The following is a 125,984-nucleotide window of genomic DNA, read 5'->3' on the forward strand; positions in this document are numbered from 1 at the left end:
GATCTCTGGTTCCTGCCTACTCCCTCGGAGGTCCCAGATTCACGCCCAGACTGGCAGAGGTCCTGGCTTAGGCCTAGTTCCTCAGGGGTCCTAAAGTCAAGTCCAGACCCACAGGGGTCCTGGCTTCGGTCTACTCCTTTGAAGGTCCCAGATTCACATCCGGACCTTTAGTGGGCTCTGGCTCTGGCTCACTCACTCACTCAGCAGTTACTCCCCTGACCTGTTCTGGTGGAGTTCGCTGTCTCAGGTCTGCTCTGGATCAGGTTGCTGGCTCAATTCTGGTTCGCCAGTGACCTGGACTGGATTGGCTCCTGGCTCCTGCTCCCATGGAGATTGCTTCCTCAGGCCCACTCTGGCCTAGATAGCTGGTTCAGTCCCACTCCTGTGCAATTTGTTGCTTCATTCTTATTCCAGCCCAAGGTGGAGATCGTTGCCTCAGGCCTACTTTGGCTTAGGTTATTGGCTTTGACCTGTTTCTGTAAATCCTGGTCTGGATCCCCTCCTGCAGAAGTCCCTGGCTTGGAGTTGGTCCTCCAAAGGTTTCTGGCTCCGATCTCCTGCCTTGGAGTTCCCAGGCTCAGGTGTGCCTAGAACCACAGAGGACCTGGCTCAGGCTTACCCCCTCAGAGGTTCCAGACTCACGTTTGGACCCACAGAGGTTTCTGGTTCCTGCCTATTCCCTTTGATGTGCCATGCCAACACCTGGACCCACAGAGGTTCTGGCTAAGTCCTATTCCTTCTGAGGTCCCAGACTCACGGCTGGCCTCTCAGAGGTCTCTGGTTCCTGCCCATTCCCTCGGAGATCCCAGATTCACACCCATACTGGCAGAGGTCCTGGCACAGGCCTCGAAATTTTTCTTTAAATATTTTTATACAAAATGATTTTTGACAAAGAGCCAGCTTTGATGGGCACAGTAGCTCACCTGTAATCTGAGCATGGGACAAGCTGGAGCAGGAGGATCATCTAAAATTCAAGGCCAGCCTAGGCTATAGAGTGAGACCCTATTCTCAAACACTAAAGTATTTTATAAATATTTTCTGAAAAACTACATTAATGATCATCTCTGCTCTTTTTTAGATTTGTTTCCAGTATCAGCATTTTCTTTGTTTCTTTGTGTGTGGTTATGTATGCACATATGTGTGAAACACATTTCTGTGCATATACAGGGTCCGGAGGATGATACTGACTTTCCTGCTTGATCATTTTCTTCATTTTTCTCTGGGGGGGGTCTCTCACTGAATCTGGAGCTAGGTTGAAGGCCGGGAAGCTTCAGCAATCCTCAGCTCTCTACCTCAGTCAGCACTGGGGTTACAGGCCAGGCAGCACCTGGCTTTTTATATGATTGCTAGGGTTTTAACTCAGGTTCATGCTTGCATGCAAGTGCCTTTGGAATAGGACATACTTCCTATTGAATTGGTTTGTGGTTCTTACTGGATTGACATACAATGTTTAGTTTGGAATTGTTGTTATTAAAATGCTAGCAGGTCCCCAAGCAGTTGTGAGCCCGATGGGGATGGAGCCGCTAGCAGGTCCCCGGTGCAGAATCCCGGTGCAGAACCCTGGAGCATCCTAGCGGCAAGCAGCGGACACATGGCAGATGGGCAGGAATGCTGCGTTCCCAGGCATGCTGGTGGCCCCACCATGCAGCGAGCAGGCCGCAGAGCCTGTTCTTAAGGGCAGGGCTGGCCCACGGTGGGTCCAGGTAGAGCCAAGCAGCTGCAGGGGGCAGGGGGCCACACGGTGGCGGATTCCCAACAGCGGCAGGCGCGTGTAAGCAGACCCAGAGATACAGAAAATAGCCATAAGCATTTATTAAATGAGGGAGTGAGGGAAGGAGGGAGGGAGATAGAGGGGGGAAGAGAGAAGAGAAAGAGGAAAAGGAAGAGAAAGGCAAAAACCCGTGTGCACCCCAAGAGAACAGAAAGAGAAGAGAGCAAGATGGTGGCAGAAGGTCAGAGGTAGTGGGAGTGGGCGTGGCTAAGGCGGGGACTGAAAGAATAACATTCCCACGTCTTGCTTTTAATAAAAAGCAAATTAGACACCACAGTTTGAAGGAATTGGGGCGGTGAATTCTCAAGACTGCTTCCGGCTGACTGTGGGCGTCGTCTTTGAGGGGGGGGGACCCGAGAGAAGGCTGGGTGCTGGTCATATCCTGGCATAGCTGGTCTCTTTGCTTCTGACCGGTGTCTGTGGCATGGGAATGTCTGGTGTCTCTAAGGTATTGGCAGACCAAAGAACAAAGTTAAATTAAGGGAAAAAATGTTTAAGACCAGGGAATTGAGGGGGTATCTGATCTGTTTAAGATGGATTTCTTAATTCGGCTCCCTGGAACTCATGAGAACTCCTTGGGTTTGTGAAAACAGAAGTTTTAGACATATAATGACTATGGCATAAGAGATAAATTTGATTTGAAATTTGTTTGGTGAGGTAACCTGGGAAAACCTCAACCTGGCAAAACCTCTCAGCTGTCAATCTGTCAGAGATCTTTGAGAAGTCTAAGATTTTACTTGAGTTACTGACTAAAAAATGACAGAGAACTTACTTGGTTGGCACCCAGAGCTACTCTTTTTGGATCCTCCATGGTCGCTGAAGGTTGCATTTGACTTTTGCTGTTTAGCACAGGCTCCAGAAGACCCTGTGGGCTAAGAAATCTGTAGGAAGACAGGTCTACCTTGACCTGAGCAGCTAGGCTGTCAATTCCAGCGATTTCGTCCACGTCTGGAGGTCTTTAGTTTGGACGAAAGGCAGTTTTGCCCAATGATCAGCACTCGGCAGTCAAAGCGAATTGCAGAAGGATATTATTTTTGCGCATGTCTGTTTTCTGTCTTCTTTGGAGGAAGCAGAGTGCTGCTGCTAGGAGCTAACCTGCCTCTCTTTGTTGTGAAAAGGTTCTAATAATTAAATATTTAAATATCACATTCCCCAGATCTCTGAGCAGTTGAGGGCTGTTTATCAGGTATAACTATAGTATAGAATTTGTTTGGAAAGTTGGGTCTGAGCTTGACCATACTGGCTCTCAACTTAACAGGTAAGATTTATATTTGTAAAAAGGCAGAAAGAAGGAAAAAACTGCTTGTAATATAAGGTTAGTGGCAGAACTGACAATGGTAGAGAACGGCTGAAGGTACATACCAGTTTAAAATATGAGACTTATGGTTTTGAAGTCTGAAATAAGATGTAATGAACTATTATTATGTATTATTATGTATAGAAAGAGTGAACAGGAATTGGGCAATGTGTATGACTCTGATGGGCCCTATCAGAGACATGCCATTGCTCAAAACATATATAACAGAGTTAACAGGAGGATTTTAGTGAAAACCCGGTGAGAAGGCAGGGTCAAACTGGGAGTAAAACCAGGAGAGCATGGTCACATGACCTGGCCCTCAGCCAAGATGGCAACTGCCATGTGTTGTCTCCTCTGTTGGTGAGCCGCCATGCTATAACAAAAGCCACAGAGGGGAGGGGCAAAAGGCTGGAACCAAAAAAAAAACCAGCCATTTAATTTTTTTTAAGGTAGTTGGGGCCATTTTGGACAGAGACTGATAAAGTGTGAGTTTGAAAGGGCGTCCAAAGGGCATCCCCAGCAGGGAGGCCAGAGTGATAGGTCTGTATGGCTTGCTACCCATGGCTGAAACCGTGGAAACACCCGCAAAAAAAGTGGCACCTCAAGCTGTAATGCAAGATGCAGATGGAACGAACACCGCAGGCCCTGTAAACAGTCATCCGAGTTTACAGGGGGCAGTGCTATAGCCTCACTGAATCGACTCCAGCCTCCGACGGGAGACAAATTCCTGGGCAGGAGGGAATCAGCCTAGGCCAGGCCACCTGTCATGGCTGGCTCGCACCGTAGTGAGCTGTATGGAGAGAGGACAGGAAAAAGAATGAGAAAAAAGGGAGAGAAGGAAAGAGACCTGGAGGACACCAAACCCCCAGGGGCATGTGGGTTAGGGGCTGGCTAGGCCGAGCCCTTTGAGACCTGTTTAGCCAAGGATGGAAGCCGGGAGTGAATGCTAGCGAAGGGAACAACCCCAGAGAACACTAGAGATCGCTGGGAGCTCAACAGACAATCTCCGGCTTAAAAGGGGCAGTTTAGCTAGCTGAAAAGGAAAAACTCATGATTAGAAGGTTGTGGAGCAGGGTCATCAGTCCTGATGGGAGGCGGAGGGCAGAGCTCCGGATGGCGCCAGCGAAGCTCTGGCCTCGGGCCAGGCCAGCAGATCTCATGAGTCCACGGCACCAATGTTGTTTCTAAAATGCTAGCAGGGCCCCGGTGGGCTCACGGAGCGAGGGGGTTTGAGCCCGATGGGGACGGAGCCGCTAGCAGGTCCCCGGTGCAGAACCCCAGAGCATCCTAGCAGCAAGCGGCGGACACATGGCAGATGGGCAGGAATGCAGCATGTCCTGGGCAGGCTGGTTGCCCCACCATGCAGAGAGCGGGCCACCGAGCCCGTTCTTAAGGGCAGGGCCTGCCCGCGGTGGGTCCGGGTAGAGCCAAACGGCTGCAGGTTTCCCAACAGCACGGGGCCATGCGGTGGTGGATTCCCAACAGCAGCAGGTGCATGTAAGCAGGCCCATAGACACATTTATTAAATGAGAGAGGGACGGAGGAAGAGAGAGGGAGAGAGAGAGAGAAAGAGGGAAAGAGAAAGAGGAAAAGAAAGAGAGAGGCAAAGATCCGTGTGCACTCCAAGAGAACAGAAAGAGAAGAGAGGAAGATGGTGGCAGAAGGTCAGAGTTAGTGGGAGTGGGCATGGCTAAGGCGGGGACTGAAAGAACAACAGGAATGGTATATAATTCTTCTAAATATTAAAGTATAAAAAGAGGAAAGTGGGGTTGGAGAGATGGTGTAAGACTTTAAGACAATCCTGAAGCCATTTTTGACAATTCTGAATCCTCTCAGCCTCTGTCCCATAGTGCTTCCCCCTCCTCCCCTGGGAACCAAGGACCTAACAGCTACACTCACACGTACTCAGTTCCTGAACAATTACCCATATACGTATGCTTTGGTTCGGTCCCCTGGGAAACGGGGTCAAAATGACCTCTTACCTCATCTGATCTGGCAACAGCACTCCAGTCAATTATTGGTAATAGCCCTTTTGAATAAGCCGATCAAAATAGTCAAAGAACAACCTCCCTTGCTTCTGTGGCCCCTTTAAAAGTAGACTGTACCAGCTATTCGGGGTCCCTCTGCTTCCCGAATGCTGGGGGACCCTGTCATGACAGAATTAATAAAATCCTCATGCTTTTGCATTGGCTGTGGTGTGTGAGGTGGTCTCTGGGGGCGACTCCTCCTCGGTGTTTGGACGCCAGAGTCCAACATTTGGTTCCCTGACCGGGAATCGAGTCGCTCCCAGACAAACTCTAGACCCAGTTGGAGGTATAAAGAAACGAGCTCATTTTTATGTCTGTCTGTTTGTGTATTGTGTTTCTGTTTCTGTGTAATTGTAAATCAGTAATCTGAGAATTGTATTTGTGCAGGGTCTGTATTGAAACGGGCATAAGGGAGGAGGCAGACGTGTCCTGAGATCCCTTGCCCTAGCCCTGAAAGACGTTTCATGGGCATTTATGGGAGGGAGGGCCGACCAGGTCACCCTAATCTCCAGGGGAGATGTGATCCTCCATCTGTATTTTTGGATCTGTTGCCGCGTGGCTTCTGATTTTGAATCTATGTCTGTCTTTCTGTTCTTGTGTATTTTCAGCTCTACACCAGAGTGGTGGTGAGAGCACCAGCTTCTGGTTTTGAGTTTATGTCTGTTTCTTTGTATTTTTGTTTTTGTATGTCAGTTTGTCTTTGTTAAAATCCACCTGCAGGAATTCAGAACCTGGCACCAGCCCCCTGGCCATCATCAGTTCCCAATTCCGAAAGCAGCCCCGCTGCTGGAGGAGGTGGTGGCTGCCCTTCCCCAAACCTTTTGTCTTCTCTCTTCCCTGTACAGGAGCAAAAGAAACCCAGAATCCAGGCACCTCTGGTTCTTCCTTATATCCAGCCGAGCATGACAGACTTCTCCCTCCTCCTCCTCCCCCGGAGGAAGCACTTGGTTTCTGAGGAGCCCCGCTGGTCTGGTCGGGCCCTAGCCCTGAAAACTTCAGAACTCAATGTCTATGCTGGGACAGGGGAGGGATGTCCATTAGAGAGAGTGATCTCCCAAGCATTTCCCCTTTGCTCAGTAGCAGGCCAATTACAATATTGCCTTTTTCTGCCTCTAACCCTTTCTTCTCTTATAACCCTTTCTTCTCTTGGGACTCTCAGGCCGTGACCGGGCTTATAGAATCTGTTCTGGTTATTCATCAGTCCACTTGGGATGATTGCCAGCAGCTCTTTCAGGTGCTCCTAACCACAGAGGAAAAAAGAATGTCCCAGGAGCTGACAGCAGGCCAACCTAATCACTGGACAAGATAGAGGATGGGACTTCAATACTCCATCTGGTAGGGAGCAGCTCCGTCTTTATTGCCAGAGTCCAGTTGGCGGGTCTAAAAAAAGGGGGGGGGTTGCAAAGCACCTCACTAATTTGCTAATTTGGCTAAGGTAAGAGCAATAGTACAAAGATCTGATAGTATTCCTGCAGGATTTTTAAAAAGACTATTGGAGGGGTACAGGATGTACACCCATTTTGATCCCACGGCAGCAGATCACCAAGCCAATGTAATGATGTCTTTTATAGGCCAGTCAGCATCAGACAGCAAGTTGCAGAGAATGGAGGGACTGCAGAGATGCTCCCTCCAGGACTTAGTAAAGGAAAAAAATTAGACAGATAAGGAGGCAACAGAAGACGACAGCTGCAGAGACTGCGCACCTCAGACGGAGCAGCTCCTGAGTGGCCGAATGCGGACTTCAGTGAGGAGTGGCCCTACAGGGCTTTGGGCTCAAGACACTTCCCAAAGCAGCTGTTGAGCAGAAGCAGGTCAGAAAACGGTGCCGAGCACAGCCGGCTACTGAAGCAATGCTCTGCCCACCTGAGAGGCCTATGCAGCAGCCACAGTGACAGTACTGAAATTCCCCCCCTTGTTTACACTGTACACCCAGGTGTCTGATTCTGGGGTGTACGGGAAAAAGGGGAGGGGTTCCCCCTCGCTATATGATGTGGGAGTGTCATATATCAATCTGTTGATTTCATTGGTTAAGCAATAAAGAAACTGCTTGGCCCTCATAGGTTAAACATAGGTTGGAGGAGTAAACAGAACAGAATGCTGGGAGAAAGAAGCTGAGTCAGTGAGTCGCCATGGTTCTCCCACTCCAGACAGACGCAGGTTAAGATCTTTCCTGGTAAGCGCACCTCGTGGTGCTACATAGATTATTAGAAATGGGTTAAGAGGCTGAAACTAATGGGCCAGGCAGTGTTTAAAAGAATACAGTTTCCGTGTAATTATTTCGGGGCATAAGCTAGAGCTAGCCATGTGGGCGGCCGGGTGCCGGGGACGCAGCCCCGCCGCTCTTATTTCAACAGCTATGTCTAAAGCATTTGACTGTGGACACAAGGACTGCTGATTATTCCTGAGTGTCCCATGCTTTTATTAGAAAAAGACCTGTTGGAGACTTTGACTTCCCCTACTGTTCTCCAGGGCTGTAAAGAAAAGCAGGCTGCTCTCTGCCTTGGCCATGCCCACCTCTCTGAAGAAGGCTCTGCAGCCACTGCTGGCTGAATCCTCCTCCCAGCTGCCTTGGTCACAGCCCAAGCCTGGGAACTCTGCTTACAGCCTCCTGCCCCCACAGGCAGCAACTGACTGAAATGAAGAGGGGCCCTGGAGGTGCTGGAGCCCAATTCCAAACAGCCTTCCCGAGCTGCTTGCAAGTTTCACAGAGAACAACTGCTCCCAGCTCCCAGACCGCATCTGTGGGAAGCTTGGAGTACTGCAATGCCCAAGCAGAGCCAGTTTTGGTGGCGTGTGCTGGTAGGATTTGCTGAAGAAGGCAGGGCAGCAATGGTAAATGACCTAAACAGCCTACTTAAAGGGACATTGGCTGGATGGCAGAGAAGCTTTTTCTTACCAGGACTAAAAAGATCAAAGAAGAAATCTTCTCGAGGTTTGGCCTGCTCAAGGTAATCGAGGTTGATGGTAAAACTGCCTTGTTACTCAGAAAAGTCAGGGCATAGGTAAGACTGGGGAAAATTACATTGTACATACAGACCCCAAAGTTCAGGACAGGTAAAAAGGATAAATAAAGACCCTTACCAAATTAGCCTTTGGAATCTGGCACTAGAGACTGGGTACAGCTCCTTCCCCTAGCCCTGTTCTGTGTGCGAAACACCCCGTCTCAGCTTGGACTAACCCCCCTATGAGATCCAATATGGGGGACCCCCCTCTTAGTTTCCTAAGGCCCCTCATGACCCATTTGCTCACAAACCCCATCTGCAGGCGTGGTTGAAGGCTCCCCAGATCTCTGAGCCCAGGCATAGAGACCCCTGGCCACCCTGACACCTGGAAATCTTACATTCGTTCCAGAATTGACGCCTGGGGTATATCCGGAGGGACATGAGAAAAGCTGCAGCACCCCACAGCCAGAACAGCAGCTGCCCGCTCATACCTGCAATCCATGCCTCCTCAAGCCCTTGCTTTTACCTGTGATCCCCCACAGCTGCCCCTGGAGGCTGGCAGAAGATTTTCCCCTGGAGGAAATATTTGGGCACGGAGGTCCAGACATCTCTCCCACTTGTCTCCCAGGGGCGAGAAGCGGGACTGTCTCCATGGGTGTCGGGAAGGACTTGGGGCATAAAATGGTATTTATCTGACCAGAGCCTGCTGGTGCAGGCCAGACTAGACCCTCCCTAAAGGGACCCTAGCTATCCCTGCTGCTGCCCGCTGGACTAAGCTACTTTCCCTGCTTCTCTGCTTGGCACCTCCCAACACCAGCCTGGGCACCCGGAAATCTCACACCTGTTCCAGGTTGGCAATTCTGTGTACGTTTGGAGACATCGGTCTCAGAATCTTGGACTTCGCTGGAAGGGACCCTACACCTACTGCCCTCAAAGTGGACGGTATTACAGCCTGCCTGTGTCTCACATCAAGCCTGCACCTCCACAGGATGACCCAGGACTATCCAAATAAAAGCTTCAGCGTACCCAAAATCCTCTCAAGGAGGCCTGATTCTGCCAGGCTTGCTGATCTTTGCCCTGATGTTTATACCTCAGGACTTAACCTCTGGACCCTGACTAACTTTGAGACTGGGCCAGCCTTAAGGCTAGCCACTGCAGTTCATGCCCTTGATGCCTAGTTCCCCCAGCTAACTTTTGACCTGCGTGTTTTAGCAAATTACTCTTGGGAGGATACTGAGCAAACCCCAGAAACTTTTATCCTGTATACAAATATTCTGAATGATATATTTGTCCGGAGGGGAAAACAAACTCTGCAATATGGGGGGGGCTAAAATATTTTATTGTGCTGCCTGGGGATGTAAAACCAATGTCAATGTCTCCTGGTTGAGGGTTAACAAAAAGGACTTAGTCTCTTTCACCCGTACCACACCAGAAAAAAAAAATCTAAAATCACAATCACTTTCACTGAGAAAAAAAAAGAGCTAACCAGTTAACAGGCAATACTTGGGGTTTATAGTTATATGATCCAGGAAGGAAAGACATAGGAATTCTGTTCACCCTGTGAGTTGTTATAACACCTCCAATGACCATAGTACTAGGGCCCAACTTGGTATTACCTGACCAGGGCCAGCTAGCTCCTGCTGAGGTAGCCCCCCTTTCCAGGGCCCTGGGCTCCACTCCTAGTCCTAAAAACCCTTCTGCAACTCCTGCTTCACTGCTGGCAAGCTCTAATACAGGCCAGTGACTGTTTAATCTGATAGTAGGATCCTTTTCTTTGCTAAATAGTACTGACCCCAGCTTGACACAATCTTGTTGGCTATGCTTGTCAGCAGGACCTCCCTATTATGAGGAAACATCACTGGTTTGTTAATCTCTGGGTACAGATCCAAGTGGTCCTCCAAATTTACTAATATCTCAAGATTGAGATATTTGACCAAATAAGAGGAGGGAATGTAAGACTTTAAGACAATCCTGAAGCCATTTTTGACAATTCTGAATCCTCTCAGCCTCTGTGCCATAGTGCTTCCCCTCCTCCCCTGGGAACCAAGGACCTAACAGCTACACTCACACGTACTCAGTTCCTGAACAATTACCCATATACGTATGCTTTGGTTCGGTCTCCTGGGAAATGGGGTCAAAATGACCTCTTACCTCCTCTGATCTGGCAACAGCTCTCCAGTCAATTATTGGTAATAGCCCTTTCGAATAAGCCGATCAAAATAGTCAAAGAACAACCGCCCTTGCTTCTGTGGCCCCTTTAAAAGTAGACTGTACCAGCTATTCGAGGTCCCTCAGCTTCCCGAATGCTGGGGGACCCTGTCATGACAGAATTAATAAAATCCTCATGCTTTTGCATTGGCTGTGGTGTGTGAGGTGGTCTCTGGGGGCGACTCCTCCTCGGTGTTTGGACGCCAGAGTCCAACAATGGCTCAGAGGTTAAGAGCACTGGCTGCTCTTCCAGAGTTCCTGAGTTCAATCCCAGCAACCACATGGTGGCTCACAACCATCTGTAATGAGATCTGGTGCCCTCTTCTGGCCTGCAGGCATACATGCAGACAGAATGCTGTATACATAATAAATCAATAAATCTTAAAAAAATAAAAAGAGGAAAGTAAAGTGACATATTTTGAGTCCAGGTTTTAGTGGTCACCCACTGATGACATTTGAAAATTAAAGACTCTTTGGTTTCTTTTCATTAGCACAGCCACACCTCCACCTCCAGGAAACAGTTATATTCACAGAGAAATCTGGCTTGAGGAATATGGCCTGGCAACGATCATCTCACTGAAACCCTGAAACCAGTAGCAGAACACTCAAGGAACCATCGCATAGTGTGTGTGTGCAAGTGTGTGTGTGTGTGTGTGTGTGTGTGTGTGTGTGTGTGTGCGCGCGCACGCGCACATGCGCATGTGCACATGCACAATGGTGCAGATAGGATTTGGGGTCTCATGGATTCTGAGCAAGTGCTCTACCACTGAACTATAGCCTGAACCCCGGGCTGTGTTTCTTAAATTTCAAAACAGAAAATCTACAGATGAAATAGTTGCATTGAACTTATAGTACTCTTATAATATTATATTGTAGTTTTTGTTGTGTTTTGGTTTGGTTTGTTTCTATTTTGTTTGGAGACTATCTCCTATGTAGCCTAGCTTGGCTAGATTTAAGGCTAGATTTAGATTGCCAGGCGGTGGTGGTGCACGCCTTAAATCCCAGCACTGAGGAGGCAGAGGCAGGCAGATCTCTGAGTTCAAGGCCAGCCTGGGCTACAAGAGCTAGTTCCAGGACAGGCACCAAAGCTACAGAGAAACCCTGTCTCAAAAAACAAAAAAAAAGTAGTCATTCTGCCTCAGTCTCCCAGCTGCTGGAATTACAGGTATGTGCAACCGATCTAATTTACAGGTTTTTTAAAACTGTAAAACAGTCTGTCAAAATATGGATCAGCACATAGCAAAATGAGTCATCTCTCTCTTCTCTCTTCTTCAGTAGGTGCTTCCTGTGACAGAAATTTAAAATGCCAGCTACTCTCTGTCCTTGCAACCCTGCAGGTAGGACAGTCATGTAGCCCATCTTGCCAAGTGAGCTTTTTAGCAGCATTCTCCCCTGAGGCTTCGAACAAGATTTTCTGTCTTGATAAAAACACGACTTTTTCAGGGCAGGGCTGGGGAGATGGCTCAGTAGGTAAAATACTTGCAGTACAAGCAAGAGAACCTGAACTCGAATCCCCAGCATGCATGTAAAGTTGATGTATGCAGTACAGTTCACCAGTAATCCCAGTACTCTTAAAGCTAGACAGGAAGAAGAAACAGGAAAATCCCTGGACCCTTTGACCAGATAACCTGGTGTATGTAGTACCTAACAGTTGTCTCTACTAAGGGGGAAGGTGAGATCTGGCATGTAGTGTTGTCCTCTGACCTCTGTACTTACACTGTGTCACGTGTGTACCTTGCATACACACACATACACACACACACATACACGGGCACATGGGTACACGGGCACATGGAGATAGGAAGACTGAGAGAGAGGAGGAGGGAGAAAGGGAGAGATGTCCAGAGAGATATGCACAGCAAGCACTGTATCAAGTGAGCCACATGCCAGTCCTCCTCCTTGTTTTTTCATAAGAATTTCATATAACTGAAACTACAGTAGAAATATTGCATCCATCAGCCAATAGACAAAAACAGTTGTTTAAGATGGCTACATGCAGGGATGCAAAGAGCCTGAATGGCTGATGATACTGTTTAGCCTAGGACTGTGGGCTTCTACTGTTTTTAGATCAGACAACTGAACTTGCTGCATGTGCCCTTTTTAGTTGGATATTGTTACTCCACAGGTGAAAGCATCCTAGTTGAATAACTAGAATAAAGGAGGAAAAGGTTTCATCCCAAGGTCTTCATACTTTCCCTCATATGTTGGTAGAGTGTGTTTTTAAACCCAAGTGTATAAGAAAATTCTGTGGTGAAAGGAGTGTATCAGATTAGCCCCCCCCCCCGGATTTCTCTTCAAGTCTCAGGTGTGGCAGAGTCAAAGAATTGTTATCATAGTGGGGAGGAGAGACATGGGGCAAGAGTGAAAATAAAGGGGTTAGTTAGAGCAAGAGTTCAGTGCTGTAGAGCACTTGTTACACTTTCACAGGACTGGTGGAGGAAGGTCATTGGCTAATAAAGGAACTGCCTTGGCCCATTTTATTGGTTAGAAGATAGGTGGGAGGAGTAAACAGAACAGAACGCTAGGAGGAAGAGGAAGTGAGCTCGACAGCTCTCCTCTCGGGAGCAGATGCCTGAGAGAGACGCCATGCCTCGCTCCTGGGCAGACGCATGCCATGAAGCTCCGACCCAGGATGGACTAGGCTAGAATCTTCCCGGTAAGAGCGGTTCTCACAGATTATTAGAGATGGGTTGATCGGGATATCAGAATTAGCCAGTAAGGGCTCGAGCTAAAGGGCCAAGCAGTGTGTAAAAGAATACAGTGTCCATGTAATTATTTCGGGGCATAAACTAGCCGAGCAGGCAGCTGGGGTGCTGGGGACGCAGCCCGCTGCTCTTATTACTACACAGGACCAGGACCAGTTCCCATCAGCCATCCTAAACTCCAGTTCCAGGGGATCTGATACCCTCTCCTAACCTCCATGGGCACCAGGCATGCATCTGGTAAACGTACATACATGTAACAAAACATTCATACATATAAATGAATCTATTTTAATGATGTTAAAATTTAAATAAATCTTTCAAAAGGTGAAAATACACATATGAAGAATTGTTTTGAAGCCAGGCAGTAGTGGTACACATCTTTAATCCCAGCATTCAGCAGTCAGAGGAAGGCAGATCTCTGTGAGTTCAAGGCCATCCTGGTCTATGGAGCAATTTCCAGGACAGTTAGAGCTACACAGAAAAAACATCTCAAAAAACCAGGATATGGTGGCACCTGCCTCTATCCTGTCACTCAGATGCTAGAGGCAAAGGAATCTCTCTTGAGATTGAGGCCAGTCTTTTCTACATACTGAGTTCCAGAAAAGTCAGGGATACATAGTGACATAAAACAAAATAAACTTATTGCTAAAATTATTAGGTACAATTTTCCCCAAAGTGTGGCAGAAACCAGAAGCCATTTTCCGCAAAACCAACCATAATAGCTAAAGGCTTGCTCTAATCTGCATTGTCTTCCTGTGTTAAGAGCTGACCATAAAGAAATGGCTTGTCTTGTTTGATTGTACAGCAAGCACTCCTGAGCCATTTCTCTAACATCCTCTGCCCCTTGTGCAGTGTTTTAAAAATAAAGCCACTGATGGCTCAGTGGATAAAGGTGTTTATTGCTAACCCTTGTGACCCATTCCAGAAAGGGCGCTGCTTCATACTCAGGAGAAAGAAATAATACAACTATGAAACCAAGAAGAATCTGGACAGGCCTAGATGCTGCCCCCCACTGTACCGCCCCCCATCATGTGTAATCATTAAGTCATTTTTTTTTGTCTAATCACATTTCTACATGGCTGTCCCTGCTTCATTAGATTTAAGCAGAAGATTGGATGGTTCATCCAATGTCTTTGGATCTTCCTGTGTCATATTTTGATACTATGGTAAAATTAATGTGTTAATGATTTCCTCTTATTAGTCCCTTTGGTTATAAGAGCATTATCCTTGATTTTTATGCTAGACACAAAAGGGATCATCCCCTTTTTGGTTCTTTTTTTTTCTTTTTTTTCCTTTTTTTTTTGGTTTTTCAAGTTTCTCTGTGGCTTTGGAGCCTGTCCTGGAACTAGCTCTTGTAGACCAGGCTGGTCTCGAACTCACAGAGATCCGCCTGCCTCTGCCTCCCAAGTGCTGGGATTAATGGCTTGCACCACCACCGCCCGGCTTTGGTTCATATTTTTGTCACAATTTGGAAGTAGTGGTGCTTTAACCACTTATGGACAGAGATGAAGGATATTGCTAACAATGCCAGATTCTTACATGGGTTCTGGGGAATCCAGTTGAGTTCCAGAACCTCAGCATATTCATTGTATGCGGTCGGACAGAAAGGCAGGATTATTGCATCCACTGGACAAGGAGGCCGAATTGTTACACACAGATAAATAAGGAGGAAGTGTTTATGGTTCACAGCTGGATCGAGGACTCGGGTTTAGCTAATCTAGGCAGCAGTCTCTGTAGGGGAGCAGTCTTCATGCTGTAAACATCTAAGGAGGAATGGTGGGCATTTTCTGCACACACTATCAACCACACTTGGACTTTGCCATTTCTCCATGGATCTGAAGCTCTGGGAACTTTGTCATGGCTTTCTCCATTCCCTACAGCACACTTTACCCACAGAGCCTTCTCCTTAACCAAGCAAACTAATTTTATAAAGTGACTTTCATTTAGCTATATAATTTATACCGAATTTATGTCTATATCTCAGGTGTGGAGGAAGATTTTTGCCAATGTCAATAAAGCTAAAGTTCACCTTAAAACAGATCAAAAAATAATGTCTGAGAAGGGGTGGCAGTAAAGAAAGTTTTATTTAAGTTCCACCTCTGCATAAAGAAAATGTAATATAGTTGGGCAGTGGTGGCACACACCTTTAATCCCAACACTCAGAAGGCAGAGGCAAGTGGATCTCTGTGAGTTTGAGGCCAGCCTGGGCTACACATGGAGCTAGACAGATAGCTCAGCACTTGAGAACTCTTTCGGAGGACCCAAGTTTGGTTCCCAGCATCCATATCAGGAGGATCACAATGACAGATCCAATGCCTACTTCTGATGCCAAGGGGCCCATCACACAGACACAGACACACATACACATAAGTAAAAATAAAATAATTTGTCTGACACATTACAGCGTGGGCTGACAATACTAATTTGGAATACAAATCAATTTTAAGTTAATTCTTTTGTGATAATGTATCCTAACACAATAATGCTAAATTTATACTAGAATTTTTACAAAACGAGTAACTGGAAACTATCCAACTACCAAAACAGCAGAATGAAAAGATTCAGTTGGTTCATTTAAAGCACCATTATATTTACATAAAGGGTCTCTTAGTAGATAATATATGCAGAAATTCTTCCTGTAAAAAGTACAAGGGAAGTGTTGGAGAGGTGGCTCAGTGAGTCAAGAGCTTTGCTTGATACATGAGTGTTAAGAACCTGAGTTTAGCGGTTGGAGAGATGGCTCAGTGGTTAAAAGCACTGACTGCTCTTCCAGAGGTCCTGAGTTCAATTCCCAGCCACCACATGGTGGCTCACAACCATCTGTAATGAGGGACAGAGACTGGCAGGTTTTGGAGGCTCAATGGCTATCAAGGCTAGGGGTAAAGGTAAGCGCTAGCTTCCTGTTTCAGAAAGAAAAGGTGGACACACTTTAGATGTAGGACACAGGGAAAACAAGGTGAAGGATTCCTCCCTGAAGGCTAGCATTCGTAGTGCTGGAAGATGCTATGCAGTCTTCTGGAGAGAAAGTCATCAGCAGGCTTTCCCAACTGTGGAGCCTCAGTATAGTATGAGCTGCCAGGCAAGAGACTCTCACGAGTGCAATAATGGCAAGAATGTTCTGTGGTTAACTGTATTAGTCAGGGTTCTCTAGAGTTACAGTTTATAGAATGAATCTCTCTAAGAGAGAGGAAGGGTATCTATTAGAATGACTTACAGGCTGTGGTTGGTTCAATTAATCAAACAAAGGCCAAGAATTCAGTAGTTGTTCAGTCTATGAGTCTGGATGTCTCAGCTTGTCTTCAGTGTATACCAGAATCCAGAAGTAGATTCTAACACTGGTAAAGGAGTAGACTTTCTAACAAAGTGAGAACAAGCAGGCAGCACAAAAACTTCCTTCTTCCATGTCCTTATATAGCAGAAGCTGTGGGCCAGGTTTGATGGAGGAAGGTCATTGGCTAATAAAGGAACTGCCTTGGTCCATTTTATTGGTTAGAGGATAGGTGGGAGGAGTAAACAGAACAGAACGCTGGGAGGAAGAGGAAGTGAGCTCAGACTCCACATCTCTCCTCTTGGGAGCAGACGCCTCAGAGAGACGCCATGCTCCTGGCTCCTGGGCAGACGCATGCTATGAAGCTCCGACCCAGGATGGACATAGGCTAGAATCTTCCCGGTAAGCGCACCTAGGGGCGCAACACAGATGATTAGAAATGGGCTAAATTAATATGTGAGAATTAGCCTAGAAGAGAATGGGCCAAACAGTGTTTAAATGAATACAGTTTGTGTGTTGTTATTTCAGGGCATAAGCTAAGCTAGCCGTGTGGGCGGCTTGGGTGCTGGGGACACAGCCCCGCCGCCCTTATTACTACACAGGTTACATCTGGATTAAAGGTGTCTTCCCTTGTCAATATCTGGAATAAAAGGCATGTCTTTTTCTAGCTCAAAAGATCTGGTTTAGGGACTGGAGAGATGGCTCAGATGGCTCAGCTATTCAGAGCACTGGCTGCTTTTCCAGAGGACCTGGGTTCAGTTCCCGGCACCCATATGGCAGCTTACAAACTGTCTAACTCAAGTCCCTGGGGATATGACACCCTTACACAGACACATGCAGGCAAAACACTAGTGCACATAAAATAAATAAATAATTTTTTAAAAGGATCCAGATTAGATTTAGTCAAGCTGACAACCAAGAATAGCCATTACAGTAACCAATCACTTTCTTTTGTTTTGTTTTATTGTTATGTTTTTCAAGACAGGGTTTCTTGTGTAACAGTCCTGGCTTTCCTGGAATTCGCTTTATAGACCAGGCTGGCCTCAAACTCTCAGAGATTTTGCCTGCCTCTGCCTCCCAAGTGCTGGGATTAAAGGTATGTGCCACCACTGTCCGGCACTAATCACTTTCTTGGATCTGAGGCCTGCTCTGAGGGAGGAATGAATGCCAGGCACTGGAAACCTAGCCTATAACTGAGGAGCTCACAGGCTCTAGGGAAGAATCTGATGCGGATATTTTAATAAATGGAATTGTAAGTATTTATATTTGTGCTCATAGACTAATGCTGCCCTCAGCCCTGGTCAGAGAAGTCTCTCTTTGCAGTAGGAAATGGCTAAAGCAGAGAAAAGTCAAAGTGCTATCTTGAAAAACCAAAAACCCAATAAATGACTGTTGAGTGCCGAGCCCCCAAATAGGTCATCTATATTGCTCCCACCAAGGCCCAGGGAAACACCTTAGAAGAGAGCAGGGAAAGACTGCACACGTTGGAGGCGATGGAACAGTTCTTTGAAATGCTGTCGTCTAGGTATGGTATGACTATTACAATTATGAACACAGCTGTGGTGACCACTTGCCCCAGACCTGAGCACAGAAAGACATGAAAGTGTTTCCCTCAAAAGTGTGAGGCCTGGAGTTCAGATCCCCAGAAGTCATGTAAATGGCAGTTGGGTGTAGTAGCTCACCTGTAAGCCCAGCCTCAGAGACAGGAGATTCCCCAGCATAATCTAGCTAACAAGAGTAGCTGTATCAGCAAGCTCTGCAGTGAATTGAGATACCTCCTTCAGCACATACAGTGGAAGAGAAACGGCGGGTGATTCCGAACATCTCCCGGGGCCTACACATGCAAGGACACCCATATGCATGCAAACATGTATGCACAGATGTACACATACATCAAAATGGAAAAAGGAAAAAAGAATAAACATGCAGATTGGCGCTGGCAATGTACTTCAGTGCTACAGTGTTTGCTCAACATGCCTGTGACCGTGGTTTGCATTTTCAGCACTACAAGAAAATAGAAAAGCAAGTGTGTACAATAAGAAGTCCATTGGGGGAAAAGGAGCCAGGTGGTGGCAGCACACATCTTTAATCCCAGCACTAAGGAGGCAGAAGCAGGCAAATGTCTGTGAATTCAAGGCCAGCCTGGTCTATAGAGTGAGTTCCAGGACAGCCAGAGATACACAGTGAAACCCTGCCTTGCTTTAAAAAAGAAAGAAAGAAAGAAAGAAAGAAAGAAAGAGAAAGAAAGAAAGAGAAAAAGAAAAAGGAAGTGTTAAGACTGTCTACATAGTGTTCCTGCCCAATGCTGTGGTGGACTCAAAGGAACAAAGAGACCCACACACAGTCCCTGGGGTAAAGAAAACAACTGCCTGCCCAGTACCTTCCAATGTAGCGCAGACAGGCACGATTATGGTGAGTTAATGTATGGTGTGGTATGTTGTGTGATATTTTGTGTTCTGACAAATAAAGCTTGCCTGGAGATCAGAGAGCGGAGCTAGCCACTAGTTACCATAGAGGTCAGGCAGTGGTGGCACTTTCTTTGCCTTTCCTCATATCTGTGTCTTTCTTTATATGTCAGTATATGTCCTTGTTGTTAATGTTTAAATTTCCCATAACAAGCAACTTATTTTCCTACAGTAATCTTTGAAGTTTCCAGGATGAAGATGGGGCCCCACAACATCAACTCAATCTGGCTTTTATGACTTCATGAATTTTTTTTTAAGCGCTAATATTAGACCTGTTTTTTGGTACCAACTGCAAGAGACAATTTCTAATGATGCACATTTTTGACAACACTCTGGCCGGACCTTCTCAAAACGCTCAGAGACTAGTTATAATTTTCTTAAGTCAAAGGTTAATTTGGGAATTTTACCATCATTTGCTTTCACAGGGGCCCCTAAGAAGAACGTCGCCCCCATGTCAGCTAGAAGCAATCTAAGAGGACGACGTCCCCTCTCCCAACAGAGTTTTCCCACAGGGTTAGGGACATCTTTTAGTGGTTGGTTTAGGGTTGAGGGGATGGGGAGATATTGTATGGAATTAAGGGTATATACAAAAAAAGGGGGGGGGATTAACTGGTTTGATGGGATGATTGGTATTTGTGACTTACTGTTTTTAGAAAATTATATTGGTACTGTTTCTTGTATATTGATATATTGAATATTGAATGTGAGTGTTCCTACCTCTATTTTTGTATAAGAGTATGCTTATATTGTATGGATACATCTATCATATCACAATGTACATTTCTACCTCTGGTACTATTTATGTAATAACATTGTTTACATTTTGATATGTAATGACATTGTTTACAGGTGAAGATCATTGTCTTCATATATTGCACAGTTGTTTATTCTCTTAGTTTTCAAATTAGATAGGTATTAAGAATTATATGTTTGTCATATTTATTGTTAGGTTAATCAGGTCTTTTAGATACATAGAGATTATTTTTAGTATGGATAGTATAATCTTCAGCCTCTTTGAAGAGCTGTAGAAAATGGCCTTTAATCTAACCTAGAATTCTGTGCCATCGAGACACAATTACTCCTGGCAACACCACTCTACTCCCGAGAGAATGTTGAGCACCAAAGACACTCCACTGGGAGCTTGTCTTCTTGGCAGAACTGGTCTTTGGCTTAAGAAAAACCCATACCTCAACTACTGACTAAGATATGAAACAGGATTGTCTTATCTTGCCAAGACAGGGTAGGATAATTCTAAGAAATTTCCTTGCATTTGATAATGGTATGTCAGTTATGTTAGGCCTTAGCCAAAGTTGGTTAACTCAACATTACAAACGAGACTTTGGGTGATTGCCCAGGTAGTCAGTTGTCTCTGTCATTTGTTGCACATTTTGGATATCTCTCACTTGTTAAGTAATATTTATTCCCTTCTCAGATCTTTGATGGAGTTGAAGATTATTTAATAGTAGTTACTCTCTACATTATTTAGACTCCTTGAGATAGAATGCCTAGCAAAACTTTTGTTCTCAATATTGTTTGTTATATTTATCATTTGTTATTATTGTTTATAGTTATATTTGGTTTAGTTCTGTCTTATTTAGACAAAAGGGGGAGATGTAGGGTTAAGACAGCCCCTTGAGGGGGCGGGGTTTGCCTCGGGCGAATGCCTACAGATAAATGGGCGTGCGGGAGGCGGCTCCTTCTCTTTTTCCTTCCTACCTCCTGTGCCACGCGGGAACTTCGGGTCTGTAAGTTTATCATTAAAGTGTAAATATTCTTTAATATCTGCATTGCATTTATTTACGCCAATACACTTGGGAGGAGGAAGCAGGAAGATAGGGAGTTCAAGGCTACCCTTGGCTTGAGATTGAACCAACTGAAAAGAGAGACAGAGTGGGTGGTGGAGGCTCACCTTTAATCCCACCACTTGGGAGGATCATGCCTTTGATCCCAGCACAATCGGGAGGGGAAGACAGGAATATAAAGTACATGGAGACAGAATCTCAGGGCCCCATTCGGGATTCATAGAGACAAGATCCTCCCCATTTAGTCTGAGGATTCATAGACAGGAGTCAGCATTCACTCTGAGATTTAGCAGAGGTGGAAGGTCTCTAGTGGCCGACTGCTGTGCTTCTCTGATCTTTCAGCTTTCACCCTGCTATCTGATCCCAGGTTTTTATTGTTAAGACTAATTAGAATTGTGCGTCAGTGGAATGGGAGAGCATAATGGTTCCTTTCCCGTGGACAGAGGCATATCTAAAGAGGTGAAAGTGGTAAGGAGCAGGCTGAGGTGAGTTGCCATGGTGACATCTCGGTTTGGGCTGCTGCTGGGGCCCATGTATGGGTTCATGGTCCTGATGCAGTCACGTGTTGATCCATGGCTACTAATACCACCAAAGGCTAAAAAGATAGGGCTGTACCGAGTTGGCCCCACCCCTCACTGGCTACAACACTAGGGAGAACTGGTCTTGCCCTCAGCGGCTGAAGCACTCAGGAGAGAGGGTGCTACACCTCTCCTGGGCAGCACAGTGGAACTGACCCTGTTCACAGGGACAAGGGTGAACTGGCCCTAAGGGTGGGAAAAGGGGAGAGAGGGTTGCACCGCTTTAGTCTGCCATGTGGTGGCATGGGTGGGAGAAAGACGCCCTCCTCCCCTCATCCCTCAACACCTGGAGCAGGTGGGGGACCTGACCCAACCCCTCACTAGCTGCAGCATGTGGGAAAATGAGCCCTGCTCCTTGCCTAGGCAGCACAGTGGAGTTAACCAGTCAGGGGTTAGGGTGAGCCATTCCCGAGGGCATGGGAAGGGCATAGCTGCTACCACCTCCCTCATGTGGTGGTTGGGGTGAGGGAAAGATGCCCTTCCCCATTGCCCCTCTTTCTTGCAGCTGGCGAGGTAGCTAACCCTCCCCTTTACCAGCTGCCACATGCAGGAAAGCAGGCCCTGCACCCCCTCCAGGCAGCACAATGGAACTTACCCTATTGCCCGGGGTTGGGGGCAGCTGAGCTGTATGCCTGAGGCAGGTGGGAGATCTGGCCCTGAGGTCATCAGGACAGGAGACCTGCTCCGGCCCCTCACCAGCTGCAGCACTCGGGAGAGCAGGCCCTGCATTTTGCCCATTACCTGACACAGTAGAGCTGACCCTGTTGGCAGAGGAGTGAGTGAGCTGACCCTGAGAGTGTGAGAGCTGGCCACACCCCCTCGTTGGTCATGTGGTGGTGAGAGTGAGGGAAAGATGCCCTCTCCCCTTACCCTGCCTCCTGTGGTGGGCAAGGGAGCTGACCCTCCCCCATACCAGCACTTGGGAAAGTGGACCCTGTACCTTGCCTGGGTAGCACAGTAGAGCTGACCTTATTGATGGAAGTACAGGTGAACTACTCTGAAAATGCAAGCATGGAAGATCTGGCCCCGCCCCACATCTGCCCTATGGTGGTGTGGGCAGGGGAGAGATGCCCTTCTCATCCCACCCATACCCCTCACCACCTATAGCAGATGGGAGAGCTGTCTTGAGGTCATAAAAGGGGAAGAGCTGTCCCTTGCCCATCACCAGCTGCAGAACTCGAGAGAGTGGCCCTTACACCTCACCTGGGCAACGTAGGAAAGCTGGCCCTGAGGATGTAAGTGTGAGAGAACTGACCCTGAGGGCATGAAAGCAGGAGAACTGGCCCCTCCCCTGGCTCAAAGCTGCCAGGGTTCAACTAACCAGGGCAATGCCCTGCAACTATCCAGACTCAGAACCAGGGCTATGAGTTCACCTGCCCCAATATCCACCCTATCTATATGCTATACTGGAGCACATGAAGGGGCTGGTGCTGCAGAGCCAAAACTGTAGTGTAGTGGAATTTCATTTGTATTTTAATAAATAAAGCTTGCCTGAAGATCAAAGAGTAATACAGCCCCACTGGTCAGCCTTACAGACCTGTCAGTGGTAACACACATCTTTAATCCCAGTAGCCACACTTGTTGCCATAGAAACTGGGCAGAGCATGCCTTTAATTCCAGTGGTGCAACCCTTTAATCCTAGCCCTGGAGAGGATTATAAAACAGTAGGAAACAGCTTTCAGACACAGTCTCATTCTGAGATTCTTAAAGGCAGGATTGTCATCAGACTGAAGTAGAGGTAAGGGCCAGTGGCTGGCTGTTTTGCTTTTCTGACCTTCCAAGTTTTTATTAATCATCACTACAGGATTATCCTGACACAGGGCAACAACAGGTTATCCAAGAGGAGTCACCCTGAGGGCCCAAAACCGATAGTGTAGCAGAAACCAGATGCACCAAACCAGGCCAATGTCTCAATGACTTTCTACAGTGGACACTTGCAAGATCAAAATGATTACTGTGTGACTCACTATGTCACACTACAGCTTCCATGATGAGATTTTTTTTCCTTTTTTCTCTTTTTATTTTATTTTATTTGGGGGAAGTGTTGCAAGGTCAAAGGGCAGATTTGAAGGGACAGGAAATGAATGGGAATGCATTATGTGAAAGACACAAAAAATAAATTTAAAAAGTTTAATAAAAGCCGGGCAGTGGTGGCACACGCCTTTAATGCCAGCACTCGGGATGCAGAGGCAGGCGTATCTCTGTGAGTTCGAGACCAGCCTGGTCTACAAGAGCTAGTTCCAGGACAGGCTCCAAAGCCACAGAGAAACCCTGTCTCAAAAAACAAAAAACAAAAAAAAACAAAACAAAACAAAAAAGTTATAATAAAAAACAGACTTAATGGTTTGGAAGGCTAATGAATTTTTCAAAATGTTTTAAAAAGCAAAAAAAAAAAGACTGTCTACACACATGTGGTGGTTTGAATCTGTGGTGTAGTTATTAGTAATAATACATATCCAAGTCTGCAATGAATTAGCAAGTGGGGCAGAAAAATGCAAAATATACAATTTGGAGGGAAAAAAGAGGAGTAGAAATGGTCTAGAAAAGCAGTGCTGCAAATGTCAACAGGTGTGGCTAATACCCAGACCTTGTACTCCAGTAAATAAAGGCGTAGATGTTTCTACCTCAAACAAAAGTCTAAGGATCTAACTAAGTTCCAGTTCCCTTAAAGAGATAACTTTGGATTCCACCCAGGGAGTGGTTTGCCTACAGAATGTTTTGGTCTAGGGTGTGAGCTTGACTTGTTTTGTTCTAGCAACAGAATGTTTAACTGTGAATGCAGCCCGCAACCTTCAACTGGTCTGTTCGATTCCTTGTTTCAAGTTAATGCAGGTTTTTTTTTTTATATTACTCCTACCTTTTGGGGTCAAGGTCTTTTGAGCAATTGGAAATTAAATGTGGGCGATTTTTGTATTCACTGGAATGCCCTCCCGGTACTATTGTATGTTTTTCTGTTCTATTATTTTCACACGCATCTTCATATTCTTTACTAATATTTCTAAATTCCCATGCCCCTACCCTGGCAAGTGGTATTTTTGTTGAGGCTAGTCCCCGACAGATCATGGATTCTTCCTTTGTGGTTTCAGAGACCCACTGAGACCAGGCAGCAAGTGGCATGGGCATCCCTGCATGAAGGCCCTGAGAGGGCAGATGCCATGAGAGGCCATTGTATGACCTGTGAACGTGGAGCCTGGTTTGCAATGGAGACACCAAGATAGAGATGCCAGAACTGTGATGCATTTAGGGAGTGCAAGCAGTTCTGGAGAAAATTATATGTTAGAAGCTATAAGGGCAGAGCCATCATCTGAGTGCTTCAAAACCAAAATCCCAGATACTACACATGAAGGTACAGGACTTGGTATTTGCCCTGCTGTTTCAGTGTTTCAGTTTTGCTTTGATCCAGTATTTTCTCATTATGCCGCCATTCATCCTTTTTGGAATGTTATTGTATATTTTGTGTCATAGTATATTGGAAGTAAGTAATTCCTTCTTTCTTTTTCTTTTCTTTTCTTTCTATTTTTTTTTGGTTTTACAGGGTGTTACACTTAAGAGATTATCTTGAGTCTCAAAAGAGAATTTGGGTTTTTGGAAAATATTGAGATTGTAAAGGACTATGTGGGTTTTTAAGGTTGGATTAAATGCAATTTGCATTATGATATAATCATAACCCTGTGGAAGCCAGGGAGGAGAATGTGATAGATTGAATAGAAATGTCTCCCATTGGCTCAGTTATTTGAACATTTTGTTACAAGTTGTTGTTAGTGTTTGGGGAAGGTTACAGGAAGGTACAGTCTTTCTGGAGGAAAGCATCACTGCATTGGGTGTTGTAGTATATTTGTATGCTGTGTGAAAATGTATTGCTGTACTTGGTGTAATAAAAGCTGAATGGCCAATAGCTGGGCAGGAGGCGGGACTTCAAGGCAGAGAGAGAAATCTGGGAAGAAGAAGGAGTTGTCAGTCAGACATAGAGGAACAGGCAGAAGGAGAGATAAAAGCCACAAGTCACACAGCAGCATGTAGACTGATAAAAACAGGTTAATTCAAGCTGTAAGAGCTAGTTAGAAACAAGGCTAAGCTAGGGCCGAGCTTTCATAATTAACAAGTCTCTGTGTCATTGTTTGAGAACTGGCTTGCAGGACAGAGAAAGACTCGTTACAGATGGTCTTGCAGAGTTCATATCCTGGTCCCATTTCCAGTTCACTCCTCTGCTTTTTTGTGGTTGAAGATGTGACCTCTCAGCTTCCTGCTCCTGTTGCTATGCCTGCAACTTACTGCCGTGTCTTCCTACCTTGACTGATTTTTATCCCATTAGAACCGTAAACTGAAATAAACTTCCTTAAATTGCTTTTGGTTTTGGTGTTTTTATCACAGAACCGGAAAAGTAATTAATATAATATGTACATGTAAGTTTGAAAGGATTTTTTTTCCTCCAAAGTGACTATCTTTAAGTAGTGGAATCATAGGAAGATTTTAGATTAATTTTGATTTTGCTTATTTATATTTTTAAATATTTCTTAAGGAAAGATGAGGGGCATTTGACTTAAAACTGACAATACTTGAAAATGTTTACAATGCCTTCCCTGAATCTAATTTTCTTACATTTTGTTTTCTTCATGTTCCTAGTTGTAGTTACTTCTTTTCCTTAAAAAGAAAATGAACTAGTAAGACAGTAGTTCTCAAACTTCCTAACACTGCACCCCTTCAATACACTTTCTCATGTTGTGGTGACCCCCAACCATAAAATTATTTTCGTTGATACTTCATAACTAATTTGGTTGCTGTTATGAATAATAATGTAAATATCTTAGATTCAGGATATCCGATATGCAACTCCCATGAAAAGACTGTTTGAACCCCCAACAAGGGGGTCAAGACCCACAGGTCGAGAGCCATTGGATTAAGAGAAAGCACCATTCAGCTGGGTATGTTGGTACATGCCTTTAATTCCAGCACTGGAGAAACAGAGGCAGGCCAGGCTGAGCTCTTGTGAGTTTCAGGACGGCCTGGTCTTTGAAGTGAGTGTCAGGTTTTATCCAAGGTTATATAGTAAGACCCAGCTTTCAGAGATAGAGAGGCAGACAGACAGACAGACAGAGGGGGATTCTTGTTGTGTCAGTCACTTGACTTCTTTAAAACACCTTTCCTAGATATGATAGACCAAACCGAAAGAACAAAGATGGATTTCCCCACTCATACTGTATGTCTGTTATAGAGTTTATCTGGGAGTCCTGCCCACCATAGTGATTCCTGAGTCTGTAGCTCACCCTCTATGTCAGATTTTCGCAGCTGCTGCACTAGAAAGAAAATGAACTCAGGAAAGATAATGTATCACCAATTAAATGCTTCCAACTAAAGTTTAAACTTATGCTAGATACAGTGGCCACAATTAGGTACAGCGCCAACATAAGGGAGCCAGGAAGCGAAAAGAACAGGCTGTATCTGTTGAATGACAACAAATGACATTCAGAACACAGTAAACAAATATTAGAAGAACTATAAAGAGATTCCTGGCTCTTGCTACTCCAGTCTGTGGCCAGCTTTAACTGGGTAGATGCAAGGATTGTAGAAAGCACATGGATGTGTCCAATGGAGATCAGAAGTCACAAACACACTAGGACTTGGATTTTTGTGAAATCAGAAGCCAACAGTGCCTTTATGGAGGCAGAACGAGGATGGGGGAGCATATATCACACACAGTGAACTGTATTTTCAATTTCTTCAGGACACACTCTCAGCTGTCTGAAGAAAATACAACTTGCTTTTTCCTTTCCTTATCTTCTGATGTCCTTATATGCTTCTGCCCTCTGTGTTGAAGGAGGGATGGAGTGGATAAGATGGAGTCCAATTTATTAACCTCAATTGGATCCTTGATTTAAAACGTCTTTGTAGGTAAATAGTCTAATTGGATGGCTTAGTTAAACGTTCAGCCCTGGAATAGTTCTGTTCCTTCCTCTGCACCTGTCCAAGACGGCATCAGGTAGGTCATGACCTGGTAGAAAACTGCAGATGAGAATCTCCTTCCCCCCTCCCCAAAGAGAAGGATCTAGATCTCCATCCTCCAGTCCTATGCCTTCTCAGCAATGCAGCTGTCATACTTCTTGCCTGGAGCAGGGAGATTTCAACCCGGAGCAGGGAGATTTCAACCCAGAGCAGGGAGATTGGGACAGTTGGAAATTGAGACTTGTCTCCCAGACTGTGCTCTCTTTCCCTACAACTGAGTCTAGAAAGGGGTGAGGAGTGTCTTTTCTTTCCTCTTTACAGCAAGGGCTACCTCCTTTTTAGCCTACCCACAAGACATGTAGTATTGCAAAGAAAATTTTGTAATCTAGAAATGCCTTAATTTGAAAAAGGCTGGGTTTGGGGCCGGGGAGACGGCTCAGAGGTTAAGAGCACTGACTATTCTTCCAGAGGTCCTGAGTTCAATTCCAGCAACCACATGGTGGCTCACAACCATCTGTAATGAGATCTGGTGCCCTCTTCTGGTCTGTAGACACACATGCAGACAAGACACCATATACATAATAAATAAATAAAAATCTTTTTAAAAAAAGGCTGGGTTTTATGTTCAGCGTCATGCTGAAAACACATTAAGAAAATCAGCTTTGAATTTCAAAACTAGTGAATGAACTCTGTGTTCTAGGCAGCACCTCTCTGTTCTTTATTTCCTGGGACAATAAGCTTGATGAAGCTATGAGAATGCTTCCAGAAATGGGTCTCATAATTTGGAGATCTCATGTAATGCATTGGTTAAATTCTTTTTTAATTATTTTTAATGAATTTTTATATATGACTTTTTGCTTGCTTATATGTCTGTGTACCATATGTATGCCTGGTGTCCATGAACACCCAAAGAGGCATTGGATCCCTTGGAACTGGAGTTATAGATGGTTGTGAGCTACCACGTGGGTGTTGGGGGGATCAAACTTGGGTCTTCTGGGAGAGTAGCTCTTAACAGCTGAGCCATCTCTTCAGCTCACATTGGTTCAGTTCTTACAAATTAATTCCCTAGAGAAGTAAGATTAGATGAACTTAAGTCAAGGGTAAATTACTTAGGAGATCTTGTGAAACCAGTTTCCTTCATGAAGAGAATACATCATTTTTAAAAACATGATGCCAAACCTGCATGGTAGTGATTCCAGCACTTGAGAAATGGAAGCTGAAGGGTCCGTGACGACACAGCAAGCTCCAATCCAGCCTGGGCTAAATAAAATCCTGTCTCAAATAACCAAAACAAAGCAAAAATCAACCAACCTACATGTACAGATACGTCTATAGATATATGACTCAATATAGAATGAACACATGTTAGAGGCGTTATGTGTTCATGAGAGAAACAGCAGTAAAAGTAAATCTAGTTCCAAAGAGAGTTCAAAAGGAACAGAATACTGAAATAAGTTTGCTAAATGAAAGGCAAAAACTGTATAATTAAGTCGTTCCCTTTAGGGCTATCACCTCCTGCATAGATATCATTCCCATCTCTTCTGGGCCAACTCATCCAAGTTAATGTGACTGGGCCTTAGTCCAGCAACAGTTCATTTCTGCAGAGACCTGAATAATCCTTGCATGGGATCTGGAGTTAAAGGCCATTAGAAGAAGCTTCAGTCAGGATTTTTAAAAGGACAGGAAGTCATCTTTCCCCCTTGTCTCCAAGTGTCAAGTCTCTTAACATAGTCAAGCAATACATACGTATACATCTTCCCCATTTTCAGATACACAAACCCAGTGGGGTAAGCACTATTGGAATAAGGAGCCCCAAAGCCACTCCTTAGTTGAAGGTGTGGCTTATCGTAGAATGTTTGCCTAACAAGCGGGAGGCCCTGGGTTGATCTCCCAGAACTGCAAATAAACAAAGAAATACCCTAATGCTGCCTTAGAAACACAAGTGAATTGTTATCTGTAAAAATCTAAAGTTGTGACTTTGCTCTGAACCTACAGATGTTAAGGATATTTATGGTACAATTTCTTTAGAATTATTAAATAAAGCAACTTGGGCTAACAGTTCCATTACCAAAGCAGGTTCATCTGGTTAAACGAAATCGCAAAGCACGTGGTTGTTATTTTTCCATGGTGATACAGGTTATCATAGCCCATGAAACGAATGCTAGCCTATTAGATTACTGAAATGGCAAACGTAACTGCGCTGACAGCACATATTCATTTGGCTCAGCTCCCAACAGTAGTTTTCAAAATTGATGTAATTTTTTTTTCTTTTAAATCTCTTAACAGCTCATTGTAAGGCTGTTCTCTGTACTCGGATTTTTTCCAAGTCTCTCTTCTTGGGTAGAGAGAAATCAAAGCAAATAAACGCTATAATAGAACAAAGCCTGCTCTGAAGCAAGATGTCCATGGAATTCCATTCTCTCAGTACAAAGCAGGATCATCTGATTAAAAAGCTCAAATGCTCAGAAACTTTCTGTCAAAGACATAGTGTGTAACTCGAGCGCACTTCCAGATCAAGGGTATTCAGCTAAGGAAACACAAGAGCACATGCAAAGGTTTTCTTTTTAAAAGATATCTCTTTTTAAAAGTTGGGGGGACTCTAAAGCACGGTGTGATGGTGTGACCATGAGAAAACACTCTCTCTCTCTCTCTCTCTCTCTCTCTCTCTCTCTCTCTTCTTTCTTTCCCACAAGAAGGCACATAGAAACATCTCGGGAAGCATAACAACTCAAGAAGCATGGCCAAAGCTCAGAAACGCAAGTACCTGTGTCACAGCAAGCCAAGAACACTCATTCTGCTGGCTAGTCCAAAGAGCTAATTAATCATGCTCCTGACGGTGCGGAATGCAGATTCGCCTGCTCTTTGCAGAGACTTTCACAGGCAGTCCAAAAGCTTTCTGAAATATTTGGATCGGAGGTAGCTTGAGGAATCGCAAGTCAGTGATTCTGAGAGCTGCAGATTTCTTTGGCCTGCACAACCTCAATTTTTTTTTTTAAATCGAGACAGGGTTTCTCTGTGTATCTCTGGCTGTCCTGGAACTCACTCTGTAGACCAGGCTGGCTTTGATCTCACAGAGATCCACCTGCCTCTGCCTCCCAAGTGCTGGGATTAAAGGCATGTGCCACCACCACTCGGCCAAAATATATTTCAAGGCAAGCATGCTATTAACAACTTATTTTTTAAAAAAATAATAATATTGGGAGAAATATATTTCTTGTTGCTATAAGATATGGTTTCACGGAATCAATTTTTATAAAAGATTGCAGGCCTACCAGAGTCAATTTTTTGGGGCACTAGTGCATAATTGCATTTATGAAGGATGTGAGCATCAAGGTAATTTAGGTCTCTCTCTCTCTCCCTTCCTACCTTCCTTTCTACCTTCCTTTCTACCTTCCTTTCTTCCTTCCTTCCTTCCTTCCTTTTTTTGAAACAGGGTTTTTCTGTGTAGCGTTGGCTGTTCTGGAACTAGCTCTGTAGAACAGACTGACCTCAAACGCTCAGATATCTGCCTCTCAAGTGCTGGGATTAAGTTTAAGAAAGAAAGTACCTTGCCTGATGGTACCTTCTTTCTTAAAGTTTCCATCAAAGTCTGTTGAAAGTGCCTGCCATTGGCTTCTCAAAACATACATTGTGACGTAGCCACTGGCAAATTGCCTGTGCTCCAGTACATGACCATGTTCATGTAAGCAACCCTGATTAAACTCACTGGATCATCAAAAAAGGAGAAATAAATCAATCCATAAAAGTGGAAGTGTGGGGTTACTTGGAAAGAGAGAGGAGACCAGTTTGTGTGGGGGTGGGGTGGAGACCAGATGGTATGGAGGTGAGAGCATGATTGTTATATGGCTGTAGGAAATGTTTAAACTTTAAAAATCTTTTTTTTTTTATTTTTCAAGACAGGGTTTCTCCGTAGCTTTTTTGGTTCCTGTCCTGGAACTAGCTCTTCTAGACCAGGCTGGCCTCGAACTCTCAGAGATCCGCCTGCCTCTGCCTCCCGAGTGCTGGGATTAAAGGTGTGCGCCACCACCGCCTGACATCACAAGCTTTTAAAATGGTGTGTGTGTGTGTGTGTGTGTGTACCAAACTGCCCATGGTGGCCAGAATAGGACATTGGATCTCCTGGAGCTGTAGTTACAACAGTTGTAAGCTACCCTGTGTGAGGAAGGCAATGCAGGTCTTCTACAAGTGCTACATTGTGGTGGTTTGAAAGAAAATGCTCCCCAAAGGGAGTGGCACTATTAGAAGGTGTGGCCTTGTTGGAATAGGTGAGCTCTTTTTGGAGGAAGTGTGTCACTGTGGAGTCAGGCTTGGAGGTCTCATATATGCTCAAGATACCACCCAGTGTCTCAGTCCTCTTCCTGTTGCCAACATATCAACATGTAGCAGCTCCTTCTCCATCCAGCACCATCTCTGCCTGCCATGGTGATAATGGACTAAACCTCTGCAACTGGAACCTGCCACTTCAATTAAATGGTTTCCTTTATAAGGGTTGCCATGGTCACGATGTCTCTTCACAGCAATAGAAATACTGAGACACGCATGCATTCTTAACCACCGAGCCAACTCTCCAGTACATACCACAGATAATTTTGATTCTTTTTCTCTGGATTCAACCCATAACACTATATAACCTAGGCATGGTGGTATTACCTGTAATCTCAACACTCAGGAACTGGAGGTAGAAAAAGCAGAAGTTCACGGCCATTCTCATCTACACAGCAAGTCTGAAGCTTGCCTGGACTCCATGAGACACTGTCTCAGAAAGAAGAGCAGAGGCTAGAAAGGTAGTTTAGCATGAGGACCGAATAATCCCAGCAGGCTGTAAAACCAGCCAGACTTGATGGTGCACACTCATCACCACGGTGCAGGGAGGTAGAGACAGGATTCTAGGGACTTGCTGGCTGGGGAACCTAGCCTAAACAGGGAACCCAAGGGCCCGATGAGAGATCCTGTCTGAGAACAACAAAACAAAACAAACAAAACCCCCCAAGTCTGCAGCACCCAAGGAAGAAATGTCATGCAAAACACACAGGAGCCCTGCCATAGGAATTACTGTGCCATTGTAGAAGTGCAATCCAAGGCCAGGCGGTGGTGGCACATACCTTTAATCCTAGCACTCGGGTGGCAGAGGCAGGTGGATCTCTGTGAGTTCAAGGCCAATCTGGTCTACAAGAGCTAGCTCCAGGACAGGCTCCAAAACTACAGAGAAAAAAAAAGAAGCGTAATCCAATCAATTCTGTCTAGTCGAAGACACCGTCATGACTTGAGAAGCCCTAAGCAGGTGGTTCAGCTGATCCCAGCCAGGCCACAGAGCAGCAAGACATAATAAGACAAAACAATTCATTGACTCAGCTCTGGACTTCGGGAGAAGCTGCAAGAATAGAGAATACAATATCCCAGCTATCTTGACTCACCTTTTTGTAATTTAACTGCTTTCTCTGAATTTGGACACCCCTCAAATCTGCAATATATTTATTTACTTATTTACTTAAAGCCTGGAACGCATTAAAGTAGTTTTATGGATTTTAAATTGCCTTTCAAAAATAAAGAAAGTAGTTTTTCTAACTGGAGATCAATCTTTACTTAGTGTTCTTTTTTTCTCCTTGAATCTTGTTTGAATCAAGTGTCAAGTATTTGATGTCGACTCTCCAAGGTGATTGGGATATTTGTTTGGGAATGCTTCAGCTCACTTGCATCTTTTTGTGGTCAGTTTTAAGGGCTTGCCAATGACTACTTTAAGTTAGTAAGTAATGGACAACCTTTTGGTCACACGGAGAAGTATATGATTGTCAGTTATTAGTGGTGGATGTTAAACCACTCAGATTAGGTCTACTTACCAGATGGCTCCATTACAATTCGCAAGAAATCTGTGCAATGTCTCATCTTATTTTGCTGTTTTCAGTTTTTTTTGACACATGGTCTCTCACTACATTACTCAGACTTGTCTGAAATTTCTTAGCTCAAATGATCCTCCTGCCTCAGGCACCACACCAGAATAGTTGGAAATTATAGGTATGTGTCACAGTACCTAACTCATTTCGCTATTAATTTAGATTTATGTACTTAGTTTCATTTTATGTGCATGTGTTTCCCCTGCATTCGTGTCCATGTAACACTTATATACCCAGTGACCCTGGAGGTCCGAAGAGGGGATCAGCTCTCCTGGAAGTGCAGCTACTGGAGGCATCGTGTGGGTCCTGGGAATCAAACCCAGGTCTTCTGCAAGAGAAACAAGTACTCTTAACCTCTGAACCCTCTCTCCCGCCCCCGATTTATTTTTCTGCTCTTTCTTTCTATTGCAATGCAAGGCCATCACAGTGGAGGATCTGCTTCAAGGTGATGTCTTCTCTGTGGAAGTGCCCACCTGGATTTGATAGAAACACAGAGAAAAGGCGGTGTTTACTGATCAGAGGATGGCCTTCACAGCTCGCAGAGAAGGTGGGAATCTAAGTGCAATTAAAAAAAAAACTTGATTCTTGTTGACACCCATGAAAGGCCTGGCCCTTTTTGTACAAAAGCAGAGGAGGGGTGAATTGGGGGGCATGGAGGGGAGGTGGAGAAAAGAATGGGAGAGGAGGGATTTAAAATAAACATACATTTAATAGATTAATATTAAAATACTTGATTCTATTTGTAGTTCAGTGGAGTCTAGCTTTAAAATAGAATGAAACAAATTTTACACAGGTTTGCTAACCTGAGATTCTGATCTCAAACTGCAAGATTTGACCAGGGAAATGGCTCAGCGATTAAGAGCACTGGCTGCTCTTCCAGAGGTCCTGAGTTCAATTCCCAGCAACCACATTGTGTCTCACAACCATCTGTCATGAGACCTGGTGCCCTCTTCTGGCCTTCAAGGACACATACAGGCAGAACACTGTATACATAATGAATGAATAAATCTTAAAAAAATCAAATTGTGCCTTTAATCCCAGCACTCGGGAGGCAGAGGCAGGCGGATCTCTGTGAGTTTGAGACCAGCCTGGTGTACAAGAGCTAGTTCCAGGACAGGCTCCAAAGCCGCAGAAAAACCCTGTCTCAAAAAACCAAAAAAAAAGAAAAAAGAAAAACATCAAATTGCAAGATTTAGAGGAAGAAAAAAGAGTGCAGTCTTTTTTTTAAAAAAAAAATATTTATTATGTATACAATATTCTGTCTGTGTGTATGCCTGCAGGCCAGAAGAGGGCACCAGACCTCATTACAGATGGTTGTGAGCCACCATGTGGTTGCTGGGAATTGAACTCAGGACCTTTGAAAGAGGAGGCAATGCTCTTAACCTCTGAGGCATCTCTCCAGCCCCCAAAGAGTGCAGTCTTAACTTTCAGTTTTTCTTGTTGGGTTAGAATGGTGAATTCTGAGACTCTCTGTTTGCTAAGGACACTGCTTCTAGTTTTAGTAGAAACTGCATCAGGTTAAACATTCTAATAATTGCATAATATTTTTTTAAGATTTATTTATTTATTAAGCATACAATGCTGGCAAGGAAGGCACCAGGTCTCATTACAGATGGTTGTGAGCTACTATGTGGTTGCTGGGAATTGAACTCGGGACCTCCGGAAGAACAGCTAGTGCTTTTCCCCTCTGAGCCATCTCTCCAGCCCCCAATTGCATAATATTTTGCAAAAACAAAATAACTTTAATTGAATTTCAAATTAATTTCCTACAGACCCTATGTCTAGGATCCAAGATAAATATACTCAACATTTTAAAAATTGTCAATACCTGGGCAGGATAGATGGCTCAGTGGTTCACAATACTAGCTGCTCTTCCAGAGGACTAGGGTTCAATTCCTAGCACCCACAAGATGGCAAATAAATGTCTGTAACTCCGGTCTCAGGGGAGCTGATGCCCTCTTCTGGCATCTGAGGGCACTGCATACACATAGCACACATACACAGATAAAACACTCATATACATAAAATAATGAATAAATGAATTTTAAAAAATTCAAGTACTTTTCTTGAGCTATAAATGATTTTTTGTGGTATATGAGATTGTTGAGTTAATATATGTTTTGACTCCAAAGAAGTTCCCTATTCACAAAGAAATGGTAACTCATAGCCTTAAAATTCTATAGCACAGATATTCTAAAGTCTTTTACATCTGCCAAAGAAGATGTTCCATTAGATATAATGGAAAATGGGTGGTGTTCCAGATTAAGTGGACAATTCTACTTTGATTGTGGGTGGTATTTTTCTGGTGACGTCATACTACTGTGTAATACGTACTGAAAATACTTGGCTTCAGTTCCCTGCAGTAGACTCTGTGAAGAACATCATAGACATCATTGTTAAAACTGTCCAGCGTATGTGCAAATAATGTGACTCATCACTGGTTTATGGAACTGTTGAAAGAAACAGACAATGGATTTAATCCTGTGTTCATTGCCAATGCTTATTTGTTGAGCCACAAAGAGTTTTACAAGGTTTTACTGGGCTATTAACTCCAATTCAAGATTTTCTTGAAACAAAAAGAATGTACACTAAATAAATACCCAATAATCAAAGCAAATATAACAACAGGATTTATGAGCAAGATAGTCTGAAGCGCTAATGAAACATAAAGCTTATTCCTGACGTAACTAGACAGGTCTAAGAATCTATGTGAATTTCAACATTTTTTGACACTACAAATTAATACTAATAGTTTTGTACATTTTTTCCAGCAAGAATAAAATATTCTGAAAGTTTTAAATAATAACCACCATTATCGAATTGTTTGCCCTGACTAGGAAGAGAAAGGTGATAAATTTGGAATTGCTCTCCAATCGCGAAATATTCCTGTGAATACAAAATGAATGATAGTGTGCTACTCCAGATTAGTGTGCTGTTGAATCTGAACAGATATGACAGTCGACGTGTCCATGCTCGGGAGCCACACCCCAAAGTGAAACCTCAGGATTAGCCTCACAGGTAAATTCTCTTTCTGACCTCCTCCCACCTGCCTGACATATCCTTTATTTTTATTTGGAGCAAGCCATAGAGATTTTATTTCCTTTTGCTCAAGATAGGTCACAAACGCTAGAATATCATTTCCTCAAAGCCAATCATGAAACTTATTTTTTTCTTTAAGTTCTCGTACCTTTCTTCTGAAGAGGCGGCCATAGAGAATTTTTTTGACTTTTTTTGGGGGCGGGGTGATGGTCAATCATGATACCAAATTCTAAAATGGGCCCTGCCTCATACCTAGAAAAAAAGAAATGCTTTAATTAATAGACCAGAGAGAATTTGAGAAACAAGCATTGGTGGGTTTCTATCTCAATCTATTTTTAAATACATACACAGTATTTATTATTATAAGTTATTATTTAAAACTTATACCCTTTTTGTCAAACTACATTTCTGCTAATTCAAGGAAGGGATAGAATGTGGGTGATATTCACCTAGCATGCATGATCCCCCCAGTACTGTATAAAACCAGGTTTATAGATGCACAAACGTAGTAACCCCAGCACTTGGGAGGTAGAGGCAGGAGGATCAAAAGTTCAAGGTCATGCTTGGCTATACAGCGAGTTTGAGGTCAGCCTGGGTTACATGATACGCTTTCTTGAATAACCAAAGAAATTAGACAATTCAAGCTTGTCCTTTGGTTCTTCAAGCTCATCTAGGAGCCAATTCATTCACCACATTTGTCTTGTTAATTTGTCTCTTGTCACAAGAGCTGTGACCACGAGTCTTTATAATGGACAGGAAAATGGCCAGCGAGTATTCACCTCTTGCTGCCTTACAGAAAGTGGATTGGACATGCTTATGCTTCCAAGTCAAATCAATCCTTTGAAAAACATCAAGTTTTGTCGTGCAGAATATAAATGTTCAAAGAAAATTATTTTGGCTACTCAGTTTAGTTTCTGGAAAATTGTAGGTACATGAAATCAACTTGAGCATGTGAACCTGTATTTTTCTTCCCCAGTGGAAACTGCATAAAGCATAACTAGAGATGAAACCCTTGCCATGGAGATGCAACATCCAAAGATGCTCTAGAGGTCATACACATGGAATTTCAGAGGCTTCTGAGCCATCTCTCCAGCCCCCTGAAAAGAGAAATCTAAAAGATCTTGTTACTTAGCCGGGCGATGGTGGCGCACGCCTTTAATCCCAGCACTCGGGAGGCGGATCTCTGTGAGTTCGAGACCAGCCTGGTCTACAGAGCTAGTTCCAGGACAGGCTCCAAAGCTACAGAGAAACCCTGTCTCGAAAAACAAAACAAAACAAACAAACAAAAAAGATCTTGTTACTCTTTGTGCATATTAAAAGGCTAACATAGCTGGGTGGTGGTTGCACACGCCTTTAATCCGAGCACTCAGGTGGCAGAGACAGGTGAATCTACAGAGTGAATTCCAGGAGAGCCGGCCAAGGCTACACAGAGAAACCCTGTATCGAACCCCCACCCCAAAATAAACAGCATGTTGAATAGGTTAGGTAGAATAATAGGTATTAACATTAACGTCTCTCCTCCTCCCCCCCCTCTGTGTGTGTGTGTGTGTGTGTGTGTGTGTGCTAACTTGAGGCCCACACCTGACAGAGCCTGGATGGTTGTTGACAGAAGTTTCTGTCCCACCCATTCAGTCCTAATGAAACACACAGAGGTCTACATTAATTATAAACTGGTTGGCCTCGTAGCTCAGACTTCTTATTAACTCTTACATCCTACATCTTAACTCATAATTCTTGGTACCCTTATCAGCGAGGCATTCTCATCTTGTGTCCTCTGCATCTGGGTGATGACTGCAGACTGACTCTTTCCTCTTCCCAGAACTCTCCTGTTCTTGTGTAACCTGTCTCTATTTCCTGCCTGGTCTCCCCACCTATACTTCCTGCCTGGCTACTGGCCATTCAGCATTTTATTAAAATAATACAAGTGACAGGATAAAAGGCCATTATCTGTATGCATGTTTTGTCTGCATGTATGCATGTGCAACATGTGTGTGCAGTGCCTACAGAGATCAGAAAAGAGCATCAGATACCCTGTGACTTAGAGTTTCTATTTCTGTGAAGAAATATGACCAAAGGCAACTTGGAAAGAAAAAAGTTTATTTGACTTTTATTTCTGAATCACAGTTCATCATCAAAGGCAGTCAGGACAGGAACTCAAGAAAGTCAGGAACCTGGAGGCAGGAACTGATGTAGAAGCCATGGAGGGATGCTGCTTACTGTATTACTCCTCATGGCTTGCTCAGCCTGCTTTCTTATAGAACCCAGGACTGCCAGCCCAGGGATAACACCACCCACAATGGGCTGGGTCCAGCCCCATCAATCACTAAGAAAATGCCCTATAGGCTTGCCTACAGTTTGATCTTATGGAGGCATTTTCTCAATAGATTCCCTCCTCTCAGATGATTCTAGCATGTATCAAGTTAACATAAAATGTCAGCATTCTCTGGAACTGGAGTTACAGATGTCTGCGAGTCACCATGTGAGTGTTGAGAATGAAACCCTGGTCCTCTGCAAGGGGAACAAGTGCTTCTAACTGCTGAGCCGTCTCTCGGCCCCTTTACTTATATTTTAATGTGTCCACTGGGAAATTTTAAATTGGCGATATGGCTCTACTGGACCACACTGCTCTGCTTCAGACAACACAGTTGTACTTACGTAACATTCCAATAAAACAGGGAGAGAACATGGAGTTATCTTTTTTACTACTTACTAAGCAATTTTATTTCTAAATGTTGGGTGGTGGTTTTTCCTTACATTATAAGCTCATTAAAGACCACATTGTGTCTGAGACTTGTAGCAACTAAGCAGGTTAGAGCCCCATGTCTTCAGAGCAATAATATTAACTGAGTGAGGAAAGGCAGCCTAAAGCCAGACCACAAAAAGTCATTAAGCCATATATAGGATTCAGCCTTTGTTCTGAAGTCAGTTGGCAGCCTTTGGGTTTTAGCAAGAGAGCTGTTGCATCATTAGATTTGTATTCTGGAACTATTGAAACAGGTAGGTGGGCCTTCAATTAAAGGGAGGCATTTGTTATTGTGCAGGATAGAAATCAAGAAGAAAGGCTTAGATTTAGATAAGTGAAAAGAAGGGACTGGGGCTATAAAATGGGTTCTTAATGAAGATTTAATGACTGTTACAATGTGGGAAGTGAGAGGAAAGAGCCAAAGAAGAGTCTAAAGTGTCTGGTAGTGGTTGGCAACATGGGTAGTGGGGCAAACTCCCTTTTCATTTACTATTTGCAAACATGGTAATGTTTCAGCTTTGGGGTGACTGGAACTGGACTTGTAGCTCATTGTAGGGCCCTTGCCTAGTTTGTGCAAGCCCACAGCAACACACACACACACACACACACACACACACACACACACACACGATGAATAGCGGTCTGAAGGAGCAATAACGGGCATGGCCTCATATTCTGAGGGGTCCTACACGAGCTGCCTTCTCCCCCTATTCCCTTTGTCTCTGCGCCATCAAAGTATCAAAAATGACTGGAGTTGAGAAAACTAAGGCACAGAGTTGGGCTGGCCTGCACGATTCTCAGAGAGGCCCAGATTCTAGAATTGGGGCAAGTATCGAGGCCATGCCTGTGGCAGTGTCCATTTAAAAGACGTGAGTAAGCTGAGGTGAACTGCCTGAGGAAGGAGGTGCTGAGTTCTTCAATGAAATCAATGAACAGGCTCTGATAGCATCTTAATTTTCCTGTTCTTTTTCCCCAGTGTTGTACTTAAGAAAAAAATGCTCTCCCTAAGTCTAGTTTGCTTGTGCACAGAGATTTCAGCATGTCTTCATAGCTTAGAAACTGCTTTGTTATATACACTTTAGGAGCATTAGTCTTTTGTGATATTCTTTTTTTAAAGACAAGGTCTCACTGTGTAGCTTTCATTGTCCTAGAACTCATTATATAGTCCAGGCTGGCCTTGAACTCAGAGACCTAACTACCTCTACCTCCTTAGTGCTGGCTGAGATTAAAGGCACATACCACCATGCCCAGTTGTAATATCTTATATTGTGTATATTCACTGGTTTTTGTTTGATTTTTTTTTATTTAGGTGTATCTGTCTTTGTGTGTATGTGTCACCTGTGTATGGATACCCATGGAGGCCACAAAGCTCTGGATCCCCTGAGCTGAGGTCATGAACCACCATGTAGGTTCTGGAAAGTGAAACTGGCTGCTCTTCTAGAGAAGCCAGTCTTCTCCAAAGCTAAGCCATAGTTCTGCCTCCACCTTCACTTTGTTTTTGAGACAGTCTCATGCAGTCAAGGCTGACCTGGAACTCAACATATAGCCAAGGTTGGCCCTGAACTCCTGATGCTGTCTCCGTTTCCCAAGTGCTGGGATTACAGATGTGCGCTGTGACACTTGACAACATAACCTTTGATTTGTGTAGAGTAAATTAGTGACATTATGTCCCTTTGCCGAAATGGTTCGGTGTGTGATTTCTAAACAAGGATTTTTTTTCTCTCTAATCAGAGGGTACTGATCAAAGCCAGGGAACTTAACACTGACACAAATTGTCTAATCCACAGTCCTTGCTCTGCTTTGCTCAGATGTCCTGATAATAACTTTCATGGCTCTTTTGCTTTCTAGATCTAAGATGCAATTCTGAACCACAGGCTGCGATTGAGCTGGGATCGCTCTTTCATCTCTTCATCTGGAAATGGTTCCTTAGCCTTTCTTTGAATTTCTTGACCTTGACTTATGTTGTAAGAGTAAAGGCCATTCCTTTTATGGACAATAACTTATCTGCATTTTTTTCTGATGTTACATTATGCCTCGAATCAAGTTGTATATTTAAAAAGTTATTTGACATTTTCTTATTTATTGCCTGCAAGTGCCAAAGTCTGTGTGGAGAGTTGAGCATACCTTACAGGCAGTCAGAGCTCTTCTTCCACCTTGTGGGGCCTGGGGCTCCAACTCAGATTGGCAGGCTTGGCAGCGTGCACCTTTATCTGCTGGGTCATCTCCACAGCCTGGCTGTGCATTTTTGACAAGAAGAGCACAGAAAGGAAGCTGGGTGGCTCGTTTTTAATGATCCCAGCAGAAAGTACACAATGTCTATTTGGTCACATTGCTGCTTTATTATAGCTGAGGTTTTGAGACTCCCCCCCCCCAAACCATAGGTATTTTGCGTTAAAGGAGCATTTCTTTTAGTTTAAGCATGACAACCCGAAGTTTCTAAATTATTGTTATAATTATTAAAGTTATTTTTTTTGAGACTGGATCTCTCTGTGCTGCCCAGGTTGGCCTCAGTCCCAGACTCAGGGAAGTTAACTGCGTTGGCCTCCCAAGTAGCTGGTACTAAAGGCATGTGCCGTCACATTCATATTAATTTTAATTTGTTACAGAGAATTAATGTGCATCCAATCTAGATTTTAAAAGTGGATTTATTTATGTTATATATGATATACGTGAGTGCTTGCGTGTATGTATGTGTACCGTTTGTGTGTCTGCTGCTCAGAAAGGGCAGAAGAGAGTATCGGGTCCCGTAGAACTGGAATAACATATCATTTTGAGCAGTGATCTGGGTGCTAGGAACTGAACCCAGGTTCTCTGCAAAAGTAGCATGTGCTCTTAACCACTAGGCCATTTCTCCAGCCCCACCTAGATTTTTTTTTACGGGATCAAGTTTAATTAATTTATTTATCTGAAACAAGATCTCACTATGAATCTCTGAGTGGCCTGGAACTCTCTATGTAGACCAGGCTGACCTGGAACTCCCAGAGGTCCTCTTGTTTCAGCCTCCCACATACTGGGATTCAAAGCATACACCACCACACCTCTCTACAAAGCGAGCTCAAAGCAATATCATGTATTTTTCTTGTCGAGTGCTAATGTCAACAGTTATTCTTTGAAACAAACTCTATTTTCAGACAAAAGTGAGAAAAGAATACATTATTAAAGGGCTTGAAAAATGAGACTTTTAGCGCTTAAAGGACTAAGTGCTAGGTATTATGAATACATTTTAAATATTAATGATAGCATAGCCTTAAAGCACAGCACGCATACGTTTAACATGGTAACAGCTCCGGCAATAGGCCATATAGTGAGAAGAGACTTGGGGCTCAGAGGAGAGTGACTTGTCTTTTGCAGAGTGAATGCTAGCAGTGATGGCTACATCCGGATTTTAGACGGGCCCTCAAGGGACTGACGGAGGAGAGTCATTCGAGTGATTGTGCCAAAAGGAAGACATTGAAACTGGAGTGAAAGATTTTAAAACAAAGTTGTGTCAACATGCATAAATTCCCTTGCTTTGAAGGAGCTGCATGGGATCCAAGAACAGGAAGAAGAATATTTAATATTAAATGAATCATTCAGCACTTTTTTTCCTGCCTTCATTTCTGGGTCTGAGCAGTCACAGGGCAGACTATAAATGCTAACTGACTGAGTCAGTACTGACCCACGTGCTCTCTCTGCTCCAGAGAGTTCTTCTGCAGAATGGTATGGTGCATTGAACTAGTCACTCAGTCTCAGTGGCATTTGTTTGTTTGTTTGTTTACTTATTTATTTACTTGTTCATTCATTCATTCATTCATTCAGTAGTGATGATTGAATTCAGGCTATTGCACAAACTAGGCCAGTACTGTACCACTGAGTTATAATACTTAGCCCTCATATCTATGTATGGAATATTCCTTGCTGGGTTCAGAGGATCAGAACTGTATAAATTTTGTGGCTCATTCTAGTCTTTCAGTGATGGAAGTTAAGGCATAAAAAACAATGTGATCTAAGTTTAGTTTAAGCTGGATGGTGGTGGGGCACAAATTTAATCCCAGCACTCAGGAGGCAGATGCCAGTGAATCTCTGTGAGTTCAAGGCCAGGCTGGTCTACAGCGTGAGTTCCAGGACAGCCAAGGCTACATAGTGAAACCCTGGGGGGTGGGGTAGGGTGGAGTGGGGGTTAGTTTTAATGAAGAGCCCTGGTCTAGAAATTTGGGTCGCTAAGGTTTTAGTTCTTGATCCTTTAATTAACTAAAGCCCTGCTGACTTTAGTTTCGTCTCTCACACTTTTAGGTCTGTAGTCTCGCCATAGAAGTGTGTTGGCAAGAAGCAGCTCAAGTTCTTGGGGGATTAGCGTCCAATCCATGGTGAATGTTCTTCATTGGCATGCTGAACCCCAGGGGTGACTGAGGGGGCGAACATTCGGCTTTATCTATGTTGGGGATAGCACTAGAGTTGAGCCTTTAAAAGTTTGCATGTGGAGTTTTGCCACTGGATGTGAGAGACCACACCAGGGGAAAAGGCAGGGTGCTGCCACCCTGCAAAATGGTGCCTCACAGCGAATCACATATCAGTCACCTCTTGGGACTGTGCTTGCCTATTGAATTGTGTCAAAGACAAGTGAAGATAAGGAGAGCCTCCATGGGCTTTAGAAAATCCCTCCTAAATCCCTCCGCTCTGCTGGAGGGAAAAGATAAATGAAATGCGAGTTACTCTGTAAGCTGCCAGGAATTCATCTTCTGGATGGTGGCAAAGGAAACGAGCGGTCAAGCATCAGCCTCTGCTTATTAATAACATCAGCTCTCCTTCCTAGGATTTCTTTGTCCTGGGCACTGTTCTGGGTGCTCCTGGTTCATTTATTTACTTAGTCCTCGAAACCGGGAGGTGAAGAAGTACCATTATCTTTTCTTTTCAGGTGAGGAGTCCTAGGTTTAGAAAGGCAAGGCCACTCGCCAAAATCAGGGAAAGAAGCAGGATTTGGACCCTAGAGGGCCAATGAATGGTGTTGATCCCAACCACAATGTCTTTTTTCTTTTGCTAGAGCCGAAGCAGTTTGGTTTCTCTTCAAGCACAGCTGCATCAAACGCCGTCCTCAGATGAGAAGCCAGCAGGCTCAGTTTTAGCCCATCACACTCTCCACTTGATTTGTTTTGTTACATTTTTTTATTGCATCATTACTTGGGCATAAGTGTTTAGGTAATCTAGTTAGTTTTCTCATTGCTGTTTATTTATTTTGGCATATTGTTCAGGGGATCCAGGCTTCCCTGGCTGGGAAGGCATGACTGCTGGGGCTGGGGGTGGGGCTGTTCGCTGCCTCCTCCGTAGCATCTCACAAGATCAGGAAGCAGAGATTGTTCTAACCGGAAGTGACAATACCCTGTAGCTATAACCTATAAGACACACCCTGCCAGCAACCCACTTCCTCCAGCTAGACACTGCCTCCTTAAGCTCCCACAATCTCCCCAAACAACTGGAAACCGTGTTCCAACCTAGGGACTTGTGGAGAACTATTTCACATGTATGTCATGATAGTACTGTAGCCCAACAAGCAAACCTCTGCCCTCTCTGTACCATTTTTTTTTGCTTCAAGTAAGGAGAAAGGAGGAAGCCCAGTAACTTGGAGGTCATTTCATGTGAAGAAAAAATGACTTAGTAGAGTCTCAAGTAGAGATTCTCTTCAGAAAAGTTGCTTTAGTTTTTCTCTGACTTGATGCCCTACCTCAGAGCTGAAAGGTGCTCTCCAGGCATTCTCATGCTGCAGGAACCTTTCGAGGGCAGATAGACATACCTTAGGGACAGTGGGGTCACAGGCCTGGGCAACGGCCACAAGTTAATAGCATGAACCAACTCCTCACCCTTTTGTGGTTTGTATTTGAATTCTGCACAAGACACTGGTAACACAAATGAAGATTATCGCTGCCTTAAAATGTCTCATGAACTTCTATTTAATAAAAAATAATTTAGAATAGAGGTTTTCAACCTGTGGGCCATGACCCTCTGGGGTCCAATAATGACCTCTGCACTGGGGTCGCCTAAGACCATCCTGCATATCAGATATTTGCATTGCGATTCCTAACAGTAGCAAAATTACGGTTATAAAGTAGCAACAAAAATAACTTTATGGCTGGGAGTTCCCACAACGTGAGGAACTGTATTAAGGGGTCGCAGCATTGGGAAGGTTGAGAACCACTGATCTTGAAGTAGTGAAAAGGAAACCTTAGTGACTTTCTGAATGGGCTCTGGCCTGCCCAGAAATCTTGAGGATCAAGGATACAAATGGAACATGTGCATAAACCTCCTCCTGCTGGGAACATGGATTACTTGAGATTCTTATCTCCCTCACTGTTCTTGCCACAGAAAATTTGGTCCTTTGAGAGAGGAGCATGCTCAGTTCATTTCAAGAGTCACAGATATTGAGGCCCTGCCATGTACCAGGCCAAGTCCTCTGAACACAGGGTTAAATGTATGGAGTCGTGAAGGAATATGTCACCTTAGTAACACTGATGTCCTCCTTAATGTCCTCCATTTATCAGATACACGTCCATGTGTCAGATATTGCCCTCAGTGCCTGCCATACATTTATAAATTTAATTCCTTTTTTTTTTTTTGAAAAATTCTATTTTATGACCGGGTTTCTCCATGTAGCCCTGGCTGTCCTGGAACTCGCTCTGTAGGCCAGAGTAGCATCAAATTCAGAGATTCTCCAGCCTCTGCTTCCTAAGTGCATAATTTAATTCTTATATCAACCTTATGACCCAAAGTACTTTTATTAGCTCCATTTTAGAGAGGGGGGAAGAAAGCACCAAGGTACTGATGAACTCTCCCTGTTACTCAGCTAGTAATAGGTAAGGTGATGAACTGTCCCTGTTACTCAGCTAGTAATAGGTAAGGTTGGAATTTCATCCCAGACATGGGGTTGAACCCCAGAGAAGAGCTAGATGGGCATCTCTTCCGAACATACACATCCTGAGTGACAGCAGGTGCCTAATGGTGCCCGGGAGACAGACTCTAACCCACGGGGGAGAGGAGCAGGGGTGGCTCGGGAACTAAAAAGGGAGGCTGTTTAGAACAACTGAGGCCAAGCAATCAGAACTAGAAGAGTTAGGAGGCTCACAGCCCTAGCTTGCAGCCTTCTGTCTGGCTTTGTATCCTGGCTCTTAGCACTTTAGCGGAAAGGGGAACTTTCTCTACCCGTTAACCCACTCGCAAAACGAGGATAATAATCCCAATCTGTTAGAGTTATTATAAAGATGAAATAATTTAGCTTCTCTTTTCTTGGTGATGGGAATTCAGCCCAGGGGCCTCATGCTCACAGAGGATGTACTTTGCCATTGGGCTTTTAAATCCTTAGCCCCTGGAATTTCGCATGTGCGCCTGTAAAGGCGCGCAAGTGTTAGACAGACTACCCTACGGTCCTCGTGTTGTTGTTAGTCAACCTCTCAGTCATTTGCTCTTCTTAAAATTTGCTTCAGGTGGAGAAGCTCATTGATTAAAATTTCTACATGGTGCAGCCAGTCGAATGTGTTTTTCCCCTGCCCAAACCCCTGTTGTGGGCCACTGTCTAACAGTGTGGGAGGGGTCAGGCTCCTCAAAGAGAAAATTAGCCTATGGGAGCTCAGTCTCCTGAAGGATTAGTGTGCTTTGCAATACTGTGTAACTGTCACGTCTATTTAGGTTTTGGATTGTTTCTTTTTTGAAGCAGAGTTTCTCTGTGTAGCCATGGTTGCCATGAAACTCACTTTGTAGGGCCTCAAGCTCAGAGATCAACCCGTCTCTGCCTCCTGAGTGCTGGGGCTAAAGGCATGCACCACCATACCCAGCTCTATTTAGGTATCGTAATCAAAAATTTTGAGACAAGATCTGATTGTGTAGCTCTGACTAGCCTAGAAATTGATAAGAAGACCAGGTTGGCCTTCAACTCATAGAGATCTGCTTGTTTCTACTCCTGAGTACTGAGGTTAAATGCTTGTGCTCCAGCCTGAGACCTGTACGGGTCCCAGGGCTGACAGGAGAAATGGGTCCATCCCTAACCTAGAAGCTCTCTCCAATTGATAACCACTTGCAAAGGAAAAGTTAGTATTCTCTAAGGGACTGTCACTGGTATACAAACAAGTATGGTTACACTTAAGGGCAGCGCCATGCCCAGCAGTAGATGGCCAAGACAAAATCAACTCAATGGTACTTGTGGAGTCGGGCATTTTGCCATTGCTATTTTTTTTTTTTGTTTGTTTGTTTTTTTTTTTTTGGTTTTTCGAGACAGGGTTTCTCTGTGGCTTTGGAGCCTGTCCTGGAACTAGCTCTGTAGAACAGGCTGGTCTTGAACTCACAGAGATCCGCCTGCCTCTGCCTCCCAGAGTGCTGGGATTAAAGGCATGCACCACCATCGCCCGGCTACTATTTTTTTTTAATAATGCTTTATCTGGGCATTTTTGAAACCTTATACGTGTTTTGTTTATATATTATGGTTTCCAGTTTTGTGTTTTTATGGGATTTCTGTATGTGCAAATGTGTGTGTCTCTGCCTCCACATGTGTTTCTTGTGTTGTTTTTTTGACTTTTTTTTTGTTCATTTTGTCCTATTCAGGTTTGTTTGCTTTTATTTCATCTTAATTTCTTATTATCATTATTATTATTTTAGATGCTTATTCATTTTGTAATGAGAGCAAAATGGGGCATGGATTTGGGTAGGTAGGGCGGTGGGGAGGATGAGGGGATGTGAGGAGTTTTGGGGGAAAAGAAACTATAATCAGAATATATTGTATAAAAAACTATCTTCAATTTAAAAAAGGCTTACTCCATTATTCCCAGCTCTATTAAGATTTTAAAATTTGGGGGCTGGAGAGATGGCTCAGTGGTTAAGAGCATTGCTGCTCTTCCAAAGGTCCTGAGTTCAATTCCCAGCAACCATATGGTGGCTTACAACCATCTGTAATGATGTCTGGTGCCCTCTTCTGGCCTGCAGACATACACACAGACAGAACATTGTATACATAATAAATAAATATTTTAAAAAAAGATTTTATAATTTACATATTTTTATTTATTCTTTGCAATATGCATGTATATGGTGTGTGTAAATGTGTGTATTTATTGTATTGTGTGTGTTCAAACAATCTGGGGGGGGCTGGAGAGATGGCTCAGAGGTTAAAAGCACTGACTGCTCTTCCTGAGGTCCTGAGTTCAATTCCCAGCAACCGCATCTTGGCTCACAACCATATGTAATGAGATCTGGTGCTCTCTCTGACGAGTAGGCATATATGCAGACAGAACACTGTATACATAATAAATAAAAACCTTTAAAAAAAACAACCTGGGCTTCTACCCATGCCATTGCATGGATGTGGGGGTCAGAGGACAACTTATGGGAGTCACTTCTCTCCTTCTAACATTTGGGTCCTGGGTTGCCAGTCTTGGCAGCAGGCACCCTTACTCTTTCCTTACTGAGCTGTTTTGCTGGCCCCATTTAGTTTCAAGACATCAGCCTAAAAGGAAATCTGTACCTATAACATAGCAAAGACTTACCCATTTTACATCCCCTCCCCCTTGTCTCCATGGCCTTACCTATTGTAAATATTTCACCTAAATAGATTATCTTCTGTGGCTTTTTCACTTAACATGATGCTTTGGTTTCTTCTTCATATCAGGACACCCCCACTCCCTATTTTCCAATCAAATAGTAAAAGTCTCATTGTATAAATATATAATGTTTTTCCGTCTATGGATGGACATTTGAGTTGTTTCCACTGTTGGGACATCGTGAATAATTCTTCCATAAACATTCATTCTCACGAACACCTAGTTTCAACTATTTTGTGTAAATATCCCAAGAGCGGAGTATTGGATCATATGATAATTATCTCATCATCCCTCTCCTCCTCTTTTGAGTGCTAAGCTAGCAATCTACTACTCAGCAACAGCACTAAGCCAAACTCTTCTCCACAGAGGATGGATGCATCTTGTTACATCCCCAACAGTAAACACCCACAAGAGTTTCCCTGCATCCCCACACTCCTTACTTTCTGTCTTTTCACATGTGTTTATTCTGGCTATCTGTGTGAGTGGGAACTGGGGTGACAGCTATTATGACAAACTGCTTTAGGTTTTGGCAGTGGTACTCTTGACTCTATATGGGACTCCCTTGGCTTTTGTTTCTTTATATTTAAATAATTCCAATGCAATGGCTATGCCTAAGACTAATTCCATGAAGTACTAGGGAGCAGCTATGTGTTTAAAGTCCCACGGTGGTTCCTGTGTGCAGCTGAAATTGTGAATCACTGTGTCAAAGATCCAATCCTCTCTTTTACTTCCATGGGTTTCAATCAGCATTTTAAATACTGTTGTGTTTAAATAGCTGGGCGAGTCCCATATTCATCTGGAAAAATGGTGAGGGAGTGATCCAGATTTTTATAGCCATTCTAAGCCTAATAGTGAATGCCAAATTTTGAAGAAAGGAAGTGATTTCACCTCAGTTGTACACAGGAGGAGAGGCATATGTGTGTGTGTTTGTGTGTGTGTGTGTGTGTGTGTATCAAGGGGTCCCATGCAAAATGGTTTAAAAGCAGAAATATAAGCAGTAAATGGCAAATTACTGCCCTTGGTAGTCAGGCAGCTTCTTAGTGTCGGAAGGAGGCTGATTGTTCTTCCCGGCAACACACAGACAGATGGACTTCCCATACCATCTTAGGGCTGCCACTTACTCCCATTCCCACCCTCCCACACCTTCCTGAGGCCCGGTTAGGACAACAGTAGGATGGATGACTTTCCAGTGGCTCTTACAGCTTAGGGGTATTTCCAGTTAAGCACCTTAGCCTTTCCCCACTGTGGCTATCACCACCATCACCATCGTGGACATTCTTCTTCCAAGTAGTTTCTGTTGCTAACCGTGCAAAGTGCATGGCTTCCTCGGACTATACGAAAACTCTGCTGCTGATATCCAACATGGTTCAAAGGCTGATGAGCAAGCATGCCCATTGCGGAAGTGACTTTCTGGTGGAACTAAGGGCTGACATTAAATAGCATTTTGCTAAACAGGTTTCTTATCTTTCTTTTCTTCCTTCTTTTCTCCCTCCCTCCCTCCCTTCCTTCTTTTCCCCTTTTTTCTTTCTTTTAAGCTACAATGTCATCCTACTGTCTACATTCTCACTACTCTCCGGCAGCATTCTCTCAGGAATATCTCTGGAGTTCAACAAGCTGTTTACACCATGCTTTTAGAAGAACATACAACTTGGGGACCTTGGGACATCTGAGCCAGTGAGAAAGTGAGAGGCTGACTCAGGGGATTTGCATCAGGTGGTTTGGGGAGCATTTCAGGGAGTCAGGGTTGGATGCTGCCAGGGTGATGTTCTCTGGCTGAGAATTTAGCAAATATCTCTGGAAAGTGGGGGCAAACAAGAGCCAGGATAAACGTGGGGTTGGTAGAGAAGCTGGAGGCACCACTATTAGCAAGATTGGGGGATGTCTGGTCGTATTTGTTCTTTGAACAATGTCCACATTTTGTCCCTGGGGAGACATGATTATGGAGTAGCTTTGTTTGTGTCTTGTCCTGGCTGTTTGCAGAGTGCTTTACTGGATTTTAGTGTTTGGGGAGTTGTTTCTCATAGCACACATCTGTCTGTGAGCACATGACCAGGTCCTGGACAGTAAGGCATTTTTTTTTCTTTTTCATTCCTCCATTTTGGTCAAGAGCAGAAAAGGCCAACCTGGTGTGCATGAATAATTCAGACTATCCACATTTTGCCAGTGGAAAACATTGTCAACCAGGAAGCTGTTTCAAAGCTTAGGCTATGGTTAATGGGTTATTTCTCATTGCTGTGACACAGTACTTAACATAAACAACTCAAGAGAGTAAAAGGATTCTTTTGGCTTATGGTCTCCATCATGGTTAGCTTGCTCCATTGTTTTGGGGCCATCAGGCAGATGAACATCATGATAGAAGGGCTTTAGGAGCAAAATTGCTTTCCTCATGGTATCTAGGGACCAGAGAAAATCAGCAAGAGGTCAGGCAAAAGATATCCCCCAAAGACACACCCATAGTGATCTACTTCCTTCAGCTAGCTATGTAGGCCTCCTAAAGTTTCTACTATGTTTGGTGACAAAGAGTGTCACCACCCGAGGACCAGGCCTTCAACTTATGTGTGTGTGGGGGGGGGCATTTCGTATTTGTGTTTGTTACTTTTCTGTTGCTGTGCGAAGACACCATGACCAAGGTAGAAACTGTTCATTGGGGCTTACGGTTTCAGAGGGTGAGTCTCTGACCAGCTTGGCTGGGAGAATGGCAGCAGGCAGGCCGGCAGAAGTAGCTCAGGGCTCACATCTTGATTCACAAGCATGAGACAGAGCCATCATTTGAAACCTCAAAGCCCACCCACAGTGACCTGTCTCCTCCCACAAGGACACAAGCTCCTAATTCTTCCCAAACTGTTCTGCCGACTGGAGACCAAGTATTTAAACATATGATCCTGTGGAGGTCATTCTCATTCAAACCACCACAAAGACTAAAATGTAACTTTAGAGAATTCCTCGCACTTTTGTTGCAAGATGAGTGGCAGAGCTCTTTGATGTCATAACAGCTAACCAATTACATTTAACTGGTCAACTATAATACAGTTGCTAATCACAGCCTAAATGCTTAGTTTTGAAACAGCCCTCGAAGTTAGGGACCTAGATTGCAAAAATTCAGGCAAGGAGAACATGCTCCAAATCCAAAATCCAAATAGGTTGGAGACGTTTATAGAGGCCTTTGGTTTCTGTTTACTTTTGTTTTTGTTTATTTGTTTGTTTTGTGTTTCCAAGACAGGGTTTCTCTGTGTAGTCCTAGCTGTCCTGGAACTCACTCTGTAGACCAGGCTGGCCTCAAACTCACAAAGATCTACCTGCCTCTTCCTCCCGAGTGCTGAGATTAAAGGCATGTGCTACCACTACTTACCTGGCTCCCATGTCCTATCTTTAATAGTCTTGCTAGGAATGGCCAGGTGATGGTGGTGCACGCCTTTAATCCCAGCACTCGGGAGGCAGAGGCCGGCAGATCTCTGTGAGTTCGAGGACAGCCTGGTCTATAAGAGCTAGTTCAAGGACAGGTTCCAAAAGCTTCACAGAAATCCTGTCTCGAAAAACCAAACCAAAAAAAAAATTGTAGTCTTGCTAGGATTGTGTAGATTTTGGAAGACCTTTGTAGTAAACTGCCAACATCTTCTCAACAACGTTGATCCTATATCAAGACCCATTTATTGCTGATATTTTATTTTCTTCCCGAGGCATTTTTGTTAAACTCCACTTTTCTTCATGGCTCTCTTTTGCCATCATTAATGGCAAAGCACCTTAAAGTTCCTCATCTCTGTTTAGTTCACATTTTGCAAGGTGAAATACAGTTTCTGGGGGAGGACTGTTTCAGTCGGCAGCCCATGGCCATCTGCACGGCCCTCCACAATCTGCTGAGCAGGACCAGCTACATCCTTTTCACTCGACCTCAACCATTCTGTTCAAAAATTCTGTAGACATCCAAGCAGGGGCTGGCGAATAGTGAAGCTAAGTGCAGGCAGGTGACTTACCCCCGTGCTGAGCAGGTTATGAAGGGTGTGGCCCGCACATGAACTTCTGCTGTCCTCGTCACACACAGGACAACTGTGTTCCAGTGACTTGACTCCAGAAGAAAGGGAGGCCGAAGAACCAGAGAGCAGAAGAAGTCACAAAACTGAGGACCTGGTTTCCAGAGAAGGAGGCAACAAACAGGTGGCTATTGATAGGAACAAAATAGGAGCACACCGAAAAGGGTACCACCCCAAGTAGCATCTTAGCTATGGACGATTTCCCAGTCGCCTCCCTTCCCACCAGCCCTCTCCTAAGAAAAGTGGCAAGTGAGCGCTGCTACTTTTGTTTCAGCTCAGTTCTGACCACCCAAGCACAACGACCTACCTACCAAGCCTATAGGTCACAGGTACACAGTAAAAGCCCTGTGCCAGGTGCACTCTTCCTTCCTTTCCTCTTCCGCCCCTCCGGGAAAGATGAGGCTCAAAAACGGTAAGAGAGAAACCCAAATCGCCACCCACAGAACAAAACCAATTAGAAAAAAGGCAGAATAACTGTTTATGAAGTAGTCAGCGCTAGGTTCTTGCAGGATAGTGAAGGGCTCATTAAAACAAACAAACAAACAACCATTAAATCAACCAACCAAACCAAAAGGAAACACACCTCTAAACTGCCTAAGGGAAAACTAAACTTACTATGTATTTTTTTTTTTTGTGCTGTTGCGGAGGAGTTGGAGAATTCACTAATCAGGAGAGGAACCCCATACAATGATGGAGTCTTTTGCCCAGGGATTTTGCTCCTGCAATAAAGGATGGTTTTAGTCCACTGGCACTTTAGTTTTCTTTTGTTCCTTTTTGGTGAATACTAATGATCGAAAATGAGGCCGAGGCTGGAGGGCCATTGAGAACAGAGGCACCGTGGAGGGGGAAGTCCTGTGGGAGAAACTCTAAAGTCCACAACTTCTCAGCTCAGCCTTAGTCCTTGACTCTTTTGTTTTCCAATTTTGCATGAAAATGTCACTTGAATGTCCCTGAACATTCTATTCTGTTCTCAAATACTTGCCCCTTACCAATAGAAATATAATTAATAATCCCATTGGGTTCCACGTGCATTTTAAGAAAAGGCAGGCTTTTAGAGACTACAGGGGTAGATCCTAGCATTTTATTTAATTTTTTTTTTCACATGGTCAGGAAGTAACTGGGGCCTTGGCTTGGGGAGGAGGGGTAGGCATATAGGGAAGTGTATAGGGAGGCCCCCCGGAAGTCGCGCTGAGCCGTTTAAACCTGAGGTGACCTCCTAACGGATGGCGAATGGCGGGAGAGCCTGGTCAGAGCTTTAGCGCAGGGCGCGGCCATTGGTGACGCACGCCAGGGAGCCGGCAACCGCATTTCCAACATTAGCGAGGCCTCACACCCAGCTCTCCAAGTTCGGGGCTGGAGGCGTCCCTCCTTAGCTTCCTCCTCTAGGAGGCGGGTCGGCCCCGCCCCTGCGCCCCAGGTCGCTCCCCGCCGCCCCGCCCACCTCCTACTCCTGGCCTCCCCTGGCGCAGCACACTCCCCACCGGCCCGCAGCCTGACACGCAGCGTGGTCCCTCAGTCTCCCGCGGTCGCCTCCCCAGGCATGGCACAGGGCCTCGCCGCACTATGGCAGCAGCAAGGCACAGCACGCTCGACTTCACGCTCGGCGCCAAAGGTGAGGGCGCCGCTCGCCACCTGCACCGGCGCCTCGGTGGCGGCAGCGGCAGCGGCGGTGGCGGCCGTGAGGTCGTCCCCTCCGCGCCTGCGGTGCTGAGGCCAGGGCCAGGCTCTGGGGCGCGCGCCGCTTACTGAACAATGCGGGCGACCGCGCGGCGCCTGCGTCTCCCCCGGCTGCAGCGCTGAGCACGCCGCTGCTGGCCCTCCTGCATCGGTGGAGGCCGCGCCGCGCCGCTCCGCTCCCTGCTGTGCTCAGTGCTAGGTCCTCGCCGAGCTCGCTGGTGGCCGCACTGCGGGGCCTGGGGGGGAGCTGCAGCGATGTGTGCCAGCCGCACCGCCCTTCCGGGCCTGGATTGTAGGTCCACGCGGGCTCGCTGCCCTCCACGCCCCGCTGGAGGGTAAATCCCTTTCAGGCTGTGGGGCGCGGCGGCTCCCCGGTGGGGGCGGGTGCCAGGCGCTGTGGCCAGTTCGAGGCACGACCCGCGAGGCAGGCCTGGGCGGGGGGTGTGCTCGGCGCGGGACTGCTGCCCACGCCACCTTTTCCTGTGCTGGCAGGCTGCTGAATTTCCCTCTTGGGGGTGGGGTGGGGGTTTCCCCTTGAGGGCAGCCAGGGCTGGAGGAGGACCAGGGCCACTTAGCGCACGCAAGGTTCTTAGTCCACTGTGTAGGACACCGAACCTCCGAAAAGGGACCCGGAGGACAGAGAAAGGAAACGATTATTATTCTTGGGGGTGGGGGAAGGATGAGATTTGGGCGCGGGAATTATAGCCACCACCATCACTTCTAATCCGCGAGGCTCAGAAACTCGAGCCTGGTCTTCCAAGAAAAGGCTGGGAGAATATATCGCGGACTGGAATTTGGAGGGTAGGGATGCAGTGCGGGCTTCTTTTCTTTGAGAGAATCCAGCCTGGGCGCAGGGGGCGGGAATGATGGGGCCTTTAAACGACTGCTGCCAACTAGCATGTGCACTTCCCAGATCATCCCACATGCAGTGTGCTGCTCAGACCTTGCTTTTTCTCTGCTTTCTCGATTAATGGAACACCCTTTCTGTTCGGATTTTTAACATCGACTTTGTTGCTTTCTGAACTTCTGAGCGCTCACTTGGTACTTTTTCCTTCAATCCTAAAATATCTCAGAGAGCACAAGATTACTAATTTAAAGACAAAAAAAATTAAATCTGGGTATTTGGAGCAAAGTCTGGCTTTTAGTCTGCCTTTTCTAATTGGTTTTGTTCTGTGGGTTTCTCGCTTAACATTTTTGAGCCTCATCTTTCCCGGAGGGGCGGAAGAGGAAAGGAAGGAAGAGTGCACCTGGCACAGGGCTTTTACTGTGTACCTGTGACCTATAGGCTTGGTAGGTAGGTCGTTGTGCTTGGGTGGTCAGAACTGAGCTGAAACAAAAGTAGCAGCGCTCACTTGCCACTTTTCTTAGGGGAGGCTGGCGGGAAGGGAGGCAACTGGGAAAGCGTTCATAGGTAAGATACTACTTGGGTGGTGGGGCTGGAAGGGAGTGTAAGATCACAGGCTTTCCTGAGAGTTAGTTACCTTGAACGTTTTCAGGGCTGACTGGCGTTTTCAGGGCTGACTGACGAATGGGAATTCTAGCACCCCGTGAATTGGGTGGTGAGAAAAGTGAAGAGCCTGGTGAGCGGAGCAAAGGCCTCCCCCAACTGAGAAGGGGTGAATTTGGGGGATGTGTCCCCTCGTGTAATCCCCAGGGGAACACTTAATCCTTCATGGACTTTCTGGAGGAACAGTGGGCTCAGCATGAGGTCAAAGAAATTCTAGCCCTTCCAGAGACAATAGAACCCTCTTCTGCTTAGTTTCAGTGTTGAGCATGAAGGACAAGGGCACACGTGTAAAGCTCGGTGGAAGGCGCTTAAGAGGGAAATGTCAAACATCAGTTGTTAATGTTTTAACTTGCACTTTGTTAATTAAAACTAAGAAAACTGAAGCCAGGCACATTGGCAGACTTTTAATCTCAGCACTCAGGTGGGTCTTAAGGTTTCTAAATCCCTTCCAGCTTGGTTAGATCCTTTCTCAAAACAACAAATAAACAAAAAAGGATTGGGCAGGCCGTGTCTCCTCCTTGTGATGAAGCAAGAGTTCAAGGCCATCCGGGTGGTGGTGGTGCATGCCTTTATTCCCAGCACTCGGGAGGCAGAGGCAGGCGGATCTCTGTGAGTTCGAGACCAGCCTGGTCTACAAGAGCTAGTTCCAGGACAGGCTCCAAAACCACAGAGAAACCCTGTCTCGAAAAAAAAAAAAAGAAAAAAAAAACAAACAAACAAACAAAAAAAAACAAAAAACAAAAAAAAACAAGAGTTCAAGGCCAACCTGGGCTGGAGAGAGAGTCCACCTCAAAAACCTAATGATAGCAAAGAAAGCTTTGGCAATATGGTGATGAGCATTTTAGGAAAAAAAAGGTCAACTATATTCAGCTGTATGTTTATAGGTATGTAAGATCTGGAATTCTTAAAATGATCCATCACTAAATAAAGCTTAAGGCATGGCCTTGCTATCCACATTCACATTTGGAAAATGGGGTGATTTGACTACATCATAAGGATTTCTAAATTCCTTTTCTTTTCAATCAAGGGGTGCTTGGTGAGAGATCTATGTGTGAGGTCAACATTTAATTGTTGAAGTTTAAGTATTGGATGTGACTCAAGGGTGAGTCAAATGGTTGTACAGCTTGGGTGTGTGTACTCCCCCCTCCCATTTGTCAGTAATCCTTCCTAAGGGAGCAGTTTTATGATGTGATTTCAGTGGTGTTAAACTTCGCACTGTTACTGTTTCCGTTCCAGTCTAACCTGGTTACCAATGCAAGCTAATTCCAACCCACCCAACCACTGATCGTAGTCCTTAGCGCACTGGCTGATGAAGTAACCCAGAAGGTTGTTTCCACTAAAGCAAATGCTCGTTTTATTTATTTATTTAAGGTGTATTTTCATTTTATGTGCATTGGTTTCTCATCTGCCTGTGTGTCTGAGTGAGGGTGTCAGGTTCCCTGGAACTGGACTTACAGACAGTTGTGAACTGCCATGTAGGTGCTAGGAATTGAACCTGGGTCCTCTGGAAGAGCAGCCAGTACTTTTAACCGCTGATCCATCTCTCCAGCTCAACAAAGCTCATCTTGGGTCATCCTGTAAGTAAAGTGTTAGACTCTGAGGACTATTGATTCCAGGAAACATGAGATTCTCTTTTTTCAGCTCAAAGCTAATAAGAATAAATTGGTCACAACTCTTTTTGTTCTAGTCCCAGCCCCTAGTCAGGATGCTGGCTATGGAGAGCTGAGCGAGGCCTTATATCCTCTCCATGCTTGTTGCAGCAGTATCTTGCCAGCCAGTCAGCTCTGAAAACTTAGTTTAACTATGGTTCTTTTTGTCTTTTCTTGGGCTGGATATATTCAGGAAGCCGTTTCTAAAGTGACCTATGTTGTGAATCATTGTAGATGATACAAATGGTACATTGTAGATAGTGGGTAAATGTTAGTTGTGTGATAAATGCTTATGTGAGCCAGGTACACCTTTCCTTTATTGAATTAAAGCATCCCTTCCCAAAGTAACATGCTTCTCCCCACCCACCCCTCTTTCTTTTTGGTTTTTGGATACAAGATTTCCCTATGTAGCCCTGGCTGTTTTGGAACTTGCTATGTAGATTATACTGGCCTCAAATCAACAGAGATCTTCCTGCTTCTGCCTCCTGAGTGCTGAGATTAAAGATGTGATCACCAGCTAGGCCCAACATGAGCAACAGGACTGGTAAAAATGTAGAATTTCAGACTACTGCAGAACAAAATCACTAGTTTTAGCTAGAATATGTGACATAAAAATATAATTTAAAAATATGATTTTGGGCTAGGCATGTGCCTTTAATCCCAGCACTTGGGAGGCAGAGGCAAGTGGATCCCTATGAGTTTGAGGCCAGCCTGGTCTACAGAGTGAGTTATAGGACAGCCAGGGTTACACAGAGAAACCCTGTCTCGGAAAACCAAAAAAAAAAAAAAGATTTTATTGGTGATAATGGTTAAGAGTGAGTAGTTGGGGAGAAGATGCAGAGTTTCAACTAGTGAAAAATGCGTATTTTGCCACATTCAAATCCAAAGGCCTCTTGGGTTGGATTTACTGGTCCCTTGGGCTTCTCTCGATGCCAAGAATAGAATGTAGTCTGGAGTGAGAGCACTGGGATTGCCCCACAACTTTATTTTACTTGGAGTAAGTTTTACTGGGACCAGGTTTGCCTTTGAAGCATGCTTGTGAATCTTTGGCAGCTCTAGTCCACATTTTAAATATTAATAAATTAGGCCCATTGAGGTTTCCAGATAGAGGCGTGGCTTGTGCAGTGCAAACTGGCCTTAACTCAAGATCCTCTTGCATACTGAATGATGGTATGAGTAGGATGCCTCCTCTATCCTCCCTGAGATTTCCAACCTTTATGTGCTATAGCCTATTTGATTACAAGGCGTTTGTTGCTTTCCTAATTTCAAAACCCCTTAATTTAAGATAGTGACTCAGTTGGGGTGTTTTTATCATGGTCCACACTGTGAGGAGGAATTTGGCGGTTCTGGAGAAATAGGGTTGGAAATTTAGGTCGTTTACCTAGCATACATGAAGCCCTATTTTGATCATTCCCACAGGCCTGTAATCCCAATATTTAGGGGGAGCATGAAGATCGGAAGTTGAAGCCATCCTAAACTGCACAGTGAGTTCGAGGCAGCCCTGGATACATGAGACCCTGTCTCAAAAACAAAACAGAGCAAGTAAAACAAAAATCTGAGACTGTACATATGCTACTCACAGCTAGTCTGATAAATACGTTAAAGGTGCCTTCAAAGCCCTGCTACAGCCCAAAATGTCAGTAGTGCTCGCGTAGAGAATTCTGGCTTAAGTATGGTTAGACATTTCAATTAATAGTACGATAAACTATCAGTAAATTCCTTTGATCTTTTTTAGAAATACCTGTTTTGCATGTCAATTGTTATGGAAGGCACCACTTCCCCCAAGGTGCTGGTTGTTAGGGTCTAGGGATTACCTCCTACCCAGCCTGTGGAAATCTGTGGCTCTCCTAGTTTCCCTTGGTGAACTATTTTCTGGTGGAAGGATCCTTTTTTGTATGTGACTTCAGTAGCTAAAATGAATTGTAAAGCTTTATAACCAGTTTTGATTCTATTTAAGCCTTTTGTTTTGATTCACGAGCTTTCATCCCTTTATTCAGTACACTGTCTCCTTCACAAAGGATTCTCTTGTGCCTTTTGGCTTTAGTCATGGAGCCTTGGGATTCTGCGAGTGAGGAATGAAAACTTTGATCCCACCCTATGTTGAACTTATATGAGTGTCTTAAATTTGCATCATAAATGTCTTCGGTTAATTCTGATGCTGATAAAAATATAAAGTTCACTGCACTAGACTCTTAAAAAAAAGCCAAAAACCTCAAGTCTGCTTAAGAGTTCTCACTGCTTTTTCAGAGGACCAGAGTCACACAGCTCAGAATTGCCTGTACCTTCAATTCTATGAGGATCTGCTGCTTTCTTCTGGCCTCCACCAGTATCTCCAAAGACACAGGAGAATAATCATAACCAAAAACATCAAACAAAAGACAATCCCCCCAATGGTATCAGATTACTTTGATATACTTAATCCCAAGAACCCCCTCAGGACTGTCCTAGAGTCTTACTGAATGTACCTGAAGAATGCACTCAACTCACTGCTCCTCTGCTTCTAGTTCTTGGCCACAGCCTCACCATTTGTCTCCATTGGCAGAAGCGCTGGATCATTTGGTCCCTTTTCTCAAAAGATTCCCGGGTCGCCCGTACCTTGTGGAAAAACAAAATCAGTATCAGCCCAGAAGAAGATCCATTCCTGTCTAGTTCTTAACTCTTAGCACAACCCCTGCCCCCAGTCTTTTGCTTTGCTTGGAGGGTTGGCTCAGAATTGAACAGCTTGGGAGGGAGACATTGGTTCTACTTTGCTAGGTTTTTTACCATAAGTGAATTGTGTTTGAAATGTTTTATGGACTGCTTGGAAGAGGGCCCCAGTTAGAGTCTGCCTTTCTTTTGGCTTGCCTGTTTGGTTTACTTTGTTGTGAGTTTTATTTATTTTGTTTCTTTTTTATGAACCTCTCTTCCTCTGGATTTGTAGAAGATTCTTAGTAGAACTGATCATTCTCCAGATGACTCCAGGCAAAATAATCTTCCATTGCTGGGAGATTTGTTTTGTGAGCCTACCATTAAAAATTTGATCAAAATTTATTATATAAAAATCAAAAAATAATGAAAAATGTATAAACCATAGTGTTTCTATATAGAGTACTTTCTACATGATCTCAATTTCCTTAAGCTGCTGGAGGAAGCATATGGTAAAATTAATTTGTACTTTATATTAAGTAGTCTTTCCTAGCTTTCACTGAATGCTTCTCTCTTGTTTTAAATGCTTTGGGAGGGACAGTGGCTGTTGAAAACATTATAACCAAGGCGCTGACAGCCGCCTCCTCCCCTCCCCGTAGAGGAGAGGCACTTTTTCAAGTCCACTGACCCTATGTGAGCCATTAAAGAGAGGAGTTTCCAGTTGAATAACTGGTAGGCAATTTGTTTTGTTTGTTTTGAGAAAAGAAAGCCAGTTTGGTTTTTCTGTTGGAGGAATTACCAGTTTGGAATCTTCTCATCTCTCCTGCATACAGTTAAATTGGCTGTATTTGAATTGGCAACTCCTTCTTTAAAGAGTTGAGACTAACAGCCCTGAGGCGTTTAAAAGCTTTGATTCTTGGTGCTCTCTGGTTTTGGATTTGGTATCTTAAAGATTAGAGTTGCCACTCTTTAATTTAATTGCAACTCCATAACCTATCTCCACTAACCCTTGTAGCTAAGGATTCATTTATTAAACTACTGGACATTTGCGAGGGTATTTACCTGTGATCTGTAGACAGTGTGGATACTGAGGTAGGATGATCACAAGTTCATGTCAAGACTGGGCTGCATAGCAAGACATTAAAAAATTGTCTTATGGTTGAGTATTTAAAAATTTCTCCAGTATGGCTATTTGTGAGTTTACTTTTAGAGTTAATAATTATTCTGGTTGTTTAATCCACCATCTCATTACAATTGTAACCCAAACCTGCTGGTGAGCCCTGCAGCTCCAACCAACCATTTCATGGTAGTTTAATTACAAGCTTGGTTCTTTTGAAAAGTGAAGAAACCTCCTCAATTGAATCTGCAAACCAAGTATGTAAACCATGCACAAATGCTCTTTTAAACTCTTTAACAACTAGGCACTTTTCCAGACCTCAGGAAAAACAGCTCTGCTGCCCTACAGTGTGATGAGCCTGGGTTTCATTAAATTGGTAGTGTCATCTGTGTTCTTGGAGAAACCTTTGAGGAAGTGGCAATACCAGTAATCAAATGCATTGATGTTTTTAAGCCCCAAACTAAAAGGAGCTAGGAGGAACCAATAGCTTTTCTTGCTTCCCTGAGCTGATTTAACTGGATAGTTTAACAAATGCATCTTAATTCCTTCTCCATAAAGGCATTAATAAGACCAAAATCACACACATTGTGTCGTTGGGTGGGATAATCAATAAAATGCTTGGGAGAGTGTCAAATGAGATATAAAATACTTAACACTAATTACATACAGTATTTAGGGCCGAATGCTTTGAAACTGAGCCAGCCAATAACGATGCTCAGATAGATAGATAAAGTGGTACAAATTAGCTTACTCAGATTTGGAGAGTTCTGGCAAAAGAGAGGTGGAAATAATAAGATGGCTTATGATTTGAGCCCAGGTCTTATTTAAAGCCCCTGTTACATGTTATTGATGAAAGTGTTGGTATGACATGATTATTTTTACCCAAGAATGGAAATTTACTTAGTAAGAATCCTGAGCAATGTCTATGTTGCTGCTTTATTCAATACTGAATTCTCTTTTCCAGGAGTACAGATCATAGTGTTGAAACAAGGCTAAGTGATATGCATGCCCAAGGGCCTTCCAGATTTTTCTGTTGGCGTAGAACATAGACTTGAATGTAGAAGGTTTCTGAAATGAAAAAAAAAACTTTGAAAAAAGATTATTTTTAGGACCAATGCCTTGGATCACTCTCTGGGAAAGTACATTTTATAAAGTGGCATGTTTTATATTGGTGCTTAATGTCGAAGCTCAAAGTATCACACTGAGGCCTAAGTGCCTCAGTTCTGTTTGGAAGTGTTTTCAATGAGGTACCCTAGGCCTTCTTGTACAAATATCAGATATTTCTAGTTTGTCTAGTTTGGAGCAGGTGACTTTGGTGTTAGAAGAAAGAACTTGCCATCAGCTTAAGTCCTTTTGGTATGAGGTATAAAAATTTGGTAAGATTTAACAAAAAATAACTAGGCTGACAAGGTGACCCAGCTGGTATAATCCCTGGAACCCACATGATAGAGGAGAGAGCCAACTCCGTCAAGTTGTTCTTTGACATCTACAAGTGGGCATACACACAAAGCAAATGCAAAAAACCCAACATGCTTTGTTTTTCTTTGAATAAAGAATTTGGCTTCAGGAGACTGCAGAAAAAGAAACTGCTGAAGTAGTCATTTATAGAGTCAGCCTGCCTTCTTTCTTTCCTTCCTTCCTTCCTTCCTTCCTTCCTTCCTTCCTTATTTTGATATAGCTCTTCTCTGTGTGATCCTGGCTATTCTGGAACTCCCTACATAGACCAGTCTGATCTAGAACTTCTAGAACAGTGGTTCTTAACCTTCCTAATTCTGTGACCCTTTATGTTCCTCATGTTGTGACCCCAATCATAATATTTTTATTGCTACTTCATAACTGTAGTTTTGCTACTTTGTGAATTATAATGTAAATATCTGATAATACAGAGTATCTGACATGCGACCTCAAAGAGGTTATAACCCACAGGTTGAGAACCACTGATTTAGACACTGAATAACGAAGCCACCTGACATCCCTAGGCAGGACTCAGTCAGGCATCACAAGTCATCCTGTGATACATCAGCTTAAGCAGCATGCATTCAGAAGGGGAAAAGAGTAAACTCAGGCTACAACTATGAAGAGAACCAAAGCAGAAGAGAACATTAAAAGAAAACATCTGACCAAAGTTAAATAGCCACCCCTTCCCTTTATAGTGGCAACATTGGTATGTTTGTGAGGTATAAAAGGTCCCCAGCCACCACTTCCCAGAGCATTGGGGCACGTCTCAGACTGGCCCCGAGATAGGAGAGTGGTAATAATTTCCTTTAGCTTCATCCAGAAAGAAAACATGTAAAAAGTGGGATCGGCCAGGCCTGGTGGTGCATGCCTATAATCCTGGCTTCTTAGGAGGATGAGGTAATCAACCTTGTCTTAAAATAAAACGCACCCCCCACCCCCCCGCAAATTGTTGGAGACATAACTCAGTGTCATAGGACTTCCACAGCATGCACAAAGGTCCTGGGTTCCGTGGGTTCCGTAGCACAAGAGGAAGAAAATGGGATTCGCACTTCTAGAAATCCTTTCTAAGATCGTTCTTTACCCACTAACTCTAAGTGGACAGAATTCCTTACAAGTAAGGTCCCTAATATTGCTGTTTCATAGATTTTTGTCTCATCATATGTGCCCAACTGTGAGTCAACAATGAAATAATGTTCAAAGAGATTAAACAGTTAAAACATTATGTACTTTGTGGTTGTAAAAATCATGTTTTTGGGAACTATTCCTAACAAACTTCCTTGCTGGGTAGTGGTGGCCCTTAATCCCTGAGGCAGTGAGTTCAAGGCCAGCCTGGTCTGCAAGAGCTAGTTCCAGGACAGCCAGGGCTGTTTCACAGAGAAACCCTGTCTTGAAAGAAACAAAACAAACAACAACAAAAAGAAGCCTCCTCCACAGCACTATCAATTTCATATTTGTGTGAGGCCCTTCAAAATGGACCTGAGTATCTTATTCAGAGCCTAGATGGTGAGAGAAATGCCATGGTAGAATGGGAGAGAGAGAGAGAAGACAAACAATCCAAGCATGAACAGAGCCATGTGCTGTGACAAATTCCAGATGGGAAAAGAGCCATGTGAGGGGCCTGGGAACCTGTACTTCCAAATGTTTCCAGATGACTCAGAAGCGGGCAATCAACCTCACTGGCTTTCTGTGATCAAAAGGCAGAGGAGTAGGAAAACTTTTCTGGAAAGGTCCACATAGTAGAGTAATCAGGTGCTGCAGGCCAGTCAGGCTCCAAGTCCCAGATTTTCAAAGTGCCTTTACCTGTTATTTACAACTCTTTAAAAATGCTTAGCTGGAAGGTCAGATTAGACTAGGGCTTCTGAGCAGGATTTGGCCCAAGGACTTTAATTTGCTGACCCTTGGGTCTAAGGTCTTTTCTAGCTCTGAAGTCTTAATCAACAAGGACATTTAGCTCTAATTTGACAATCCAAATTTTTGAAGTGGCTTCTTAGAAGTTAAGCCACAAATAACACAAGCACTATTTCCTGCAGTTAAGTCACCAACTTCTTAATTAACTGCTAGAGAAAACTGTCAATCGTCTATCTAAGATGCCTGCCCTTGATGGAGTATTTGGAAATAACACTGGCAACTAGTGAAAACCATCCCATGATAGAGAATATTTAGGGGGAACAGTTTCCATTTTAAAGTTTTAAATCACCAATCTTGTTCCCACTTTAAGAAAAAAAAACAAGCTGGGAGGACATCAAGGAAAAACTGTCTCATTTAAAAAAAAAATTAGGGAAATAACAAACCAGCAAGGCTGGCAAAGGAAAAAAGAGAAGTCATGCCAATACTAGGAAAAAAACAAAATATCAGCAAAATGGGCTACCATTGCAGACCCCATAGGCACCAGAAGGCTAGGAGAATACTACAAATAATCTGACCCAGAAACACTTGACACCTTCCAGAAGAAATGGGCCAATTCCAACAGCACAGAATGCTACAATTTATTCAATATGAAATGGGGAATAGCTTAACAACCTTACAACTAAAAAAAAAACCACCTTAATTTTAATTGTGTAAACTCTAAAGACAGGGTAGATGAGATACCTCAGCAGGTGAAGATTCGCACCACCAAGCCTGACAACCTAAGTTCCATACCTGGGATCCACGTGGTAGAGGAGAGAAACAATTCCCACACCTTGTCTTCTGATCTCCACAGGTGCTTGCACTCTCTGTTTCACACAAACATGTAGATAAGTACTGTAATTTTAAAAAGGACTCCAAAGAACTCCTAAATAATTCTAACAAACATTCAAAGAAAAATTACCTCCATTTTGCTGTAACGGAAGAAGACAGCAGAGGAGAAGAGGCCTCAATTTTATGAAGTCAGAGATATTGGAATACCAAAACCCGACAAAGATAGTCCAAAACCAGATAGCTGCAGTTCAAAAGAATCCCTTGTGAACATAGACACAAAGTCTATAGCAAGCTGGCGGACAAATCCTTTGCGAATAGGATTCAACAGTTTAGAAGAATAATTACATAAATGACCAAGTGATAGCTTCATCTTGGTATACAAGAATGTTTCAATCGTTTAAAAAAACTATCAGGAAAAAACCTACCCAGTATATTAATAGGCCAAAGAAAAACCACATTATTCTAAATTAGGACAGAAAGAGTAATAGAAAATCTAACACCTCTTCAAGATAAAGGAAAAGAGAACTGAGCCTAATTTCCTTAATTCCATAAAGGGCGTCTACAAAGTCTACTTTACACAATAGCAAACAGTGAGCAGCTTCCCTCTCTAAGGGTAACAAGGTACATCTGTTCTCACCACTGCCAGTAAGCCAGCCAAGAAGTAGAGCCAGGTGAGCAAGGCACACAGTTTAACAGCTTTCCTAAGGTAAACCAGGTAGTAAGTGGTAGGTCCAGGACTGAAGCAGGTAGACTCCCAAACCCATTTCATTTCTCTGTTTTATGTGGCGCTGGCGTTTTGTGTCAGAACATGTGTAATGTCACAGGTCAGAGGAGGGGTCTGCTCTCTCCTTCCACCACGTGAGTTCCAGGCATGCCACTCAATTTGTCAAGCTTGGCGGCAAACATCTTTTACTCCCTAAGTTAGTGGTTCTCAACCTGTTGCAACTCCTTTGGTGGTCGAATCACCCTTACACAGGGATTGCATAGTGAATATTTACATTATGACTCATAATAGTAGCAAAATTGCAGCTATGAAGTAGCAATGAAAAAATTTTATTGTTGGGAGGTACCACAACGGAAACTATATTAAAGGGTCACAGCATTAGGAAGGTTGAGAACCACTAATAACTCATAACAACTAACAGTATTTATCTTTCCCCAAAATAAAAGCCAGGCCTTAGCAAAGGCTCCATCCCTATGCGTTTTTTAAAGTCTCATTTACTTTTGCTTTATGCATATGGTTGTTTTGCCTTCATTTTATATCTGTGCATCATATGTTTACAGTGCTCCCGGAAACCAGATGAGGGCACTGGATCCTCTGGATCTGGAAATACAGACTGCTATAGTTGCCACATGGTTGCTGGGAACCAAACTCCAAGATTTCTGGAACAGCAGCAGGGGCTCTTAACCCACTGAGCCATCTCTCCAGCCCCTCTGTGCTTTGTAAAAATTTAAACAATTTTAAGGATGACATGCATAGATATGCTTATGTGGATGGGAAAAAAGCTCAGACACTTAACTCTACACAAAGACCTATACACAACTAAGGAATCCTGAGAGCAGGAGAAATAGTGTTTGGTATTTGTTATCCAATACCAAATGATCAGCCCTGAAAATCTGTATACGAGTAACATCATACAGACCAAGCATGCCGTATTTATTTAGGAGTGTGTGTCTGTATGTAACAATAAATAAGAGGTCATGAATTTGAAAGAGCAATGGGGCAGGGGAAGTATTCATGGGAAGGCTTAGGGAGAAGAAAGAGGGAGATTGCATAATTATAATCTCAATACAATTTAAAAACAAAAATTAAACCAATTTTACATTTTTAGTTTGGTTTATGTGTATGTGTACATGCACGTGCACTGGCACCATGGTTCCTGTCCCAAGGCACATGGTTCCTGTGCCTGAGCCACAGTGTGCGTATGGAGGTCAGAGGACAGCCGGGAGGAGTTAGTTTTCCTCCAATGTGGCTTCTAGGTATCAAATCAGGTTCATGTGACTTGGCAGCAAGCACCTTTAGTCACTGAGCCATATTCCAGTCTACTGTGCTTTATTTCTCTACCTTGATTACATTCTCCCATAGGTTAAATTAGAAGGAAGATTGGAGTTTGCTCTCCAGGTGAACATAGGCTGTGAGGGTGAAGCCTAGACCTGGGCTTGTCTCCCTCTCTAGACTCCTAGTTTTGTGAAGAAAATGGTCTTACAAGGAAAGAGGGGATATAATTTTTTATTGGTATTTTTGTTTCCAAACCAAAGAAGACTCAGAATTGTTTGCTAAATTACATTTTTGTAAGCTCCTCCCCACTTACCAGGCTTATAGGGCACAGGTTGATATGACTGATTTTTAAAGTGAAACAACTGCATCTGCCCACCATCTAGGGTAGGTATGTTATGGGAAGCTATTATTGGCCCCATTGTGTCCTTAGAAATGTCTGTCCCTTTAACTGTTTTCTGTTGCAGTGGAAATGGGATGGCAGTGCAGGGAAATTAGCAGCACATTTCCATTATGTTATAACTTGGTATGTTGTAAATTTTAAGGAATAGTCATTGTGGCTAGTACTTCATAAACATTTCCATCTGGCTGGCCTTAATGTGTGTTTGCATGCAAGGAGTCTGGCTATTATTTCTGTGTTGGTGCTACATGGCTGTTAATCTAACTTCAGTTGGCCTTTTTTTCTTATTTCTTTCTGAAGTTAATGTTTCTTGGTTGGGTTGCTCTTTATGAACATCAAAAACCGTGGTCTAGAGCAAGCCTGACTTAAAATTGCTAACTCATCGTTGTTCTGGTCTGCATTTTGCAGCCATACTTCTCTTCTGTGACTGAAGAGCATTAGGAGCTCTGGCAGCAGGATAACTGCACAGGAAGAGTCCTGTGGTTGTCTCATACTTAAGAGCTTAAGAGTGCTCTTTAGACCTTTACTGTTGGGTGATGAGAAGAGATGGAAAGACTCCCTAAGCCACAGAGAAACCCTGTCTCGAAAAACCAAAAAAAAAAAAAAAAGAAAGACTCCCTACCTACTCTGTGGTCTTTACCTGCTGTCTTGCAGCTGTGCCTGAGCCTAGCAGAGACTTGTGTTGGAGGGACTTTGTCTTTCCTTGGTTATCTCTGAGTAAACAGGAATAGGAAGGCTCAGCTCATTTCTTTGAGTTTATTCTGACCTCTTTATTAAGTTATGATCCACACTGTAACAGATACCACTAATTGAATTTCTAAAAGCTTTTAAATTTTATTTATGTGTATGTGTGCATAACTGTGTGTTTGGGTGCCTGCAGTGGTCAGAAGGAGGCATAGGAATCCCTTGGAGCTGGAATTATATAATCAGTAGTGAGTTGCTTGATGTGGGTGTTGGGAACTGAACCCAGGTCTTCTGGAAGAGCAAGTGCTTTTAGCCCAGAAAACCTGTATTTTCTTAAAGGTATTGAGTCTTTACATTGGCCCACAAAATAACTAAGAACAAGATGAAAGCCGGCATCTGTCTTCATTTGTGTCCTGTCTTTTTTACTTTAGGTCAGACTCCTGCTTGATTCTGCTAAAGCTTGGTGATCACTAAGAAGTATGTCTACCTAATGTAGTAGGTACTAAAGTATGTCTATCTCATTCCCCTTTAAGGCTGAGAAGAGCCATTTATCTAAGCCCACAGTTACCCTAGATTACTAGAATAAGGCCTTGCAGGTCAAGCATAGCCTGTTAGAATTGCTGGGACCAGGTTTTAAAACTCCATATGCAACTTGGATATATGATTCCCTGGCTGTATTATAGTTTTCAGTATAATATCCACAGAGTTCTGTGACTACCACCATAGTCAGTCTTAGAATATTTTCATTGCTTTGGAAAGAAACCTTGTTATTCCCTAGTTGTTAGCCTAGTTCCTTCTGACTTTAAAAAATAATTTATTTAACTTTATTTTATGTGGATTGGTGTGAAGGTATCAGAGGTATCAGATCCCCAGAAACTGAAGTTACACACAGTTTTAGCTGTCATGTGGGTGCTGGGAATTGAACCGGGTCCTCTGGAAGAACAGCCAGTGCTCTTAGTCCCTGAGCCATCTCTCCAGACCCACTTCTGACTTCTTTATCATTGATTCCTCCCATGCTCTGGCAACAGCTATCTTTCAGAGTTAGCATTTATGATCACATAGAGATAGAGTTGTGTGTTCTCTAGTCCCTTATATTTGGCTTCTTTATGTTTTTGAGATCCATCCATGTTGAATGTAGCATGTATCTGTACTTTGTTTCATTTGTGGCTGAGTAACAGCCCACAGGATGGATAATAACACACATTGCTCATCCATTTATACCTTGATGGACATTTTGGTTGCTTTTGCTTTTTGGGTGTTATGAGTCACGTTGCACCAAACATTCATATCTGCTTCTGTTTGAGGTGATTAATTGCCATGCAACTGTTGTTTGAGAGAGAGAGAGAGAGAGAGAGAGAGAGAGAGAGAGAGAGCGGAGAGAGAGAGCGCCAGAGAGCCAGACCCAGAGACAAAGACAGGAAGACTGGACTTGAAAATACAAAACCAAACCGTCAGAGATTGACTGGTCTAGGATCCAGAACCACCTGTTTTTACCTTCAATTTAATCCGTGGAAAGTTATTTGGTTTCTGAATGTCTTGAGAAATCTGGACAGACCCTTTTTGAAGTTAAAAAGTTAAAAAATATAAATTGCAATTTAGACTTCCTTACTGTGAAAGCTTTTAAAAGATAACGCACACATACACACTTGTTACACACACACACACACACACACAGAGCAATGCATGCCTGTAGTCTCATCTACTAAGGAGGCTGAGGCAGGAGAATCGCTTGAGTGCAGGAGTTTGGGCTTAGCCTGAACAACATAGTCAGACTGTCACAAAACAAAAGCAAACAAAAAACAAGGCACTGGAGAGATGGCTCAACCCTTGCTGCTCTTGCTGCCTTTCCAAGGCACTCTAATTCAGCTAGTTTTCAGTGCTCATGTTGGATGGGTGGCCTGCAACTGGTGTAACTGGCTCCAGGGCATCTGATTCGGTCTTCTGGCCTGCTCAGCACCTGCATGTATTTTATGCATGCATTTAGACAAAAGACTACAAATGTACATAAATAAATAAAAATTTAAACACTTCCCTTATAGTCATATTTTATTTGTGTTTTAATAAATAAAGCTTGCCTGAAGATCAGAGTGCAAAGCTAGCCACACTAGTCAGCTATACAGGCCAGGCAGTGGTGGCATACACCTTTAATCCAGCAGCCATACTAGTTGGCCATAGAGGCTGGGCAGTAGAGGTGCATGCCTTTAATCCCAGCACTAGAGAGGAATAGAAGACAGGAGGAGACAGGAGCTCAAGGTCTCAGTCTGCAGTCATACTGAGAATAGGCTTACCCGGCTTTGGTGTAGAGGTAAGAACTCTGTAGTAGCTGGCTGCTTTGCTTTTCTGATCTTCTTTGCTTTTCTGATCTTCAGGTTGAACCCCAATATCTGTCTTTGGGTTTTTATTATTCATGCTGCATCCCCTCAAAAAAAAAAAAACAAAAAAACAAAACCATCACACCTGCCCCTACCTCCCCCAACCTCCCAAACAGACACTGCCCAACCAAACCAAACAAAAAGACCAGCAAATTTCTGGAGACTTTAGGGAATACTTGGTTGAGAGGAAGCCTGTGAGTGGTTCTTTATAGTCTTTTACAAAAGGAATCATGCCAGTGGTTGGTAATTCCTGAACACACAGTTCTTTTTGGATCGCCATAATTCACATAGAAGGCATTTTAGTGTACAGTTACAAGTTTGAATTAATGCCTGCAGTTGGGTGCTCATCATTGCTGCTCCTGTTACTACTACTACTACCACCACCACCCCCTCAAATGGATTTTTAAGGAGACTAAGACTTCAAAGTGGATTGTGTTCTGGTGTTCCTTGCTTCCTCTTTTGGGATTGATTATGAAAAAAACAAAAAACCCCAAAGTTAGTTTATGTGTGAAGGAAACTACATGGCTTAAGCCTAAGTTCTTTAGCTTTGAATGTGCGCTAATGTGAGTCTGGGGTTTAGGAGAAAGAACTTTGGTGTGTTAGTAGTTTCCCTGCAGGCGGCTGCAGAATGTCTTTCCATGTAAAAGCTTCAGAGCTTTGGAAAGACCAAGTTGGAGTGGCTTAGTCTGCAGCTGCTGTAGGAGTGGCCTTCTGTCTCTAGCTCATCACTTTTAGCATGTGATGATGAGACTGTTTAAACATCCCATGGAGTTTAAATGGCTTGAGCCCTACTGTGGGAGAGTAGTTTTGGTGGGGGATTAATGATGAGGTATGGAATTCCCAGGCTTTACAATTAAAAGTATGCTTGACCAGAATAGAAATTCAACACCCTCCCATTTCAGAAGCCAGATGCTGTGTGAATGTGAAAGCCAAAAACAGTGCAGAGAAAAAAATTGTTCCAATTCCTTCCTCTTATAGAGGAGATTTAAGACTGCCCATGGGATGACCAGCTGAGTTGGCTGTGGAGTCCCATGACTCTGAATGAAAGACGGCATCTGTTCATAAGACACAGCTGGAGTTTACAGCTTTAGAAATTTCTCAAGACATTCAGTGTGTCCAGGCCATAGTTTTCCTAAGAGTAGTTTTTTAATTTGAAAAATGTAAAGCCATACATCAAAGTCCCAAGTGTTAGAATTTGCCAAATTCCCTAGGGCATCCTCTAATGTACTGGGCTTGATAAAGGTGTATTTTGTTCCCTAAAAATGAAGAAGGACCTGGACTGAAGGCACGACAAGTTTTCTGTCTTTATCAGCATCTTGGGTTTTTAGTCAGTATGTCTCCTTGGGCTCCTAAGGTCGTTCCAGCTAACCTGTTGCTTACCCTATGGCGGCACATGCAGCTGATCTATTTTATGGTTGAGGAAGTTAGGTCTCCAAGTGAGATGTGTCCCAGCCAGGGAATTTGGGTGGAGCAGAGACCGTGTTGGGGGTTTGTAGGAAAAGTTTGGTAGGAGGGTACTATTTTAGGTACATTTTTAGAACCAATGTGGCCAATGGTTCGGGTAAAGTTTCACTCACCAGAAATACTTAAGTCCAGAAGTGTTTTAGATTGTACATTAAATGTTTTTTACTTAATTTTTGAATATTTATAGGTTTGGTGATGGGATATAAGTTTAAATACAGCATTTATGTGTTTCTATAGCTACTTCTTTATGTTTCAGATATAACTTATATACAGTCTGAATTTGCTATTTCATAGAATATTATAAGTGAATTTTAGAGTTTGAGATTACAGAGCTTCATCCTCTATACTTAGAAGAAGAGACACCATGAGCCGGATTGTGATTTCAGATTGGAACTGTGTGAACAGCTGCCTAGCAGGTGGAGTCCAGCAGCACAGACAGGTTTGGCCTTCAGCCATCTGGGGCGAGGGGTCAGAGGAGGAGTTTCTCAAAGAGAGTCCTGGTAGGAGAGATGACAGTTAGCCCCCCGCCCGTGTGTGTGTGTGTGTGTGTGTGTGTGTGTGAGAGAGAGAGAGAGAGAGAGAGAGAGAGAGAGAGAGAGAGAGAGAGAGAGAGAAATATGTGTGCAAGTATGTATGAATGCTAGAGGTCAACCTTGTGTATCATTCCTCAGGTTCTTTCCATCTTACTTTTTGGGACAGACTCTCTCACTGACCTGAGGCTCAGGTTATACTGGCTGGCTAGTGAGCCCCATGGATCTGCCTAGCTGTACCTTTAACTCCACAACACTGGGACTATAAGTGTGTTCCACCATGCCTGGCTTTAATTTTTAAACGTGGGTTCTGGGGATTGAACTAAAGCCTTCATTTTTGTATAGCAGACACTTTATCAACTGAACGCTCTCTCCAGCCTGACATTTAGGGTCTCAGTTCCTTTTCTTTTTTCCATTCCTATTGTCCTTTCTTTTGTTTTTGCTATTGGTGAGATATGTGTGTGTATATATATATATATGCCACATCATCATAAGTTGTTGTCAAATAAACAAAGGTAGCATCCTAGAAATGGGAACATTGTGTTGTTCATTAGAAAAAGAACATATGTTTACCTTGGGAGAGGTCACTCTGTTTGGAGCCTTTTGGAAGATTCTTAGTACTAATTCAAAGGTTATGTTATACCTCAACTTTCTTGGCCATTGTAATAAATTTTCTCAGAACTTCCAAACAGCAGTTTACTGGCCTACTTTGGATTATTATGTCTACTTTAAAGTACATTCATCTCTTAGCCTTCGGATCTTCTTAACATTTTCTCCTGATCTGTAGGCATTTATGATGCCGCTGTCCTACCTTGTTTTGTCAAATTTGGATATCCTCCGGTCTCACTCCGGTCTCACTCCGGTCTCACTCTCATTTCACCATGTATAGGGTATCTAGTAGTTCTCAAAAGTATTTACTACTCTTTCTCCTGTTTCCTGAACTTGGGCACTTTTTTTTTTGTCAAGGGCGATGCATCCTTGTCATTTGATAGATGACTGGAGTTTTTAACGTCCTGAAAGGGACAAGTTGGTCCTTCATAAATTGTTACTCTCACCCCCAATTTGAATATTGAGGTATGCTGATAAAGCAAACCCAGTTTTTTGGGTCAAGTTTCATGTTGTGTACCATACATGTATGAAGGTTAGGTTTTCAGTATTGCAAAGCATTTTCTGGAGCATTTCATGGAATACTAATGACTTTAATTAGTAGAGTTTAGACTTTATCTTGAGGAAAACTATCTGTCTGTCCATCTATCATCTATCTATCTAATCTATCTGAGACAGTTTCAATAGCTCTGACCAGCTTCAAACTTCCAGAGATCTATCAGCCTCTGGTTCCCTGGGATTAAAGGCATGCACCACTATGCCTGGCTAGGCTTTATTTTTGTTGCTTGAGAATTTCAGATGCAAATAATATGTTTTTATCAAATACACACCCTGAGTATGTTCTGTAGCTTTTTGAACTTGAGTGTATTTAGTGTGAAAATGCTGGGTGGAGGGTCCATATTTCTTAGTCCTGGACATGGAACTCAGGACTGCACATGGTAAGGGATATACCTTCAGCTCTTTCTTTTTTTGCACAGGATGGTTTAGATAACTGCACATTGGAAATTCTCAGGGAGTTTTTAAAAATATTGGTTTCTGGGTCCCACACTCAGGTTTTTATTTTGGTCAAGCAGATGGCATGGGAATTTTTAATCATTCTCCAGGTGATTTATAATGTGCACTTAGGATTCAACACCACTGATCTAGATGGTTTCTAAACTATGTAGAGATAAAATAATAATGATTGTGAATTTAGCTAATTGAAAATGAATTTCATTTACCTGCACAAACATCTGTTGAGCACCTAAGATCAAGATAAGTAAGTCACCACCAGAGCTCAGAGCCCTGGCTTTCAGTCTTCTATTAAACCCTGACTCTTGTAAAAGGGGACTATTCATCCCCTTTCTTCCCTCCAGAGTCTTTAGGGCCTGAGTACAGCAGGGATAACAAGAGAGGCCCCAGATCAGGAAAAAAATGGATGTGAAGTGGGCAGTAAATCAAATAAAATGACCCCAATGTCCTACAGACACCTTCCTGGCAAGGCTGGCCCACTCAAGACACCCACAGGATCCAGGATCCACAAAACACTCTGGGCAGGTGAGTAAGTAAATAATTAGCCTTCCACAAACACTTTCATTCAGACATGCCTGGTTTTACTAAATTAGGGTGGAGGGGTGTAATGCCCATAGTGTGGAAACAAGTAACACTTCAAATTGGATTTCTTTTTTAACCCTTTGGTTTTTATCTTTAGCCTGGCCAGAGGGGTGCTTTTAGTCCATATGATGCCTTTTGGTTAGTTGTACCAGTCAGAAAAAGGGATGGCTACCATGCTGGCAGAAATCAAGAACTTTGCATGGCATCTGAAGCATCCCATTTCCTTGGCCCAGGTAACTGAGTTTATAGTAGCTCGCCACACCAGGTTCCAGTTCCTGGTTCATCACATCCAGGATAATGCTGGATTTCCCCCTTTCATTTGTTTTGTTTTGTAGCATGCCAACAAGAACACAGCCTTGAGGCCATTTACCAGGAATGATTATTTGTTTTATACACTCTCAAAACAGAGAACATCTGTCTAGCCAAGGAGAACTGTAAAATGACACAGTGATTTCCACATTTAGGGTAGCTTCTATTGGTCTGGGTTTTCTTTTCCTTCCTGCACTGTGTTCGGCTCAATCACCTGCACAGTGTACTGATCCAATAGGTTATGATGCCAAGTAAACGGAACTTAAACAGGTTTCATTCATGTGATCAAGTTTGCAAATCAAATGTTTTTCCCCCTTTATATTTTTCTATGTGTATGGGTGTTTTGCCTGCATGTTTGTCTTAGTTAGGATTTCTATTGCTAGATAAAACACCATGACCACAAAGCAACTTGTGGAGGAAAGGAAAGGGTTTATTCAGCTTATGCTGCCACATCCTAGTCCATCAAAGGAGGCCAAGATAGGAATTGTAGTAGGACAGGAACTTGGAGGCCAGAGCTGATGTAGAGGCCATGGAGGGTTGCTGCATACTGGCTTTCTTATGGCTTGCTCAGCCTACATTCTAATAGAACACAGGACCTCCATTCCAGGGATGGCCCCACCCACAGTGGGCTGGGCCTTCCCCACCAATTACTAATCAAGAAAATGCCTTACAGGCGAATCTTTTAAAATTTTTAATGATTTATTTGTACTTTATGTGCATTGATGCTTCACTTGCATGTGTACCTTTGTGAGGGTGCTGGATTCCCTAGAACTGGAGTTAGAGACAGTTGTGAGCCGCCATGTAGAAGCTGAGAATTGAACCCTGGTCCTCAGGAAGAACAACTTAATTACTGAGCAATCTCTCCAGCCCCCTCTTATGGAGGCATTTTCTCAATTAAGGTTCCCCTCCTTTCAGATAACTCAGGTTTGTGTGTCCAATTGACCTAAGTTGACATTGTGCCAGCACAACGTGTCTGCACTATGGTGCATGCGGTGCTTAGAGAGGCCAGAAGGATGTTGGATCCCGACTGGAACTGGAGTTACAGATGGTTTTGAGCCACCATGTTGGTACTGAGAGTTAAACTCCTCCTTTAGAAGAACAGCCAGTACTTTTACACAGATGGAATCATCTCTCTAGCCCCCAGAAATACATTTTAGGGGAGATGGGTTGTCTTAAATGCTGTGGTTCTGGAGATACAGTTCAGACTTTCTGTTTTAATTTCCTAAAACCAGTTACAGAAGAGCAAAGCAAGCTGGATTATTTTCTGACAAATGGGTTTGCCAAAGGTACGGTTTTGCTAGGAAGAGAATTCAGTGATTCATTGGGCTGCCGCTTGTATTCCCAGCTGCTTTTGTTGGAATGGGTGTATGGCATGATTCTGTGTCCTGCCTTTCTGTCTGATTTGAGGCTTTGTTTTGGAGGTGACTTAAGCTCCTTCAGTTTGGCTATCAAGTCACTTGCCCTTCATTTTCCCTGTGTCTTTTGTCTCTTAAAAGGACACTTATTGGGTTTAAAGCCCACTTAGACAGTCTAGATGCCCTTATCTGGTGATATGTAATTCAATTACATCTGCAAAAGACTTTCCCTAGTAAAGGCCTGTTTCTTCTCTTTTTTTCCCTATGAGGAGCCAGTCTACATTGGTTCTTCATTTACCTTTTTCAGGGAATGGCTGCTTTGCAGATATAATTGCAGGATTAACTGAATTTTGCTCTTTCAAGTATTGCCATGTTGTTGGAGATTCTGACTTTGCCAAATGAGCCTGTTGGAGGTTAATGAATGCTGATTTGTTTTCTTTCGTTTTGTTGAGACAGGGCTTCACTCTGTAGCCAAGACTGACCTGGAACTCACACTGTAGCCAGGCTGGTATTGAACTCTTGGCAAATTCTCCTGTCTTAGCCTCCAGAGCCACCATGCATGTCCAGCCAGTTAGTTCATGGTGCCAAGCTCTACAGAGGGGCGAGTTGTGAGGTGGGGCAGGATGGAGAGAGGAAATACTCACGACCCAGTAGTTTCTTCTGTTGGGATTGTTCAGTTTTTGCTGGTTCCGAGTTTGTTACTGGATGTCATTTTTTAATTTCTATTTTTTTGTTTATATCAGCAACAGTTTCCTTTTGTAAACATCCAGAAAATTAAACAAAAATTCCTATTGGTAATGAAGCTCATCAATAATTGGTATGCATCCCCTTGTTAGGACTATGTGTTCCCACTAATATATTTAGCTGAAAATGGAACCTCATTCTTTTGAAATCTTTAGTTTCATTGAATGGTTATTTCCCTGTGTTTTTGGTATTTGTGGTCATTCCTTGTGTTCTTATTGGGTAGCCGGGTGTTCTTTGTAGCCTTTCCATACAGGGTGGAGAATGTTTAGATTTTCTTGTAAGTAATCAGATCATGTCACTCACTTTAGCTTTTCTTACTTTTTATTTAATTAATTTAATTATTTAAATTTGATTTTACTTATTTAATTAATGTATTTAGTTTATTTCATTTGAATGTTTGTGGTGCTGGGGATGGAGCCTAGGGCCCCAGCCATACTGGCTAGTACTCTACTACTGAACTCACACTTCGGCCTTTAGCTTTTCTTCTGGATACCTTTTTCCTAATCACCGCCCCATGTTTCCTGTCTTCCAGCTGACGGTGAGGCCATTCTGAAAGGCCTTCAGTCCATTTTTCAGGAGCAGGGGATGACAGAGTCAGTGCACACCTGGCAGGACCATGGCTATTTAGCAACCTACACGAACAAAAACGGCAGGTAAGGTGATCTCATGGGCTTTAGATGGAAACAAAGTTGGGGTTAGGGGATGATATTCAAACTTTTTTTTTTGTCATTTGACAATTTTAGAGGGGCCTAAAATTTGGTGCTTTTACAACCTTTTCCTGCCCAGGCATTTCCCCCAGAGCAGAAGGCCATTGGACCTGGACCTCTGTATTTCTTTAAAGCCCTAGTGATTCTTCTATGTGACTAGGACCAAAACAAGACACCTGGCAACAGAAATAGTGTGATATTTGGCCGGCAATGATGTGGAGTTGGTTAAAACCGATTTCTGGACCCCCCCGCCACACTCACACCTCAGACTTTCTGCTCCAGTGGTTCTGGGTCAGAGTCCCCTCCTCACCTGTTGCATTTCCAACAAGGCCCTGGTTGCATTGTTGCTACAGCTGCTGGCTAGACCATTGTTAAAAGAGACTATTTTTAACTAAAGACCATAGTAAAACACAGGATGGAAACAAGTCTGGCTCAGGAAGGTGAATATCCTGTGTTTTATCTCATGGAAACTACATTTAAAATTACATGTGTGTGTGTTTATGTTTGTCAGTCATGAAACTAGAAAGGGTATCATGAAAAAGGAGGAAGAGATCCTGGAGGCTGGAAATGGAAGGTTACAAGAAACCATAAGAGAGGACTGATGGGGTAGAGGGTGAGGGGGTGGGGGATGCTTCTCAAAGGTAAGCCAAGCGCAGACTCATATTGTGCCTATGTGGCCAGTCTTCATGTATGTGTTTACCAGTTGCCTCAGGTATATCTAAAGTGATAACTTCTTCCTTTAGACTGTCCTATATTCAGTAGAACCACTAGCCTTCCTCAGCTCTCTCTTGTCCCCTGCTTCCAAAAACAGAGGGCCTTCAGCTCTCCTCTAGCCCAGTGTTTCATGTAGGCCTATACTCAGTCTCTCTTTGTCATGTACCCTCACTCTATTTTTGCTGTGGTTCTTTTTTTTTTGTGGATTAGAGCATGTTGAACACTGCTGCCTGATGGGTTCCTTCACACAAAGGTGAAAAGTTTCCAGTCTTAGCCATCTCCCAAGCCTCTGTAACAAAGCTTTACCTGTTTTTTATTTAAAAAGTTAAGAGCTGGGCTGTGTGGCACATGCCTTTAATCCCAGCACTTGGGAGGCAGAGGCAGGTGAATCCCTGTGAGTTCGAGACTAGCCTGGTCTACAAGAGCTAGTTCCAGGACAGCTAGAACTGTTACACAGGGAAACCCTGTCTCCTAAATAAAGAAATAAATAAATAAATAAATAAAATTATTTTCTGCGTTTGGATATTTTACATACATATATGTCTTTCTACCATTTGCATGTAATGCCTGAAGCCATATAGTTTTGAGTTGCCTTGTGGGTGCTGAGAATTGAACCCAGGTCCTTTGGAAGAGCAAACAGTGTTCTTTATATCTTTCCAGTCACAATTCCATTTGTATACAAAGCCCTTAGAATTATTCTTTCTTCAGAAGGGATCTTTTGAGTGTCAAGAATCGTTCAGAAATGTGTGGGAGGATGGGGGAAATATATTTCAGGACTAAATAATACCTTCAGGTGAGTCCCTGAGGCCAATTCTAAAAAAGGAGACCAATGTAGAAAGTAAGTTGTTGTTGTTACTATTTTGTTTTTTTTCCGAGACGGTTTTCTCTGTGTAACAGCCCTGGCTGTCCAGGGTGGCCTCCAACTCACAGAGCTCCACCAGTCCCTGTCTCCCAAATGCTGGAATTAAAGGCGTGCGCCTGCATTACCAGGTAGAAAGTAAGTGTTTAGATTAAAATACTCGTAATGGTTTCGTCACACATTCTTCCCTTTTGTATGTAGACAATTTGTTCAAAAGTTACACCATTCTTAGCCTTCCAGCTAGCACTGAACATGGTAGGTTAGTTGGGAGAGCCCAGCAAGTACCAGAGGCAGTTCAAGCCAGACAAAATTCCAGCACTGGAGAAGGGTAAGTGGGCACAAAGTGTTAACCTTAGCTAGCCAAGAAGCTAATTTTAATTAATACCTGCTGGTAGAAGGAAACAGGGTTTCTTTCAATGGGATCACACTGGGTATATTATCTATACTCCAGGACAGGCCTCATGCTCAGGAAAACCAAAAACAGAACTAAAAATCACATGATTATGTTGGAATAAGGGCAGTGGGGCTGCATCCCGGGCACCCAGCCGCCTGCATGGCTAACTCTAGCTTATGCCCCAAAATAATTACACGGAAACTGTATTCTTTTAAACACCGCTTGGCCCATTATATCTAGCCTTTTCTCTGCTAACTCTCGCACCTGGACTAGCCCATTTCTAATAATCTGGGTAGCCCACGAGCTGGCTTACCAGGAATGATCTTAACCTGCGTCTGCCTGGAGTGGGAGAATCATGGCGATTCTCTGACTCAGCTTCTTTCTCCCAGCATCCTATTCTGTTTACTCCTCCTACTTATGTTTTAAACTATGAGGGCCAAGCAGTTTCTTTATTGCTTAACCAATGAAATCAACAGGTTGATACATGACACTCCCACATCACTTCCCCTTTTTCTGTTTAAACAAAAAAAGGAAGGCTTTAACTTTAACATAGCAAAATTACATATAACAAAACAGTTATCAAGCAAGAATTACAGTTACGGCCAGGAGACCCAGCATTGGGGTGAGTTTCTGACCCTGCGGCGCCAGCCCGGGAAGGGGAGTTCAGAGCTTCCTTGGCCCCCTATCCTTCTTGAGCTCTCGGCAGGGCCCCCACTCCCTGCATACCTCCTCTTTCTTCCTAGCCCACCCAGCTTCCATCCAGAACCCTCCCCAATTTGCCCCACCGCCCTCTTTCTGCACATAACATCACCCAGCCCAGCCTGTCTGGGCACTGGGTCCGAATCCTCGGGGCACCCAAGCAGGCGGGAGTTCCTTTGTTTCTTTGGCCTGCCTGCACCAAGCAGGGTAGGCGCTTTGTTTGCGACCTGCCCACCAGCACGGAGGCCTGATCTCTAGGCGCCAGGAGACCCAGCATTGGGGTGAGTTTCTGACCCTGCGGCGCCAGCCCGGGAAGGGGAGTTCAGAGCTTCCTTGGCCCCCTATCCTTCTTGAGCTCTCAGCAGGGCCCCCACTCCCTGCATACCTCCTCTTTCTTCCTAGCCCACCCAGCTTCCATCCAGAACCCTCCCCAATTTGCCGCACCGCCCTCTTTCTGCACATAACATCACCCAGCCCAGCCTGTCTGGGCACTGGGTCCGAATCCTCGGGGCACCCTAGCGGGCGGGAGTCTCTTTGTTTCTATGGCCTGCCTGCACCAAGCAGGGTAGGCGCTTTGTTTGCCACCTGCCCACCAGCACGGAGGCCTGATCTCTAGGCGCCAGGAGACCCAGCATTGGGGTGAGTTTCTGACCCTGCGGCGCCAGCCCGGGAAGGGGAGTTCAGAGCTTCCTTGGCCCCCTATCCTTCTTGAGCTCTCGGCAGGGCCCCCACTCCCTGCATACCTCCTCTTTCTTCCTAGCCCACCCAGCTTCCATCCAGAACCCTCCCCAATTTGCCCCACCGCCCTCTTTCTGCACATAACATCACCCAGCCCAGCCTGTCTGGGCACTGGGTCCGAATCCTCGGGGCACCCAAGCAGGCGGGAGTTCCTTTGTTTCTTTGGCCTGCCTGCACCAAGCAGGGTAGGCGCTTTGTTTGCGACCTGCCCACCAGCACGGAGGCCTGATCTCTAGGCGCCAGGAGACCCAGCATTGGGGTGAGTTTCTGACCCTGCGGCGCCAGCCCGGGAAGGGGAGTTCAGAGCTTCCTTGGCCCCCTATCCTTCTTGAGCTCTCGGCAGGGCCCCCACTCCCTGCATACCTCCTCTTTCTTCCTAGCCCACCCAGCTTCCATCCAGAACCCTCCCCAATTTGCCCCACCGCCCTCTTTCTGCACATAACATCACCCAGCCCAGCCTGTCTGGGCACTGGGTCCGAATCCTCGGGGCACCCTAGCGGGCGGGAGTCTCTTTGTTTCTATGGCCTGCCTGCACCAAGCAGGGTAGGCGCTTTGTTTGCCACCTGCCCACCAGCACGGAGGCCTGATCTCTAGGCGCCAGGAGACCCAGCATTGGGGTGAGTTTCTGACCCTGCGGCGCCAGCCCGGGAAGGGGAGTTCAGAGCTTCCTTGGCCCCCTATCCTTCTTGAGCTCTCGGCAGGGCCCCCACTCCCTGCATACCTCCTCTTTCTTCCTAGCCCACCCAGCTTCCATCCAGAACCCTCCCCAATTTGCCCCACCGCCCTCTTTCTGCACATAACATCACCCAGCCCAGCCTGTCTGGGCACTGGGTCCGAATCCTCGGGGCACCCAAGCAGGCGGGAGTTCCTTTGTTTCTTTGGCCTGCCTGCACCAAGCAGGGTAGGCGCTTTGTTTGCGACCTGCCCACCAGCACTGAGGCCTGATCTCTAGGCGCCAGGAGACCCAGCATTGGGGTGAGTTTCTGACCCTGCGGCGCCAGCCCGGGAAGGGGAGTTCAGAGCTTCCTTGGCCCCCTATCCTTCTTGAGCTCTCGGCAGGGCCCCCACTCCCTGCATACCTCTTCTTTCTTCCTAGCCCACCCAGCTTCCATCCAGAACCCTCCCCAATTTGCCCCACCGCCCTCTTTCTGCACATAACATCACCCAGCCCAGCCTGTCTGGGCACTGGGTCCGAATCCTCGGGGCACCCAAGCAGGCGGGAATTCCTTTGTTTCTTTGGCCTGCCTGCACCAAGCAGGGTAGGCGCTTTGTTTGCGACCTGCCCACCAGCACGGAGGCCTGATCTCTAGGCGCCAGGAGACCCAGCATTGGGGTGAGTTTCTGACCCTGCGGCGCCAGCCCGGGAAGGGGAGTTCAGAGCTTCCTTGGCCCCCTATCCTTCTTGAGCTCTCAGCAGGGCCCCCACTCCCTGCATACCTCCTCTTTCTTCCTAGCCCACCCAGCTTCCATCCAGAACCCTCCCCAATTTGCCCCACCGCCCTCTTTCTGCACATAACATCACCCAGCCCAGCCTGTCTGGGCACTGGGTCTGAATCCTCGGGGCACCCAAGCAGGCGGGAGTTCCTTTGTTTCTTTGGCCTGCCTGCACCAAGCAGGGTAGGCGCTTTGTTTGCCACCTGCCCATCAGCACGGAGGCCTGATCTCTAGGCGCCAGGAGACCCAGCCTTGGGGAGACCCAGCATTGGGGAGAGACAACGTTGGGGAGATCCAGCATTGGGTAGGCAAGGAGACCTGATCCGGTAAAGAAGATCCATAAGGGAGCATTTGGAAGAAGAGATGGGTAGACGCCAAGGCAAGAATTCGCCCAACAAGCTGAAAAGCAACATGAAGCCACCAGAAACCAGCGACCTCACAACGGGAGGACATGAACACCTTAATCAAGAAGAAGTAGAAAAGGTTGACTTCATGAAAGTGATTGACGCCCTTAAACAGCATGTAAAAAATGCCCTTATAGAAATGGATGAGAAATATAACAGAAAGTTTGAAGAACTGAATAAATCAGTGAATGATACCCTAGAAAACCAAGGAAAAACAATCAAACAGATAATGGAAACGGTGCAAGACGTGAAAACTGAAATGGAGGCAAAGAAGAAAACACAAACAGAGGGCCGGCTGGACATGGAAAATTTAAGTAAACAAACAGAGTCTACAGAAACAAGCATAACCAACAGAATACAAGAGATAGAAGAAAGAATCTCAGATTCTGAAGATACCATAGAGAAAATAAACACTCTGATCAAAGAAAACAGCAAGTCCAACAAACTCTCATCACAAAATATTCAGGAAATATGGGACACAATAAAAAGACCAAACCTAAGAATAATAGGAGTAGAAGAAGGAGAAGAAGTGCAGCTCAATGGTCCAGAAAATATATTTAATAAAATTATAGAAGAAAACTTTCCCAACCTAAAGAAAGATATACCTATGAAGGTTCAAGAAGCATACAGAACACCGAATAGGCTGGATCAAAAAAGAACTTCCCCTCGCCATATAATTATCAAAACACAAAGCATACAGAATAAGGAAAGAATATTAAGAGCTGCAAAGGAAAAAGGCCAAATTACCTATAAAGGTAAACCTATCAGACTTACACCTGACTTCTCCATGGAAACCATGAAAGCCAGAAGGTCCTGGATAGATGTACTTCAGAAACTAAGAGACCATGGATGCAAGCCCAGATTACTATACCCAGCCAAGCTTTCGTTCACTATAAATGGAGAAAATAAAATTTTCCAGGATAAAAACAAATTCAAACAATACGCAGCCACAAATCCAGCCTTACAGAAAGTAATAGAAGGAAAATCACTAACCAAGGATTCCAACAATGACCACAATAACTCAGACATCTAGAGACCCTTCACCAACACACATCTAAGAAGGGAAACACACAAACTCTACGACTAAAAAAATGACCAGAGTTAACATCCACTGGTCATTAATATCACTTAATGTCAATGGACTCAACTCACCTATTAAAAGGCACAGGCTAAGAGATTGGATACGAAAACAGGATCCAACATTCTGCTGTTTACAAGAAACCCACCTCAACCACAAAGACAGGCACCTACTCAAAGTAAAGGGCTGGGAAAAGGCTTATCAAGCAAATGGACCTAAGAAACAAGCAGGTGTGGCCATACTAATCTCTAACAAAGTTGACTTCAAACTTAAATCAATCAGAAGAGATGGAGAGGGGCATTTTATACTCATAACAGGAACAGTTCAGCAGGATGAAGTCTCAATTCTGAACATCTATGCCCCTAATTTAAAAGCACCCACGTACATAAAAGAAACATTGCTAAAACTCAGGGCAGCCATCAAACCGCACACACTAATAGTAGGAGACTTCAACACTCCTCTCTCACCAATGGACAGGTCAAACAGACAGAAACCTAACAGAGAAATAAGAGAATTAATGGAGGTAATGAATCAAATGGACTTAACAGACATCTATAGAACATTCCACCCAAATAGGAAAGAATATACCTTCTTCTCTGCAGCTCATGGAACCTTCTCAAAAATCGACCACATAGTCGGTAACAAAGCAAACATCCACAGTTACAAAAAAATATTAGTAACCACCTGTGTCTTATCAGATCACCATGGATTAAAGTTAGAATTCAACAACAATGCTACCCCCAAAAAGCCTACAAACTCATGGAAACTGAACAGTCAACTACTGAACCATACCTGGATTAAGGAAGAAATTAAGAAAGAAATTAAAGTCTTCCTGGAATTCAATGAAAATAAAGAAACAACATACTTAAACTTATGGGACACTATGAAAGCAGTCCTAAGAGGAAAGTTCATAGCACTAAGTGCCCACTTAAAGAAAACAGAGAAAGCTCACATTGGAGACTTAACAGCCCAACTGAAAGCTCTAGAAAAAAAAGAAGCAGACTCACCTAGGAGGAGTAGAAGACTGGAAATAATCAAACTGAGGGCTGAAATCAACAAAATAGAAACACAGAAAACAATCCAAAGAATCAATGAAACAAAAAGCTGGTTTCTGGAGAAAATCAACAAGATTGACAAACCCCTATCCAAACTAATCAAACGGCAGAGAGAGAATTTGCAAATTAATAAGATCAGAAATGAAAAGGGGGACATAACCACAGACACAGAGGAAATTCAGAGAATCATTAGATCTTACTACAAAAGCCTATATGCCACAAAACTGGAAAATGTAAAGGAAATGGACACTTTTTTAGATAAATACCATATACCAAAGTTAAACCAGGAGCAGGTGAACAATCTAAATAGACCTGTTAGTCGCGAAGAATTAGAAGAGGTTATCAAAAACCTCCCTACCAAAAAAAGCCCAGGACCAGATGGTTTCAATGCGGAATTCTACCAGAACTTCCAAGAAGACCTAATACCTATACTCCTTAATGTATTTCACAATATAGAAACAGAAGAGTCATTGCCAAATTCCTTTTATGAAGCTACAGTTACTCTGATACCAAAACCGCACAAAGACTCAACCAAGAAAGAAAATTATAGACCAATCTCACTCATGAACATCGATGCAAAAATCCTCAACAAAATACTGGCAAACCGAATCCAAGAACACATTAGGAAAATTATCCATTATGATCAAGTAGGCTTCATCCCAGGGATGCAGGGCTGGTTCAACATACGAAAATCTATCAATGTAATCCAGCATATAAATAAACTGAAAGAAAAAAACCATATGATCATTTCATTAGATGCTGAAAAAGCATTTGACAAAATTCAACACCCCTTTATGATAAAAGTATTGGAGAGATTAGGGATACAAGGGTCATACCTAAATATAATAAAAGCTATATACAGCAAGCCGACAGCTAACATTAAATTAAATGGAGAGAAACTTAAAGCCATCCCACTAAACTCAGGAACACGACAAGGCTGTCCACTCTCACCATACCTCTTCAATATAGTACTTGAAGTTCTAGCAATAGCAATAAGACAACATAAGGGGATCAAAGGGATTCGAATTGGAAAGGAAGAAGTTAAACTTTCGTTATTTGCAGATGATATGATAGTGTACATAAGCGACCCCAAAAACTCCACCAAAGAACTTTTACAGCTGATAAACAGCTTTAGTAATGTGGCAGGATACAAGATAAACTCCAAAAAATCAGTCGCCCTCTTATTCACAAAGGATATGGAAGCAGAGAGGGAAATCAAAGAAGCTTCACCTTTCACAATAGCCACAAACAGCATAAAATATCTTGGGGTAACTCTAACCAAGGAAGTGAAAGATCTATTTGACAAGAACTTTAAGGCATTGAAGAAAGAAACTGAGGAGTATACCAGAAAATGGAAGGACCTTCCTTGCTCTTGGATTGGGAGGATCAACATAGTAAAAATGGCAATTCTACCAAAGGCAATTTATAGATTCAATGCAATCCCCATCAGGATCCCATCAAAATTCTTCACAGATCTTGAGAGGAAAATAATCAACTTTATATGGAAAAACAAAAAACCCAGGATAGCCAAAACAATCCTATACAATAAAGGATTGTCTGGAGGCATTACCATCCCTGACTTCAAACTCTATTACAGAGTTACAGTGATGAAAACAGTGTGGTACTGGCATAAAAACAGAGAAGTTGACCAATGGAATCATATAGAAGACCCGAATTTTAACCCACAAACCTATGAACACCTCATTTTTGATAAAGGAGCCAAAAGTATACAATGGAAGAAAGAAAGCATTTTTAACAAATGGTGCTGGCATAACTGGATGTCAACCTGTAGAAGAATGAAAATAGACCCATATCTATCACCATGCACAAAACTCAAGTCCAAATGGATTAAAGACCTCACTATCAGTCAGAACACAGTGAACCTGATAGAAGAGAAAGTGGGAAGTACCCTACAGGAGATGGGCACAGGAGATCGCTTCCTATGTGTAACCCCAACAGCACAGACTTTAAGGGCAACATTGAATAAATGGGACCTACTAAAACTGAGAAGCTTCTGTAAAGCAAAGGACACTGTCACCAAGACAAATAGGCAACCTACTGACTGGGAGAAGATCTTCACCAACCCCACAACAGACAAAGGTCTGATCTCCAAAATATATAGAGAACTTAGGAAACTAGACTTTAAAATGCTAATTAACCCAATTAAAAAATGGGGTACTGAACTGAACAGAGAATTCTCAGCAGAGGAAGTTCAAATGGCCAAAAGACACTTAAGGTCATGCTCAACCTCCTTAGCAATCAGGGAAATGCAAATCAAAACAACTTTGAGATATCATCTTACACCTGTCAGAATGGCTAAAATAAAAAACTCCAATGATAGCCTTTGCTGGAGAGGCTGTGGAGGAAGGGGAACACTCATCCATTGCTGGTGGGAATGCAATCTTGTGCAACCACTTTGGAAATCGGTGTTCCGGTTTCTCAGGAAATTCGGGATCAACTTACCCCTGGACCCAGCAATACCACTCCTGGGAATATACCCAAGAGATGCCCTATCACATGACAAGAGCATTTCTTCAACTATGTTCATAGCAGTATTATTTGTAATAGCCAGAACCTGGAAACAACCTAGATGCCCTTCAATGGAAGAATGGATGAAGAAAGTGTGGAATATCTACACATTAGAGTACTATGCTGCGATAAAAAACAATGACTTCTCGAATTTTGCATGCAAATGGATGGAAATAGAAAACACTATCCTGAGTGAGGTATCCCAGACCCAAAAAGATGAACATGGGATGTACTCACTCATAATTGGTTTCTAGCCATAAACAAGGGTCACGGAGTCTACACTTGGTGATCCCAAAGAAGCTAAGTAAGAAGAACCTTCATCTGGTGATGGATGGAGACAGAGACAGAGACCCACACTGGAGCACTGGACTGAGCTCCCAAGGTCCCGATGAGGAGCAGAAGGAGGGAGAACATGAGCAAAGAAGTCGGGACCACGAGGGGAGCACCCACCCACTGAGACAGTGGAGCTGATCTATTGGGAGCTCACCAAGGCCAGCTGGACTGTGACTGAAAAAGCATGGGATAAAACTGGACTCTCTGAGCATGGCCAACAATGAGGGCTGATGAGAACCCAAGGACAATGGCACGGGGTTTTGAACCTACGTAATGTGCTGGCTTTGTGGGAGCCTAGCCAGTTTGGATGTTCACCTTCCTAGAAATGCACGGAGGGGGGAGGACCTAGGACTTACCACAGGGCAGGGAAATCTGACTGCTCTTTGGGCTGGAGAGGGAGGGGGAGAGGAGTGGGGGGAGGGGGAGAAGGGTGGGAGGAGGGGGAGGGAAATGGGAGGCTGGGAGGAGGAGGAAATTTGGTTTTTTTTTCTCTTTTCTCAATAAAAAATAAGTATAAAAAAAAAAAAAGAATTACAGTTACAATATTTATATCTATTTTATCTTTTATCATAACTAAGGAAAACTATAACTTCTATTCATTCTTCAACTCCATCAAAGACTCCAGAAGGATATAATACTACCTAAGTAAACAAGAAATAAAAAAACTCTAGAAATGACAGAGACATCCCGCAGCCTGGACAGTCACCCAAAGTTTTTTTGTACTGTTGGGGCATCCATCTTCAGCCTTCAGGCCCATAGTATCCAGCAGACATTTTCATGAAGCAGGAAATTTCAAAGTCAGTTCAGTCACTATCTGCTGCGTCCTGCAGAATGTCTCGCAGACTCTTTCATGAATCAAGAACCCCGAAAGATCATCTCACCTTTAGGGAAGTTCAGTAGTCCTCTCTCTGTGGGTTCTCTGTGTTCAGTTTATGCAATAGTCCAGGCAAGAGCAGTTTCTTGCCCAAATGGCTAACCAACTCCATAAGGATCCTCTTCGATGCCCATCTTCCTCTCAAAGTAGATTGGTGCCGCCAGGAGCAGACATGTCTCATTGTCATGAAAAGTCCTAAGTTATTAAAATATTTTAAATGCCATATTCTGCAGCCTTTGAGAGGTATGAAGAATGCCTATCTGAAATATATTTCTATATACCTAGAAAATCTAAGTGACATGACTACAAACTTGACTATTACTCATGATTATCCATCAACAACCTATATTTCCTAATTATACATTACATTTTAAAAATGAACTACACAATCACAATACCTTAATCAAGATCAAGAAATACCTATACATATAACAAAATTGACCTTAAAATCCATACCAATGCAAATTATTCATACCTACATCATTTCCCCCTTTAAATGTAAAAGAACATTTATAAACAATATTTGGGAATATGGGTGCAGTTATTTCTCTCCAAACTGCTTCCTGCTGAATGGGGGCATCGTTAATTAGGTCATTTAGGGTGTAACCTGTGCCAAGTTTATCTCAGTTGGCAGTTGAGTGAAGTAATTTTTTGAGGGTGTTTACAGGAACTTTTTGGGAGGCCGTGGTCTATCAATCATACCATATCGGGATAGATGCAATCCACAGGGTCTGGTCCTCTGTGAAAACAAAAGAAGACCGTCTCCAAAGCATCATATCCTAAGATCCAAATTTTGAAATCGTAATACCCTTATGTCCATTCTGGTTTAGCTTGGCAGCCCATGTAATGAAATGTCTCTCTGTACTTAGCTCCTTCACAGACAAAATTTTTAAAGAAAACACAATAATACAAAGGATCCAGACTCTGTGAATTTTCCATTTTTACGTGACTTATTTTTACTTTATTTCTCTTAATCTATAACTATCTGTACTCTGTCTCTTTAAAGACTTTACCTTTTTTTTTAAAACCATTAGTTTTATTTTCTATATTCTTTTTCTTTCTCTCAAGCCTACGTACATTCATCCAACAGTGTGGTCTTTTATGTCTGAATCTGTTTTATTGTGAATCTGTAAGATTTTTTTTACTATCCAGGAGCATTTCTTAAAATGTTAAGCAGTTCTTAAAAACTTAAGTTGCACCATGTACAGGTAATACGGTAATAAGGTACAGCCTGTTTCCTGCCCAGTCTAAACCTTAAGTGTGCTGTTTTTATGGTAATTACGGTAGTTCCTGCCTGAGACCAGCACAGTTCATCATGGCAGAGCCTAGCAGCTCCTGCCTCAGAGCCATTTGGTGCTCCTGAGCCACACACAGTTCCAGGCACATAGCAGTCTACATTGCCATCAACTAAGCCGTAGCACATTACTCCAAATGCTCCATTCAAAAGCTCTGTCTCCCGCAGGATCCAGACAGAGATCGCAATGGCGGCACAGCCCAGAAAGCCACACTTTAAAATGACGCAGTTTTTTTTCTGCTGCTGTTGCTGAATCAGGAAATCTCTCTACAGCAAGCCACCAACAAACAGCAAAAATCTGTGTGAAATTCTCTCTCCCTTATCTTAAAGCCTTCTCAGGTTTTTAAGTGGATTTAGTTCATCACGTCTGGGCGCCACTCTGTTGAATTAGGAGCGGTGGCCTATGTTCCCGGCACCCGGCCGCCTGCATGGCTAGCTCTAGCTTATGCCCCAAAATAATTACACAGAAACTGTATTCTTTTAAACACCGCTTGGCCCATTATATCTAGCCTTTTCTCAGCTAACTCTCGCACCTGGACTAGCCCATTTCTTATAATCTATGTAGCCCACGAGCTGGCTTACCAGGAATGATCTTAACCTGTGTCTGCCTGGAGTGGGAGAATCATGGCAACTCCCTGACTCAGCTTCTTTCTCCCAGCATCCTATTCTGTTTACTCCTCCCACCTATGTTTTAACCTATGAGGGCCAATCAGTTTCTTTATTGCTTAACCAATGAAATCAACAGGTTGATATATGACACTCCCACATCATGCTTACAGAGGATGAGATAGCCCAGATGGTTAAGTGTTTGCCTCATGAGGATCTGTTTCCCCCTGAGAACCCATGTACAAAGGCAGGGTGGCATGTGCTTGTAATTTCAGTGTTTGGGAGGTGACCTAGGACTCCTGGCCAATCTCTCCCCCCACATACACAAGCACAAAGTCAGATTCATAGACTGAATCAATTTATAGAGCTAGGTAATATGAATCAGTCATAGACTTAGATCAATTTCAGGCCCAGGAAGTAAAATGAAAAGCTTAGTATTTGGCCCTGTCCTCTAAATCTTCTACAGGTGACCATGTCCCACTTTTCACCTCTGAATTGGAATTGAAAAGAAGGCTAGAGAATTAACTTTGACATTGAAGGAAAAAAGAACTGCCTTTTAGTCTTGATTGGGACTGCATCTTTTCTCTTTGAAGTGCCCTGATAACAGTTTCTAACAGTAAAACTACACTTTCTTTTGTAGCTTTGCCAATTTGAGGATTTATCCCCATGGATTGGTGCTGCTGGATCTTCAGAGTTACGACACTGACACACAAGGCAAACAAGAAACCGACAGGGTTGGTTTTCAATTTTCTTACCCATTTCAAAATGTGACGCATTTTATTTTCCCAGATTTAAGATTCTTAAAGTCTGCTTAGCTTCATGAATGTTGACTTTCAGGTTAGCTGAAATTTAAACTTGCCTCCATGTAAGTAGTTTGACAGAAGAATTAATCTTCAGATGACTTGGAAATCTAGCTTTTAGCCTTCCTTTTAACTTCCTGAATGCAAAGAATGGGTTTCACTTCCTGCTGGAGGGAATATAGAACCTTCCCGTACAGTTTTGCACCTGCAGTGTTCTTTAGCGTTCTGCCCCATTATTCTCTTGGGAATATTCAGAATGTGGTTAGGGCAGCATCATGAGGGAGAGTTACTGTGGGAGTGTGGAATTGGGCCAGGAAGTCCTGGTAGGCATATGGGAGCTTGTGTATTGGCCAGTATCACACTGTGCTCAGCATAGCCTTATGCCCATGCTCTGTAATTTAGTTGTTCTGTGCACTTTATATTCTCAGCTCACTAATTTCTTTTAATTGTAGCTTTTGAACAAAATAGAAGAAAAAATGAAAGAACTGAGTCAGGACAGTACTGGGCGGGTGAAGCGGTAAGTCCACCTGCTCATCCATGTCCTTTTAATATTTGTTTGATTGGCAAAATAATCAGAATGGCAGTGTTGATCTTAGTGTCTGCAGAAGATGTGGAGAAGATCAAAGTCAAATGTCTGCTACTGTCTTACACCGTGAACTGAACCATCCACTCATCCCATCGCAAACAGGACAAAATATGTAAAAACAAACAGGATGGGGGTGGGGTGGTAGTGTTGTTGTTGGTGGTAGTGGTGGTGGTGCCAATAATGAGGCAGAAAGATGATACTAATTGCAATAAGAGCAGAAAGCCAGGTACAGACAGCCATGGAGGGAATTTACCCAGATCACTGATGATCAGAATATAGAATACTGTTTTCTTTATCTCACACCCGATTCAGAGTAGGAAAATCTTGTTGGCAAAGGTAGGATGTTTAAGTTCTTAATGACTCAATCTGTGGAGTTTGATCAGCCCATAGGAAAGCTCCAGGGCAGATGTAGGATAACTAGGTAATTATTTAGCCTCCGGTGGTTAGGTGGGCAAGAGCAATGGGATGCGTGAGAGTACTGAAAGAACCAGTCCCCATGTAAAATTTGTGCATATTTGAGATCTGAGGATACAGATTATTTTAAATTCCACCTAAGTTCAGTTGAGTAATCCTTGACTCTGTCCACACCCACAGTACTTTCCGGACTTCATCTTTGTCTTGCTTGCAAGTTTCCTTTCCATCCATATGAATTTTAACATGCCCGACTCCAGAAAATGTATTGGCCCACACCAAAATGCACTCTGATTTTTACCACTGCCGCTTCTCGGTGTGAGTAAATAGAGTATACTTCTGGGGCTGTGGAACTGGCTAAGTGAGTAAAAGCACTTGCTGCCAAGTTTGAATTCAATCCTCAGAACATTGGGTAGAAGGAGAAACCTGACTTGTCCACAGTTTTCTTCTGACCTTCCCAATCATGTGTACAGACACAAACACACAAATGTTTAGAAAAAATGTACTTTTTGTGTGTACAGACTCAAACACACAAATGTTAAGCAAAAGAATGTATTTCTGACCTTCAGTATTTATGAGAACTCTGGTTGGTGAAGTTTTCTAAGTGAGACTGGTCACAAGTTTTAGATTTTTATATCAAAACATAAACCTTGCTTTTGTTTGTCATTGTTTTTAACATCTTTTTTATAAAATAAGGATGGAAAGAATGTGAAGTTGGGATTACCTTGATGTAAACACTTTGCCATTATCCCGCTCCCCATTACCGGAAGAGGATAGTTACACTTTTCTGTGTGGAATTGACACTCACTGATAGAGGAAATTAAGAACAGTTAATTTGGTAATGTTATCTAAAATTCTTATTCCCTTTTCAGTAGTGGTTATTGAATAAGAAGTTTTAACTGAGAAGCCTTGGGATTTCTACAAAGACTTGTCTTGTGTTTTCCTTTTTTATCTATTTTATTTTATTTTAAAAAAACTATCTTTTCATTTTACATACCAATCCAAGTTCCTACTTCCTCCCTCCTCCCATCCTCCCATACCACCCTCCATCCACTCCTCAGATAGGGTGAGGCACATTGCTTTGGGGAAGGTCCAAGATCCTCCCTTCTGTATCTAGGCTGAGCAAGGTATCCATCCAGAGAGAATGGGTTTCAAAGAGCCAGTACAAGCAGTAGGGATAAATCCTGGTGTCACTGCCAGTGGCCCTGCAATCTGCCCCAGCCATGCAACTGTCACCCACATTCAGAGGGCCTAGTTTGGTCCTATGCTGCTTCCTTCCTTGTCTGGCCAGAGTTGGTGGGTTCCTGTTAGCTTAGGTAAGACCCATCATGGTCTTGGCCTTTTTGCACATATTCTCACTCCTCCCACTCTTCGACTGAACTTTGGAAGCTCAGCCCAGTGCGTTCCTCTGTGGCTCTCTGCATCTGCTTCCATCAGTTGCTGGATGAAGGTTCTATGGTGAGATTTAAGATAGTCATCAATCTGAATACAGGGCAAAGCCAGTTTGGCCAGCCTCTCCACTATTGCTTAGGGTCTTAGCTGGGGTCATCCTTGTGGGTTCCTGGGAATTTCTCTAGTGCCAGGTTTCTTGCTAGCCTATAATGGCTCCATCAATCAAGATATCTCTTTCCTTGCTCTCTGTCTCTGTCCTTCCCCCATCTCAACTATCCCATTCCCTCAAGTTCTCCTCTTCCTCTTCTCCCACCCTCCTCCTCCTCTGCCCTCCCTTCTCCCCCCACCCCCATGTTCCCAGTTTTGTCAGGAGATGTTGTCTATTTCCCCTTCCCAGGTTGATCTATATATGCTTCTCTTTGTGTTCTCCTTGTTACTCAGATTCTCTGGGGTCATGAACTATAGGCTCCTAATCATTTGCTTTACAGCTACTATCCACTTATGGGTACATACCATACTCATCATTCTGAGTCTGGGTTACCTCACTCAGGATGGTTTTTTCTAGTTCCATCCATTTGCATGCAAATTTCAAGATGTCATTGTTTTTTTAACCACTGAGTTGTCAGTACTCCTTGTGTAAATGTAGCTTCTTCTGTGTTAGGATGATCAAGTTTTCCTGTTGTATGATCACTGGGTTCTGGTGTTACCATGTTGCTTTTTAGTTTGTTGAATGAATTCTTGCATTGGTGTCTTGCATTGGTGCCTACCCATCTCTTCCTCCATTTGGTGCCCGCAGTGTCTTTGCCTCTTGGTCCAATCCTTGCAGTTGCTGTCTGGATCTTTGGGAGCTGTTCTTGGTCTGCTCTGTATTGTCGCTGTTGGTGTCTCATGGAGCCGCTGAGGTCTCTCTTGGCCCACTTTTGGTCTGCTCTCTTGATTCTTCCATCAGTTGCAGCCTGTGCTTTAGAGTTCCTTTGAGGCGGAGTGAGACCTGTAGTTTATAGGGGCAGATGGATAGGGTGAGGATGTTGGAGCAGCCTAACTCTTGGTCCTCTCTGTGTATTTGTATCTTGTTTTTCAGAGTTCCTCTGAGGTTGTGGTGGAGTGGGGGTTATAGGACAGGAGGGTTTGGGGGCAAAGTGGGACTTGTAGCTTACAGGGTCCAATCAATGGGATGGGTGTGTTGGAGCAGCCTACCTAGAGGAAAGTTGCCTGTTGGCTGACTACAGAAGTTGTTGCAGGTGGGGGAGGGGCCCCAGGATTTTGCCAGGTTATGGAAGGCCTAGAAAGTGGGGTGCCCCGCTAGTTGGGCGATCATTCACCTCTTGGTCTGTTCAGTTTGTCTTGTGTTTTGAAGTGGAAAGGAACGAGAAGTTATAGTTTGGGGAAAATTCTTGTAATGTGTATAGTGTAGTTGAGGTCAGGAAGACATGGGATTGGAAAGGTTGATTTTTGTGGGGCTGTTGGGGATCTCCTGGTAGCCCACTGCAGGGCATCACACTTTATGATGCTTTGAACTCATATTAAGCTAATGGCTGCCACATCCTGATAGAGATCTTTGTTTCCTTGCCAGGCTTTAGAAATCTAGAGAAGAGAGACTTTCAAGTTAACCAAAGCAATGTTAAACCAGTTGAGAGCAGACATACATAACCGGTTAGAACTGGCTGGCTGTCAACTAGGGTGGATTTTCTACCCTGAAATCCTCTACTTTGTGTTCAGCATATATGGGAACAGTTTTTAAAAAGCCGATTATTTATTTAGTGTTTTTATGCATGTATATGTGTATGTAGTTCAAATTCTAATTGGTCTTAATAGAAATTCAGAGTCTGATACTAGGGGGCAAGGTCCTGACTCAGAATCCCTCAGACTGAATGCAATGTGCTCCTGTCTCTTTCCATCTTATATTTCTCTCCTTACCTAGCCATATCCCTTCCTGTCTCCACCTCCCTAGTGCTGGGATTAAAGGAGTGTGACTCTCAAGTACTGGGATTAAAGGTGTGTGCCATCACCACCTAGCTCTGTTTCTCTTTTAGGAATCAATCTTGTGTAGCCCAGGGTGGCCTTGAACTCACTGGTCCATCTGTCTGTCTCCTGAGTGCTGGGATTATATACCCATAGCCTGGCCTGTATGGGTAACTAAGTTCATCTTCAGGCAAACTTTATTTGTTAGTTCACAAACAAAATATCACCACATTGTGGGTAGGTGTGAAGGTCAGAGGGACAACTTGGCAGAGTTAGTCTTTCCACTTTTTTTTAATTTTAATTTTTATTTTATGTTCATTGGTGTTTTACTTGCATGTGTGTGTCTGTATTGTATGTATTTCTGTATGTCAGAAGCCCTGGAACTAGAGTCATGGACAGGTGTGAGCTGCCATGTGTGTGCTAGGAATTGAACCCAGGTCCTCTGGAAGAGCAGCCAGTGTTCTTAACCGCTGTACCATCTCTTCAGCCCCATCCTGCCACTTTTATATGACTTTCATGGATCAATTTCAATTTGTCAGACATGGTTGAAAGCACCTTATTCACTGAGCAATCTTTATTATTATTAATGTGAAATATGTTGTCCTTCCCGGTTCCCTCACTTGTTAAGTTCCAAAGAAATCACACAGGGATCTACATTAGTTATAAACTGATTGGCCCATTAGCTCATTCTTATAACTTATATTATAACTCTTATAACTTATATTAGCCTCTTATAACTTATATTAGCCTGTTACTCTTGTCTATACTAGCCACAAGGCTTGGTACCTTATTCAGCGAGGCAGTCACATCTTACTTCTGTGACTGGGTCACGACTGCAGACCAAGCTTTCCTCTTCTCAGAATTATCGTTGCCCCACCTCTGCTTCCTGCCTGGTCACTGCGCCTATACTTCCTGCCTGGCTACTGGCCAATCAGCATTTATTTAAAATATAATCGACAGGGTACAGACCATTGTCCCACAGCAGAAATAGTTTTGTAATTGAGATTGATCAAAATCACCTATTGCCACAGGTTCCCTCTCTTGCTTTACTCATCTAAGGAAGGGACTTCTTCCAGTCCTGTTCATTACCTGTCTGGGGGCTATCTTAACTAGGCCATTACCTAACAAAAGAAATACCTCAGGTCTGCCTAATATTTGGAAAGATAAATTCATTCCCTGGAAAGATGAAATGGCTAAGGCAGGAGTTGTGAGAAATTACTTTGTTAGTTTTGGAGCAGATTACAGGTGTGTGTGTGTGTGTGTGTGTGTGTGTGTGTGTGTGTCTGTCTAAGATAGTCTTGTTAACTTGTTATCAGGTTGTGCCTGGACTGTTTGAAGCAGGTGAGAGGAGACTGGGAAGTGAGGCAGAGATAGTGTGTTCCAGCATTGCAGACCTGCATAGCTGTACCGAGTACTACTTCATTTTTGGGTCTCCAGTATATTCTTATTTTGTGTTTGGGTTACATTTACTAATCCCCCTTTTGGTGTTTTCTCCTGTCATTTAGTGTCCTCTGCTGGTGGTTTCTGGTATATTCACCGTATCAGAAGCACTTGATTATTTACAAAAGCATAGAATGAGAAGCTTTTCATTTTGTCTTAAACTTCTTAATCCCATTGCCACTGGTAAATAATTGTGTAGTACTCAGTTTCTGAAGACCACAGAGTAACCTGCCTCATGTCAAAGGTACATTTGCAGATAGAGAGAGGTTTAGCAGATATCACTATAACTCAGGTTTCCTGCTTGGAAACCTGGGTGCTCTTTGCCAACCTGACTCCATTTAAGAGAATCTCAGGCTAAATCCACAGGAAGGATGACTTCCAGATACTTGATCTGGACTTTTTGGAGACAAATGGAATAGAGAAGAAGAATAAGAAAGAATATCCTAAGTGAAATGAGGGTTAGACAAAGAAGGACAAAGAAAAGAAAACGCAGTGTTTGAAACTTTATTCAAAAGCATAACAACTATGATGGACATAATTGGGACAACTCAGTATACTTGAAGGTGGATTCTGTACTAGATAATGGAACTTGTAACTACAGTAATGGCCATGTGGTTTTGCAGACCTTTGGTGTTATGTACTGAAAAGTGTAATATCTACCATGCCCACTTTCTGCTTCAATTTTTCATTAGGAAAAATAAATTTAAAACCTGCCAGAAATGTTTCCCTTTCTTTTTCTTTTAAGAAATAGTTTTGTGCAATTGTTGCAACTTGGTACAGTTTGTGATTGTGAATAGGTAAGTATCCAAGCTTTGGATTTGTTTTACACTTTTAAAGAGGCTGTCTGCCACAAACACATGACTGCCTTTTATTTTCTTTTTAATTATGGGGATGCACATGAGAGTATAGGTACTGGTAGCAGTCAGAGGTCCCCTGGAGTTGGAGTTCCAGGCAATTGTGAGGAGCCACTAGCTGGGAACTAAACTTGGGTCGTCTGTTTAGGAGCTGTACGTTCTCTTAACCACTAAGTCATCTCTCTTGTCTCTCATGGTCTTTTATATATTCTCCATGCCAAGTCCTTTTGTAAGGCAGTGTTCTACAAAGACTCATTCCTGTCTCTCCCTCTGTAGTTTACCACCCATAGTTCGAGGAGGGGCCATCGACAGATACTGGCCTACTGCTGATGGGCGCCTGGTTGAGTACGACATAGATGAAGTGGTGTATGATGAAGATTCACCTTATCAGAACATTAAAATCCTACACTCAAAGCAGTTTGGAAATATTCTCATCCTCAGTGGTGATGTTAGTAAGTATCCCATTCCCCCCCTGGTTGCATAACAAAGTTCTGATGTGTGTGGGCGGCCACTACTTTCCTGAAAAATGCCATTGTCTTGGATTTGTCTGAACTTAATTCTGACACTGCTATCTTTTAAGATTCACTTACATTGTATGAACCTATGGGTTGTCTGGATGTTTGTGTAAACTTTGTCTTGAAATAGATTTTCCTTTGATGAGTAGTTAGAAAGTACAAGTTGCTGGAGTAAAAATAGCATTTTATTATGAAAAAATTCCAATCTAAGTAGACAAACTCATGCATTGAGCCGACAGGTACTCTCCATGGAACTTTGAGAATACCAATGAGTTAGCCAGTGTTGTTTCATCTAGCCCTGCTGCATATTATCTTGAAAGTAGCTCCCAGATGGCATATCTTATCATCTTTAAAGGTATCATTTCTTTTAATTACTCAGAATATCAGCTCACTCTAAATATTGTATTTCTGTCTAAGTAACTTAGTTCTCTTTATCCTATGTGATTGTGAAAACTACTCAATCAAAAAAATCAAACTTGCACATTATGGACAGTTTTTGAAAGTTGGGAAATTTCCATTGCAAGCTAGATTTCAGCAGGTCAGGTGGTTTGTGTATTTGGGTAGAATGATCATTTGGGTCTCTTCTCCTCCCTAGATTTGGCAGAGAGTGACGTGGCATATACTCGAGCCATCATGGGCAGTGGTAAAGAAGATTACACTGGCAAAGATGTGCTGATCCTGGGAGGTGGAGATGGGGGCATATTATGTGAAATTGTGAAACTGAAACCAAAGATGGTCACTATGGTAGAGATATCCTTTATTGTATAAGAGAACAACTTCAGGGCCTGGAGAGAGAGGACTCGCTCTTACAGAGGACCTGGGTTCAGTTCCAAGCACCCATTTGCTGACTAACAACTATCTGTAACTCCAGTTCCAGTATATCTGATGCCTTTTTTTGGCCTCCGGGTACCAGGCATGTATGTGGTGCATGTTTATAACAGCTGTGCACACTCATACGTATTTTTTTAAAAGATAAAAAAATTAGTGAGGGGGGAGAGAATGAGAGAGACAGAAACAGAACAAGGTAAATGATTTTTGGGACTCCTTCCTTTGGCATCTTTGGACTTGAATTCCTTAGTGTGAAAATAAAGTCACCACAATACCTACTTTTTAACGTGTGATCCTTAGATGTCTGAACCTTTATGTTTTAGAGAAGATTTACTATTTCAGAATTCTTTGATATATTCGAATTCTCCTTAACCTGTTTCGGACATTGACCAAATGGTGATTGACGGATGTAAGAAATTCATGCGAAGAACATGTGGAGATGTCTTAGACAATCTTAAAGGAGACTGCTATCAGGTAATTGTGCTTCCTTGGTAATGCACTTTTAAGTTAAAGTTAAAAATACATGAGAGATCAATTGGACCTGCACCTTTTATTATAATTGGTTAAGAAGATAGTTTCTTTCTTTGTGTAAATATATTATCTATTGATACTTAGAGAGTAGAGAGTGTACAGTTACTGAAAGAAGCCTGCAGTGTGGACTCTATCAGGTTACTTTTCTTTATGTTATTGGAGATTAAACTTGGCCCTTCAGTATGCTAGGTCCCTACTACCACTGAGAGATGTCTCCAGCCCACATTAATCCTGGCATAGATGTCATGTACTTTTAAAATCTACCACCTTCTGTCGCTACTCTGAATAATACCTTGAAGTCTTGGTGTTTCAGAAGGAATTCAGATTTTTAATTGGTAGGTGTAGTTGATTAGCATGTTGCAAATAAGCAATTAGTTTCTGTCTTAACTTGTACTGTGCTTGAAAGTTGAGCAGCCACTCTGATATGTCGGGATGCATATATTTCATTCTCACAGAGCCGAGGGCTTGTTAGAGCAAGATGCCCAAGCAAATAGTTAATTGAATAGCATCTGAAATGTGCACCTCCAGATTGGTAAGCAATTTGGATGAGTGCTGTACTTTCAGGTGTCAATTATCTAGCACTTCTTCCCTCCCTAATGTATGCACATTTAAATTAGAATTTGTACTACATGCATGCTAATTTGAGGCAGGAATTCTACCTTAAAATGCAGTTATGATTTTTTTTTTTGAGACAGGGTTTCTCTGTAGCTTTGGAGCCTGTCCTGGAACTAGCTCTTGTAGACCAGGCTGGCCTCAAACACACAGAGATCTGCTTGCCTCTGCTTCCAGAGTGCTGGTTAAGATTAAAGGCGTGTGTCACCACCACCCAGCACAGTTATGATTGTTTTGTGGGTCAAAGGGCAGGGCACGAAATAGTACAGTTAGCTTATCCTGTTGGATAGATTCAAAAGGGATGGTAGAATTCAGCTCTGCATAGCATTGAACTGCTTCACACTGAATTCAAAGTTACCCGTGTCTGACAAATAATGGACCAGACCCTTTCCTGCTGGATTTAATCCCTACACCATAACTTGTAGATGTTGTTCTATTATATTGGGAAGAGCCGAACCTTAGAAAGTTTAAAGGGATTTATTCAAGGTTGTGGAGGTCACTTTAGATCAGTGCAGAGTACAGGGAGTGCAGAATCCTGTCACCCTGCTTTTGGTTGTATGAATTGTATGTAAAAATTAAGGAAAGACCAGAAGCACAAACAGAGCAACAACACAATCTAGTAGTGGTATGGTGAAAATGGGAAACTAACCAATATTCCCCTGAAATGGGATATCTGACCCTCGGGGCACAGATGGTAAGCCAGATGGTCAGATTTGTGCAGCAAAGGTAAAAGACTGTTCTTTGTGGGATTTTTTTGTGTTTAGTTGGTACATATCGAAAGACTGTTTGACAAAAGAATGTTAAAGCCACCTGGTATAGGAACTTAATAAATCACTTATCACATCTTGTTTCTATTCAGTGGCTCTTTAGGGTAGCAGTATTCAGTGTCTCCGAAGGAACACTAGGAGGAGTCTGGACTTTTTTTGGTGCAAAGGGTTCTGAAGCTCTCAAGCAGGGTGGGAGCCTTATCTGGGAAAAGACAGACCCACCTGAACACTACCAAAGGCAACAATCCATTAAAATGCTGTTTTCAGAAAGGCAGAGATTTTTACATATGTTTAAACAACTACTCTGGTTTACATTTGTTTCAGGAACAAAAAATACTTCTTTTATAATGACAGTAATCTTAATACTGACTAAACTAAAGGTACTATGCCTAGAAAACTAAGGATGGATTACCTATGTGTATGTATACATTCTGTTTATGTACACACATACAAAATTATCAAGTAAAATAAAGTTCAATTTAGTGACTTTTAAAAAAGTTCTATGTTATACTGAAATAGAATTTAGTTTTAAAAATTTAAAAATGAGAATTTTCAGAAATTTGTTATTAGACTGTTTGAAATGGCTTAGTGGGTAAAGTCACTTGTCTCCAAATCTGACAACCTCAATTTAATCCCTAGGACTCACTCAGACAAGGTGTCTTCTTTGTTTACACACACACACACACACACACACACGCACTCATGCACGCACATAAAGATATTGCATTAGAGGGATTCCACCAAAACATAATAGAAAATATCAGAGATTTAATTTTAATAAGAAAATGATAATGTAAAAATTATAGTAAGTGTCAAAAATTCATTTTCATTGGAAATAGGAACCAAATTATGGATGCTGCGTATCTGAGTTTATGCTTATTTTTGAAGCCACTAATAAGTAAGGTGGAAGTCATAAAAATAATAAAATCAAATAATTATGGAATAAAAATGATTAGAAAAATCCAAGAAATTTACCTTGACAATTACTTGGGCTTCTGAGAAATTGGTTCAGTGATTAAAGATTTAAGTGATTTAGGAAAGTTTAATTTTTTTCTTTCTGCTGAATGCAAAACACTGAAAGGAAATTGGGAGGTGTGTGGCAGGAAATCCTAGTAAAAATAATCTGCTAAATGAACTTAGCAAGAGGTATTATGAGGCTGTGGTGAGCTTTGTGATTTGACTGAAAGACATGAAATGGAGTCTGTGGAATGGCATGGGATATCTTGTGCCTGGTGATAGATAGCAGAACAGTTTCCATTGCTTCTCATTTGTTCTTCTAATTCTCATCAGAACCAATTGAGTGAGGCTAACTGATGTTTTCAAAGTTGCTCTTATTAAAGTAAATGTCTAAAAATAGCCAAGGAAACTTATGAGAACAATTATTGTGGAAGGAGACTTGTTTTGATTGCTAATTTACTGTAGTCCTATAATCAAGTAGGAAGTTGGACACAGACTGTGTAGACAGATAAGAGGGATATCATGGGAACTTGAACTTATTTGAAGTATGTGTTAAGTAACAACCTGCTAACATATGATCCCAGATGGATTCCTTTCCTTTCCTTTCCTTTCCTTTCCTTTCCTTTCCTTTCCTTTCCTTTCCTTCCCTTCCCTTCCCTTCCCTTCCCTTCCCTTCCCTTCCCTTCCCCTTCCCCTTCCCTTCCCTCCCTTCTTCCTTCTCTCTCTTAATTTTTTCAGACAGTCTAGCCCTGGAATTTGCTTTGTATGTAGACTAGGTTGGTCTCAAACTTACATATATCTGCCTGCCTCTGCCTCCTGCATAATGCTGGGATTTAAAGATGTGTGCCACCACGCCAGGCCCAAAATACATTTCATTTCATTTGGGTAAAGATTTAGTAAGTGATGCTGACATATTAGACTACCCACTTGCTTGAGAACTAAATCAGCTAACCCTAGAAACCATTGAAAAGAGAGATTCAGTAAACTTAGTCCCTAGATTTGGAAACTAAGATACAAAGGAAAATTTAGCTTTTAAATTGGGAAGTGAGGGGTTTAATATGACTTCATATAGGATTGTTGAAGACAAGAATAGAACATTTGAAGTTAGATAGAGTAGTTTATTGTCTATCTTTGGGATGATTACATGGGTTAAAATTTAGTGAAGAAAACAGATTGAGAGGGGCTGGAGAGATGGCTCAGAGGTTAAGAGCACTGACTGCTCTTCCAAAGGTCCTGATTCAATTCCCAGCAACCACATGGTGGCTCACAGCCATCTGTAATGAGGTCTGGTGCCCTCTTCTGGTCTGCAGGCATACACACAGACAGAATATTGTATACATAATAAATAAAAAAATATTTTTTAAAAAGAAAACAGATTGTGAGGATGTCAAATGAACTTTTTTGTGGTGCTGGGATCAAATCCTGACTTTCATACATATGGTAGGCATGTTCTCAGATGGGATGAATGTGTGGATTATAGTTAGCTGAAGTGTTTTTTTTTCTTTGTTGAGACAAAAATCTCACGTAGTCCAGGCTGGCCTCAAACTCCCTGTAGCTGGGTGTCCACATTTTCTCTGCCTTTGCCTACTGCAACTTCTGCAGTATATTACGTTTTATAAAACAATAGGACAGTAAAAGTCTTCAAAGATATCAAATTCCATACTTAACTTCTTACACTGTAGTCTTCCCTTCTCCTTCCTGCCAGGAACTCAATATAAAACTCAGGCTGTCCTCAAACCTGTGGAGTAGCACTTGTTCTGTCTTAGCTTCCAAGAATTGGAATTAATAAGGGATGGGCTACCACATCTGATTGTCCTCTTTTCTTATCAAGGGTCTATGCGCAACCTATAGAAACCTTTTTAAATGAGATTGTGTTTCAGTTAATGAAGGGAGCAATGGCATCCATAGAGGGACTGTTTACTCAGATGAGAAAGGATATAGGCATATGGTTGACACTTTGTTTTTCTATTAACAGACAGGGATGAAAGGTCTCTTTGGTGCTGGTGCTGTGAATTTAATCCCCAGCTTTCATTTCCTATTTATAAGTGTTCAATGCCACCCATTTGTGTTGACTCATGCATCCAATCTTGTTCATTCTGAAAGGTCCTCATAGAAGACTGTATTCCAGTACTGAAGAGGTACGCCAAAGAAGGGAGAGAGTTCGATTATGTGATTAATGATTTGACAGCTGTCCCGATCTCTACATCTCCAGAAGAAGGTAGATTGTGTTTTGAACTCTTGTTTTTTGTTTGTTTGTTTTTGTTTTTTTGAGACAGAGTTTCTCTGTAGCTTTGGAGCCTGTCCTGGAGTGAGCTCTTGTAGACCAGGCTGGCCTCAAACTCAGAGATCCATCTGTCTTTGCCTCCCGAGTGCTGGGATTAAAGGTGTGTGCCACCACCGTACGGCTGTGTTTCAAACTATATACATGTACATGTTCACAAATGTATGCGTGTGTGCATGCCAACACACAGACAGACAGACAGACGCGCGCGCGCGCACACACACACACACACACGTGTGAAGACCATTGCTCAACACTGAATATCTTCTTGAATTGCATTCTACTTTATTTTTTTGAGAGTTTCTTGCTGAGCCTAGAACTTTCATCAAGTAGGAAATGCTGGCTGGCCAGCAAGCCCTAGGAATCCTGTCTCTCCCCATCACTGGGACTGCAGAGGCACATGCCACCATGCTCATTTTATGTGTGGGTACTGGCGGACAAACTCAAATTCATACACTTGTATGGCAAGTACGTTTCCCACTGAGCCATCTTCTTAGCTCCTCTTAGTTGTTAAAAGCAGTTGAACTAGCATTGATGGTGGGAAGGTGACTGGATTTTTTATTATTATTACTGAAAAAAATTTCCGCCTCCTCCCCGCCTCCCATTTTTTTCCTTTTCCTAATGTGAAAACACAGCTTATACCTCAAAGGGTAAGAGTGTTCTGGAACCAAATATGAGCGACCATGGTTGGGGAACATGGATTCAGGTTAGTGTAAGTAGTATGTTCCAATGTGGTAACAGTTTCATGTTTTTATAGTTGTGGAACAAAAGAAATTCACAAATCAAGGCATATTTCAAATACATTGGTGGCAAGATGAAGTGGGTTACAGCAAAGCAGGGTAACCTCTGCTGGAGGAAGTTTCCAAACTTTCTGAAGACATTCTTAGTTGAGTGAGGCATTGGTGGAAGCTAGTGTGCTCTGTTAAGTTAATACCTATGAACAAAGGTCTCCTGGAATATTCTCAAGGTTAGGTCTGACACAGGTAGTCAATGAATTGCTGTTAAGGAGGCTGCAGCATTCTGTGTCTTCCACAACCAGGAATTTCCTCAGCTTCTCAGTGAATGTTACTGACTTCCTTCTTTAAGCAGCTTTTTTTCAGACTGAGCTCTGCCTTTGTGTCTAATCTTTGTCCTTTATCTGAGAGCAGTGTTGGGGATGGAACCCAGGATCTCCTGCGGATGAGCAAACTCTCTGCTACTGTGCTATACTCTCAGTCCCTATGCTATGCTATGCTATGCTAAGTCTTTATTGTGATGTACTGACTGTCTTAAATAGATGCAAACTTGATCCTGACCTCGGTGTTTGTGTAGGTGTTTGTACAGACCAGCTATATGATTGTACATTATTGTTCATGAACAAACTTTCAAGCATATGTGTCTTTAAATTAGTCTCATGTAGTGCAGGCTGACCTAAAAGCTACTATGTAGCCAAAGATGCTCTTTAACTCCTGATCTTCCCTCTGCCTCCAAAGTGCCAGGATGATGATGGGCATGTGCCAGCACACAGGGGTCTCTTCCTTTTTGTTTATTAACTATGACTGAATATTTGATAACATATTTACAAATATTTGAACATATTTACAAAACTTATTTTTTTTATATCCAGATTCCACATGGGAGTTTCTCAGACTGATTCTTGACCTGTCAATGAAAGTTCTGAAACAGGATGGGAAATACTTCACACAGGTAGACCACTCAGTCCCCACCCTTACTCCTGTGACTCTCAAGAAGAGTCAATATTTACCTATTTGAATGCATGTTCTTGAAATTTACATATGTCAGGAGAGTAACAATATATTTGAACTATACTTGTTCAAAATCTGTCGTCCTGAGATGTTACTTAACAGAAGACAATATTATCCTGATTTTGTTGGCCCTGGCTGTAGTATGAAATTTCGCCAGCAGGTGGAGACACAGACCACAATTTCTTCCCCGTCCCCCATCTTCTAGGTCTATCTCTAGGGAAAAGCCCATTTAGCAGCACACCCTTCTTGATGAGCAGCTTTACCTGTAGTGTGAGCTGCAGACACCATATAGAAGTAGATTTTTTTCTTTGTAGTTACTTTCATTCTTTAAAAAAAAAATTTAAAAATTTTTTTAATTAAATTTTTTTTTTAAACTTTCATTCTTGAGGGTATTCTTAACTTTAAAGAAGGTTTGAATTTGTGGTTTTGTATAAAATAGGTATATATAGGAAAATACACTTCTTCCTAAAAAGTAACAAAGGCATCTACTTGTTAATCCAGTCTCATTACTTGGTACACAAAATAGTTAATAACCAAGTTCGACCCTTGCACTCTGGTCTCGGAATTCTCTGAGTTTACTGGAGAGTATTGCTCATCCTATTACATGTAAACTCTAACTAACCCTTTTTATTTTTTATTATTTTTAATATGGACTATCTTAAGCAGAATTATGTCTTTTGTCCTGTGTACATAATTCCCATCCCCTAAAAAGACTTGACCTTGTGACCAACTTTATATTGTATTAATTTCTCAGTAATTCATTTTATTAAAGTGGATCTTTGAATTTTGCTGAATACTGTATGCTCCTTTTATTTTTAAAGATTTATTTTTATCTATGTGCATGTGTCTCTGTGTATATGCATGTGAGTACAGCTGGCTGTAGAGGCTGGAGGTGTCAGATCTGGAGCTAGAGTTACAGGGCCTTATAAGATTCCTCAGGTAGGTACTGGGAGCTGAGCTCCAGTCCCTTGGAAGAGCAGCAAGTGTGCTTAACTGCTGAGCCATCTCTACAGCCCCAGTACATTCTATTGTAAATATTTTTTGGAAATCATACTGTAATTACATCATTTCCCCCTTCCCTTTCTTCAAATCCCTTTCATATATCCCCCCTTGCTTTCTGTCATTCATGGCTTCTTTTTTTTAATTGTCAGATACATACATACACACAGATACACATATACTGGTGCATAGATATGTAAATACAACCTGCTTAGTCTGTATAATGTTACACACACACACAGTTTTCAGGGCTGACCATGTGGTATGAGATAACCAACTGGTGTGCTCTTCCCTGGGGAAGACTATTTCTCCTGCTTTCAGCATTCCATAGTTGCCTGCAGTTCTTTGTCTAGGTAGGGTTGGGTCCCATGAAACATGTATATTAGTGTCATCCTCATTCAGATGTTATTTTGACAGCCATAATATTGTAGTATCACGGGCATAGCTTCCATAGCATTTCTTTTTTTTAAATAATTTTTATATTTATTTATTATGTATACAATATTCTGTCTGCGTGTATGCTTGCAGGCCAGAAGAGGGCACCAGACCTCATTACAGATGGTTGTGAGCCACCATGTGGTTGCTGGGAATTGAACTCAGGACCTTGGGAAGAGCAGGCAATGCTCTTAACCGCTGAGCCATCTCTCCAGCTCCTTCCAGAGCATTTCTAACAGACACAATGTCACAATAGATTTTTTGTTCCTCTGGCTCTTAAAATATTTCTGCACCGTTTCTGTGATGCTCCCTGAGCCTTAGGTTCAGGAGCTGTATTGTAGATGCATCAATTAGGCTGGTTTAGATTTTTAACATAAATTTATTTTTGACTGATCTATAAAAACATAAAAATGATCATTTAGAGTTACCATGTGATGTTTACATGCATGTATATACTGTCTAATTTTTAATCAGGTTAAGCACATGTATCTTCTTAACATATATCACATGTTTGTGCAGAAAACGTTCAGCTTCCTTTCTTGGAACTTTCAAGAACAATGATTCTTGGAACAATCATTAGCTATAGTTACCTTATACTGTGTAATTGCATGGCAGAACTTCTTATTCCTGTACAACTGTTAATACCAATTGATGAACTGCTTTTAAAGATTATTGGTGTATTTAAATACCCAGAATAGTTAGAAGTCTTTTTTTTTTCTTGAAAGCACTTATCTGCAGACTCTAGTCTGTTCTATTTCATGGGATCTGAGAAGAATAATGCTGTGGAAAGAACTTAGAGGGGGCTGGAGAAATGGCTCAGTGGTTAAGAGCACTGACTGCTCTTCCAAAGGTCCTGAGTTCAATTCCCAGCAACCACATGGTGACTCACAACCATCCGTAAGGAAATCTGGTGCCCTCTTCTGGCCTGTAGGCACACATGCAAACAGAATACTGACAATACTGTATACATAATAAATAAATAAATAAAAGAACTTAGAATACACAAGACACCTAAAGTTCCAGCTTGTCCTGTTTTCCTTCTCTTCCCACTGCGTGTAAAGCCTGTGGGCACATGGTACCTTAAAGCCAGTGTCTACACACTGTAGGCCAGATGTGGCTCCCTGCTCTTTTTGAGTTTCTTGATAAACAGCCATGCCATTTGTTTTGTGCTCCAGGAGCAGTGTGCTGTCGAAAATGTGACCTCTCTGCCCCTTTACGGAGGAAGTTGGTAGGCCTCTGTTTTATGTAGGTTGTTGATGGTGAAACTGACTCACACAAGGATTGTACTGTAAAAGCAATGCAGATTGAGTTAGTTGGACTTTTGGGAGCACGATTATCATATTCCCCTGTCTCCACATTTCCACAACTAGAAGAAAGTCTCAAGCAGGTTAATTGAGGAAACATGAGGCTCTAGGATCTTATAACCAAACAGAGACTTGCCAGGATCGGCATGGGTTGGATCTGGAGCTCCGGCTAAGAGTAGTGAAAAAAAAATGATGAAAAGAAAGAACAGGATACCTCTGCGTGGAGAAGCTGGGGTCAGGTAGGCTGTGTGCACTCTGATAGAGTTGAGCCAATTACTACAAGCAACCTGGAACCTCTGTGTTTTATTATGTACAGCACAGGGAAAAGAAGTTAGCTTGTCTTGGTAGGAGTATCTATAGGCCAGCAGTTTCAGGTTGTGAACATCTATGGGGAAGAAGTTGTTGCTAGTTTTGAACACACTGATCAATCAATAGCATTAAAACCCTCAAAGAAGGTATTACCATCTCTTTGAATCCCAGCTGGGGAAGACTTTTCCATTCCATTGGACTGAGGTGCCGTGTACCGTGCCCCCCCCCCCCCCCCCCCCCCGTGTCTGCGCTCTGTGCGCTAGAATTCAGTTCGCGAGCTTCGGGCAAGGGGCTGGAGGTTGAGAATACAGACTCAGAGACCGACCGACACGCAGACCTTTTAACACTGATACCAAAAACCCCCCCTTTTTAGCACCATGTAGGCTTAAATACACTGCAGTCAATGGCCAACAGGTGAAAATCCCATCCTCTGATCCTCTAAGCTAGGCACAGCTTCTAGGAGGGAAGAGCATCTGAAGGCCAGGCCTCATTAGTCCCAACACTGAGGCATGCCCATGTCAACAATACTATTTCAGGACTACACTATAGGGCTTCCTCTGCTCCAGTACAGAGAGTGAGAACAAGCTAGTCATGGGTGCCATCTGCCCATAATCCCAACTGCCTGGGAGCCTGAAGGAAGGGTATTTAAGTATGGATCCTCTGTGAAGCAGTCAGCTTGGAGTAGGTAAAAGGCGCCATCATGGTAGTTTTGTGCTTGCTTGCTAAGGGAAACTGGTGCTTTAGTGTGGGAAACTAATAGAAATGTCCCACGAGAATGCAGCATGTACAAATACTAATTAATGACTGTAACTTTGAGGACTTGCTTTTGTGAACTGTTTCTCTTTTAAACCTCCAGATTATAAGTCCAAGGCTGTGTTCTTTGCCAAGGATTATCCCAAAGACATCACCGCATACATTCTGTCCTCCCATTCAGTATGAGTGGAAATATAGTGATACCATTTTGTGCCGTCCTGGGCTTGTTTCTTCTGTTGGTCTATGTGCCGCACACTAAGATTCACCTGGTTTAAGAGGCATAAGCCTTACAGGAAGCTGTGGTCGCCACCATTCATTCATTGACTTATTCACTCATCATCATCGATTTCTTTTTGGGGTGAATGACAGACAGGAGTTCTTCCATTGACTTGTACCCTTAGACTCTGCTTATTTTTTTTCTACCTGTTGACATGCTCAGGTGATAACACTTGATTCTGCCCTTAGCTGGAGTGTGTAGCAGAAAACTGGAGAACGTTAATGGTGGGATGAGGATTTTATATAATGATTTTCAGAAACTCCTACCAACACATTGCTCGTGTCACAGTGGCAAATTTGTGACATCACTGGCATCATCCTGGGTGCTTGAAAGAAGCCTTACTATCTTGCCACAGAACTTAGGAATGTGCATTTTTGAGGGTAGAAGTTAGGCCCTGGGACTTGACCATCTATCTTCTGTCTCCAACCACTTACTTAAAAAAGTAATAGGCAGTTGGGAAATGATGGCGCGCGCCTTTAATCCCAGCACTTGGGATGCAGAGGCAGGCGGATCTCTGTGAGTTCGGGTCTACAAGAGCTAGTTCCAGGACAGGCTGTAAAACTACAGCAAAACCCTGCCTTGAAAAGCCAAAAAAAGAAAAAAAAAACAGGCTGCTACATATAAAAATGGATATGTAACACACATGGAAACCACAGTGAAAAATGGAGCAAATTCCTGAGCACTCCCATAGCTTGGACTGTTCATTATCAGCACCCTTTAGACATCTGTAATCCATGCTAAAGCTTTACTGCTTTCTCGAAGTAATCCATCATTAGCATCATTTGAAAAATTTCTTCATTTATTTTTATTTTATCTTTCAAATTATATGTGTGTAAGTATGGGTGCCTGCAGAGTCCAGAAGAGAGTGTTAAGATTCCCTGGAGTTGGAGTCACGAGAATTCGTGAGCCCACTGACACGAGTGTGGAAAACTGAACCTCTTGAATGTCTGTAATCCCGTTATGTGCTTTCCACCACCGAGTTGTCTTTCCAGCCTCTTGACTGTAAGCTTTTCTTTGTAACTTTTTAAAGCTGTGCATACCGGCATAGGCCTTTTATCCCAGCACTCAGGAGACAGAAGCAGGTCGATCTCTCTGAGTCTGAGGCCAGTCTGTTTTTGTAGAGAGTTCCAGAATAGCCAGTGCTACACAGAGAAACTTTGTCTCATAAAACGAAAAAAACTGAATAAAGTGTGTGTGCGTGTGAGTACAAATACTCGCTCAGGCCACTGAGATCAGATCCCCTGGAGCTACATTTGCTTGTGATTGTGGCCTGCCCAACATGGGTACTGGAATCTGAATTCAGGTTCTCTGCATGGGCAGTAAGTATTCTTAACCACTGAGCCATCTTTTCTTTCTTGTCCTTTAGTGTCAATTCTCAAAAATTTTTGTACATTTTGTAGTTCACATGAGTGTGATATTTTTTTTACTGTTTAGTTTTGCTTGCATAAGATTTGTTATTTTTAATGATGTGTATATATGTGTGGGCTATGTGCATGCGAATATGCAGATGACCTTGAAAACTAGAGGTATCTGGTCACTCTAGACCTAGAGTTAATAGGCAGTTGTGAGCCATCAAACATGGGTGCTGAGAACTGAACTTGGGTCCTGTACAAGAGTGGTGAGTGTTCTTAACCACCTCATCAACTGTCCTAGTCCCACTGCCCCCCTTTTGAGACCAGAGCCTCACTATGCAGCCTTGGCTGGCCTGGAACTGGTTGTATGGAGCAGGCTAGCTGGCCTTTAACTCAGAGATCCCCTGCCTTTGCCTCTTGAGTACTTGGATTTAAGGTGTGTGCCGCCACACCCAGCTGGTTTTGCTTAATTTTGAACCTAATAAGAAACACTCAGATAAGGATTTATATTACAAAAATAGTACAAACTGATTTCAGTTTAAAAATGTAAACAATACAAAAGTTTATAAACTGAAAAAGCAAGTGTTAATTAAGTCTAATATGAGAGATCGAGAATTTTCTAGAACCAAAGCTACTGAACTAATGGATGGTTATTTCTTTGCTGTTGGGTTTTGTTTTGGAACTCCAGTGTATCTTTCTTAAAAAGAAAAGAAAAAAATGTTCTATTTATGTAGGCAGGAAAGTGAAATTTATCATGTTCCTTTTTTAGGTAGGTCTCTATTTTGTGGAGTTTCTTCTTTCTCTTTTTCTTTGAAAAACTGCTTCTTGACAATGTTGGGAAAGAACAAATTGAAACTTTCCAATTTTTGTACCACATTCTCAGTAAGGAGGTCCGGCCCTCCCATATGTCCTCTTTAAACACAGAGCAGGGTGTCAATTTTAAGATGGCAGACAACCAGTCAGCTGTACACCTTGGTGGCATTTCCGTTCTATATAGCTTCCCCAGTGGTGATGTGTTCTAAAAACAACCGGACAGTGTTTTCTATTTACGAATTGTAAATTACATGTGTGGTGTTTATATGCTCTCATGGTGAACTTGATGTTGAAACCAAATTATATGCTGGTGAAGGGCACTTTGGCTAAATCCCACTGCAGGACCCTAGATGATGGGTTATTAAACAGGCTGCCACTAAAGGATGACGTTGTGCTAAGTGAATGTGCTAAGTTAAAACCACCAAGGCTGTCTCTTGGAATAGTTCTAACCCATTTTCATGGCTGGATGGCTGCTCTCAGAAGTTCTGATAGCATAGGCCACTTTTGTGAAGTTTTCATCTCACGTTGTTCCTGCAACAGAAGCCTGGCGGCCTGAGTTTGAGGCCCAGAAGCCACGAAAAAGGTAGAAGGAGAGAACTGATTCCAGCATGTGATATTGAGACTGTCACACTCATGCAGTAACACAGCACACATCATGTTGGCGCGCAATGATACACTTTCAAAATCACAATTTGAGGAAAGGATGAGGTATGACTGCAATTCTCTGTCAGGACTTTTGTTGTTTAAATCAGCATGGAAAGCAAGAACATTATATTGATTATTCAGTTTCAATGCAGTTGTGACTATTACTGACAAAAAGTTTACTTTGAGTGGGTTATGTGGATGAATATGCTAAATTTGGTGGTGTGGATACAATGAACTGTGTCACTAATGAGAAATTGGCTTCACTGCTTTCTTTGCTTCATACTTCAGTAATTTGAAATAGCTCCGCAAATGAGGTAGAAAGAGAATGGACTAATGAACCCATAAATAGAATCCAGTGCAATTTGTGGAAGTATTGAGGTCTTATCTCATTTTTTAAAGATGAACTTTTATCTCAAGCTCCAATTGTTCTTCCTTTATTAGAGACCTTCAAGTGAGTATGACTTAGCAATCCCAATGTTTCCTTTTCTCTCTGATTTAGGGGAATTGTGTCAATTTGACTGAAGCCCTGTCACTCTATGAAGAACAGCTGGGGCGCCTGTATTGTCCTGTGGAATTCTCAAAAGAGATTGTCTGTGTCCCTTCATACTTGGAATTGTATCCTTTGACCAAGACATTATGTGCTGCCTTTTCAGAACATCCAAGTCCATCACGTGCTGCTGTTGTTAATCATAACAACAAGCAGAATCAGCTCTGTAGTGTACACACTCTGAGTTTCAAACTTAACTGGGGGCTCTTCCTAGGAACTTGAAAAAGTAGGCTTTGTTTCTGAATCTTAGAGACTGGGGCGTCCCTTGTCATCGTTTCCCGGGGGCCTTTAATCATTAAGTCCCACTGATCTAAAGCAGAAACAATTGCTGTCAAAGACGGACAGTAGCCAGGCATATCACCTGGGAATTAGTTAGATATGCAAGTTCTTCTGTCATCACCCCAAATAGAATGTAGGGGTGGAGCCCAAAGGCCAGCTTCCTCAGTCCTCTAGGGTAGTGATGTGTACCCAAAACTCTAGAAATGGTTTGACTTCCCAGAAGCCCACATAAAAGCTTAATGGGCCATCTGTAATCTCAGCATATGAAAGGGAAAATGGGGGATGCCCAGAGTAAGCTGACTAGCAAGACTAGCCATATTTGTAGTAAACTATAGTCCACAGTCAGTAGCTTCCATAGCTGCAAGCTGAGTCCAGGTTTGTTTTTCCATGATGGCAGTTGCTATCAGGGAGACCCTGCAATGCTGCTGGCCCTGGGAGTGGCGCTTAGCTCAGGCAGGTAGGAAGCTGGATGCCTAGTAAGAGGCAAGAACTTTCTTCCCTAGATCCTCTATGTCTAAAGAGGGGATACTCTGCTGGGTAGCCATGTCCTTCAGTGGCTTGTGGAGATTTAGCATCTCCATCTTCACTCTCCCTTGCCCCTTTAGGAAGGGCTTTTTCCTGTTCAGTGCTTTGAGGAATAGGGGTGATAAGGGAGAAGGCTCTGGGTCTTAGAGTCCCATGTCCTTCTGCTCTTCTACTCTTCCACCTTTCCCTGCTGTTTTCTCCTTTCCTTTACTCCCATCCAATTTCCCTTATTCATTCTTCTCCTCACACCGATGCTTCAGACTTTTGGGAGAGCTCCAGAGCAGAAGCAGTAGAACTGAGTAGTATACTCCTTAGTCTTTGTCCCAAATGGTGGCTGGCCCATGCTGCAAAGTGCCTTGTTTAAAAGCCCTTTGTCCCATCCCTACAGTGTTCAACCTACGCCCATAAATCCCTGTCCATCTTTCAATTTGTCAGCCTATATACACATGTTAAGTGGTACCTGCTCTTGCTTGAATGGCCTTTCTTATTCCTTAACTCCCGGTCCAGGTGGGTATTTTACACTGTTTGGAAGAAAGCTAAGCCTTAAAGATGAGCATCCCCTGAATGTCGTGTGCTGCAAGCCGCCTTCCTGACTTCCATTTGCTCTGTATGTCATCAACCAAGTCAGGCAACTGGTCATAAATTCCTTCAAGTGTTTTTTTGTTTGTTTTTAATTATTATTTTTAATTTAAAAAAGCCAATGGGAAAAATGTATATTTTGACGACTAGGGTGTTAATTTTTGAAAGTCATCCGAAGGACAATTAGACAGCCCAGCGAAGACTGCGGAATGCACTGACCCCCTAGAATGTGACTTTAGGATCTATCTTTTTTTCTCTGTGTGGGGTTTGGGTTTTAGTTTTGGCTTCAGTAGACTTTAACTTGGACATGTGGAGGAATGAACATCATTGTTTGTTCTGGAGAGAAGTTCCTGATAGTGTTTCTCCCCCCCCACCCCCAAATTGACTTAGATTTTAAAATTTGGTGCTTTCAAAAGACATGATTAGCAGTGCTTCAATTAAAATTACAAAAGAGACCTATCATGTGTTTTGTCCCTTTATTTCAGCCCATTCTCCTCTTCCTTACTTCTGATGGCCTAGACAAAGGGATATTCTAGACTGTGCGCATGTCAATGTCTGTGTGGACTGTAGTAGTGACTTCAGGTATCACAGTGGGGAGTGAGCCACAGCCTATTTACCACCTGCCTTATAAAGGTGACCTGAGAATAGCAGAAGATTTTGCCTGACTGCACAGTTGGAAGTCAAAACCTTATTTCTGTTACCATTCTTAACTGATGAATTCCATGTAAATACAAACATCTTTATTTGGGGTAGCTGCTCTGAGACTCTGAGAAGACTGCAGGATGTGCAGATGCACAGTAGATAGAGTTCCTGGAGTCCTGTGGTTAAAAGAACAATTTAGGAACTGCTAAGAAAGTGCATGTGGCCAGGCGCTGGTTTCTTACGCCTTTAATCCCAGCACCTGGGACTCAGAGGATCTCTGAGTTTGAGGCCAGCCTGGTCTACAGAATGAGTTCCAGGACAGCCAAGGCTACACAAGGAAACCCTGTCTCAAAAACAAAACAAAAAACCAAAGTGCATGTGAATATCAACTTGGTATTGTATGTATTGTGGATAACAATCCAACCAATTTGAATTGTCTTTCATATTGTGTGTACAAGATTTATGCTCTATCAATGGAATTGGTTCATTTGTGGTATTTTCACAGTAAGTAAAACATTGGAAATGTAATGTTTAGTGAGATGGATTCAGGGCCAACACTGAACGTTCTTCATTGTTCTTCCTAAGACAGGAACAAATAATCTTTAAAATGGGTGCAGACTTTTGCTGTTCTTTGGATTGCTATGAAAGAAGAAACAATACAGAATAAAAGGAGTTGCGAGTCATGTTCAAATTAGATGAGTTTAACAATAGATTTTGTTCATGGCTAGGTTAAAAACAGACAAGTAGACACTTCTCCACCCAAATGCTTCTGTAATTTGTGGAAAGACTTTTTATGTTGTGGAGGATTGAAACTGGTTGTACTGCTGCAGTTAGAATTTTACTTGGGGCCAATTGTCCCTGCCCCCATTTCTCTGTTCCTTTTGAGACAAAGTAACAGTCTGTATGTAGCCTGGTCTAACCTGGAGCTTGTTATATAGCCCAAGCTTGCCTGGAACTCTCCTGAGAACTGAGCTTGTACCACCATACCCAGCTCAATTTTTTTGCTTCATTGGAGTAAAGAAAAGAAGCGTATCAGCTGCAGGGATATATTTTTAATGCGAAGCATGACCTGGTTGGTACTTGGGGAGTAACTTGAGGCTGCAACCACAGATGCACTCATATTTCTGGTGACTCAGGTCCTGCTAAGCCAAGTGATAGGAATGAAGAGGATAAGGTTATGCAAGGCTACTTGGAAAATACGTTTGGGAGAAAATAAAGGAAGCAGTGTTGAATTTATCTTGCACGATAAAAGTGAATTCAGACTAATTTCTTGGTATTTGCTGAAGGAGGATCTCAGTTTTGAACCCTTATTATTTTAACCGAGAAACGTGCAAACTGAAGCAACACTCCCCACCCCCAGCCCTGTGCACTAGCTAAAACCCATCCTTGCTTTGGCTGCCTTTTAAAGAGATGCTGATGAGCCAGCAATGCTATTGTTCTTAACGACTCTAGTGTTGTGTGGCATGAAAAGTTTCTTTGAACAGTGGAATATATTATGTCCTAGCTTTTTAATAAAGACAGACAAATATGGGTAGTGTTTAAAAATTCTATTCAACACAGCAGATAATAGGAATTGATTTATTAAGACATGAAATGCTGCTTTCTCTCGGAAATGTGATTGAATATTTATAAAACTGATCCAACTGGGCCAGGGGAAAGCTGAGTTGGTGGTGCTTTTAATGGGCTAGAGCACTGTTGATATCAAAATAAGAAAGATGCGCTGTTCCTTCCTGTGTAGTTGGAATAGTCATGTCCTTGCTTTCTTTCTCTGCCACACGAGTTTGCATTTCTGCCTGTCAATAAATGGATTGGTTTTATCTTGTTCTCACAAGTGGAGCTGCTCATGTTCATCCAACAGCTTTGTTTTCTAAGCATTTTATTCCCACTGAGTGTTTCTCTCTGGCAAGACTTGCTCAGACAAGGCAACAGTAGTTGGTGATTTTCACTGTGGCATAGCATCCCTCTTGGGACAGCATTTTTTTTTTGGTGCACCCTGTTCCAGAAGCCAGTTGATTGGCAGTGTTTGATACCTCATTATTGTGTAGGAGTTGCTATGCAGCCTTGAAGAAACACCTGGCCTTTGATCACCCAGTTGCCCAGTGTCCTCTCTCCCTCTCTCTCTCTGGTTTTTCGTGACAGGGTTTCACTGCAGCTTTGGAGCCTGTCTTGGAACTAGTTCTTGTAGATCAGGCTGGCCTCAAACTCACAGAGATCCGCCTGCCTCTGCCTCCCAAGTGCTGGGATTAAAGGCATGCACCACTACTGGCCGGCCCATTAGTGTCTTCTCTTAAAACCTTACTTATTTTCATGTGCCTATGTGAGTGCCTGCCTACGTGTATGTACACCAGGTATGTACCTAGTGCCTGAGGAAGCCAGAAGAGGGAGGCAGATCCTCTGAACCCGGAGTTACAGGTAGCCGTGTACTGTCATGGATGCTAGAAACCAAACCCCGGTTCTCCACAAGAGCACCGAGTGTGCTCTTAACTGATGAGCCATCGCTCCTGTCTGGAGTCTTTGTTCCAAATAATAGCTAACATTAATACATTTTTAAATAAACCATGCCCATTTCTGTTACCTTGCCAAGTCTCAAAACTATGTTTGAATGAGATGTTGATAAGCACTTAATGGGCCAGCCAGCAGTCCAAGGGTAAAATGTGCCTGAGGGTTCCATAGCCAGGCATCAGGTCTTACATATCCCAGGCAAATTTTCTGTGTAGCCTGAGGACAACCTCAAACTTCTAATTCTCCACCTCTACTTCTTGAGGGCTAGGATTATGGACATGTACTTCCAGACCTGTTTTTAGGAGTTCAATAATAAATTTAGGACTCAATATGTGGAAGATTCCTCACAATGTCCCCCTCCCTTGCCCCATTCTAGTATTGGCACTGGTGATTAGACCTAGGTCCTCATGTGTGCTAGACAAGTACTCTATCACCGAGCTATAGCCTTAATTTTCTTTTTATTTTGAGACAAGGTGGTTGCTAAGTTCTTTCAGGCTGAACCTTGAATGGCCCAGGGAGGCCCTGCACTTCTGAACCTCCTGCTCCAGTTTTCTGAGTACCTGTGCCACTACTGACTTCTCTGAGGACCTTTCTGCCTGCCTACCCTTCCTTCCCTTTATCCTTCCCTCTCTCCTTCTTTCCTTCTCCCTCCCTCCCTCCCTCTCTTTTCCCTTTTTTCTTAAGACAGGGTTTCTCTGTGTTACAGTTCTGGCTGTCCTGGAACTCACTGTGTAAACCCAGCTGGCCTCAAGCTCACAGAGATCTGCTTGCCTCTGCCTCTCGAGTGCTGGGATTAAAGTGTCCGCCACCACCACCTGGCTTCTTTTCTTAGTGCTTACTGATTTAATTTTTTTTATGTATATGGGCATTTTGCCTGCTTATATGTCTGCACCACTGGTGTGCTTGGTGTCCTTGGAGGTTAGAAAGATGGTGTTGGGGCCTCTGGAACTGCAGTTACAAGTTGGTTGTGAGCTGCCTTGGGTGTTAGGAATTGAATTTCCAGTCCTCTAAAAGAGCAGCCAGATTCCATGATCACTGAGTCCTCTCTCCACCTCCAGCCAGGATTTCTTAATATTCTTGTATCTTAGATTCCTTTGAGAGCTGCCTAGTGAAAACTGAGACTCTTTTTAGAAACACTTGAAAAATATATTAAATAAATAAGATTAGCTGGAAATAGGTTATATTAGTTTTCAAAAATTTATAGTTTGATATTTGTGTTGATTTATTGCTTGTTACATGGCTGGATAGAGTGGTGCATTGAGTAATATAATTTTGATGTAATAAGGATAAACATAAGATCTGTACTGAAATGTGATAAGGTGTTGATTTCTCTTGTTGACAATGTCATAGAAATTACCAGTAATAGCATGGTTTCTCACCTACATTCATGCTTAAGGGAGAGGCTAAATTTCAGTGAGAAACCAGTGGAGAGGGAGATCCAGATGTTTACCCATGAAGATTTCTGATTAAACAGAATTAAAGAACCACTGTCCTTCATGCTTCCTTCGTCCCTCTCTCAGAACTGCAAATCAACTCTGGCAGTCCAGTTTTCCTCAGCCAAAACCATTTAAAATCTCAATTACCTAATGCAGCCATTCCACTGATATCTGCTTTACTCATTTCAAAAACGAGAAATAGAACACCAGCAAGAAAACAGCCCGGTGCTTTTGGAAAGCTTTTTGGATCCTCTTGGTTGTGATTTCACTGGGAAATGAGATGATTAATGTGGCTGGGCAGGTATACTTATCTCGTATATCTGGAGGTCCTGAGGATGTTTAGGCTGGCTCACTAATGCAGGCACTTTTCTGTAAACTGACCAGCTATGTGATCATTGCGGTGAGCAGTGCCTTCATGATGAAGCACTGGGGAATAGGCCCCCTCTCTGCCACTTGGCTCAGAAATGTAAGAGACTAAGTGAATTGTGGGCTCTCCTGGGTAAGGAGGCAGACCAGTCCAGCCTGCTGATTGAAGGCCTCCTGTGTCCCAAAAGAGTATAGGAAACTTGCTCTACCCCTTTCCCTAGAGATGGAAAGCCCCACAGAGTGAAGACTTGGATTTGACCCTAGAGTTAATTTTATTAGGGATTATTTTTTTTTTGAGTTTTTCTATAATGTTTTTACATCTTGGCTAATGGCTATGTTTGTAGCTTGAGTAATTCTGACTACATGTATAACTTTAGCACATTTCATGTCCTCTGTTTTTAAAAAGATTTGTGCCCATGGAGGCCAGAGACATTAGATAGACTGGAGCTCTAGTTATAGGCTCATTAATGTGAATGCTGGAAACCAAACTTGGGTCTTCTGGAAGAGCAGCAAGTGCTTTTAACTGCTGAGGCATCCCTGTAGCAGCCATTTTCTTCCTGCTTCCCTTCCTCTCCTTTTCTTGTGTGTGTGTGTGTGTGTGTGTGTGTGTGTGTGTTACACCTGTGGGGTCCAGCAGAGGGCGTCATCCAGACCCCGTGGAATTGGAGTTACAGGCAGTTATAAGCATCCTGACCTGGATGCAGGAATCCAGGTCCTCTGGAAGACAGTAATTCCTTAGCTGCTCATCCATCTCTCCAGCTCCATTATCCTTTTCAGACATCACCTTGATCTGTGTGTGTCTGAGTTTAATTAGCTACTCTGACTCTCTCATCTGTATGCTCCCAGTGTTAGGGGAAGCTGTCAGTGTATTTCATGCTTCGCCTGGTCCCGTCACATTCAGTATTTATTTCACGTTGTCGCCACAACCATGCTAAACAGTCTACATTAGTCATCTGTTGTCCATAGCTGCTGGAGTGCTTCACGGCTACAGAGACAGTGTCTTAGTGGGGAGGAATAGCCACACCAGGCACTGGATTCCGATTCCGCTCATCACGGGCATTTTTCTCAGAAGTGTGATGGAAGCGGATGAAAGGTCAGTGCACATAGGACATAATTTTGACATTAGTGTTCACTCTAAAGGGTAAGTTCTTTCTAAGTAGACCACGGAAGAAGAAGGCTGACTTGAAGAACTTCCTCAGGTTTGGGCTTCAAGTAAACAACCTGTCGTGTGAGGTGGATAGAGTATCCTGCTCTGAGCAAGGGTGCAGTCCCGATGTGGTGACAGGAAACTTGAAAGCCCAGTCTTCCCTCGCTGGCTTCCTTCTTAGTTCCTTCATGGAACTAAGGGGGCCAGAAGCTTGGGAAGGTGCACAAAAATAAGCTAGGGAACTGGAATGGTATTTTGGATCTGTAGGTGGGCACTTCTGTGACCAAATCTTTTCACCCCATTTCTCACATCAGTGGCCTTATCCTTCGGTATCTCCATCCTGCACTCACACTGGGTGGATTTTCTTTTTCTTTCTTTTTTCTTTTTTTGGTTTTTCGAGACAGGGTTTCTCTGTGGCTTTGGAGCATGTCCTGGAACTAGCTCTTGTAGACCAGGCTGGTCTTGAACTCACAGAGATCTGCCTGCCTCTGCCTCCCAAGTGCTGGGATTGAAGGCGTGCGCCACCACTGCCCGGCTACTGGGTGGATTTTCTGCACCCGGTGTCCCCTTGTTCCCTGACCAGCACATGAAAGATTGCCTTGGCTCAGGTTTCAAGGCCAGCCAGGCCACAAACCCAACTATAGGGTCATATAGCTCATCCTGATTTTTTTGTCTGTACTTTGTATCTGACTCTGGCCTCATGATTATTGCTCTTGCAGAGGACCCTAGTTCAGTTTCTAGCCCCCACACAGACACCTTTAACTTCACGGCCAAGGGATCCGATGCCCTCATTTGGCTTCCACAGGCACCCACATACATGCATACCCAAACACATGCACACGTAAAATCTTTAAAATCCTGAAATCTTGAGTGTGTCTGAACAATATAGGAACAAGTTAAGGGCATGAATAGGTTCTTGCTTTGAGTGCTGAATTGTGTTAAGGTGGTAGAATCGGAGGGGAAAATTTAACTCTTGGTAATCATTGAAGACTGAGGGGGGGGGGTCTGCATTTCTTGGCTCTTAGTTCCTCCTGCCAGTTTCAAAACCTTTAGAGTAGCAGTTGTCAGGTTGCTCCTTTTATGTTCCTCAGGTAGGTCCTCTTGGAATTACACTAAGCTTCGCCCAGACGATCCAGACACTAGCCCTACTTCTTACATACCTGCTAAGGCTGCCTTGCCATGTGAAGCAGCATCTGTACAAGGTTCTGCGGATTAGGATATGACCATGATCAAGGGCAGGGTATTTATCCTATTGCACATTGCAAAGGAAAGCAACTTGACAGTGGGGGAATTGGACACAACCCTGTGCAGGTGGCCCAAATCTACTTGCCCAAGTGGCAAGGGGACATCCTGTGCCTCCAGAAATTGCAGTCTTAAAAGGGTTGTCACCTATACAATACTTGGCTAAGAATGGATTACCTAAACCTACCCTTAACCCTTGACCCTACAGGCTATGTACTCCTCAAATGTAGGGTGTGCTAAGCAAGTGCTACTTCTGGCCTCGCCCAGTGTTGGCCACTTTAATAAAAGTAAGGATGTGGAGCAGGAGGGATGCCTCAGTGGATAAGAGTACTTGCAATTTCAGAGGACCTGAGTCGGGTTCCCAGTACTCATTCCGCAGCAGATGCTCCAGGTGAGCTGAGTTCCTCTTCTGGCCTCTGACTTCAGGCATGCACACAGTACACATAAATGCAGACACACATATACATAAAACTCTTAAAAGTATTGATTTTAAAATAATCAGGCTATGAAAGGCCACAGATCTGAAGAGTCTCAGTAGGTAAGACAGTGTTATTTCTGACCTAAACTAGACCATATATTGGAGGAGAAATACTCCCAAGTTGTCAATTGATACATTAGAATGTAGGTAGTAGAATCAATAAAGGTGCCCATTGCCGAGATTACCGAAGTACATAAAGCTACTTCTTAAGTTTGAAATTATTTTTGCACATAAGTTATTAAAGACAAAAAATGTAGAGATAGTGTCTTAACGGTTTTTATTGCTGTGAAGAAGGCACACCATGACCTTTATGAGGTAACTCATAAAATATTTAAGCCAGATGGTGCTGACACACGCCTTTAATCCGAGCACTCGGGAAGCAGAGACAGGCAGATCTCTATGAGTTCTAGGCCAGTCTGGTTTACAGTGCTAGTTCCAGGACAGGCTCTAAGGCTACATAGAGAAACTCTGTCTTGAAAAACAAAACAAAACAAAACAAAAAATAACAAAAAAAGTTTTAAAAAAATTTATTGGGGTGATTTGCTTACAGTTCAGTCCCTTATCATGGTGGGGGGCAGGGCAGCATGGTGTTGGAGTAGCAGGCAACAACAAGTTGACTGAGACTCTGGACAGTATTTTGAGCATAGGAAACCCCAAAACCTGCCCCCACAGTGACGCCCTTCCTCCAGCAAGGCCATACTTAACAAAACCACACCTCCTAATAGTGCCACTCCCTATGAGATTATGGGCACCAATTACATTCAGACTACCACAGAGAGGCTCAGTGGTGGTGAGCTTGTACTGCTTTTACAGAGGACCTGAGTTCTGTTTCCAGCATCTATGTCGGGTTGCTCATATAAAAAACTACCTATAAATCCAGCTCTAGGGCATCCAGTGTCCTCTTCTGGCCTTCCTGGGCCTTCTCTGTACATGTGTGTGCATGCTTGCTTGTTCGCGGATATGTGTGTGTGTGTGTGTGTGTGTGTGTGTGTGTGTGTGTGCTTGTTCGCGGATATGTGTGTGTGTGTGTGTGTGTGTGTGTGTGTGAGAGAGAGAGAGAGAGAGAGAGAGAGAGAGAGAGAGAGAGAGAGAACTGGAAGCCCTGTTCTGTGTTCAGAAAATTTAAAAATAAAGATAAAATCTTTAAAACAAAGATGTTTGCCTGAGAGGCACATTGGCAAGTTTAGGGCATATGAAACCACAAACCTAACAGGAAGAACAAGAGTAATTCTGTGGCTCTCAGAGAAGGATACTGGAGCTTTAGGTTGTAGCCTACAAGGTAAGACTATGGGATGCTCCTGGGGCCACAGACATCTGAGTGGCTAAATTAGATCTTTGAAGCTTCTTGTGTACTTCCACAGAGAAACAACTGTAGGGAGCTACAAGTGTCCCACCAGAGATCACAAAGTTTGGAAGAGCATCACTGTGCCCGTGAAATCTGTGGGAGAGATATATCAGGAAGACCAAGAGACTTAGAGACTCTGCCTCAATACATAAAGTTCAGAGTGATAAAGGGAGATTCCACACACGTCAACTCTCTCTCTGAGGTACTCAGCTGAGGACTTTGACGAGTTCCGCTGGAAAGGAAATTGTCCCTTTGTGTAGAAATAGGGAGAGAAAAGCTGATGTAGCACCTATGATTGAAAGCCCATGAGCATCACTAGGTGGTCTTACTAGAATAACATCTGATTAGGTGAAGTCTTAGCCTAAGCCCAACAGCCTGTATCCCTCACCATCAAATGGGTGGATGCTTATGAGGTCAGACTGAACCGCACTTTGACTACTGAATAAATGATGGAAGATCTGATAGGTCATATTGGTCAAAAAAAGAAAGAAAGAAAGTGCTGGCCTGAACCTGCTGCTGAATGTAAATGTTTTAAATATTGATGCATTATTATAAGCATCCTTGAAAGGTACTAATTTCTCACATGACTTCCTACTCATGTCTAATGTTCTCATGAATAGTATTTGAATGCAGGCCTAAAAGTGCAGCCAGCATGCATGAGGGCCTGGGTTTAGTCCCTACACTAAAACCAGAAAGGCGGCCTGATAAACCACTAGCCTGATGCTCCTATGTGAATGCCCAAGGGGTCTCCCCAGAGTATTGAGTCCTCCCCAACGTTTGAAAATCCCCAGACAGTGCTGGTGGGTAGGATCCCACTAATGAAAGCTGCGTAGTGCAGACATTTTCGAGTCTGATTTGGAAAGGACTGGACAGCCCGCTCTGTGTTCAGACATTGCACACTGAGAGTTCTAAACACAGGATAAGGGACTGTATTCTTGACCCAACTAAACATGCAATTTACTGAAGACTGGCTCATGCTTTGATGTTCCGGCTTTAGTGGGTATGCTTATTTCTGTAAAGGGTAAAAACTGGAACAAATTTCAATTTGTGCTTCGGTCTTTTGCAGGTTTATTGAAGATACAAAGAGTCCTAAAGGGAAAGGTTGGAGGTCATACAATTCTATTCTGGCATACAAGAACAGCTCTCCCCAGCACTTATTAAAGCACTCTGGCTGCAGTAGCTGGCTAGGGGGTCAGAGGAGACAAGTGTTGAGTGCAGCCGGGGGAACATGGCAAGAAAAGAACGTGTAGGCAGCCTCTTTAGCAGCAAAAGAAAAAGAAGTGTGACCCACCAGCCCACAGTAAGAGGGCATTAGGAGACTGCGGGAAACAGGCACACGAAGGGAAGTGTAGCCTTAATATGGTGAGAGCTGGAAAGGCGGCGCACAGCTTACAGTTTAAGGGATGTGCAGGGCCAAGGGAATTTATTACATGTGCATGATAAAATGTTTGACGTTGGGGCTGGGGGAGGGATGGCTCAGCCGGCGGAGCCGCTTTCTGCCAAGCCTAATCTCAGTTTGAACCTCAGGACTCACATGGTGGAAGGAACTCCCACAGCTTGTCCTCTGACCTCCACTTGCATGCTGCA

General features: G+C 43.2%; 1 protein-coding gene and 1 long non-coding RNA gene across 3 annotated transcripts; both read left to right on the forward strand.

Annotated features, from left to right (window-relative positions):
* Nucleotides 1–53,774: 53,774 nt before the first annotated feature.
* On the forward strand, nt 53,775–115,690 carry LOC121441330 (spermine synthase). 2 transcript variants are annotated; one of them, XM_041642461.1, is made up of 11 exons: nt 53,775–53,870; nt 77,556–77,676; nt 91,382–91,475; nt 91,994–92,058; nt 98,463–98,638; nt 99,297–99,451; nt 99,914–100,003; nt 104,500–104,614; nt 106,284–106,363; nt 113,809–113,924; nt 115,168–115,690. In XM_041642461.1, the coding sequence occupies exons 1-11, from the start codon at nt 53,822–53,824 to the stop codon at nt 115,205–115,207; spliced, it is 1,101 nt and encodes a 366-aa protein (XP_041498395.1). In that variant the 5' UTR covers nt 53,775–53,821; the 3' UTR covers nt 115,208–115,690. The 2 variants fall into 2 exon arrangements, with proteins under 2 accessions (XP_041498395.1, XP_041498394.1); XM_041642460.1 differs by lacking the exon at nt 53,775–53,870 and adding an exon at nt 74,490–74,558.
* LOC121441331 lies at nt 58,520–74,517 on the forward strand. Its single transcript, XR_005973449.1, has 3 exons — nt 58,520–58,575; nt 68,482–68,545; nt 74,488–74,517. It is a non-coding gene; the product is annotated as an uncharacterized LOC121441331 (long non-coding RNA).
* Nucleotides 115,691–125,984: the final 10,294 nt, after the last annotated feature.

The sequence above is a fragment of the Microtus oregoni genome, unplaced genomic scaffold (genome assembly GCF_018167655.1).
Source record: "Microtus oregoni isolate MIOR12 unplaced genomic scaffold, Mior012 000074F_ref0000038, whole genome shotgun sequence".
Classification (NCBI taxonomy): Eukaryota; Metazoa; Chordata; class Mammalia; order Rodentia; family Cricetidae; genus Microtus; species Microtus oregoni.

Bases quoted from the DNA above. Each gene is read 5' to 3' on its own strand.
- LOC121441330 (XM_041642461.1), top strand. From the start codon at position 53,822: ATGGCAGCAGCAAGGCACAGCACGCTCGACTTCACGCTCGGCGCCAAA. The intron at 98,639-99,296 runs GTAAGTATCCCA...TCTCCTCCCTAG, and splicing joins CATCCTCAGTGGTGATGTTA to ATTTGGCAGAGAGTGACGTG. The intron at 100,004-104,499 runs GTAATTGTGCTT...TCATTCTGAAAG, and splicing joins TTAAAGGAGACTGCTATCAG to GTCCTCATAGAAGACTGTAT.